The following is a 144,179-nucleotide window of genomic DNA, read 5'->3' on the forward strand; positions in this document are numbered from 1 at the left end:
CCTACTGTTATGTTACTTAGGATGGAAAAAAGAAGAGCAAGTTAAGGTGACGCAACTGGTGATTTAACTACCAAAGGTTTATTACTGGGACTAAACCAGTTTGGAAAAGATTGTGTATTAATCCAAACAAATTATCTTATACCATCTTGGCCAACAAGTTGTGCATTATTTTAAACTTTACTGAACTGTAGAGGAAAGCTTAAATGAAAAAGAATGGTATAATGTGATGTTAATGTTGAAAAAACTATTTTAAGGTAATTTGAAAGTGGTAACTTGGTTGAAAAGACCAGTCACAGTGAGGTATGAGAGGGTTAAAAAGTTTGACTTGTTCTACCCAGAAGAAGAGCAGAGAGTGAAGTGTAGGATTGTAAGAACCACCAGAGAAGAAAGCTCTGCACTGTTGTTTTCCATACAGTTATGTAAAAAAGACTCTTTGTATCACATCCATGTACTGGAAACATGTTGCTGCTGGTTAAGAGAGAACGCTAAGAAAAGGGGATTACCTGGAATGCTCTTTACCAATATGTTTTCTTGTGCTGTCATAAGGAAACAAGCTCATTTATTTGAGCACTTCAATTTGGCCCCAAGGGGAACCTTGCAGGACACATGCATGCCCACTCAGCAGGCTACAAGGTGCGAACATTTATCGATATGCATGGACCACATCCATAAACAAACACAGCTGGAGCCTCACATGTCCAAAAGCAGCTCTCGCAGGTTGAAGTCTGACTTAACCCCTTAAGGACCAAGTCCATTTTGGCCTTAAGGACCAGAGCGTTTTTTGCACATCTGACCACTGTCACTTTAAACATTAATAACTCTGGAATGCTTCTAGTTATCATTCTGATTCCGAGATTGTTTTTTCATGACATATTCTACTTTAACATAGTAGTACCACATTTTTGTGGTAACTTGCATCCTTTCTTGGTGAAAAATCCGTAAATTTGATGAAAAAGTTGAAAATGTAGCATTTTTCTAACTTTGAAGCTTTCTGCTTGTAAGGAAATGTATATTACGAATACATTTTTTTTTGATTCACATATACAATATGTCTACTTTATGTTTGCATCATAAAATTTATGAGTTTTTACTTTTGGAAGACACCAGAGGGCTTCAAAATTCAGCAGCAATTTTCCAATTTTTCACAAAATTTTCAAACTCGATATTTTTCAGGGATCAGTTCAGTTTTGAAGTGGATTTCAAGGGTCTTCATTTTAGAAATACCCCATAAATGACCCCATTATAAAAACTACACCCTCCAAAGTATTCAAAATGACATTCAGTCAGTGTTTTAACCCTTTAGGTGTTTCACAGGAATAGCAGCAAAGTGAAGGAGAAAATTCAAAATCTTCATTTTTTACACTCACATGTTCTTGTAGACCCAATTTTTGAATTTTTGCAAGTGGTAAAAGGAGAAAATTTTTACTTGTTTTCGTAGCCCAGTTTCTCTCCAGTAAGCACATATGTCATATCTCTATGTAAAGTGTTCGGCGGGCGCAGTAGAGGGCTCAGAAGGGAAGGAGCGACTTGGGGATTTGGGAGAGAACATTTTTCTAAATGGTTTTTGGGGGGCATGTTTCATTTAGGAAGCCTTTATGGTGCCAGAACAGAAAAAAAAACCCACATGGCATACCATTTTGGAAACTAGACCCCTCGGGGAATGTAACATGGGATAAAGTGAGCCTTAATACCCCACAGGTGTTTCATGACTTTTGCAAATGTAAAAAAAAAAAAAAAATATTTGACCTAAAATGCTTGTTTTCCCGAAAATTTGACATTTTTAAAAAGGGTCATAGCAGAAAATACCCCCCAAAATTTGAAGCCCAATTTCTCCTGATTCAGAAAACACCCCATATGGTGGTGAAAAGTGCTCTGCTGGTGCACTACAGGTCTCAGAAGAGAAGGAGTCACATTTGGCTTTTTGGAAGCAAATTTTGCTCTGGGGGCATGCCGCATTTAGGAACCCCCTATGGTGCCAGGACAGCAAAAAAAAAAAAACACATCGCATACTATTTTGGAAACTAGACCCCTCGGGGAATGTAACAAGGGGTTAAGTGAACCTTTATACCCCACAGGTGTTTCACGACTTTTGCATATGTGAAATATTTTTTTTTTTTTTTACCTAAAATGCTTGTTTTCCCAAAAATGTTACATTTTTAAAAAGGGTAAAAGCAGAACATAGCACACAAAATTTGTAACACAATTTCTCCCGAGTACGGCGATACCCCATATGTGACCCTAAACTGTTGGCTTGAAATACGACAGGGCTCCAAAGTGAAAGCACCATGCGCATTTGAGGCCTAAATTAGGGACTTTCATAGGGGTGGACATAGGGGTATTCTATGCCAGTGATTCCCAAACAGGGTGCCTCCAGCTGTTGTAAAACTCCCAGCATGCCTGGACAGTCAGTGGCTGTCTGGTAATACTGGAAGTAGTTGTTTTGCAACAGATGGAGGCTCTGTTTTGGAAACAGTGGCGTACCAGACGTTTTTCATTTTTATTGGGGAGGGGAGGGGAGGGGGGCATGTGTATGTGTAGTGTTTTTTACTTTTTATTTTATTTTGTGTTAGTGTAGTGCAGTGTAGTGTTTTTAGGGTACAGTCACACGGGCGGGGGTTCACAGTAGTTTCTCGCTGGCAGTTTGAGCTGCGGCAGAAAATTTGCCGCAGCTCAAACTTGCAGCCGGATACTTACTGTAAACCTCCGCCCATGTGAGTGTACCCTGTACGTTCACATTGGGGAGGGGGGAACATCCAGCTGTTGCAAAACTACAACTCCCAGCATGCGCTGACAGACTACATGCTGAGAGTTTTAGTTTTGCAACAGCTGTAGGCACACTGGTTATGTTTCACTGAGTTTGTGACCTAACTCAGTGTTTCACAACCAGTGTGCCTCCAGCTGTTGCAAAACTACAACTCCCAGCATGTACGGTGCATGGTGTACGGTGACTGCTGAGAGTTGTAGTTTGCAACAGCTGGAGGCACACCGGTCGTGAAACACTGAGTTAGGTAAAAAAAAAATCTGAGTTTCACAACCAGTGTACCTTCAGCTGTTGCAAAACTACAACTCTCAGCAGTCACCAACAGGCAACGGGCATGCTGGGAGTTGTAGTTATGCAACCAGCAGATGCACCACTACAACTCCCAGCATGCACTTTAGCTGTTTGTGCAAGCTGGGAGTTGTAGTTATACAACAGCTGAAGGTACACTTTTCCATAGAAAAAATGTATCTCCAGCTGTTGCAAAACTATAAGTCCCAGCATGCCCATAAGGGAATGCTGGGAGTTGTGGCTGTCTGCCTCCTGCTGTTGCATAACTACAGCTCCCAGCATGCCCGTTTTGCATGTTGGGAGCTGTTGCTAAGCAACAGCAGGAGGCTGTCACTCAGTTCCAAGCCGCCGCTTCAGGTCAGTCCCGCCGCCGCCGCTCCTGGGGCCCCGATCCCAACAGGGACGCCGGGGATGGGGGTCCCCAGCTCCTGGGGTCTTCTTCCCGCACCCGCTCACGTCCTCCAGAAGAGGGGCGGAGTGGGTTGCGGGAGTGACACCCACAGCAGGTGCCCTGATTGGTCGTCCGGTAAACCGGCCGACGAATCAGGGCGATCGTGAGGTGGCACCAGTGCCACCTCACTCCTGCTGGCTATGGCTGTTCGGGGCCGTCAGAGACCCGATTGACCCGGAATCGCAGCAGATTGCTGGGCTGAATTGTCCAGCGATCTGCGGCCATCGCCGACATGGGGGGACATAATGACCCCCCTGGGCGATATGCCGCGATGCCTGCTGAACGATTTCAGCAGGCATCCGGCTCCGGTCCCCAACCGGCTAGCGGTGGGGACCGGAATTCCCACGGGCGTATGGATATGCCCTCGGTCCTTAAGGACTCGGAATGTAGGGCGTATCCATCCAGAAGAGGTTAAAGGGGTACTCCGGTGGAAAACAATTTTTTTTTTTTTTTTTTTATAAACTGGTGCAAGAAAGTTAAACAGAATCCTTCCAGTACTTATCAGCTGCTGTATGCTCCACAGGGAGTTCTTTTAAATTTCTTTTTGACGACAGTGCTCTCTGCTGATACCTCAGAAATCAGGAACTGTATACAGTAGAAACAAATCCCCACAGCAAACCTATCCTGCTCTGCACAGTTCCTGACATTAGACAGAGCTGTCAGCAGAGAGCACTGTGGACAGACAGAAAATAAATAAAAAAAGAAAAGAAGTTCCTGTGGAGCATACGGCAGCTGATGAGTCCTGGAAGGGTTAAGATTTTTAAATAGAAGTCATTTACAAATCTGTATAATTTTATGGCACCAGTTGATCTAAAAAAATAATAATAATAATTAACCCCTTTAACATTAACTATAAACTCTCAATGTTTAGTTTGATAAGAATTATTTATATAAGTTTTTACAACCCCTTCAATGGTCACAAAAAGACATGTGTATCTACAAAGGAACGCTGGACATGTCTGCACTCATTATTTAAAAAAAGAAAAATTCTCTTTCTATTTAGTGGCTTTACCTTTCCCCTGTTCCACACAATATAGGGAGAGATTTATCAAAACCTGTGCAGAGGAAGAGTGGTGCAGTTGCCTATAGCAACCAATCAGATCGCTTCTTTCATTTCTCTCAGGCCTCTTTAATAAAAGAAGCAATCTGATGCTGCTGATGTTGCTATGGGCAACTGCACCACTCTTCCTCTGCACAGATTTTGATAAATCTTTACCATAGAGATTTTACTATTTGGCTGACTATTTGCACTTTTTCCTAAATAGTCAGATGAGGGGAATATTATTTAAAAAAAGGTGTGACTGCTAGGCTAATCCCTTTAAAATACACCTATAATTTAGATGTTTATAAAAAGACAAGTAAAGAGAGAAATTATATAACAATTAATAATAAAGAAAACCTTTAACTGAATTTTTATAATCTAAAAAATTCCTAATTGTTAAAAATAAGGGTGGTGAGGGATATCAGTCCTCAAGATGTCCTAAAATCACTAAAGATTGTGGTTCAGTAACAGTTTTTCTCTTGGTTCTATTTAGTCAGCATATTTGCTTTCTAACTGAGGGCAAATTGTGCGAAACGCAGAATGGGAAAGAAGTTTAGAATTGTTATACAATCTAGTCAAGGGAGACTGAAATACTGTGCTGAAGAATGTGCAAAAACAGGGATAGAAAGGGGTACTTGGTGTGTCAGGTTTATGTATTTAGAAAATAAGTAAATGTGTAGAGTTCATAGACCACATCACAGGGCCCTTGTGGTAGCTATATAGTGATGTCATGAGATATGGTGATGTTATCAGAGGCTGATACAGAGGCTTAGTAGTTTACTGCTCATTGTTTATATCAGTGGTCTCCAAACTGCTGACCCCCAGCTATTGCTAAACTATACCTCCTCATATGGCTGCACAGCCAACGACAGTTTGGAGACCACTGGTTTCTATTATACTCCATATTAATACAGTGAGATCTAACGTGCCCTCTAATGCAGTGGCCACCAGCCTGTGGCTTTCTAGCTGTTGCAAAACTGCAACTTCCAACATGGGAAGTTTTGCAACAGCTGGAGAGCCACAGGTAGGGAACACTGCTCTAGTGTGAACTTTAGGCATCAGGAATTGTATCATTTTACTCCAGGTCTATACAGGGGGTGTGGAGCTCTGTATAAGAAATGTGACGTTCTGACCACTATAAAAATTCATGAAGTTTTGGACCAAAAAATAATAATTGTTTTTGTGATTTTGTTGTCTCACATCAATAGAGTCATGATGGAAAATAGTAAACAGGCTTCATGTTATCCACCCATAGAGATGTGATTTGAGATTGGCTTTTTTTTATTTATTTTTTTTATGTCACAAGCCAGTGCCAAAATACAAGGTAGAAAAATGTACCCAACTGGGTAAAGTATCAAAAAAGTATTTTCATCATGTAAGAATCAAATACCCTACACTATAAATAGTGTTGAGCGGCATAGGCCATATTCGAATTCGCGAATATTCGCGAATATATGGACGAATATTCGTCATATATTCGCGAATATTCGCATATTCGTTATATTCTCGTTTTATTTTCGCATATGCGAATATTCGCATACGCGAAAATTAGCGTATGTGAATATTAGCAAATACAAAATTAGCACACGCTGAAATTCGCATATGCGAAAATTAGCATATGCTAAGTTTCGCATATGCGAATTTTCGCACGCCAGTCTCACACAGTAGTATTACAGCCTTCTTTACACCACACAAGCTGGAAGCAGAGAGGGGTGATCACTGTGATGTGTACTGTGAAGAGAAAAAAAAAAAAAACGAATATTCGTAATTACGAATATATAGCGCTATATTCGCGAAATTCGCGAATTCGCGAATATGCGATATTCGCGAATAATATTCGAATTGCGAATATTCGCGAGCAACACTAACTATAAACACCATATTTTACTCATAATTGTGACTATTTAATCTTCTTCATTCACAATGCCACCGTCTGCCAAGAAGAACAGGACACGATGGGACTTGTAATCAGCGATGAGAATCAGGATTGATAATATGCAAAAGAATTCAAGAGTAAAAATTCATCCTTCCTGTGGAAACCAAGGTGTGCCAAGTTTGTGTGGTATTATTGCTTACTACCCCCTGTCCTTAGAGGTTGTTGTGTTATTACTATTTAAAGTATACACTATTGTTCAGTCAACAGAGCCATATGATGGCCTAGTTTTTGCAAAACAAATTGTACTTTATAATGTACTTTTGTACCGTATGTATTGTGACCCACCACACCCCATTTTTACAGAGTTTACTGTTTAGCAAAATAGATTCTAACTTTATTCTGGCATTGGGATTTTTTTTTTCATGGCATAGCATATTGTAGGATCAATAAAGTTATAGTTTCATAGATTGGATATTTCAGAATGTAGCCACCAATTACGCTTATGTTCTGTTTTGTTTGGTGTAATAGGAAATATGCTAAAATGGTTTTATAAGAATTTTTTGTAAAATTTTTTGTCTTGCTGTGTACTTTTAGTCCACTGTGGCACTTAAACAAACAATCTCAAGCTCTGGCAAGTTTGATGGGAGCCATCAGTGTTTGAGGGCTCTGGCTGGGCCACATTCACAGAGTTGTCCTTAAGCTACTCTTGTGTTGTCTTGGCTGTGTGCTTAGGGTCATTGCCTTTTTGGAAGGTGAACCTTTGGTCCATAGCACTCTAGTTCAATTAAATTAAGAATATCTCTGTCTCCTTCTCCCAGACAGTGGCGTCTCCAACTTACATATTTTGGAGGAGCACACTGCGGCCTAGGACAAAATTATAGGGGACCTTGTCAATCCCAGTCATCACATAGCCCATCATGTCTTTCTCTCCCCACTGATTGGCACCAGACAATGACCATTATTGAAGAATGAGGCTTCCACAGTGTTTATTTTGGAGGGTGGAGGGACTGCAGTTGTGGTGTAGTGAGCTTCTGAGAAGGAAGCAGCTCGGACAGGGCTGGACTGGGACAAACAGCATGCCAAGCACAGCCCTCCCCTAAAAAAAAGTCTAAATTACCCGTTTGCCCATTTTTCAAATAAAATAATGTAAACATAGATAAGCACATTTGGTATTGTAACGTGGAATTGTCCAAACTATTAAAATATAACAATAATCAAGCTGCACGATGATTGTCATTCAGAATTGAAGATTTTTGGTCACTAAAAAGCAACCAACAAGTTCCTGCCAAACAAAATGGTACTACAGATCACATTGCATAAAATGAGCCCTCATACATCCCCATATATCGGAAAAAAAAAGGATTATAGGAGTCAGAAGAGGATAATTTTAGGCATACTCATTTGATTACAAAAAATTATAATTTTTAAAGTAATAAAATGAAACAAAACCTATATAAATTGGGTATTAGTGTAATCGTATGGACCTACAGAATAAAGATACTGGGACTCATTTACTAGGAGTGTAGGGTTTTTACTAGTGTGAAATGTTGTTTCAGATTTACAAGTCTGGAAAATTTTCTGACCCGCTTCTTCTAGGTGGAAATTTCCAACAGGTCTTTCTGTGAATTCAATAGTAAATAGGTCGGGTTGTGAAACCATGCCCCCTTTTTCTGACCACGCCCATTTTTGACCGGTCACGCCCCCTTTTCGGCTTTTCACAATGCAATGTCAGGTTAGTTGGATATTCCTGGTGCACACTGTTGCACAGTGGCCCTGATTTACTAAGAGTGGAGTGTAGGTTTCTTTGTGGGTTTTAATTCCTTACAATTTTTTCTCACTGTATTTACTAAGGTTTCCCTACATTTTACACTTTCCCTACATTTAGTTTTTTTTACACATGCTCTGATCTGTAGGGTTTTCCTCAGCTCAAATCCACCACATTTTCTGTGAAAACCTTAGTAAATTTGTGAATTTTTGTGAAAATGTCCATGACGCCCCCTTTTCCCACTGACCACACCCCTTGTTTTCTGAGTAAAATGGAGAGTTTGTCGTTTTTTTTTCAATTCTGGTGCAAATTCTGGCGCAAACATGTCTCATACACTGTGCACCAAAATAACTTGGAAAAACCTGGCAAAAACTAGTGGGTTTTAGCTAAGTAAGGGGGGGATTATGTCCTTTTTATTGAAAAAAGCACTGTGTAGAAATGTAAATCACCAAAAGTTGCAAAATTGCATTTTTTTTTGGTAATTTCCACTATGGAATTTCATCAGCAGAAAATTCTCCCACAGTGAAAATCCGCACAACGAAAGCATGAGCATTTAAATTTTTCTTCATTCTTCTATTGCGGTCAATGGTGAGGGCGCAGGTCTATACAGAATATCCGGACTGGAATATCTACAGGTAAAGATTTTTGGAGTGTGAACATACCCTTAGCCTGCTGTTTGGGTGTCCTTGGTCTTATGCATTTATATGAATTTATTCTATGCAGTATTTGTGATACAGGGAGTTATGGTTATTGAGGGAGATTTATCAAAGGATTTAGACTGTTTTTTCCTGTCTAAATTTGTCGCACAGAAAGTCGTAGTCTAAATATATGCGACTTTTCTGCGACTTTTGCTGTAGAGGATTTTTAGAACATGATGCATGCAAGTCTATTTAAGACAGAAATGCATTGGAAAATGCATTGGTGCTGAATTTATCCAGTGCGACTTTTGTGCGACAAGTCGCATCTGCCCAAAATACGCTGAAATGTCAGACCATGTTGGAGCAGGTCTAAATGCGGTTTAAGCTGTAGACCCTGAAGTCTGAGCACAGAATTTATCAAGGGCTGTGAGACCTTTGATAAATTAGGAGCACTATAGACAGGAGACTACCACATACGCTGGTCTATAAGCATACCCAGAATAGACTAGATTAGTAAATGTCCCCCATTGTGTCCCATCCAACCCTAAGGATATGTTTCAATAAACTTTGAGTCATTTTCAATGATACTTGGGTGTGCAACTATTTCTTAGGGTATGTTCACACTGGAGCCCATCATTTATGGCTATATGTAAGTGTGGTGAAAATAATGTTTCAATTATGGGGAAGGGTAAACAACATCATGTAGGGGTGGCATAGCCCCCTCTGAAACCTCTTTCCCCCAGCAATTCCATTGGTCCCAAAAGCTCATAAAACACCCCCACAATATGATGCCTCTACCATCATGCTTCACCTCATGGATGGCATTGGACAGGCAATGGGTAGTGTCTGATTTCTAACAGACATGACACTTAAGGCTAAAAACTTCAATCTCTTTTTTTATCAGACCAGAAAATCTTGCTTCTCACAGTCTAAGAATCCTTTAGGCGCTCTTATGCAAACTCCAGGCAGCTTTCATGTTTCTTTACCAAGGAGAAGCTTCTTTTTGGCCATGAAGCTTAGATTGGTGGAGTGCTGCAGTGTTGGTTGACCTTCTGGAAGTTTCTCTCATCTGTGCAATGGATCTCTGGATTTAAGCCAGAGTAACCATTAAAGGGGTTATCCGGGAAAAAACTTTTTTTTATAACTGACTCCAGAAAGTTAAACAAATTTGTAAATTACTTCTATTAAAAAATCTTAATCCTTTCAGCACTTATGAGCTGATGAGTTGTTCTTTTCTGTCTAAGTGCTCTCTGATGACACGTGTCTCGGGAACCGCCCAGTTTAGAAGCAAATCCCCATAGCAAACCTCTTCTACTCTGTGCAGTTCCCAAGACAAGCATAGATGTCAGCAGAGAGCACTGTTGCCAAACAGAAAATAACAACTCAACCTCAGAAGCTGATAATTATTGAAAGGATTAAGATTTTTTAATTGAAGTAATTTACAAATCTGTTTAACTTTCTGGAGCCAGTTGATATAAAAAAAAACGTTTTTTCCTGGAATACCGCTTTAAGTTTTTGGTCACCTCTCTTACCAAGGCCCTTCTTCCTTAACCCCTTAAGGACTGAGCCCTTTTTCACCTTAAGGACTGAGCCCTTTTTTGCAATTCTGACCACTGTCACTTTATGCATTAATAACTCTTGGATGCTTTTACCGATTATTCTGATTCCGAGATAGTTTTTTGGTGACATATTCTACATTAACACAGTGGTAAATTTTCGTTGTTACTTGCATCCTTTCTTGGTGAAAAATCCCTAAATTTCATGAACATTTTTAAAATGTTTAATTTTTCTAACTTTGAAGCTCCCTGCTTGTAAGGAAAAAGGAAATTCCAAATAAATTATATATAGATTCACATATACAATATGTCTACTTTATGTTGGCATAATAAAGTTGCCATGTTTTTATCTTTGGAAGACATCAGAGGGCTTCAAAGTTCAGCAGCAATTTTCAAATTTTTCACCAGTTCAGTTTTGAAGTGGATTTGAGGGTCTTTCATGTTAGAAATACCCCATAAATTGCCACCTTTATAAAAACTGAACCCCTCAAAGTATTCAAAATGACATTCGGAAAGTTTGTTAACCCTTTAGGTGTTTCACACGAATAACAGCAAAGTAAAGGAGAAAATTCAAAATCTTCAATTCAAAAAGGAGAGAAATTCCACAAAATTTGTAACCCCATTTCTCTCGAGTAAGGAAATACCTCATATGTGGATGCAAAGTGCTCCGTGGATGCACTAGAGGGCTCAGAAGGGAAGGAGCGACAATGGGATTTCGGAGAGTGAATTTTGCTGAAATGTTTTTGGGGGGCATGTTGCATTTAGGGAGCCCCTATGGTGCCAGAACAACAACAACAACAAAAAACACATGGCTTACTATTTTGGAAACTACACCTCTCAAGGAATGTAAAAAGGGGTACAGTGAGCCTTAACACCCAACAGGTGTTTGATGACTTTTCGTTAAAGTCGGATGTGTAAATGAAAAAACATTTTTTCACAAAAATGCAGTTTTCCCCCCAAATTTCACATTTTTTTTACAATAGGTAAAAGGAGAAAATGCCCCCCAAAATTTGTAACTCCATTTCTTCTGAGCATGGAAATACCCCATGTGTGGACATCAAGTGCTCTGCTGGCGCACTACAATGCTTAGAACAGAAGGAGCCACATTTGGCTTTTGGAAAGCAAATTTTGCTGAAATGATTTTTGGGGGGCATGTTGCATTAAGGAAGCCCCTATAGTGCCAGAATAGAAAAAAAATGTAACACCATTTCTTATGAGTATGGAAATACCCCACATGTGGATGTAAAGTGCTCTGCAGGCGAACTACAATGCTCAGATGAGAAGGAGCGCCATTGAGCTTTTGGAGAGAGAATTTGTTTGGAATGAAAGTCGGGGCCCTGAGCATTTACAAGACCCCCCCATGGTGCCAGAACAGTGGACCCCCACATGTGACCCCATTTTGGAAACTACACCCCTCACAGAATTTAATAAGGGGTGCAGTACACCCCACAATTTACACCCCACTGGCGTTTGACAGAACTTTGGAAAAGTGGGCTGTGCAAATGAAAAATTACAATTTTCCTTTTCACGAACCACTGTTCCAAAAAATCTGTCAGACACCTGTGGGGCATTAATGCTCACTGTACCTCTTATTAGATTCCGTGAGGGGGTGTAGTTTCTAAAATGGGGTCAAATGTGGTGGGTCAAATGTGGTGGGACTATGGGGGCTTTGTAAACACACATGGCCTTCAATTCCAGACAAATTTTCTATCCAAAAGCCCAATGGCGCTCCTTCTCTTGTGAGCATTGTAGTTCGCCCGCAGAGCACTTTACATCCACTTATGGGGTATGTTCCTACTCAAATGAATTGGGGTTACAAATTTTGGGGGCTTTTTTTCCTATTTTCCATTGTGAAAATGAAAAATTTAGGGTAACACCAGCATTTTAATAAAAAAATGTATTTCTTTTATTTTCCCATCCAACTTTAACAAAAATTCATCAATCACGTTCCATGAGGGGTGTGGTTTCCAAAATGGGGTCACACATGGGTATTTATTTCAGAACTGCTGCGTTTATGTCAGAACCGCTGTAAAATCATCCACCCCTGAGCAAATCACCAATTCAGGCCTCAAATGTACATAGTACGCTCTCACTCCTGAGCCTTGTTGTGCGTCCCCAGAGCATTTTACATCCACATATGGGGTATCTCCGTACTCAGGAGAAATTGCGTTACAAATTTTGCGTTACTTTTTTCCTTTTATCTCTTTGGTATGGGGCAAGACCAGCATGTAGACCCCAGGCTGATGTAGACCCCAACTTTTCCTTTTCATTAGGAGTAAAAGAGAAAAAGCCCCCCCAATTTGTAGTGCAATTGCTCCCGAGAACGGAAATACCCCATATGTGGCCCTAAACTGTTTCCTTGAAATGCGAGAGGGCCATGCACATTTGAGGACTAAATTAGGGATTGCATAGAGGTTGAGGTATTCTGCGCCAGTGATTCCCAAACAGGGTGCCTCAAGCTGTTGCTAAACTCCCAGCATGCCTGGACAGTCAGCGGCTGTCCGGAAATGCTGGTAGTTGTTATTTTTGCAACAGCTGGAGGCTCCATTTTGGAAACACTGCTGTACGATACGTTTTTCATTTTTATTGGGGGGGGGGGGCTGTGTAGTGTTTTACCCTTTATTATGTGTTAGTGTAGTGAAGTGTAGTGTTTTTAGGGTACATTCACACAGGCGGGGGTTTACGGTGAGTTCCCCCCTAAGAGTTTTAGCTGTGGCGGAAAATTTGTTGCAGCTCAAACTTGAAGCAGGAAACTCACTGTAAACACGCCCTTGTGAATGTACCCTGTACATTCACATGGGGGGGTGGGGGGGGGGGGGCAAACCCTTAGATGTTGCAAAACCACAACTACCAGCATGCACTGACAGACGGTGCATGCTGGGAGTTGTAGTTTTGCAACAGATGGAGGCACACTGGTTGGAAAACCTTCAGTTAGGTTCTGTTACGTAACTCCGTATTTTCCAAGCAGTGTGCCTCCAGCTGTTGCAAAACTTCAACTCCCAGCATGTACTGATTGCAAAGGGCATTCTGGGAGATGTAGTTATACAACAGCTGGAGGTACGCAACTACAACTCCCAGCATGGCGAGACAGCTGTTTGCTGTTCGTGCATGCTGGGAGTTGTAGTTTTGCAAGATTTAGAGGGCCACAGTTTAGAGTTCACTGCACAGTGATCGCCAAACTGTAGCCCTCCAGCTGTTGCAAAACTACAAATCCCAGCATGCCCAAACAGCAAACAGCTGATTGTGAATGCTGGGAGTTGTAGTTTTGCAACATCTGGAGGGCTACAGTTTAGAGACCACTGTATGGTGGTCTCAAACTGTAGTCCTCCAGATGTTGCTAGGCAACACACTGGCTTTTGTAGTCTGTAGCAGGGAGCCAGCCGCACGTCATCGCCGCCCATCGATCGTTGCCCGCTGCCCCCGATGGTAAGTGACCTCCAGCACCAGTCACCGTCAGTTCCCCCGTTCTGCCCGGACTACTGTGGGTGGGCAGAACGGGAGAAGCAAACTTTAACCCCCCCGCGCCCCCGATCTGCTATTGGTCGGTCGCATCTGAATGACCAATAGCAGAAATAGGAGGAATGGCACCCCTTCCACCTCACTCCTATCCCTTCAGCTGTCCAAGACACCCCCGATCCCCCTTATTTTCAGAGTCATCGGAGACCCATTTGACCTGGATTCGCCGCAGATTTGGACCCCCCTCGGCGATGGGCGATGAATGATTTCAGCAGGCATCCCGATCCCCTACCGGCTAGCGGCGGGGACCAAAATTCCCACAGGTGTACCCAAACGCCCTCAGTCCTTAAGGACTCTAAAACGTGGGCATATGGATGCGCCCTCAGTCCTTAAGGGGTTAAATACTAATTTTGATGGGGTGGCCAGCTCAAGGAAGAGTTCTGATTGTTTTAAATGTCTTCCAGTTAAGGATCAGGGAGGCCACTGTGTTCTTGAGAACTTTCAGTCTACTACTCTACAGGCAGTTCTTTCTTCCTCATGGATTGGCTTTTGCTTTGATATGCATAGTCAGCTGTGAGACCCTAAGGAATTTGTCTTTCCAATTCATGACCAATCATCTGAATTTACCACAGGTGACTCCTACCAAGGTGTAGAAACATCTCAGAGATAATCAAGAGAAATGGGAGGTCCCAGAGCTAAATTTTAAGTGTCATAGCAAAGGGTCTGAATACTTCTGTCCTTGCAAAATTTTAGTTTTTACTTTTGAATAAATTAGCAAAATTTTATTTTTACATTCTCATTATGGGAAAAATGAGTATAGAATGATAGGCAAAATAGATTTTTTTTCTTTCATTTTAGCACAAGGCTGCAACATAACAAAATGTTAAAAAGTTTAAAAAGGTCTAAAAATTTCCCGAATGCATTGTATAAGTTTTTTTTAAATGTCACACAGACCAATTGCAGCTTGAATGAAACAGGAAAGAGATGTGTTGTCTGCCAAATTGAAGCATAATTCATGCAATTGATTTGCTTCAATATTAGAAAGAAATAAAGAATGTACTGTATTTATCAGGGTATACTACACACTGGCCTATAAATATCCTTGGTAAAATGAGGGTGCGTGTGTGTGCATATGTATACCCTGATAGACTGTTTCTGACCCCACAGAAGCGCAGCTTTTGCGGGGTCAGAGACCTCCGTTGCTGCCCGATTCTCTCCCCTGGCTTTCCTGGGGTCTAGAGTCTTACTGCCGCCACTTCTCTCCCCCTGGCTATCCAGAGACTGCAGCCGCCGCTGCCCCATTACCTCCGCATCCCCGGTTTTATAATTACCTGTTCCCGGGGTCCACGCTGTTTCTTGCTCCGGATGCGTCCTTAGCTGTCATTGTGCGCCGGGCCACTGACGGTGACGTCGCGTTGAAGACGTCATGAGTCATTGCGCAGCGCATAGCTACAATGCAGGAGACCACCGGAGCCAGAAGCAGCGCAGACCCCGGGAACAGGTAATTATAAAACCGAGGATGGGGGATGCAATGGGGCAGTAGCGGCGGTCGTCTCTGGACCCCAGGATAGGCAGGGGCAGAGAAGTGGGCAGCGACGGCAGGTCTCTGGCCCTGCAAAAGCCGCTTCAGTTCATTGATTTAAAGCGCCCGCTTCAAATCATTGAACTGCAGCGGCTTATCTGTGTATAACACGCAGATAGACTTTAGGCTAAAAAATTTTGCCTAAAAAATGCGTGTTATACGCCGATAAATATGGTAGATATCAAGGCACCCTATTCAATGAAGAATACTCCCAGTCTGATCTATGTTAAGAAATAGTGATGAGCAGCACAGGCCATATTCGGATTTGGGATATTTTGCGAATATATGGAGGAATATTCATCCTATATTCGCAAATTTTGCATATTTGTTCACTTTTTTTCATGTGAAATACGTAATGAAATTCGCAAAAAGCGCATGTGCAATTATATATTTCAATTATTTTCCTATTGGTTGCTAGGGATGTTGCTAACCTCTGACAACTTTATTTGCATCCTTCTCATTGGCCCACAAGCTAAAAGAAGGGAGGGATCAGTGTCCTCTGGAAGTGCCGATATTCGTGAATTTTCGCAAATTGGCCTTCTTTGGACAACAAGCTGGAAGCAGGGAGGGATGATCACTTTTTATTTACACAGTACACATCATTGTGATGTGTACGGTGAAAAAAAAAAAGAATATTCCTATATTTCGCTATATTCTAAACATTCGCGAAATCGCGAAGTGCCGGGATTCGCAATAAAAATTCACTATTCGAATACTCGTGCTCAATACTATTAAGAAGAAGAAGAAGGAATTCATCATAATATACAGAACAATATGCATAGTAATTGAAATTAGGGACGCTCACAGATTGCATCATAGTGCTGCCTAAATTGTAACAGTTAACACAAGGTGATGGCCCATTGTTATTCAAAAGTCAGGTTATCACCTCATTGTTATGTCAGTAAAGATAAAGTGAACTGCACTGAGTCACCTCTTGGCTGGGCATCTAAACTGTGGCATTTCTGAGTTCTGGCCAATAGTGTGGACATTCCTTTGTTAGGCAAGCTGGTAAACACATCCATCACTGCAACGGCAGTGCTCATAGCTCTAACCAGGCCAAGGAATGACAATTAATGTTGGCACCAGGGTAGAGTTCTGCAAATGTCAATCCATCTGCAAAATCCCACCCTGGTATTATGTGATCTATCAAGGAGCTTGATGAAGCAATAAACAAGAGGACAGTAAAGGAGTGAGTTATATTTGTCAACTAATGTGCATAATGTTAAAACCAGCAAAAAGTTCACAGTTTTGCAGGTTGCTTCCTGGAAAAGGTCAATACTTTGCTAGTCAGGTTGTGTCTGTCAGCAAAGCTCCTATAATGCAATGTACTCTGCTGTACCAAATTCCTGAAGATAAAGTTTCTGTGTGTGGTTCTAACCAGAGCAGTTCCATCTAAGACAACTTGTCACTGGAACAAGGATGCAGCGGTGACAAGTAGGCACCGGGAGCTGTCGGAATGGCATCTGTGTAGGATAGAGATAGGAGAGTATGATTTATTTTATATTTTTAACACACTTCCAGGAATATGTAAAAAAGGTTTTGTCCCTGGACAACCCCTTTAATGGTAGCATGCCATTCAAAGATTAATAAATCTTTAAAATGTAGCCTAACATGGTTCAGGTGGGGTTAGACTATATGGGTTCAATGTTCAATAAATCAATAGCACATATAAGGAACTTTGTAATATATCTTACCACAAAAGTGTCTCTTTCTCAGTTTAACAGAATGCTTTTCTCACACCCCTTCCTACTTAATAATCACATATTCAAAATTCTGTAAAATAATCCATACAGCAGAGAGAAGATGGATTGTAAGCTTCGATAAGATATCACTCAGAAATCTGTGGGGAAAGGAGGGAAAAGTAGGAGGAGGGAACTACTGCAGTAAGAGGCAGAAAGACACAGGGCAATACTACTGGCTCTGGTTATTAGAATAAAGTATCACTATTGTGATGGGTTCACAGATACACTGCTCTCTACAGCTGTATAATGTCTTTCATGCTGCAGCTTCAGTGGGGGAGAGATGGGGAACAGGATCTCTATTTATCAGTATGCGGTGTATGGTAGACATCTTCTGTTTCCTTCACCCCTTTCTTCTCCATTGACAGCTAAGGGGAGTTGTCACCTGCTCTTGTGGGGTATGTTTACACAGAGTTTACTTCAAGTGGATTTTACTTTGACTTAAATTTCTGTTTTAATTCCTACCATGAATTCAACACTTGCTTAAAAAGAAGTGAAATGTCAATTCTTCATGAGGAACCACACATATTTTGCCTAAAAACCTTTGAGGGTAGCCAAGACAGATCTTGATTATCCCAATTTATTGAGTATAATAATACTCAATAAATTGGGCTAATCAAGATCTACCTAGAATACAAGCTGCTCATTTTTTTGCCATAGAAAGAAAGGTAATGAAATAGTTTCCTGTGTTTGCTTGTACTAGGGAAAATTGTTTATAACCAGAGGTATGTGTTACGCCGAGCGCTCCGGGTCCCCGCTCCTCCCCGGAGCGCTCGCTTCACTCCCTCCGCTGCAGCGCTCCGGTCACGTCCTCTGACCCGGGGCGCTGCGATCCTGCTGCCAGCCGGGATGCGATTCGCGATGCGGGTAGCGCCCGCTCGCGATGCGCACCCCGGCTCCCCTACCTGACTCGCTCCCCGTCTGTTCTGTCCCGGCGCGCGCGGCCCCGCTCCCTAGGGCGCGCGCGCGCCGGGTCTCTGCGATTTAAAGGGCCACTGCGCCGCTGATTGGCGCAGTGGTTCCAATTAGGGTTTTCACCTGTGCACTTCCCTATATTACTTCACTTCCCTTGCACTCCCTTGCCGGATCTTGTTGCCTTAGTGCCAGTGAAAGCGTTCCTTGTGTGTTCCTTGCCTGTGTTTCCAGACCTTCTGCCGTTGCCCCTGACTACGATCCTTGCTGCCTGCCCCGACCTTCTGCTACGTCCGACCTTGCTTCTGCCTACTCCCTTGTACCGCGCCTATCTTCAGCAGCCAGAGAGGTGAGCCGTTGCTAGTGGATACGACCTGGTCACTACCGCCGCAGCAAGACCATCCCGCTTTGCGGCGGGCTCTGGTGAAAACCAGTAGTGGCTTAGAACCGGTCCACTAGCACGGTCCACGCCAATCCCTCTCTGGCACAGAGGGTCCACTACCTGCCAGCCGGCATCGTGACAGTAGATCCGGACATGGATCCCGCTGAAGTTCCTCTGCCAGTTGTCGCTGACCTCACCACGGTGGTCGCCCAGCAGTCACAACAGATAGCGCAACAAGGCCAACAGCTGTCTCAACTGACCGTTATGCTACAACAGTTGCTACCACAGCTTCAGCAGTCATCTCCTCCGCCAGCTCCTGCACCTCCTCCGCAGCGAGTGGCCGCTCCTGGGATACGCTTATCCTTGCCAGATAAATTTGATGGGGACTCTAAGTTTTGCCGTGGCTTTCTCTCCCAATGTTCCCTGCATCTGGAGATGATGTCGGACCTGTTTCCCACTGAAAGGTCTAAGGTGGCTTTCGTAGTCAGTCTTCTGTCCGGAAAAGCCCTGTCATGGGCCACACCGCTCTGGGACCGCAATGACCCCGTCACTGCCTCTGTACACTCCTTCTTCTCGGAAATCCGAAGTGTCTTTGAGGAACCTGCCCGAGCCTCTTCTGCTGAGACTGCCCTGTTGAACCTGGTCCAGGGTAATTCTTCCGTTGGCGAGTACGCCGTACAATTCCGTACACTTGCTTCAGAATTGTCCTGGAATAATGAGGCCCTCTGCGCGACCTTCAAAAAAGGCCTATCCAGCAACATTAAAGATGTTCTGGCCGCACGAGAAATTCCTGCTAATCTACATGAACTTATTCACCTAGCCACTCGCATTGACATGCGTTTTTCTGAAAGGCGTCAGGAACTCCGCCAAGATATGGACTCTGTTCGCACGAGGCGTTTCGTCTCCTCGGCTCCTCTCTCCTCTGGTCCCCTGCAATCTGTTCCTGTGCCCCCCGCCGTGGAGGCTATGCAGGTCGACCGGTCTCGCCTGACACCTCAAGAGAGGACACGACGCCGTATGGAGAACCTCTGCCTGTACTGTGCTAGTACCGAACACTTCCTGAGGGATTGTCCTATCCGTCCTCCCCGCCTGGAAAGACGTACGCTGACTCCGCACAAAGGTGAGACAGTCCTTGATGTCTACTCTGCTTCTCCACGTCTTACTGTGCCTGTGCGGTTGTCTGCCTCTGCCTTCTCCTTCTCTACAGTGGCTTTCTTGGACTCTGGATCTGCAGGAAATTTTATTTTGGCCTCTCTCGTCAACAGGTTCAACATCCCAGTGACCGGTCTCGCCAGACCCCTCTACATCAATTGTGTAAATAATGAAAGATTGGACTGTACCATACGTTTCCGCACGGAGCCCCTTCTTATGAGCATCGGATCTCATCATGAGAGGATTGAACTTTTGGTCCTCCCCAATTGCACCTCGGAGATTCTCCTTGGACTTCCCTGGCTTCAACTTCATTCCCCAACCCTGGATTGGTCCACTGGGGAGATCAAGAGTTGGGGGTCCTCTTGTTCCAAGAACTGTCTAAAACCGGTTCCCAGTAACCCTTGCCGTAACTCTGTGGTTCCTCCAGTAACCGGTCTCCCTAAGGCCTATATGGACTTCGCGGATGTTTTCTGCAAAAAACAAGCTGAGACTCTACCTCCTCACAGGCCTTATGATTGCCCTATCGACCTCCTCCCGGGTACTACTCCACCCCGGGGCAGAATTTATCCTCTCTCTGCCCCAGAGACTCTTGCCATGTCCGAATACGTCCAGGAGAATCTAAAAAAGGGCTTTATCCGTAAATCCTCCTCTCCTGCCGGAGCCGGATTTTTCTTTGTGTCCAAAAAAGATGGCTCCCTACGTCCTTGCATTGACTACCGCGGTCTTAATAAAATCACGGTTAAGAACCGCTACCCCTTACCCCTCATCTCTGAACTCTTTGATCGCCTCCAAGGTGCCCACATCTTCACTAAATTGGACTTAAGAGGCGCCTATAACCTCATCCGCATCAGAGAGGGGGACGAGTGGAAAACGGCATTTAACACCAGAGATGGACACTTTGAGTATCTGGTCATGCCCTTTGGACTGTGTAATGCCCCTGCCGTCTTCCAAGACTTTGTCAATGAAATTTTTCGTGATCTGTTATACTCCTGTGTTGTGGTATATCTGGACGATATCCTAATTTTTTCTGCCAATCTAGAAGAACACCGCCAGCATGTCCGTATGGTTCTTCAGAGACTTCGTGACAACCAACTCTATGCCAAAATTGAGAAATGTCTGTTTGAATGCCAATCTCTTCCTTTTCTAGGATATTTGGTCTCTGGCCAGGGACTACAGATGGATCCAGACAAACTCTCTGCCGTCTTAAATTGGCCACGCCCCTCCGGACTCCGTGCTATCCAACGCTTTTTGGGGTTCGCCAATTATTACAGGCAATTTATTCCACATTTTTCTACCATTGTGGCTCCTATCGTGGCTTTAACCAAGAAAAATGCTGATCCCAAGTCCTGGCCTCCTCAAGCAGAAGACTCCTTTAAACGACTCAAGTCTGCCTTTTCTTCGGCTCCCGTGCTCTCCAGACCTGACCCTTCCAAACCCTTCCTATTGGAGGTTGATGCCTCCTCAGTAGGAGCTGGAGCTGTTCTTCTACAAAAAAATCCTTCCGGGCATGCTGTCACTTGTGGTTTTTTCTCTAGGACCTTCTCTCCAGCGGAGAGGAACTACTCCATCGGGGATCGAGAGCTTCTAGCCATTAAATTAGCACTTGAGGAATGGAGGCATCTGCTGGAGGGATCAAGATTTCCTGTTATTATCTACACCGACCACAAGAACCTCTCCTACCTCCAGTCGGCCCAACGGCTGAATCCTCGCCAGGCCCGGTGGTCTCTGTTCTTTGCCCGATTTAATTTTGAGATTCACTTTCGTCCTGCCGATAAGAACATTAGGGCCGATGCTCTCTCTCGTTCCTCGGATGCCTCAGAAGTTGATCTCCCTCCGCAACACATCATTCCACCTGACTGCCTGATCTCCACTTCTCCTGCCTCCATCAGGCAGACTCCTCCAGGAAAGACCTTTGTTTCTCCACGCCAACGCCTCGGAATCCTCAAATGGGGTCACTCCTCCCATCTCGCAGGTCATGCGGGCATCAAGAAATCTGTGCAACTCATCTCCCGCTTCTATTGGTGGCCGACTCTGGAGACGGATGTTGGGGACTTTGTGCGAGCCTGCACTATCTGTGCCCGGGATAAGACTCCTCGCCAGAAGCCCGCTGGTTTTCTTCATCCTCTGCCTGTCCCCGAACAGCCTTGGTCTCTGATTGGTATGGATTTTATTACTGATTTACCCCCTTCCCGTGGCAACACCGTTATTTGGGTGGTCGTTGATCGATTCTCCAAAATGGCACATTTCATCCCTCTTCCTGGTCTTCCTTCTGCGCCTCAGTTGGCTAAACAATTTTTTGTACACATTTTTCGTCTTCACGGGTTGCCTACGCAGATTGTCTCGGATAGAGGGGTCCAATTCGTGTCTAAATTCTGGAGGGCTCTCTGTAAACAACTCAAGATTAAATTAAATTTTTCCTCTGCATATCATCCCCAGTCCAATGGACAAGTAGAAAGAATTAACCAGATCCTGGGTGATTATTTGCGACATTTTGTTTCCTCCCGCCAGGATGACTGGGCAGATCTCCTTCCATGGGCCGAATTTTCGTATAACTTCAGGGTCTCTGAATCTTCCTCCAAATCCCCATTTTTCGTGGTGTACGGCCGTCACCCTCTTCCCCCCCTCCCTACCCCCTTGCCCTCTGGTCTGCCCGCTGTGGATGAAATTTCTCGTGACCTTTCCATTATATGGAGAGAGACCCAAAATTCTCTCTTACAGGCTTCTTCACGCATGAAGAGGTTCGCGGATAAGAAAAGAAGAGCTCCCCCCGTTTTTTCCCCTGGAGACAAGGTATGGCTCTCCGCTAAATATGTCCGCTTCCGTGTCCCTAGCTACAAGTTGGGACCACGCTATCTTGGTCCTTTCAAAATTTTGTGTCAAATTAATCCTGTCTCTTATAAACTTCTTCTTCCTCCTTCTCTTCGTATCCCTAATGCCTTTCACGTCTCTCTTCTCAAACCACTCATCCTCAACCGTTTTTCTCCCAAATCTGTTCCTCCCACTCCTGTTTCCGGCTCCTCGGACGTCTTCTCGGTCAAGGAAATTTTGGCTGCCAAAAAGGTCAGAGGGAAAAATTTTTTTTTAGTTGACTGGGAGGGTTGTGGTCCTGAAGAGAGATCCTGGGAACCTGAGGACAACATCCTTGACAAAAGTCTGCTCCTCAGGTTCTCAGGCTCCAAGAAGAGGGGGAGACCCAAGGGGGGGGGTACTGTTACGCCGAGCGCTCCGGGTCCCCGCTCCTCCCCGGAGCGCTCGCTTCACTCCCTCCGCTGCAGCGCTCCGGTCACGTCCTCTGACCCGGGGCGCTGCGATCCTGCTGCCAGCCGGGATGCGATTCGCGATGCGGGTAGCGCCCGCTCGCGATGCGCACCCCGGCTCCCCTACCTGACTCGCTCCCCGTCTGTTCTGTCCCGGCGCGCGCGGCCCCGCTCCCTAGGGCGCGCGCGCGCCGGGTCTCTGCGATTTAAAGGGCCACTGCGCCGCTGATTGGCGCAGTGGTTCCAATTAGGGTTTTCACCTGTGCACTTCCCTATATTACTTCACTTCCCTTGCACTCCCTTGCCGGATCTTGTTGCCTTAGTGCCAGTGAAAGCGTTCCTTGTGTGTTCCTTGCCTGTGTTTCCAGACCTTCTGCCGTTGCCCCTGACTACGATCCTTGCTGCCTGCCCCGACCTTCTGCTACGTCCGACCTTGCTTCTGCCTACTCCCTTGTACCGCGCCTATCTTCAGCAGCCAGAGAGGTGAGCCGTTGCTAGTGGATACGACCTGGTCACTACCGCCGCAGCAAGACCATCCCGCTTTGCGGCGGGCTCTGGTGAAAACCAGTAGTGGCTTAGAACCGGTCCACTAGCACGGTCCACGCCAATCCCTCTCTGGCACAGAGGGTCCACTACCTGCCAGCCGGCATCGTGACAGTATGTTTTAATATATTTTCCCTCTAGTGGTCTAGTTTGGTCAAGAGGTCAATAATAATAATCTTGGTGGTCTAAGCAGTAATATCACTGGTGGTCTAGGATGTTAAAGGAGTTATTGGTAATACTTATGGTAGACTAAAAGAGATAATGATAACACAGGTTACCTATAGTGGTAAAGGATACAATAATAATTTTTATAGTCTACGATAAGGAAGAAATTATCGATAATAACCCTGGTGGTGTTGGTGGTAAAGGGATTAATGGTAACTCTAGTAGTCTAGATGTGGAAAGTTATTGATATTAACCCTGTAGTCTAAGGCAATGAAGTACAGTCGTCCCTCAACATATGATGGTAATCCGTTCCAAATGGACCATCGTTTGTTGAAACCATCGTATGTTGAGGGATCCGTGCAATGTAAAGTATAGGACAGTGGTCTACAACCTGCGGACCTCCAGATGTTGAAAAACTACAACACCCAGCATTCTGGGTTCAGGTTAAAGACCACTGGTATTGGAGGTTATACTCACCTGTCCCTGCCGCTCCGGACCGTCACCGCTCGTCACCGCTGCCCTGGATGTCGCCTTCCATCACTATCGCCGCGTCCCCGGGGTGTCCCCAACGCTCCGGCAAGGCCTATGTTTCCCCGGCATCCTCGCTCTCCGTCGCCACCATCACGTCGTTACGCACGCCGCTCCTATTGGATGACGGGACTCCGTGCACAGCGATGTGATGACGACGATGGAGAGCGCCGACGATGCAGGGGATCCCGAAGAGGATGCGCCGGAGCCCCGAGGACAGGTAAGAGACATCACCGGAGCTCACGGGGCACCGTAAACGGCTATCTGGTGGCAGCTGAAGTAGTCTGCGCTGCCGGATAGCCGTTTATGTGATGGCCCTGACATACAAAAGCATCGTATGTTGCTGCTGCCTTCAACATGCGATGGCCTCTGAGAGGCCATCGTATGTTGAAATGATCGTATGTCGGGGCCATCGTAGGTCGGGGGGTTACTGTATATAATAATACTTTGGTAGTCTAGGGTGGGGAAAGTTGTTGACAACCCTGGTTGTCTAAGAGGTTAATGAGTTTAATAAAGACTCTGATAGTCTAGTGTAGTAAAGGGTTTAATGGTAATTCTGTAGGTCTAGGTTGGTGAAGGAGTTATTGATAATAACTCTGGTAGTCTAGTGAGGTGAAGGAGTTATGATGATAACTCTGGTGGTCTGGACTGGTTAAGAGGTTTATGTGTTCATATCTGGTAACGCGTATGCTATTCCTTCTCCCAGTGTGACTACATAGCTTGCTATAAAAGGGTTTGACAATAGTAGGTGACGATCTGTAATAGTAGCAAAAGTGTTCGGAGGTTCGGTTAATATGAATTTGTTGAAATTAGAAAACAGACTTAAATAGCAACACAGCTTTTCTATACAAATGTGGATGTCATCATGTAGGTATATACTGTATGAGCACATAACAGGTCTAATGTTTTGCTACAGTAACCTCTGCTGCCAGTATTTTACTTAAGTTCATTACTCACTGGCACCACTGTAGATATTTATATATTTCAAATACTCATCCAGACTTTCTGCAAATGCCTTGCGCTTTAACGTCTATCACAGCTGCTGGGCCAGGCAGAAATGCATGAACTATATTGGTTTGTTTACCTAGTTTGCTGTAGGAACAGTCCTCATGACAGCTTCTATGTCACGGGATGCTACCCTCTTGGCACTAGAACTGTGTTTCTTTTTTACTATCACACAATGAAAGCCTGGCAGTAAATGAGGTCACCCGGATCGCTCACTGAAGACATTCTTGGGACACTCATCTATGTCAATACGAGGCTTAATAATAAATAAACAGTAATGCTTCTCTGGCTTTTTGATTTTAGTGTAATGTGGTCAGAAGGAGATAGAAGGAGGATCATAGGCTGAAATGTGCGGTTAACAAACAATAAAGTAACACTAGTAGGACTTAGTATCACATCAAAGATGTGCTTTGTAATGCTTAAAGTGGGTATCCAATCAGGACAGACCCTATTAATATGTCACATTAGAATATTTAACACCTGGTTTTGGCTTCAGAACAGCACAGCCAAACTGCAACAACACTGCACTGTGCACCCTACTAGTTAAAGGGGTACTCCGGTGGAATTATTTTTTCAAATCAACCATTGCCAGAAAGTTAAACAGATTTGCGAAATACTTCAATTAAAAAATCCTAACCCTTTCAGTACTTATCAGCTGCTGTATACTACAGAGAAAGTTGAGCTGTTCTTTTCAGTCTGACCACAGTGCTCTCTGCTGACACTCTTTTATTATAAATATATAAAACTTAACAAAACAAAGAAGAAAAACAAGCTTAACTAGTAATAATAGAAAATAACAAAACCAAACTTTTCCCGTTTTTAAACACAACAAAACCTGCTTAACCGTCTAGCCCAATATATATATATATATATATATATATATATATATATATATATATTCAAAGTACTCTAACACATAACATTATACCTACATATAAATTATCAAAAATACTATCATACACACATACACACATTCTTTATATAAACATAAAAATAGCTTTACTTAGCTTTAACTAAAAACAACCAGACTTGGTAAAAACTCAACCGAACATTACATTCACAACTAACACACCACCATCTTTTTTTTTTTAACCCCTTAACGACCACGGACGTAAATGTACATCCTGGTTTGTTGGTACTTCGCACACCAGGACACACATTTACGTCCTGTGTATGACCGTGAGAATCACGGTCATACCTAAGAGGTCTAGTACCTAGGGCACATTAAATGAAAACCCTCTCCACAGGAGAGAAGCCCTACTGGTACCAAGACTGCCATACTCCAAAGACCTGATCTTCCCAAGGTCACCGGTGATGTTCCTACAGACCTCAACCTTGCAGAGGACTTTCCGCTGTGTAGATACTAGACACCGTGCGTTCCACGTGTGGTACCTAACCACTAAACTGACTACAAATAAAGTGCTCCGGTCTCGGCCACCCAGGTTCCTGATTGCCCCATAAGCCCACTCCGGATAGGTAACGCCGGCAAGTTGACTCAAGCCAATGGAAGCGCTGTTGTAGACCCCTATATTAAAAGGACAATGAAGCAGGAAGTGGTCCATGCTTTCCAGCATGTCCCCGCACTCTTCTCGGGGACATCCCCGGTCATCAGAGCTCCTACACTTCAAATTGTCCTTTACATATAGCTTCCTCTGATAGCAGTGCCAGGCCAAGTCCCAAAACTTCTGGGGGATCCTTTTCTTGGGGATCATTTCCTTCTGGGGGACCTGTGCAGTCCCTGAGAGCCAGAGGCTTCTGGAAGTGGGTTAACAGAACCCGTTTGTCAAGGATCTGCCTTGACTGGGTCATGATCTCCCACACTCCCAGACCCCATCGACATATCGCCTTCAGAGTCGGGGTAGCATAAGCTGGAAGATATCCGTGGGGTGTACAAAGGTCCTTCACTCTCCCTCCTGTCTCCCATTCCTGAAAGAAAGACCGAAACCATTCCCTGCAGGAGAGTACCCATGGAGGAGCCCTCTCTGAACAGAGGTTTGAGATGTTAACAATGGTGTCTCCTGCATTCATATTTAGGGGGGGCACATGGGGGGCCAGTGACAAAAGTGGGGGGGCAATTTTAAAATGTGTATATATATATATATATATATATATATATATATATATCATAAATAAAATTGGATGCAGCACTGTACCCCCCGTGCTGGTCCCGTTCCACAGAAGCGGGATCTGGCAGGGTGGGGGGCCCAGCAGCCTGAACAAACTTTTCAGATGGCCCAGACTGCTGGAAAGGGGAGCAGACAAACTTCACTTGCTCCTCAGCCTTTTTCTTCTTCCTGTTCTTCTTAATCTTCTTCTTGCTCTCCTCAGGGCCCAGGTCCTGGCCAAAACTGAAGTTCTCCAGACGGGTGGGTGACTCCGGCATCACTATGGGCTGCGAGCCTCCCACTGACCGGGCCGCTATCACCGCCATCACCGCTGTCCCTTTCCTCTGAGTTCATTGGTAAGGCGACTTGGGCAGGGTTGATGTAATCCACACTGGGGGTGACAGAGGTCTTAGAGGTACACAGGGTATCACACACACACCCCTCACTCTCATAACCCTCACTGCCGCTATCTCCCTCACCACCTTCCTCCATCTTCTCCACCGTGACACACAGGCACTCTTCCTCCCCTTGGCTATCATCTTCCTCCTTCACAGGGGTCTGCATGGTTTTATAGCGGTCTTCATTTTTACATTTTTCTTGAAACATGCCCGCTTCCTCTATGATCTGCATTTGGGCTCTCACCACCTCATGCTCCTCTGCCTTCAGCTCAAACACTCTGGCAGCGAACCTTGCCCTCATGGCATTGGCAGAGTGATCTGTCTGGTAGCGGGCAAACTTCAGATCTTCCCTTATAACTTTCAGCTTTTTTCTTAGCTGCTCATATTCTGCTAGCTTGGCCTGCATGCGGGAATCGAAAGTGGCTAGCACCTCCGTGGGTCCCCACACCCCCATTGCTGGGCTTCCATAACAACAGTCCCCAAAGACATAACTGTAATCTTCTTACCGGATGCCTTGCGGTTTCCAGCGATGGATGGGGGGAGTGGGCTCCACATTACTGCGGAGCCTGCTGGATCTTCTCACCCCATCCTGGGAATCGGCCGTAGCTCTCTCACTCCGACCCCGCCAGCCTAGTATAGGAGGTGGAAGCCCGGGGCTCCCGGGGCTCCATAGCAGGAGGCTGCCACACTCCTGGGGAAAAGGCTGATGGAAACACTGCCTCTCTCCTCTCTCTGGACAACTCAGGAAGCCAGACACACCCAACTGCTCCTGGCTGCTGTGTTCCACAGGAAATGCTCTCTGCTGACATCTCTGTCCATGTCAGGAACTGTCCAGAGCAGGAGAGGTTTGCTATGGGGATTTGCTCCTACTCTGGACAGTTCCTGACACGGACAGAGATGTCAGCAGAGAGCACTGTGGTCAGACAGAAAAGAACAACTCAACTCCCTCTGGAGCATGCAGCAGCTGATAAGTACTGGAAGTATTACCTTTTTTCATAGAAGTAATTTACAAATCTGTTTAACTTCCTGGCACCAGTTGATTTTAATTTTTTTTTTCCACCGGAGTACTCCTTTAAGTCCGCTGTGGAATTACAGTGCAGCAGCCTCCTATTGTTTTCATTGGGAATCTGCTGCACCATTTACACTGCGGAAATTCTAGACCTTAGACTCTGATGAAAGAATGAACATGGTTAATCTTCAGCCCTAATCAACCTGGAAATGCATTCCCGGATATCGATACCCGCTTTTTCATATAAAACGTATACATTTAATGAACAGCAATAATGTGCTGTAAACCTTGCCTAAGGGTACTCTTACACATTGCAGTATTCCATCATAAACGCACCCAGTTTCTAGTTACACAGTACATCTAACAGCGGTTTCAATACATTACAACTATTCGACCATTCAATGACAAAAAGCTGAGCAAATGAAAATGGTGAGAAACTCAAACAAAGAACATTGTATGAATGGTCATTATATAATAAGGATGATTTATCTACAGAAAACAGTCTGCTGTAAGGGCGTACTTTTAATGGCAATTCTGGGGGATCATTTGTACTATGGTGCTTCACAAATGGCTGTAAATTGGCCACCTCTGTTACATAAGATAACACTCCACAGCTGTAAATAGGCTTCTCATGGGAAAATGGTTAATTATTTACATTCTGTATTCCTCCAAATTTGAATCTCTATATAATCCAATATTGCAACTTGTACAAGTGGGCTCTTACACTTTAGTAATATGGGACTTTCACTATAATCCTGTACATGATTTCCTCCAAAAAAAAGTGTATTCTATCAATACATGTAGATTCTATACAGAGAGGATCCCATAATCTTGTAATACTTTTACCAAAGGTTTCATAATAGGCATCGCATGTGGGACTGACTTGTCATTATGAGAGAAGAATGTGATCATAATCCAGGTAAGTTCATGCAAAAGGAATAAATTATGTTGATCAGACAAGCTTACACCTGCCAGGCGATAATACCCACACACATATGACTGGTGTTAGCTTCAGCATAGGCCAGCAAAAAAAAAAGAAAACATTCACGCAGCTGCATTGGGGATATGTGTTGCACCCACACCAATAGAAATATATGGCCCAAACTGTACCTGAAAATACCTTCAACACCATATGTGCTATGTAGGGATGAGCAAATCGAATCTGACGAATCTGAATTTGTTATGAAATTCGGAAAAAATTTGATTCACAATGAATGCGAAGATCGTTGTGATTTAATCACGCAAATTGCTTCATTAAACTCCATTTAGTGCGGTCCAGGCTCCAGGGCATCTAAAATGGCAGATCCACATGTGAGGACATGGGGCAAGGAATCCTGGGAAGGCGGGAACAAGGGGAGGCGGGATGACACTGAATCACATGCAGCATGCAGCCTATCAGCAGCCAGTCACCCCTGCGATGTCACAGCCCTATATGATCGGCAGTCTTCTTGCAGCCAGTCACTTCATCCTTTTATTGCAGAGAAAAAGAGAGACAGGGGGACAGACAGCACTGTGTGTTGCACAGAAAAGCATTTTTACAGCAGAAATTCACCTCCCAGTCACTACAGCGTTCTATTGCAGAGAGAGAGGGACAGAGAGCAGTGTGTTGCACAGAAAAGCTTTTTACAACAGCGATTCACCTCAAGCCCAAATCCAGCCTAGAAGCACTGAGATCCCTGATAGGTAGTGAGATTGAGAGAGAAAGTGCAATTTTGAGTGTAGTACACAGCGACTGTGTGCTGCAGCACTGGTGTGTACTGCTGGTGTTGTACACAAATACTGTTTTAAGCTTACTGGAGCACATTGTCCTCCATAAGTGCATACCACATATGTACATCTATGTGGTGTACCATTTTGTTCCTGTTAAAGTCTTAAGAGCCTAGATACTGTGAAAGGCCAGGCACAAGTACACACCTGCTTGTGTTGTAGACAAATACTGTTTTAAGCATACTGGAGTGCATTGTCCTCCCCTCATAAGTGCATACCACATTCGTACATCTGAGTGGTGTACTATTTTGTTCCTGTTAAAGTCTTAAGGGTCTAGATACTGTGAAAGGCCAGCCAAAAGTACACATCTGCTGGTGCTGTAGACAAATACTGTCTTAAGCGTACTGGAGAACATTGTTATCAGAGTCCCCTCCCTCAGGTTTGTGGAACGGACTGTTGTAGAAATTTCTACAACTTATACTGCCCCCCTTTTAAATCCACCCTTGATGACCTTGTCACTTATAATACTACCTCTTTTTTATAGCACTTTTATCACAGATTTTTGTGTTTTTTGAAGTTTGTGTTTTTTGCACTTGTAGCTCTGATGAGGCGAGTGAGGCGATCGCCTCAGGTGCGCTGTTGCAAGGGGGTGCACGGGGGGTCCAGCACACATTACACTGAGGCATTGATTCCCAACCAGGGTGCCAGGACACTCTGGTGGGAAATATGGGGCAATTTTTTTTTATTTTTCTTCCCAGGTCTGCGCACCTGTGAGTCACAGGCTTGCAGGCCAGGCGGGAGGGAAGTCTTTGTGCAGTGCCAGGATGGGTGACGCTGTAGCTCCAATACTCATGTATCCTCCCTCTCCTGTGGAGCAGCTCTGGATTCTCCCTGGTCCCTCAGCTGAATGATGTCGATGGAGGGAAGGAACAGGGACAGTGCTAACAGAGGCCTACTCAGCTTCAGGTGGTGACCCCCACCCGTCTTTCGCTCCTCTACACCTCTCTGTCACCCCTCATAACCTCTCTGTAACCCCTGGACACCCCCTGTTATCCTGTACAAGCTTCTGTTAGCCCTCTACACCCTTCTGTCACCCCTCTAAACCCCTCTGTCACCCCTGTATAACCCAAGGTTACCCCATACACCCCTTTGTCACCCATCTACACCCCTCTGTCACCCCTGTATGCCCCTCTGTCACCCATGTACACCCCTCTACACCCCTGTCTCACATGTACAACCCTCTGTCACTGTGTGGGTAATGCAGGAGGCATTGCGTGTTCTTGGGGGGGGGGGGGGTCTAGAGGTATTTGAGTGAGGCTGGAAACATTGAACAGGTTTTGATAAATCTCCCCCCAAGTGCGTTGTGGGAGGGCTGGTGGCATTGTGTTTGGAGGAGGCTGGAATCATTTGTAGGGAAAAGGGGAGGATAATGCTGGAAAAGTGCAGAGCCAGCAAATAGCAGCCAATAGCAGCCGGCAGGGGAGGGGCTGACAGCATCTTCCCGCAGCTCCCGCCGCTTTCTGAGTTCAGTCAGCGGTGAGAGCTGCTGGAGGAAGACCGGGACCCCCCCTCTGCCAAGATCGGAGCCCCCATAGAAGAAAAGAAGCCCCCGATAGATCAGGGAAAGAATACAATCAAGGGAAAGGTAGGGTAAAAAGTAAAAAAAAGTTAAAAAAAGTTTAAAAAAGTAAAAAAAATTCCCCCCCCCCCTGACCCCCTAATAGGTCCCCAAGGGTCTTCTGCAGTTTTTCAGTGTGACCCGGGCCCTATTAGGGGTTCAGGGTGCTGCATTAGCCCCCCCCCCCCATTTTTTGGGGTGCTGCAGCATTTTTTTCACCCCATATAACGGTGTGTGATTTCTAATCACACACCGTTATATATAGTTACACCAAGCACACACACAGTACATACCTCCGCCCCCCCAGACAAGTTTACCAGAGCCCCCTTCCAATGAACCTGTCTGGAGACCCCCAGAGGCTTATCAGCCACAGATTGCGGAGTTTGTTGGCGACTCCGGAATCCGGATTGACAATTCTGGATTCACTGAAATTGACTATTTCAGTTATTTTTTCAGTGACAGTTTTGTCAATCTGATGGTGGAGCAGACGAATCTGTACGCCAGGCAGTTCATCGGCCACCACCCGGATTCTTTTTTGGCCAGGTCTAATGAATGGTACGCCGTCAGTGCAGCAGAAATGAGGACATTTTGGGGCCTCTTGCTGCATATGGGCCTGGTCAAAAAGCCAAGTGTCAGACAGTACTTGAGCAGGGACATCCTATACCAGACCCCGCTTTACAGTATGGTCATGACACGGAAGCGGTTCGAGGCCATTTGGAAATGCCTGCATTATGCAGATAATGCGGCATGTCCATCCCGAAGTGATCCCGTCTATGACCGGCTTTACAAAGTGAGGCCGGTCATCGATCACTTTGGGGCCAAATTTTTGGAGGCCTACGTACCGCTTAGGGAGCTCTCGGTTGATGAGTCTCTTATCAGTTTTAAGGGGAGACTCATCTTCCACCAGTATATTCCCTCGAAGCGGGCGCGATATGGCGTGAAGCTCTATAAACTTTGTGAGAGTACCTCCGGGTACACTCTCAAGTTTAGAGTGTATGAGGTACGAGATTCCCGTATTGAACCCCCAGATTGTTCCCCCACTCTGGGTGTTAGCGGGAAAATCGTTTGGGAGCTTGTGCACCCATTGCTGGATAAGGGTTACCACGTGTACGTGGACAACTTTTATACCAGCATCCCTCTGTTCACATCCCTTGCCGCCAGATCGACGTCCGCTTGTGGGACTGTGCGGAAAAACCAGAGAGGCCTCCCTTTAAATTTTGTTAAGACACCTATTCCCAAGGGTGAGTCCCGTGCCCATACCCATGAAAACCTGTTGCTGGTCAAGTTTAAGGATACGAGGGATGTCCTTATGCTGACCACTATTCATGGTAACGGCAGCTCACCATGAATAGTGCGAGGTACCACAACAACGGTCCTCAAGCCTGATTGTATTCTGGACTACAATCGGTATATGGGGGGAGTTTATCTTTCTGATAAGCCATATAACGCCATGCGGAAAACACGGGTAAAGTTGCGGTCTACATGGTACAGGTTGCCATGTACAACTCTTTTGTACTGTCCCAGTACGCTGGCAACACAGGGACATTCCTCCAGTTCCAAGAAGGAGTCCTAAAGGTCCTGATCTTTGGCGACCGGGAAAGAGCAGGCCAGACTTCCCAAGGAACTGGAAATATAGGTGCCAGGATCGTCCCAGGCCAACACTTTCCAGGTGAGGTCCCCCACACTGGAAAGAAGGGACAAGCCCAGAAAAGATGCAGAGTGTGTTACAAGAGGGGGATTCGGAAGGACACCATCACTCAATGTAACACTTGCCCCGATCAGCCGGGCCTCTGCATTAAGGATTGCTTCAGGGAGTATCACACTTCCATGGAGTACTAAATTTCCCCTCTTCGTTTTAATGTTCCACAATTTGACCCCGATGTACCAAGTCCAGAGTACATTCCAAGTTTTAACCCCAAAAAAACACCAAATTGCCCAAAAAAATGTTTAATCAAAAAAACAAACAAACAAAAAAAAACTGATAAGACCTCTGGGGGTATTTTTTTTATATAAAAAATGGGTCATGGGTCACTGAGTCACTATCATCGGGGGCTTTTTATGTTGCCTCAAATGCGCAGCGCTCTCTCCACCTGAGCGGGGTGCGCATTTGAGGCAACAGGTTAGGGACGGCCACACACGTCACATTCCCAGAATGATGATTCAGAGCATAGGGTTTGGGGTGGGCATATTTTTTAATTTTGGCTATGCTCTGGATCATCATTCTGGGAACATAACCTGTTTTATAATTTTATGTCCCACTGTACCCCATTTTAGTTATTTAGTGTACCCCAGTTATTTACCCCATGTAATGCCCCTTGAGGGGGGGTCCCACTGTTCTGGCTCAATAGGAGAAATACACAGCTCAAGGACCCTGACTGATCTCCGGCACCTCTGAGACAAGTGTGCATGCTGTTTTCGTCCAGACATGAGGTATGTCCTTACTCCAAAAAAATGTAATTACAAATTTACAGTGACATTTTCTCCTTTTACCACTTGTGAAAATGAAAAATTTGGGGTAACCCCAGCATTTTAGTGTAAAAAAAATAAAATTTTTCCTTTTCACATCCCACTTAATGAACATTTATCAAACACCTGTGGGGGGTTAAGGCTCACTGTACCCCTTGGTACGTTCCTTGCGGGATGTAGTTTCCAAAATAGTATGCCATGTGTTTTTTTTTGCTGTCCTGGCACCATAGCGGATTCCCAAATGCGACATGCCCCCCCCCCCCATTTCAGCAAAATTTGCAAATGTGACTCCTTCTCTTCAAAACATTGTAGTGCGCCTGAAGTGCCCTTGACGTCCACATATAGGTTGTTTCCATACTCAGAAGAGATGGGGTTACACATTTTGGGGGTCATTTCCTCCTATTACCCCTTGCAAAAATTGTAAATTTGGGGGAAAACTAGCATTTTAGTGAAAAAAATTATAATTTACACATCCAACTTCAACGAAAAGTCGTCAAACACCTGTGGGGTGTTAAGGCTCACTGTACCCCTTGTTATGTTCCTTGAGGGGTGTAGTTTCCAAAATAGTATGCCATGTGTTTTTTTTTTTGCTGTCCTGGCACCGTAGGGGCTTCCTAAATGGGACATGGCCCCCAAAAACCATTTCAGGAAAAATTGCTTTGCAAAAGCCAGATGTGACTCCTTCTCTTCTGAGCATTGTAGTGCGCCCGCAGTGCACTTGAAGTCCACATATGGGGTGTTTCCATACTCAGAAGAGATGTAGTTATAAATTTGGGGGCATTTTCTCCTATTACCCCTTGCAAAAATTTTAAATTTGGGGGAAAACTTGCATTTTAGTGAAAAAAAAAGAAAAAATAATTTACACATCCAACTTTAACGAAAAGTCGTCAAACACCTGTGGGGTGTTGAGGCTCACTGTACCCCTTGTTACGTTCCTTGAGAGGTGTAGTATCCAAAATAGTATGCCATGTGTCTTTTTTTTGCTGTCCTGGCACCACAGGGGCTTCCTAAATGCGACATGCCCCCCAAAAACTATTTCAGGAAAAATTGCACTTGACGTCCACATATGGGGTGTTTCCATACTCAGAAGAGATGGGGTTACAAATTTTGGGGGGCATTTTTTCTTTTTACCCCTTGCAAAAATAGTACATTTTGGGGAAAACTAGCATTTTAGTGAAAAAAAAAATTTTTACACATCCAACTTTAACGAAAAGTCGTCAAACACCTGTGGGGTGCTAAGGCTCACTGTACCCCTTGTTACGTTCCTTGAGGGGTGTAGTTTCCAAAATAGTATGCCATGTGTTTTTTTTTTTTTGCTGTCCTGGCAGCACAGGGGCTTCCTAAATGCAACATGCCCCCCAAAAACCGTTTCAGAAAAACTCACTCTCCAAAATCCCACTGTCGCTCCTTCCCTCTAGTGCACCCACCAAACACTTGACATACACATATGAGGTATTTCCTTACTCGAGAGAAATTGGGTTACACATTTTAGGAAGATTTCTCTTCTTTTACCCCTTGTAAAAATTCAAAAACAGGGTCTACAAGAACATGCGAGTGTAAAAAATGAAGATTTTGAATTTTCTCCTTCAATTTGCTGCTATTCCTGTGAAACACCCAAAGGGTTAACAAACCTTTTGAATGTCATTTTGAATACTTTGAGGGGTGCAGTTTTTATAATGGGGTCATTTGTGGGGTATTTCTAATAAGAAGGCCCTTCAAATCCACTTCAAAACAGAACTAGTCCCTGAAAAATTTCGATTTTGAAAATGTTTTTAAAAATTGGAAAATTGCTGCTATAATTTGAAGCCCTCTGGTGTCTTTCAAAGTAAAAACATTTCAACTTTATGATGCAATCATAAAGTTGACATGTTGTATATGTGAATAATCATATAATTAATTTGGAATATTAATTTTCCTTATAAGCAGAGAGCTTCAAAGTAAAAAAAAATGCAAAATTTTCAATTTTTTCATCAAATTTTAGAATTTTTCATCAAGAAACGATGTAAGAATCGACAAAATTTTACCACTTACATAAAGTAGAATATGTCACGAAAAAACATTCTCGGAATCAGAATGACAGGTAAAAGCATCCCAGAGTTATTAATGCTTAACCCCTTAACGACGCAGGACGTATATTTATGTCCTGCGCCGGCTCCTGCGATATGAAGCGGGATCGCGCCGCGATCCCACCTCATATCGCGTCGGTCCCGGCGCTCATCAACGGCCGGGACCTGCGGCTAATACCACACATCGCCGATCGCGGCGATGTGCGGTATTAACCCTTTAGAAGCGGCGGTCAAAGCTGACCGCCACTTCTAAAGTGAAAGTGAAAGTGACTCGGCTGCTCAGTCGGGCTGTTCGGGACCGACGAGGTGAAATCGCGGCGTCCCGAACAGCTTGCAGGACACCGGGAGGGCCCTTACCTGCCTCCTCGGTGTCCGATCGGCGAATGACTGCTCCGTGCCTGAGATCCAGGCAGGAGCAGTCAAGCGCCGATAACACTGATCACAGGCGTGAATACACGCCTGTGATCAGGATGAGAGATCAGTGTGTGCAGTGTTATAGGTCCCTATGGGACCTATAACACTGCAAAAAAAAAGTTACAAAATGGCGTTTTTTCTTCGATTTTGTCGCACAATGATTTTTTTTCCCATTTCGCCGTGCATTTTTGGGTAAAATGACTAATGTCACTGCAAAGTAGAATTGGCGACGCAAAAATAAGCCATAATATGGATTTTTAGGTGGAAAATTGAAAGGGTTATGATTTTTAAAAGGTAAGGAGGAAAAAACGAAAATGCAAAAACTGAAAAACCCTGAGTCCTTAACCCCTTAAGGACCAAGGACGTACCGGTGCGTCCTTGGTCCTGCTCTTCTGATATAACGCGGGGTTACACAGTAACCCCGCGTCATATCATGGCGGGCCCGGCATCATAGTGAAGCCGGGACCCGCCTCTAATAGCGCGCAGCGCCGATCGCGGCGCCGCGCGCTATTAACCCTTTAGCCGCGCGCTCAAAGCTGAGCCGCGCGGCTAAAAGTGAAAGTGAAAGTTCCCGGCTAGCTCAGTCGGGCTGTTCGGGATAGCCGCGGCTAATCGCGGCATCCCGAACAGCTGACAGGACAGCGGGAGGGCCCCTACCTGCCTCCTCGCTGTCCGATCGCCGAATGACTGCTCAGTGCCTGAGATCCAGGCATGAGCAGTCATCCGGCAGAATCGTTGATCACTGGTTTCTTATGAGAAACCAGTGATCAACATAGAAGATCAGTGTGTGCAGTGTTATAGGTCCCTATGGGACCTATAACACTGCAAAAAAAAAGTGAAAAAAAAAAGTGAATAAAGATCATTTAACTCCTCCCCTATTAAAAGTTTGAATCACCCCCCTTTTCCAATAAAAAAAAAAACACAGTGTAAATAAAAATAAAAATAAACATATGTGGTATCACCGCGTGCGGAAATGTCCGAATTATAAAAATATATCATTAATTAAACCGCTCGGTCAATGGCGTGCGCGCAAAAAAATTCCAAAGTCAAAAATAGTGCATTTTTGGTCACTTTTTATATCATTTAAAAATGAATAAAAAGTGATCAATAAGTCCTTTCAATGCAAAAATGGTACCGTTAAAAACTTCAGATCACGGCGCAAAAAATGAGCCCTCATACCGCCCCATACACGGAAAAATAAAAAAGTTATAGGGGTCAGAAGATGACAATTTTAAACGTATTAATTTTCCTGCATGTAGTTATGATTTTTTCCAGAAGTCCGACAAAATCAAACCTATATAAGTAGGGTATCATTTTAATTGTATGGACCTACAGAATACATATCAGGTGTCATTTTTACCGAAAAACGTACTACGTAGAAACGGAAGCCCCCAAAAGTTACAAAACAGCGTTTTTTTTTCAATTTTGTCGCACAATGATTTTTTTTCCCGCTTCAACATAAGTTTTTGGGCAAAATGACTGACGTCATTACAAAGTAGAATTAGTGGCGCAAAAAATAAGCCATCATATGGATTTTTAGGTGTAAATTTGAAAGAGTTATGATTTTTAAAAGGCAAGGAGCAAAAAACGAAAATGCAAAAACGGAAAAACCTCCGGTCCTTAAGGGGTTAAGGGGTTAAAGTGAAAGTGGAAAGTTAAATGTTCAAAAAATGGCCGGGTCCTACAGTGAAAATTTGCTGGGTCCTTAAGGGGTTAAAGGGCATGAGGACAGGTTTTGCATTGATGAAATGATGAATGAAAAATTAATATACAATATATGTTTTAAACACAAATGAAAAATCTAATCTCCCTATCATTACTTAAGCCACTTCCCAGAATTCTTAGGAAAAAAAATATTCCTCCTGTATTTTGAAGGCTCGAAGACCAAGACTTCACTGAACTGTTTAACACACGTGCAGAGACTTTACAATGTGTAAAAGGGAAATTACACCATGTAGCTTTAAACAGAGATAAAATGAAACACTGCTACAGTTAGCCCGATATACAGTAACACAAATATGCTATTGTTTTTTTTTATCCTGTTGTATCTTGAAATCTTTGAACAAAATGTTGGCAATGGCTCTATAGCATAGATAGAAAAAGCTTCAATCAAGAATGCTTAAATAAACTGTGTAGGTGGTGTGACAGCTACCCCTGACATTTAAAGAAGAATGACATATCTGTAATCCAGGTGAAATTTCCTGTTTTCTGCAGCAATCTTGTCAGCTTTGCTGTGTAGACTGGGACCATCTGCTGAGTGCAAGAATTTAATGATAGGCATGAATAAAGCAGGGTAGTAAGACTATGCAATATTAACATAGATTAGGCTCTGTACAGCTACCCAGTTACTGCCTGGTCACTGGAGAAAAGGGTCATACTCCATAAAAATGTCACATTAAACCTAGTAATCCCATGTTGAATCAGTGGAAGGCAAACAAAACCTAAAAATTATATAAAAAAAGTGGACAATATGTCCTGACCTAAACAGGTAATCTGACTGACCCGTATATCAGACTTTATTCTAAAATGAAATAGTCAAGAGCCTCAAAAATTCTGTGAAGATTCACCTGGCATAAACTGGTCATCAGATTCAGATTTGATAGGTCAGGAGCAGGGACTACTGTCAAAGGCAGGGGTACCTGTACACATACAAGCATAAATTGTAACCTGGGCTGGGTTTCATTTAGTGGTATGAGTCCCCGCTTAGCTTAGACGGGCGGCAAGGCATGGAGTGTTTGATTCACTGTTCAGCATACGGAAGCAGGGACTCTTGCCATTTGACAGGGGTTCCTGAACTTGTACTTCCTTTCCATGGTGCCCCGCACTACCAGTGTAGGGTGCAACAGAGCAGTTTCAAAATTCGGATTCAGACAAATCCACATTTTGGGGAGTTGGGGAGGATTCAGAGCAAATTCTAGTCATTCATAATCAATTCACTCATAACAATTAAGACCCAAAAATGCCTGTTTAATATATATATATATATATATATATATATATATATATATATACAGTGGTCCCTCAACATACGATGGTAATTCGTTCCAAACGAGCCATCGTTTGTCGAATCCATCATATGTTGAGGGATTCGGGCAATGTAAAGTATAGGAAGCTGTACTCACCTGTCCCCGCCGCTCGAGATGGTGTCCCCGGGCCTCCGCTGGGCTCTCCTCTGTCTTCTCCGGTCCTCCGCTGTTTTCTCCGGTCATCTGCTTTCTTCCGCAAGCCCTTACTGGGCCTGCGTAGCGATGTCATTACGCCGCTGCGTACGCCATTCCTATTGGATGACGTGCGCAGCAGCATATTGACGTCATCGGAGAGGGCCGAGAAGACACCGGAAGACCAGCGCTGGACCCGGAGGGCACCCCGTAGCATTGTGGAGGGGTAAGTAATACTTACCACACCACACGGGGAACATTAAGCTGCTATCCAGCAGCAGCTAAAGCATTTGGCGCTGCCGGATAGCACTTAATGCGATGGCCCCGACATTAAAAAAGCATCGTATGTCAATGCTGACATCGACATGCGATGGCCTCTGAGAGGCCATCGTATGTCGATTTCATCATATGTCGGGGCCATCATAGGTCGGGGGGTCACTGTATATATATATATATATATATATATATATATATATAGACAAAGAATAAGTCAGCCAGCACTTTAGTTGATACCAAACTATTATATGGACCTGGCCTACAGGTGCACGCTACTAGGCTAGATATACAGCAACAGAAGAATGCAGCAGCACACTGCCAGCACAAGGATATAGGTGCAACATGAATATGCAGTTAAAACATGGAGAGCTATACAGCTATGGTGTAATAGATGCAAATGTGAAACTATGAAATAGTGAGGCACTTAGCTCGCAAATTTGTCTCCGCCGGCGGTCAAATAGCTTGGACCGTCCCACCGCGATAAGGTGGCCTCATTGGGACGGACCCTTCACTGTGAATATGCCTTTGTGTGAACAGTTCATAGTTTGGTATCAACTAAAGTGCTGGCTGACTTATTCTTTGTCTGTATTGCACATACGGGGGGAGTGGCTACCTCCATGTTGGCCTTGCATCCCACCCACCTCTATCAGGTGTGTATTTAAGGTGTCTTGGATGTTCCAGACCCTGCCATGCTTACTGAACTGTTCACACAGAGGCATATTCACAGTGTAGGGTCTGTCCCAATGAGGCCACCTCATCGCGGTGGGACGGTCCAAGCTATTTGACCGCCGGCGGAGACAAACTTGCGAGCTAAGTGCCTCACTATTTCATAGTTTCACATTTGCATCTATTACACCATAGCTGTATAGCTCTCCATGTTTTAACTGCATATTCATGTTGCACCTATATCCTTGTGCTGGCAGTGTGCTGCTGCATTCTTCTGTTGCTGTATATATATATATATATATATATATATATATATATATATGTATATATATATTATATCTAGGGTAATGCTTTGTTCAGTTGAAACCAAGCCACATGCAGTGGCCGATGGTCTTGTGATGTTGCTGGGATTATCTAATAAACAACAAACAACGTGGTCTCAAATGGCTGGAGGTGCTCAACCCCAAATGCGGTTGGGCATTTATACTGGGGGAGCAGATCCTGCCCTTGTAGTCCGTTGCTAAGGGCGATCCCCAGCATAAAAATGCATACAATGGAGGATGCCTGCAGCGGACTACTCACAAGTAGGATTAGCGTAGGTCCCGCGCCATTTTGAGAAACCTTGGCGTTGGTGTGCGGGCTCTGGTGTGTCCTTCATATAAGGCTACACTGGCGAATGTCTCAATTTTAACATCAGTGTTGAGGGATAGCCAATGTCATTGTATACATCTACCACAGTAGTGCACCCATATTCCTGTGTTGCTGGGATTATCAGCAACATTGTGCAGGTGTTTTGCTGCCATATCATTATTACAACAACAGAATAGTTTTACAGTAATATTACAGTATATTGGGATGAAAGGCTCATTTAATACAGGATTTACTTCTACTTCAACTTGTGAATTATATTTCAATTACCTATTCTATTATTTTCAAGATGACTTTGTTTCCAATTTACACCCAATTACAACAGTTACTGTAAGTGACTGTTACATTTAATGTCTAAAATTGTTACCTTATTTTACCCCTAGGAGGGAATCCCCTAACAACTATAAAGAGTTCTATATTATAACTGTATACAACTGTCCCAATAACATCTGTTACCAACATGATCTGCTGTAGATACAACTGCTGAATCAAAATAAATAAAACTCAACTGTTTACACACTTTACTTACATGTCAACTAAAAATATAGGAGAGTTAAAGGGGTATTCTGAGATTTTTTTTTATTTGACTGTGCTATAGGTACTGTAAAGTTAGTGTAGTTCATAATACAGTGTCTGTACCTGTGTTTGATGGTGATCTCGCACTTCTTATATGATCTTTGCCCCGGTGTTCATTTTTAGCAGTATACAAAATGAGTGTTGTCTCTGGCTTTCCTTAGGTTGCAGTGCAGCCCAAGACATTACATCACTAGTCAGGTGTTGAAAGGAAGCCTGTCTATGGGTCAATAGGTGGAGCGACCGCTAGGTGGGAGAGATCATTCTCCACAGGGATGCAGGAAATTGTAGTTTCAACATAGCATGCATGGAAGGGAGCTCAGCTGCGATGCAATGGGTGGAGTGACTGATGTGGGGAGGGAGAAAAGTGAAATCAAATTTACAAACAAGGGATTCTTGGACTTGTAGTTGGAGGAAGAGGAGCTCCAACAGAAAATAGCCATTTCACAAAAAGAAAGCAGCAGCATTATGGGGGACTCACAACATAACCATTTAGTCCCAAGACAAGCACAGATCCTTCCTTAGCATGTCCATTACTGTCTGGCAGGTAAGTACTAACGTCACCTTATGTTAGATAACCCCTTAAAATTAATCTTAACACCCCCCACCGCATTTGCGGGGGTCAGGATTTTTGTCTATTAGACTTCCAGTACTGTACTCCATGAGCTACAATCTGCATCTCCTAGTGAGTGTGTCAGTCCACCTTGCAAGCCACACCCCTTCCACAAGCTATGTCCCTCCCATAAGCCGCGCCCCTTCTATTTTCAGCCTTTTTTTTTTTGTTTCATCTTAAGGGCAAAAACAAAATTTTTGCCCATTTTGCCCAATACACCCACATTCAATCACAATCTCTTCTACACAGCTCAGTCCCATCTTACTCCACAAGCTCAGCATCTCCTGGTGAATGTGCCGGTCCGGCTTGCAAGCCATGTCCCCACGAATCCATGCCCCATTATATTTTTTGCCTACAATCTTTTCATCACAGCTCAGCCCCACCTGAGGATAAGAGCTTAGTCGTTGCTTCCTAGACTAGGTTTAGGTAGGAAGACCAAGCAATGCCGAGAACACAGCATATATATATATATATATATATATATAGACAAAGAATAAGTCAGCCAGAACTTTAGTTGATACCAAACTATTATATGGACCTGGCCTACAGGTGCACGCTACTAGGCTAGATATACAGCAACAGAAGAATGCAGCAGCACACTGCCAGCACAAAGATATAGATGAAACATGAATATGCAGTTAAAACATGGAGAGCTATACAGCTATGGTGTAATAGATGCAAATGTGAAACTATGAAATAGTGAGGCACTTAGCTCGCAAATTTGTCTCTGCCGGCGGTCAAATAGCTTAGACCGTTCCACCGCGATGAAGTGGCCTCATTGGGACAGACCCTACACTGTGAATATGCCTCTGTGTGAACAGTTCAGTAAGCATGGCAGGGTCTGGAACATCCAAGACACCTTAAATACACACCTGATAGAGGTGGGTGGGGTGCAAGGCCAACATGGAGGTAGCCACTCCCCCCGTATGTGCAATACAGACAAAGAATAAGTCAGCCAGCACTTTAGTTGATAACAAACTATGAACTGTTCACACAAAGGCATATTCACAGTGAAGGGTCCGTCCCAATGAGGCCACCTTATCGCGGTGGGACGGTCCAAGCTATTTGACCGCCGGCGGAGACAAATTTGCGAGCTAAGTGCCTCACTATTTCATAGTTTCACATTTGCATCTATTACACCATAGCTGTATAGCTCTCCATATTTTAACTGCATATACATGTTTCATCTATATCTTTGTGCTGGCAGTGTGCTGCTGCATTCTTCTGTTGCTGTATATCTAGCCTAGTAGCGTGCACCTGTAGGCCAGGTCCATATAATAGTTTGGTATCAACTAAAGTGCTGGCTGACTTATTCTTTGTCTGTATTGCACATACGGGGGAGTGGCTACCTCCATGTTGGCCTTGCACCCCACCCACCTCTATCAGGTGTGTATATAAGGTGTCTTGGATGTTCCAGACCCTGCCATGCTTACTGAACTGTTCACACAGAGGCATATTCACAGTGTAGGGTCCGTCACAATGAGGCCACCTTATCGCGGTGGGACGATCCAAGCTATTTGACCGCCGGCGGAGACAAAATTGTGAGCTAAGTGCCTCACTATTTCATAGTTTCACATTTGCATCTATTACATCATAGCTGTATAGCTCTCCATGTTTTAACTGCATATTCATGTTTCATCTATATCTTTGTGCTGGCAGTGTGCTGCTGCATTCTTCTGTTGCTATATATATATATATATATATATATATATATATATATACATATATATATATATATATATATATATATATAAAGTACAGACCAAAAGTTTGGAGACACCTTCTCATTCAAAGAGTTTTCTTTATTTTCATGACTATGAAAATTGTAGATTCACACTGAAGGCATCAAAACTATGAATTTACACATGTGGAATTATATACATAACAAAAAAGTGTGAAACAACTGAAAATATGTCATATTCTAGGTTCTTCAAAGTAGCCACCTTTTGCTATGATTACTGCTTTGGACACTCTTGGCCTTCTCTTGATGAGCTTCAAGAGATAGTCACCTTAAATGGTCTTCCAACAGTCTTGAAGGAGTTCCCAGAGATGCTTAGCCCTTGTTGGCCCTTTGCCTTCATTTGGTTCAGCTCTGGTGACTGTGGAGGCCAGGTCATCTGGCGCAGCACCCCATCACTCTCCTTCTTGGTTTGAAGGTCCAACTAAACGCAAATCGGATTGAATAGCATGCCGCTGCAAGATGCTGTGGTAGACATGCTGGTTCAGTATGCCTTCAATTTTGAATAAATCTCCAACAGTGTCACCAGCAAAGCACCCCCACACCATCACACCTCCTCCTCCATGCTTCACGGTGGGAACCAGGCATGTAGAGTCCATCCGTTCACCTTTTCTGCGTCGCACAAAGACACGGTGGTTGGAACCAAAGATCTCAAATTTGGACTCATCAGACCAAAGGACAGATTTTCACTGGTCTAATGTCCATTCCTTGTGTTCTTTAGCCCAAACAAGTCTCTTCTGCTTGTTGCCTGTCCTTAGCAGTGGTTTCCTAGCAGATATTCTACCATGAAGGCCTGATTCACACAGTCTTCTCTTAACAGTTGTTCTAGAGATGTGTCTGCTGCTAGAACTCTGTGTGGCATTGAACTGGTCTCTAATTTGAGCTGCTGTGTAACCTGCGATTTCTGAGGCTGGTGACTCGGATGAACTTATCCTCCGCAGCAGAGGTGACTCTTGGTCTTCCGTTCCAGGGGCGATCCGCATGTGAGCCAGTTTCTTTGTAGCTCTTGATGGTTTTTGTGACTTCACTTGGGGACACTTTCCACCTAGAATATGACATATTTTCAGTTGTTACACACTTGTTATGTCTATAATTCCACATGTGTTAATTCATAGTTTTGATGCCTTCAGTGGGAATCTACAATTTTCATAGTCATGAAAATAAAGAAAATTCTTTGAATGAGAAGGTGTGTCCAAACTTTTGATCTGTACTGTATATATATATATATATATATATATATATATATATATATATATATGTGTGTGTGTGGTGTCCCGGCACCGGATTGCATCCGCTGCCTTGGGGTGAGGTTCCCAAAGTCAGAGTCCCTAGGTTTAGGTGGGGTCCTCATCCTTATCTAGCCCTTGTCACCCCTTTTGTAATTAAAATTATTAAAATTTAATGTGTATATAATTATATAGTAGGTGTACTTACTTAGTTAGCGTCGCAGGAACTGCGGGTCACTTGATGCGTTCCAAAGACTCTATGGTTTGTAGTTCTAGGATCTTTGGAGGAAGTCAGGTGTTTACCCATCAGGCTATGTAACGGTGAGTGACAGCTGACTTTGACCAATCCAAAAACGGCCCTGCCCCTGACCATATAAGGGAGCAGTGGCCATTGCTCACTCTCTTTCCTCGTGGGCTGTTGACAGATAAGGATCTGCGCTGCTGTCATCAGTGAGTTAGGCCCGAGCCTTGCGGCGACGGCTGATCTCTTCTAAACTGTGAGTGTAATAAATCCCTAGCACTCTGCAAGATCACCGGACCATATATATCCCCTAAATCCAGACGGATCTTCACAAATTACCCTAAATTCTGAGACTTATTTTAAAAGTCAAGGTCCGCAACAACTGTCAGTCACTGAAGTGTATGGAGACTGTATTAATGAGACTGTTACTGTTCATTGGATGTACCGCAAGCCTTTAAGTAAAGTTTATCCAAGTTCAAGTTCAACTATCTTGTGGACCTTCAGTCATTTTATGCATGCACCTATCGTTACTGGGAAGGGCAGCGATAGGCCGGAGAATTACCTCAGCATACTAGCCCTCAGCCTGGCGTCATGAACAATAGGGTTAATCTTATCCCCTGATATACTAAAGCAATACCCTGACTACACTACCACTACCCCAGAGGCCTACCATATATATATATATATATATATATATATATATATATATTATATATATATTTTTTTTTTCTTGATATCAGATACTTATTTTATATGTATCTTTTTAATTAAGAAAACTTAGATGATCCATGGTAAGGATAGAGACAAGGGCAGAATTATAGGTTGGGGCAATTGCTCATGGACCTCATCTTTCAGCTTGCACTTTTTAGACTAAACCATGTTTTTGTGAATTTATGGAACGGCTGTGTGAATTTATGGAACGGTTGTATGAATTTATGGAACGGTCTACCTCAGGAACTGGTCACAGCAGGAACAATTAACAGCTTTAAAACAGGGTTAGATACATTCCTGGAACAAAATAACATTAATGCTTATGCAGAATTATAAAACTACATCCCTTCCCCTTATCCCCTTACACCCTTCCCTTCAATTCCCTGGTTGGACTTGATGGACGTATGTCTTTTTTCAACCATACTAACTATGTAACTATGTATTAGAAGATAAATATTATGCAGTTTTCCTAACATCTAGCTCTGATTCCCCAATTGCATGCACTGGAGGCCAAATACTCGTGTTTTTTTGTTATGAACATCCTCCTGTATCAGGAGAGGTGGCCAGCCATCAGATGTACACTATATGTCATCATGCTGTCACGATGCCGGCTGGCAGGAGGTGGATCCTCTGTGCCAGAGAGGGATAGCGAGGACCGTGCTAGTGGACCGGTTCTAAGACACTACAGGTTTTCACCAGAGCCCGCCGCAAAGCGGGATGGTCTTGCTGCGGCGGTAGTGACCAGGTCGTATCCACTAGCAACGGCTCACCTCTCTGGCTGCTGAAGATAGGCGAGGTACAAGGGAGTAGGCAGAAGCAAAGTCGGACGTAGCAGAAGGTCGGGGGCAGGCGGCAAGGTTCGTAGTCAGGGGAGATAGCAAAGTTCTGGTACACAGGGTATAAACACACAAAAACGCTTTCACTAGGCTCTAGGGCAACAAGATCCGGCAAGGAAGTGCAAGGGAGGAGACTAGATATAGCCAGGAAACAGATGGGAACCAATTAAGCTAATTGGGCCAGGCACCAATCATTGGTGCACTGGCCCTTTAAGTCTGAGGGAGCTGGCGCGCGCGCGCCCTAGAGAGCGGAGCCGCGCGCGCCAGCACATGACCGCAGGAGACGGGAACGGGTAAGTGACCTGGGATGCGATTCGCGAGCGGGCGCGTCCCGCTGTGCGAATCGCATCCCCAACGGCCATGACAGGGCAGCGCTCCCGGTCAGCGCTGACCGGGGAGCTGCAGGGAGAAAGGCGCCGTGAGCGCTCCGGGGAGGAGCGGGGACCCGGAGCGCTAGGCGTAACAGTACCCCCCCCCTTAGGTCTCCCCTTCTCTTTATCGGGTAACTGCCTCCCCTGGGATGAGGACACCGGGAAAGGAAGGAGGGATTCCTCAACGGCAGGCAGAACCGCAGGAGTAGGAATGGGGAGAGAGGGCAGAGGGCGAGACCTGGCACGGGGCAGTGTGACACCAGGACGAGGGCCATGAGGGGACACAGAAGCTTGCCTGGGAGGGGGGGAGGGGCATTTCCTGTGGCAGGCAGAGTCCTTAATGACCTTAGGGGGACCGGATACAGGAGGAACCACAGAGTTACGGCAAGGGTTACTGGGAACCGGTTTTAGACAGTTCTTGGCACAAGAGGACCCCCAACTCTTGATCTCCCCAGTGGACCAATCCAGGGTTGGGGAATGAAGTTGAAGCCAGGGAAGTCCAAGGAGAATTTCCGAGGTGCAATTGGGGAGGACCAAAAGTTCAATCCTCTCGTGATGAGATCCGATGCTCATAAGAAGGGGCTCCGTGCGGAAACGTATGGTACAGTCCAACCTGGCTCCGTTGACCGCGGAGATGCGGAGTGGCTTGACAAGACGGGTCACCGGAATATGGAATTTATTCACAAAGGACTCCCGAATAAAATTCCCAGAAGCTCCAGAGTCCAGACAGGCCACGGCTGAGAGGGGAGAGCTGGCTGAAGTGGAAATCCGAACAGGTACCGTGAGACGTGGAGAAGCCGACTTGGCATCAAGAGACGCCACACCCACGAGAGCTGAGTGTGAGCGTGCGTTTCCCAGACGTGGAGGACGGATTGGGCAATCCACCAGAAAATGTTCAGTACTGGCATAGTACAAACAAAGATTCTCTTCCTTACGGCGATTCCTCTCTTCCAGGGTCAGGCGAGACCGATCCACTTGCATGGCCTCCTCGGCGGGAGGCCTAGGCGCAGATTGCAGTGGAGACTGTGGGAGAGGTGGCCAGAGATCTAAGTCTTTTTCCTGGCGGAGCTCTTGATGCCTCTCAGAAAAACGCATGTCAATGCGAGTGGCTAGATGAATGAGTTCATGCAGGCTAGCAGGAGTCTCTCGTGCGGCCATAACATCTTTAATGTTGCTGGATAGGCCTTTTTTAAAGGTCGCGCAGAGAGCCTCATTATTCCAGGAAAGTTCAGAAGCAAGAGTACGGAATTGTATGGCGTACTCGCCAACGGAGGAATTACCCTGGACCAGGTTCAGCAGGGCAGTCTCAGCAGAAGAGGCTCGGGCAGGTTCCTCAAAGACACTTCGAATTTCCGAGAAGAAGGAGTGTACAGAGGCAGTGACGGGGTCATCACGGTCCCAGAGCGGTGTGGCCCATGACAGGGCTTTTCCAGACAGAAGGCTGACTACGAAAGCCACCTTAGACCTTTCAGTAGGAAACTGATCCGACATCATCTCCAGATGCAGGGAACATTGGGAAAGAAAGCCACGGCAAAACTTAGAGTCCCCATTAAATTTGTCCGGCAAAGACAGGCGGAGGCTAGGAGTGGCCACTCGCTGCGGAAGAGGTGCAGGAGCTGGCGGAGGAGATGGTTGCTGCTGCTGTAGCTGAGACTGAATCTGCTGTAGCTGCGACTGGAGTTGCTGAGTCATGGTGGTCAAGTACGACAGCTGGTGATCTTGTTGGGCAATCTGTCGGGCTTGCTGGGCGACCAGTGTGGGGAGGTCGGCGACAACAGGCAGAGGAACTTCAGCGGGATCCATGGCCGGATCTACTGTCACGATGCCGGCTGGCAGGAGGTGGATCCTCTGTGCCAGAGAGGGATAGCGAGGACCGTGCTAGTGGACCGGTTCTAAGACACTACAGGTTTTCACCAGAGCCCGCCGCAAAGCGGGATGGTCTTGCTGCGGCGGTAGTGACCAGGTCGTATCCACTAGCAACGGCTCACCTCTCTGGCTGCTGAAGATAGGCGAGGTACAAGGGAGTAGGCAGAAGCAAAGTCGGACGTAGCAGAAGGTCGGGGGCAGGCGGCAAGGTTCGTAGTCAGGGGAGATAGCAAAGTTCTGGTACACAGGGTATAAACACACAAAAACGCTTTCACTAGGCTCTAGGGCAACAAGATCCGGCAAGGAAGTGCAAGGGAGGAGACTAGATATAGCCAGGAAACAGATGGGAACCAATTAAGCTAATTGGGCCAGGCACCAATCATTGGTGCACTGGCCCTTTAAGTCTCAGGGAGCTGGCGCGCGCGCGCCCTAGAGAGCGGAGCCGCGCGCGCCAGCACATGACCGCAGGAGACGGGAACGGGTAAGTGACCTGGGATGCGATTCGCGAGCGGGCGCGTCCCGCTGTGCGAATCGCATCCCCAACGGCCATGACAGGGCAGCGCTCCCGGTCAGCGCTGACCGGGGAGCTGCAGGGAGAAAGGCGCCGTGAGCGCTCCGGGGAGGAGCGGGGACCCGGAGCGCTAGGCGTAACACATGCAACACAATACAACTGATGCTACTGATGCAGTCTAGCTCCATTAAAGTGTATAGAGTTGGCTGTGTTTTTGGAAGATAGCACCTTAAGTAAATTATTATTGCAATATACAAAAATGTCTACGCAATCGACAGTTGAAAAGTCTATGATGCAGTGGCAAGCACAAACGCGCACACACACACACATACACACACACACACATACACAATGGGTAGTTATTGATAGACTGTAAATAAATGGGATCCCCCCCCCCCCACATACACGAACATTCTAATTTTCTGTTTATACGTGATACATTTATCTTCCCACACTCTATATTAGACATTTGAAATACCTAAAGCCCTAATTATTGTTCATTGAAGTTTATTTTGTACATTGCAAGTAGTCCAGGACTTGCATAGATGCGCTACGAGCCACAGCTTTTCATTATCTTCTAGGAGCAGAGATAAAAGAAAAACACCACACTCTGCACCCTCTACATCCTTATGCCTCTTCCAATAACATACAAGCAAAGTAATTTTAGCCTCACAAGGGTTATCATAAGGCAGGTGTTAGCTGACAGCTTGCCCTAAACTGTGAACTTCACAGGCCCCCTGAGGGTCTTCACAGATGACCCATGTGGCACCCTTGCTATTTTCTAAAGATATGTTTTCCTAGTTCCTCTATACTATCTTCATTTCACCCTGTAAACTTCCCACGTCCCTCCCTGACACATCTTTTAGAAACAGACTTTTGTAGAATTACTTTTGTCTATGTAACAAAGCCCTGCCAGGGTGCGGACCTTTTATATTCTTCTTTTAAGTAACTATACCTTGATATGTATGACCTGCATATGTGCCAAGATGGCAAATGGACAATGTGTCTCTGATGTACACATGAAAAGGAGTTTTCTTTATACATGTGGCACGATGGTTGGGAAAGGACTTGGTCCCATGTCCCATTCTATAAATATCACACCAAGAGCCTATTGTCAAAGAGGAAGTCTCCGGTATCATTCAGATATCATATCAATACCAATATGTTAGCTTGAATGACTAGCAAGCACTTGTCACACCCATCATTAAAACACCCTTGTATCCGACACAAGCCAGATACATGAGAAAATATCCTGTAATGTGACCTTTTTTGAGAAAGTTTATCTTGTTAGAAGACATTTTTTTGAGTCTTCGCTATGCATTCTCCTTTGACATATAATCATATATATATGTATATATATATATATATATATATATATATATATACACACACACATACAGTGGGGCAAAAAAGTAGTTAGTCATCCATCAATTGTGCAAGTTCTCCCACTTAAAAAGATGAGAGAGGCCTGTAATTTTCATCATAGATATACCTCAACTATAAGAGACATAATGAGGAAAAAAAATCCATAAAATTGCATTGTCTGATTTTTTAAGAATTTATATGCAAATTATGGTGGAAAATAAGTATTTGGTCAATAACAAAAGTTCATTTCAATACTTTGTTATATACCATTTGTTGGCAATGACAAAGGTCAAATGTTTTCTGTAAGTCTTCACAAGGTTTTCACACACTGTTGCTGGTATTTTGACCCATTCCTCATGCAAATCTCCTCTAGAGCAGTGATGTTACATGTCACAATACATGGCCCCATTCATTCTTTCCTTTACACGGATCAGTCGTCCTGGTGCCTTAGCAGAAAAACAACCACAAATCATGATGTTTCCACCCCCATGCTTCACAGTAGGTATGGTGTTCTTTGGATGCAACTCAGCATTCTTTCTCCTCCAAACATGACAAGTTGAGTTTTTAACAAAAAGTTCTACTTGGGTTTCATCTGACCATATGACATTCTCCCAATACTCTTCTGGATCACCCAAATGCTCTCTAGCAAACTTCAGACAGACCCAAACATGTACTGGCGTCAGCAGGGGGACACATCTGGCACTGCATGATTTGAGTCCCTGGCGGGGTAGTGTGTTACTGATGGTAGCCTTTGTTATGTTGGTCCCAGTTCTCTGCAGGTCATTCACTAGGTCCTCCCATGTGGTTCTGGGATTTTTGCTCACCGTTCTTGTGATCATTTTAACACCACGGGGTGAGATCTTGCATGGAGCCCCAGATCGAGGGAGATCAGTGGTCTTGTAGGTCTTCCATTTTCTAATAATTTCTCCCACAGTTGATTTCTTCACACTAAGCTGCTTGCCTATTGCAGATTCAGTTGTGGTGTCGGGGTGTGAGGTGCAGGGTAGATGCAGGGAAGATGTGATGGCCCAAGAGGCAGATGGTATTAACCCCTTAGTGTCATGACGCCAGGGCGTGGTTTAGCCTTAACCACCCGAAGGTAATACCGCTTATTCTGGGTTAGGCAGGGGCAATGAAGACACCAAAGCCAGATTAAGGATAACGGCAGCTTTACTGAGGCAAAACAGGGGACCTCGCAGGCTTGCTGGGACTTGCAGTATTTAGACTGACTTTAGTGCAGGTCACAGTGACTACAGATGGACTTGACTTGGCAGAGATGGTGACTGACAATAAAATTACTTGACTTTCTGATGACCGACTTGTGGCTGCCGGACTTTAGGCTTGAGGCCTCCAATGCTCTGGACACAGACACTGGAACAACTTGACTGCACTGGACCTCAGAAGAAGTAGCAATGTACTAAGAGAGAGATTGCAGCCCCTCCCCTTGTTATATAGGGGGCTGTGCAAGGAGCCCATAGGTCACCTGGGGATCACCTGGTCACTATTGCCTTCTGGGTAACAATCATGTGGTTCAAACATAAAAGAAAAAGTACATTAAATGATGCAAACCTATATACAACATTGTGAACTGTAAGGGGGACCCTGGGGACATGCAGGGACTCTGCCTGCAGAAGGACAAATACGTTACATAATTTGCCAATACATTCTTTAAAATTCTGACAATGTGATCGTATGGATTCTTTTTTCTCATTCTGTCTCTCATAGTTGAGGTGTACCTATGATGAAAATTACAGGCCTGGCCACCCCATCCCTGAAAGGGACTGACACATAGCTATTAGAAACTGTCACAAATCCACCCTCTCCTGCAAAGCGCAGGACACAAACTATAAAGTGCTGACCAGGTGGTATAGGGTCCCCTCCCTACTGGCAACCTTCTACCAAGGAGTGTCAGATAAGTGCTGGCGCTGAAACTTGGACAGAGGCTCCATGTTGCACATCTGGCTCACCTGCCCCTCCCTCACTAACTTTTGGGTGAAAGTGATGGATGTAATAACGCGCATCACTTCGACACGTTTGGACCCTACCCCAGAAATTACTCTCCTGTCCATACTCCCCCAATAGTACCCAATCCCACTTCGATCTCCTTCCTACTGATGGCCGCACGGACAGTTATCCCCGTCTATGGAAATCAGTGACCACGCCTACCCTGACGGACTGGCTTAAGGAAGTGTTTCAAGTCCACAGAATGGAAGAACTCACTGACACCCTTCGAGACGACCTACCCCGCTATCCCGTGACCTGGCAACCCTGGACTGCTTTCCAGGCCTCATCCGACTACACCTCCATACACCTCACAAGGTAGCACCCCTACTTCTCATGCTTTCAGACCTCAAGCCCTATTTCTTACGCCCCATGCCATGCACATCTTTCTCCGACTTATCTATTACTCCCAATGACTAAAAGTTTTCTTTGGACATCGTGGTGGCCTGGAGTCTCACCTGCACGCAAGGTAAGCTGACCTTCCCTCTTAAGCCCTGCTGCACTCTCACCTTACTATACCCTCTTCTATCCCTTCTCTTCCCCCCCAGTTTTCTATACCTCTCTGCTTCTTTAGGCACCCTCCCTAACGCCTTCCACCTACCTCCCCACACCCCCATCCTTCATCTCCCCCTCCTCCCTGTTTCCCCCATGTCCCATCCCTGCCCCCATGTTGCCCTCTTCCTTTCTCCGCTGCCACACTACTGTACTTTGTTCTGTTTTGTTTTGTTTCATGATTGTATGGCTGCTGAATATATCTTGACAGTGCTTTTTTCAGACTGCCTCCAGTAATGTTACTGTTTCCAATTCCAATCTGGTCCTGCGCATGTGTGTTTACACTACCCTTTTTCAAGTTCATTACTTTCTGATTTATGCAGTTGCCTGTATTGTTACCTCATCTCACTAGGCATTGTTTGTTTTACCTCTTCTCTTGTTGTTGAAAAATTTTCAATAAAACTTGAATTTGGAAAATTACAGGCCTCTCTCATCCTTTTAAGTGGGAGAACTTGCACAATTGGCGGCTAACTAAATACTTTTTTTGCCCCACTGTGTGTGCGTGTGTGTGTGTGTGTGTGTGTGTGTGTGTATGTATGTATGTATATATATATATATATATATATATATATATATATAAATAAATGAATGGTTGTCAGATTTCACAATATTTTTCACAAAGGTACGTGTTGTATGGTGACACCTGGTTTCAGAAAGCGCAAATCTCATCCTGACAATGCTGGGTGAGATATAGAGGATCATGGAAATAGTTAAAATCTCTGGCGAGACCAAGATATTAGAATTTGGCTCCCCATCCCAGATTCCCAAGTTCAGCAAGACAGCTGCCCAACCTTTCCCCATAACTTTCCCCAACCAACCCCTAGAGTTGAAATTTCAAATTAGGAATCAACATCCTCCTTATTTCCATCCATTCCTTAATTAAAGTTGCAGGATGCCATAGGCTCACACACTTAACTTATTGCTGAATTTCTTTAATAACTGATAATGTTTTCTAAGCTCATGTATTGTAAACCTTTCTCAATAATCCTCAATGTGGCTTCCCAGGCTGCCTATCCCTTGTTACTATACCAAGAAAAAGCTATGATGCAATTTCTTGACAACCTATGTGCAGGTACGCTTCTCCGCCTTTTGGCTAAGATCAAGTGTAGAGCTGAAATTGCTCTTATTGTTCTTGTAAGAACCACTTCGATTCTGATTGCAAAAGAGCCTATATGCAGGTACAATGATTTGTCATAAATATTTAACAGAGATGGCTTTTCTCTTTTATTCTTGAATTTACAGGTTATTATTTTATAGGTAATAAAATATACCATCAACAAAAAGATGGTGGAGGAGAGGGTGGTAGCCTGGACCTTTACTGATCTCAAGAATGAACCAGTCCTGAACCTCATTGGAAAGAATAGGAAGGAGTTCTCAGGATAAGTGAGGGTGCTTGTTGCCAGATCCCCATAGTTCCAACATCTACATGTCTGAATGGTATTAATCATAAAAGTCAATTTTTGGACAATACCCTTATTTGCTGGAGACAATGATCCCTGAATATAAAGCTCGACAGACACATTTAAGAAATGCTAATTACATTTTGCAATTAGTAGAGATTTTTTTCTGAGCTGGAGCAGGACATCTGTCACATATAACACATGTCCACAATACTTTGAACCACAGTGAGACAAAAGGCTGAAATCTATGTAAATCCATTATCTTCAAAGGTTACTAATAAATCTCTACTAAGCTGTTTAAGTGGATTCCCAAAAATATTGAATATAGTGACCATTGTAGCAGCTACTAATATACTCAGGCTGCAAAAACTGAACTGAAAATAATATTACTGTGTATGAGCATGGTGAAGAGCAAAATAAATTGGCTTTGAAGAATAAATGATTTGACGATGGCAGAATAATGTAACTATTGAAAGGTTGTCTGGAATATCTAGAAAACTGACAAAAGCTTGATCCAGAATAATAATAATAAAAATAATAATTATAAAAAAAACAAAAAAAGAAACAAAAAAAAAAAAAAACAGCACCTTTACTTAGCAATAAATCTCCCTCCACTTCAGAAGTCATATGGCATACATGTAAGAAGTGAAAAGTGAGGCCAGTGATCGGCTGCAATGTCTTATTCATCCTTTTTTCTGCAATTTCCAGGGGGAGTATCAATGGCCTATACTTAGTCTCCACATGTCTTTATGACACTCCCCTTAAAGAGGTACTCCACCCCTCTATCCTCACGGAGTCCCACCACTGGGACCCCCGCGATCTCTGTGCAGCGTTAGTTTAGAATCCTAGGTGTGGGTGGCGGGGGACGTGACATCACGGCCACACACCCTTGTGACATCACACCATGCCCCCTCAATGAAAGTCTATGGGAGGGGGCGTGGAAGCTGCCATGCCCCCTCCCATAGACTTCCATTGAGGGGCGTGGCTGTGATACCATGACTCCCGCCACTCGCTCCAAGCGTTCGGAACAGAATTTTGCCTCTTTAATTTATCATGCATGTGACATCATTATGGCATACGCAGTTAAAAATATTATGAGTGAACCTTTTCTGTTCTCTATTTTGTGCTGGTTGCATCCCACAGCAATTTCCTTGCAGTACAACTATAGTTCCCCCTGAAATCAATGAGCTATGTTAATGTCCAGATGTGCTGGGAGGTTTAGTCTGGCTACCTTTCTCCATGGTAGGTAGATGGGTGCCCTGGCCAGAGGACCTCTATTAACTCATAATTTAAAGGGGTTATCCGGCAACCTTGTATACCTATATGGCAGTAAAAACTTAGCACATGTCTCAGCATGAAGCCCAACCCCATCAAATGTTTTAAATTGGACTGTATCAGCATGGACACAGCATTTTAGGGTTGGGGTTGGGGATTGAATTTTAGGGTTGGGGATTGAGCTCCCGACAACCATCAACAGTTAGAAAGGTATTTGAAAAGTTTCTATCTAAGAACTCAACCATTTCCAACAGAAAATCCTATTTTTTTTTTTTTACCTTATAATAGCTATCTCAACTGTCATTGAATATTATTGGCAAAGAAATGGTGCAAGTGCTGGGGTCTTAGGTTCTAATATGATCAAGGACAACATCTACATGGAGTTTGTGTTGTACTATATTTGCATGAGTTTCCTTCAGTTATGCTGGTTTCTTCCCACACTACAAAAATATATTAATATGGCAATTTAGATTTTGACCCTTATTGGGGACATTGACCGACATAAATGAAGCAATCTCTGTACAGCACTGCAGAATATGATTGTGCTATATAACTGAAATTAGTAGATTAAAGGGGTACTCTGGTCCTAAGACATGTTATAAGATGTCTGATTGCAGGGGTCCCGCTGCTGGGGACCCCCGCAATCACTCATGCTGCACCCACCGCCCGTCACACCCCCTCCCTTAGACTTGCATTGAGGGGGCGGGCGTGGAATCACAAGGGGTCGTGAGTCTTCAGACACGGAGCGATCACCGCTTCGTGCAGCTGAGACAGGTGGATGCTGCATGAGAGATTGCAGGGGTCCCCAGCGGCGCGACCCCCACAGTCAGACATCTTATCCCCTATCCTTTGGATAGGGGGATAAGATATCTTAGGGCCGGAGTACCTCTTTAAGGTCAAGCCTCAATAATTTAATATAAGCCTTTCCATTAAACAAAAATAAATAAATAGCAACTTCTGCATTGAATTAAAGTGATATCCGTTGCCCGGTTTTTCCTACCTAATCCTTGTGGGGTAGGAAAAGCAACATAGGAGGAAATACTTGTCCTCATATCCCGTCCGTCCTCATATTTTTCCCTCATATCCCATCCTTATATCCTGTCCTCATATCCCGACCTCATATCTCGACCTCATAACCTGTCCTCATATCCCGTCCTCATATCCAGACCTCATATCCCGACCTCATAAACTGTCCTCATATCCCGACCTCATATCTCATCCTCATATTCCGACGTCATATTTTGTCCTCATATCCCATCCTCATATTTTGCCCTCATATCCTGTCCTCATATCCCGACCTCATATCCCATCCTCATATTTTGTCTTCATATTCTGTCCTCATATCACCACCTCATAACCCATCCTCATATCCTGTCCTCATATCCTGACCTCATATCCTGACCTCATAACCCATCCTCATATCCTGTCCTCAGGTGGGGCTGAGTTGTGATGAAGAGATTGTAGGCCGAAAATGGAAGGAGGTGTGGTTTTGTGGAAGTGGGCATGACTTGCAAGCAGGACCAATGCACAAAAAGGGTAGAAAATAAAAGGGATGTGGCTTAAATTGTGGGTGTGTCCTTTTTGCGAAGGGGTGTGGAATGCGATAGGGGTGTGGCATGTGGAAGGGGTGTGGCAAGTTTTATCGAAATATCTTCAGCCGTTTGGAAGTGATGCTGGAACATAGACATATACATACACATGTTGAGTTTTATACATATAACTAGCTGAGAAAGGCTTGTTAGCTGAAATGTCACATTTATTTTTGCTATGATGCAATAAAAAGCCTGCACTTTAACCGGACCTGGTGATTGGAGCCGTTTCCTTGAAGTGTTGCTCTGTAACTGAGTACCTGGCGTTGCCCGGTTTATCCTTCCTAATCCTTGTTGTGGAGGAAAATCAACAGAGGAAGCTTTTGACTTCATATCCCGTCCTCATATATCGTTGTCATATCCCAACCCCATATCCCGACCTCCTATCCCGTACTCCTATCTCGACCTCCTATCCCGGCGTCCTATCCCGTCCTCCTATCCCGTCCTCCTATCTCGATCTCCTATCTCGACCTCCTATCCCGACCTCCTATCCCAACCTCCTATCCCAACCTCCTATCCCGTCCTCCTATCTCGACCTCCTATCTCATCCTCCTATCCCGTCCTCCTATCCCGTCCTCCTATCCCGACCTTCTATCCCGAGCTCCTATCCCGACCTTCTATCCCGTCCTCCTATCCCGTCCTCCTATCCCGTCCTCCTATCCCGTCCTCCTATCTCGACCTCCTATCCCGTCCTCCTATTCCATCCTCATATCCCGTCCTCCTATCTCGACCTTCTATCTCGACCTCCTATCCCGTTCTCCTTTCCCGTCCTGATACCTTGACCTCCTATCTCGGCCTCCTATCCCGACCTCCTATCCCAACCTCCTATACCGTCCTCATATCTCGTCCTCCTATCTCGACCTCCTATCCTGACCTCCTATCCCGACCTCCTATCCTGACCTCCTATCCCAACCCGTAATATGTGTACCATGTATTGAAATATCTCCAGCCGTACGGAAGTTATATGGGAACTTCCCATTGATTTGCATAGGACTTTAAACAAAAAACCCCGACCCTCGCAAATGGAGGTAGTTAAAGGGGTACTCCGGTGAAAACCTTTTTTCTTTTAAATCAACTGGTGGCAGAAAGTTAAACATATTGGTAAATTACTTCTATTAAAAAATCTTAATCCTTCCTGTACTTATTAGCTGCTGAATACTACAGGGGAAATTCTTTTTTTTTTTTTTTTATGCTCTCTGATGACATCACGAACACAGTTCTCCCTGCTGACGTTATTATAATAATGCTTTATTTATTGTTGTCCTTAGTGGGATTTGAACCCAAGTCCCCAGCACTGCAGTTTTGCACCAATTGGAGGCTCTCTGTTTGGGAAGACATCGCATTATGGGGGCTCTTCCCAGCAGACAGCGCCAAAAATGTACTAACCAATATTTTGTGGGGTTCTTTTTCTTCTCATTTCAGATCCGTGTATGCAGAGGATTACGGCAGATTCCATGGATTACGGTGGATAAACAGGATTTTTTTCCTTTTAACCCCTATAGGACCAAGGACGTACCGGTACGTCCTTGGTCCTGCTCCCGTGATATAACGCGGGGTTACACGGTAACCCCGCATCATATCACGGCGGGCCCGGCATCATAGTGAAGCCGGGACCCGCCGCTAATAGCGCGCCGCGCACTATTAACCCTTTAGCCGCTCGCTCAGAGCTGAGCCACGCGGTTAAAAGTGAAAGTAAAAACTGCCGGTTAACTCAGTGGGCTGTTCGGGATAGCCGCGTCATCCCGAACAGCTTACAGGACAGTGGGAGGGTCCCTACCTGCCTCCTCGCTGTCGGATCGCCGAATGACTGCTCAGTGCCTGAGATCCAGGCATGAGCAGTCAAGCGACAGAATCATCGATCATTGGTTTCCTATGAGAAACCAGTGATCAATGATAAAGATCAGTGTGTGCAGTGTTATAGCTCCCTATGGGAGCTATAACACTGCAAAAAAAAAGTGAAAAAAAAGTGAATAAAGATCATTTAACCCCTCCCCTATTAAAAGTTTGAATCACCCCCCTTTTCCCATAAAAAAAAACACAGTGTAAATAAAAATAAAAATAAACATATATGGTATCACCGCGCGGAAATGTCCAAATTATAAAAATATATCGTTAATTAAACCGCGCGGTCAATGGCGTACGCGCAAAAAAATTCCAAAGTCCAAAATAAGTCCTATCAATGCAAAAATGGTACCGTTAAAAACTTCAGATCACGGCACAAAAAATGAGCCCTCATACCGCCCCATACACGGAAAAATAAAAAAGTTATAGGGGTCAGAAGATGACAATTTTAAACTTATTAATTTTCCTGCATGTAGTAATGATTTTTTCCAGAAGTACGACAAAATCAAACCTATATAAGTAGGGTATCATTTTAATCGTATGGACCTACAGAATAAAGATAAGGTGTCATTTTTACCGAAAAATGTAGTACGTAGAAACGGAAGCCCCCAAAATTTACAAAACGGCGTTTTTTTTCCAATTTTGTCGCACAATGATTTTTTTTCCGTTTCACCGTAGATGTTTGGGAAAAATGATTAATGTCATTACAAAGTAGAATTGGTGGCGCAAAAAATAAGCAATCATATGGATTTTTAGGTGCAAAATTGAAAGAGTTATAATCTTTTAAAGGCATGGAGCAAAAAACTAAAATGCAAAAACAGAAAACCCCCCGGTCTTTAAGGGGTTAATAAAATGGTTAACGAGGGTTGTGGGGGAGTGTTTTTTAAAATAAAATAATTTTATAATGTGTCGTCTTTTTGTTAAATTTTATTTTAGGCTTAGTAGTGGAAGCCGTCTTATTGACAGAATCCATTACTAAACCAGGGCTTAGCGTTAGCCCCAAAAACAGCTAGCGCTGTTATTACCCCGGTACCCACCGCCACGGGAGTGCCGGGAAGAGCTGGTACCAACAGGCCCCGAGTGCCATTTTTTACATAATGCAATGTCTTCCCAAACAGGGAGCCTCCAATTAGTGTAAAACTACAACTCCCAGCATGCCTTTAGCAACAGCTGGAGTCTCCCTATCTGGGAGGACACTTCCAGGAGGGTCTATAGATAGCTGTATGTGTATGCTGCCCAAAGGGTTAACCTACACTGTCCAGCAGTGTAAGTTAACTCTTTCCTTGCTGGGCTTGTGCATAGTGCACAGCTCAGCAAGGGATTAAAGGAGTACTCCGGTGAAAACCTTTTTTCTTTTAAATCAACTGGTGGCAGAAAGTTAAACATATTTGTAAATTATTTCTATTAAAAAATCTTAATCCTTCCTGTACTTATTAGCTGCTGAATACTACAGAGGAAATTCTTTTCTTTTTGGAATGCTCTCTGATGACATCACGAGCACAGTTCTCTCTGCTGACATTATTATAATAATAATAATGCTTTATTTATTGTTGTCCTTAGTGGGATTTGAACCCAAATCCCCAGCACTGCAAGGCAGCAGTGCTAACCACTGAGCCACTATGCTGCCCTTAGCATACATCTGCTATGCATGGTTGCTAAAATGGACAGAGATGTCAGCAGAGAGCACTGTGCTCGTGATGTCATCAGTGTTCCAAAAGGAAAGGAATTTCCTCTGTAGCATTCAACAGCTAATAAGTACTGGAAGGATTAAGATTTTTTAATAGAAGTAATTTACAAATATGTTTAACTTTCTGCCACCAGTTGATTTAAAAGAAAAAAGGTTTTCACCGGAGTGCCCCTTTAACCCCTTAACCTGTTAAAGACATAGGACGTTCTCTAACGTCCCCACTACCTGGGCTTTAATGCCCAAGGACGTTAGAGAACGTCCTGTTCTATTTCCTGTCTCTGCCGCTCGCCGGGCAGAGATCGGAACTGGATGCCTGCTGAAATCCTTCAGCAGGCATCCAGGGCAAACGCCGAGGGGGGCCCTTGCGATCTGCGGCGTTACCGGGCTGATCGGGTCTCTGGGACCCGACCGCCCGGTAATTTCGCATGATCCCGGCTGTCACAGACAGCCAGGACCATGCTGAAGACTAGGAGCGAGGTGGCAAGCCTGCCACCTCCTCCGATCCCATGCGATCCGTCGGTTAACTAACCGACCAATCGCAAGGGGGGGGGGGCGGTTACTTCCTCCCGTCCTGCCCGGCCCCTTGAAGTCCGGAGAGGACGGGAGGAAGACCAGAGGACGCGGCGGGGGACGTGGGAGTGCTGGGGACCAGCCCCGGTACTTACCTCTTCCCTGAAGACCCGGATCCCGGCGAGGAAGATGGCAGCGGCGGCGACAGGTGAGTAGATCTTCAGCCGCGGTCGGGCCCTTTACAGCAATGCACGTCGCCGTAAAGCGACATGCATTGCTGTAATTGGACCACGTAAACTACAACTCCCAGCATGTCCAGACAGCCCTTGGCATCTGGGCATGCTGGGAGTTGCAGTTTTGCAACATCTGGAGGTCCACAGTTTGGAGACCACTGTGCCCTTCCAGATGTTGCAAAACTACACATCCTCAGCATGCCCTTAGTGTCCAGGCATGCTGGGAGTTGTAGTTCTGGAACATCTGGCCCTTCAGATGTTGCAGAACTACGACTCCCAGCATGCCTGGACAGTTTTGGCATACTGGGAGTTGTAGTTTTGCAACATCTGGAAGGGCACAGATTGGGAACCACTGTATTAGTGGTCTGCAAACTGTAGTCCTCCAGATGTTGCAAAACTACAACTCCCAGCATGCTGGGAGTTGTAGTTCGGCAACATCTGGCTCTAAAGATGTTGCCGAACTACTACTCCCAGCATGCCTGAGAATACTGGGAGTTGTGGTTTTGCAACAACTGGAGGCACACTGGTTGGGAAACATTGTCTGTTTCCTAACTCAGTGTTTCCCAACCATGTGCCTCCAGCTGTTGCAAAACTATAACTACCAGCATGCACTGATAAACTGTGCATGCTGGGAGTTGTAGTTTTGTAACAGCTGGAGGTTCCCCCCCTGTGAATGTACAGGATACATTCACATGGGCAGGGGGCTTACAGTGAGTATCAGGCTGCAAGTTTGCGATGCAGCAAATTTTGTGCGGCAGCTCAAACTAGCAGCGGAAACTCGCTGTAATCCCCCGCCTGTGTGACTGTACCCTAAAAACACTACACTACACTACACTAACACAAAATAAAATAAAAAGTAAAAAACACTACATATACACTTACCCCTACACAGCCCCCCTCCCCTCCCAATAAAAATGAAAAACGTCCGGTACGCCACTGTTTCCAAAATGGAGCCTCCAGCTGTTTCAAAACAACAACTCCCAGTATTGCTGGACAGCCGTTGACTGTCCAAGCATGCTGGGAGTTTTGCAACAGCTGGAGGCACCCTGTTTGGGAATCACTGGCGTAGAATACCCCTATGTCCACCCCTATGCAAATCCCTAATTCAGGCCTCAAATGCGCATGGCGCTCTTACTTTGGAGCCCTGTCGTATTTCAAGGCAACAGTTTAGGGCCACATATGGGGTATCGCCGTACTCGGGAGAAATTGCCTAACAAATTTTGGGGGGCTTTTTCTCCTTTAACCCCTTATGAAAAGGTGAAATTGGGGTCTACAACAGCATGTTAGTGTAAAAAAATAAATTTTTTACACTAACACGCTGGTGTTGCCCTATACTGTTCAAAAAAGGTAAAAGGGAAAAACACATGTGACCCCATTTCGGAAACTACACCCCTCACGGAATGTAATGAGGGGTGCAGTGAGAATTTACCCCCCCACTGGTGTCTGACAGATCTTTGGAACAGTGGGCTGTGCAAATTAAAAATTTTGTACAGCCCACTGTTCCAAAGTTCTGACAGACACCAGTGGGGGGTAAATGCTCACTGTACCCCTTGTTACGTTCCTCAAGGGGTCTAGTTTCCAAAATGGTATGCCATGTGGGGGTTATTTTGCTGTCCTGGCACCATAGGGGCTTCCTAAATGCGACATGCCCCCCGAGCAAAATTTGCTCTCCAAAAGCCAAATATGACTCCTTCTCTTCTGAGCATTGTAGTTTGCCCGTAGTGCACTTCAGGTCCACTTATGGGGTACCTTCATACTCAGAAGAGATGGGGTTACAAATTTTGGGGGGTATTTTTTGCTATTAACCCTTGCAAAAATGTAAAATTTGCGGGGAAAACACACATTTTAGTGAAAAAAAATATATATTTTTTTACATATGCAAAAGTTGTGAAACCCCTGTGGGGTATTAAGGCTCACTTTATTCCTTGTTACGTTCCTCAAGGGGTCTAGTTTCCAAAATGGTATGCCATGTGAGGGTTTTTTGCTGTTGTGGCACCATAGGGGCTTCCTAAATGCGACATGCCCCCCCGACCAAAATTTACTCTCCAAAAGCCAAATGTGACTCCTTCTCTTCTGAGCATTGTAGTTCGCCCGTAGTGCACTTCAGGTCCACTAATGGGGTACCTTCATACTCAGAAGAGATGGGGTTACAAATTTTGGGGGGTATTTTCTGCTATTAACCCTTGCAAAAACATTTTTTCAGCAAATTTTGAAATTTTTCACTAACAAACTATGCAAGTATCGACAAAATTTTACCAATAACATAAAGTAGAATATGTCACGAAAAAACAATCTCGGAATCAGAATGATAGGTAAAAGCATTCCAGAGTCATTAATGTTTAAAGTGACAGTGGTCAGATGTGCAAAAAACGCTCCGGTCCTAAGGTGTAAAATGGCCTGGTCCTTAAAGGGTTAAGGACTCAGCCCATTTTGGCCTTAAGGACTCAGACAATTTAATTTTTACATTTTCATTTTTTCCTCCTCGCCTTCTAAAAATCGTAACTCTTTTATATTTTCATCCACAGACTAGTATGAGGGCTTGTTTTTTGCGAGACCAATTGTCCTTTGTAATGACATAGCTCATTATATCATAAATTGTATGGCGCAACCAAAAAACACTATTTTTGTGGGGAAATTAAAAAGAAAAACGCAATTTTGCTAATTTTGGAAGCTTTCGTTTTCACGCCGTACAATTTACGGTAAAAATGATGTGTGTTCTTTATTCTGAGGGTCAATACGTTTAAAATAATACCCATTATTACATACTTTTATATTATTGTTGTGCTTAAAAAAAATCACAAACTTTTTAACCAAATTAGTACGTTTATAATCCCTTTATTTTGATGACCTATACCTTTTTATTTTTCCGCATAAGCGGCGGTGTGAAGGCTCATTTTTTGCGCCATGATCTGTACTTTTTTTTGATACCACATTTGCATGTAAAAAACTTTTAATACATTTTTTATAATTTTTTTTTATAAAATGTATTTAAAAAGTAGCAATTTTTGACTTTTTTTTTTTTTTTTACGTTCACGCCGTTCACCGTACGGGATCATTAACATTTTATTTTAATAGTTTGGACATTTACGCATCAAATATGTCTATAAAAAAATTTTTTTACGCTTTTTGGGGGTAAAATAGGAAAAAACGGATGTTTTACTTTTTTATTGGGGGAGGGGATTTTTCACTTTTTTTTACTTTTACTTTTACATTTTTTTACATTTTTTTACACTTGAATAGTCCCCATAGGGGACTATTCATAGCAATACCATGATTGCTAATACTGATCTGTTCTATGTATAGGACATAGAACAGATCAGTGTTATCAGCTATCTTCTGTTCTGGTCTGCTCGATCACAGACCAGAGCAGAAGACGCCGGGAGCCGGAAGCAGGAAGGTGAGGGGACCTCCGTGCGGCGTTCTCAATGATCGGATCCCCGCAGCAGCGCTGCGGACGATCCGATCGTTCATTTAAATTGCGCACTGCCGCAGATGCCGGGATCTGTATTGATCCCGGCACCTGAGGGGTTAATGGCGGACGCCCGCGAGTCCCTGGCTGCGATCATCAGCCGGGATCAGCCGCGTATGACACGGGCATCGCTCCGATGCCCGCGGTTATGCACAGGACGTAAATGTACGTCCTGGTGCGTTAAGTACCACCGCACCAGGACGTACATTTACGTCCTGCGTCCTTAAGGGGTTAAGGGTCCGATCGGCTCTTTTTTTTTTCTTTTTTTATTCAATCGGACCCTGTAAGGGGTTGGATGCAAATGTCTACTACTGGGTCAAGACGGCCCACATTCACTTGCATGGGGTCTGTCGGTGACCTGGTAATTTTACAGGATTTTAGCAGAAAAAAAAATAGAGCATGCCCTAATCCTGGCTGGATTGCCGACGCAACCCCGAATAGTGGAGTCCGACGGCTATGTGAACGAGGCCTTACCTGCAAGGTGTCAGTTTAAGATAAACCTTCTACTGGTAATATCACCTACTGGTGTTATTAAATGAATATTATACCAATGGGATATATTATATATGTTTCTATACTAATATAAGAGCAAAGTCCTGCAGATATGTAGCTGAAGATAGAAAAGTATATGTTCTATAAATTAACAAGAAAAGGAATGCATAAGGCTTCAGGATGTTACAATTCATCATCCATAGGAATACAGATCAATGCTATGAAAAGTTTAGCTTTTACATGTAAAGATTGAAAACAACGTCTCTTATTTTTGCCATAGTCATTTTGGTAGCTGTAGCCAAATCTGTAGATGCATAAACAAGAACGCACAATGTCAGAGTTCCAAAGGAATAATGAGGCCTCAGGAGTACAATGTACTGTACTTCTAAAAAACATATCTGGCACAGGTGACAGGATCTGTGATAAATAGGGCATTTACATAACCGTAGTAGGTCGTCCCCCATCCCCCTCCTCATACACTACTCTCCTGGTATATACAAGCATTTTTTTCCTTCAGGCCTTTGATGAGATGGGGCAATTTGTCAACAATAAGTGTCTCATAAGCCGTACGTGTTTAATCGATGGTTCCCTGGCTTTCCTGGCAAACAAAGTAAACACACGAAGAGATTTCCGAATATGTGTTATATGGAAAATAGATGTCCTGACTTTACAAACATCACCTCTTTATAGAAAGGAAGTGTGCACAAAATGAACAAACAGCCCTGCATATAGTATGGCCATGTACAGTGAGTGCACAGGGCCAGGATGAGAATGAAAGCTCCACATACTAAATGGTTTAGCCAGGAGATAGGAGGTACATACAGGTCTTGTACATTTGATCCGTAGAGAAAACTTAACACCTGGATACCCAGGAAGATTTATTAAGGCATGAAACTACATGAGACAGGTAGAAGTTGAACATCCTGTGTTCAAACTACTTTACTTCAATAAAAAAAAATGGTGTACTTTATAACTGCTTTCAGCTATGCCCCTATTCTAGAAAAGTGACTTGTGAAGTGTAAAAATTGTCCAAAGTCCCCCAAATTTGCTGAGCCTGCCGATATCCCAAATTTCTTAATTTTCTAATGTGTATGGCTTCCTCCTGACTCAACCCAAACAAAAAATGTTGGGAACGCAAACAATTGGGCGTATTCAATTTGAACTGCCCGATACTCCCTGATTCCTTTCTCTAAAGGAGAACTATGCCCCTAGATATGTTATCCCTATCCAAAGGATAGGGGATAACATGTCTGATCACTGGGGGTCCGGCCCTGAGACCCCCCGTGATCTCCGGGCCGGTACTGCGGCGTTCAAGAACATGGAGCCTGTGTTCATGACATTATGCCATGCCCCGTCCATTCAAGTCTATGGGAGGGGCGTGAGGCCAGTACACAGCCGTCACGCCTCCTCCCATAGACATGAATAGAGGTGGTGTGGCGGCTGAAGTCACCAGTGATCTGGCACGGAGCAGAGTTTGCTACATGCACCGGATGACTGTGGTGCTGCGGCGGAGATCATGTCCCCATCAGACATATTATCCTCTATCCTTTTATACCTTTATAAACACATGAATGAATTTCCATATGTGTATAGAGGGGTTATGATAGATACCTGTTGGCCAAATGAGTGGTAATCAAGCAGCTATAGTATATGCATGGTTACCATAAAAACACTTGATCAATTTAGTGCTTGGCATGTACAGCAATTATTTGGCACAGATTGAACCAGGATTTGTAAGAATCCGAAGGGTTAACCTTTCCTGAGTCTTTTGTCTGGCCTGGTTGCTTGGCTACGCCTTAGCCAATCTGGCTGTGGCAGCAATCAGGCTGCCTGTGAGCTGAACATTTGAGTCCGGCTCACTCCTTCCCTGGTTGCCAGTGAAACAGCTTGTCTCAGAGTAACCAGCATTGTTTGTCCTGTATTCTTGATATTGATCTTGGCTTGGCTTTCTGACTTCCCTTTAGTATTTGTGAATTGGTATCTGGAGAACTCCTGTTGCTGACTCGGCTAGTTTTGACTCTGACTTGACTGTGAGCTTGTCTAGTTTTATTTATGTTTTGTGTGCCTCCAGCTGTTTCCCAAAACCTACTGTATTGTAATTTATTGTTTTGACTTTGACGGTCCCTCACTTGTTATAGGAAGGGATTGTCTTTGTGGTTGTGGACCCGTTATCTAGGACGAGTATGCAAGTAGGCAGGGACAGAGGGTGAGGGCAAGTTTAGGGCTGCACTAAATGGCAGGATTGTTGCCCATTTGCTTTGTAAATCTCCCTCACTATGTATAAGACGGTGTGTTTTGTATCTGATTGTATTATGATAGCCTAACAATACACTGAGAAGGTGCATACAAGAATTGACAGGTAAAGTCATCACCTCCCACTAGATCACACTTATGACTTCTGCACTTCCTATTTATTGGCACAGGGGGGGATCAATGGGCAAGAAATGAAGTGGCGCAGTGGGGGATTAAGGGGTGGGAATAAAGTGGCACAGCGGAGGATCAAGGGGTTCATGAAGGGGAGGATGAAATGACACAGGGAGGTAGCAGCCACATTTGTAATGCTGATACTTAAATATGTAATCTACTATTGTGGTACTGTGGAGCTTCCTTCCCCAGGTCAATGTGGGATACACATTGTGATACCTGCAAATGTGAGTACAGTAATAAGTGTGTCACAAAGCTGTATATGTCTAAAAAGGGTGTTGCCAACATGAAAACCTGATGGCCACGATCATGCAGGTGAAAAAAACTGGATTGCGTTAAATCTGATACATGGAGGGCAGTTCAGGTAGAGCAAGCACCAGAGCTGAGGATGGCCAATGAGTGATGGCATTCTAAGGCCACATAAGTGAGGCAGTAATTGTTTGTGTGACCCTCTCAGGCTTGTGATAGGTTCCATGATAAAGTGCCGCTCTACAAGACTGAAGTTCGTTTACGCTGTGTGTCGGGCCATGTAAATAGGTTACAGCTGTTTCTCAATCACTCCAACTGAAACTGCCAGCACCATCTGTGTTTCTGAGTTAAACCCAGCCAATAGCCTATATGTTATCAAATATCAATCTCCCTTATTAATAGTTACAGCCCAAGTATTTAACAAATGCTTTTATGCTTAGTATGAAAATTGTGTACTTGGGGCGAAAACAAAAACAGTAAAAAAAATAAAAAAATGGAAATTATGATTGTTGTCAGTTTGTTGTCTTTAAGCCCAATTCAAAAACCACCCAGTTGGTATTCACTGAACTCATTGTATCACCCTTGTCACAAGAGCTTGTTTGGAGGAATTCCCCTTTGACAATATTGCAGCCTGTGTGGTCAGCCATCATCTATTGGTGCACTGAGCATCAACAGACCTGGTTGAATCTCAAAAAACTTCCATTGCACTTGCTGAGGATGAAATCCAGGCCCATGTTGTAAAACCTCCTTCATAGACCTTGAAAAGCTGTATAAGTTTGATCAACGTTGGAATCTCACACTTGGGAATGGAAAATTCTTTTAAATCTGTCCAGACCCCCAATAAAAGTTGTAGCAGACATGAAAATATAGTCTAAGAAGTCCCACGAGTCATACAAGGATTTTTTATTTTGTACATTTAGTTGGGAGATTCACATTAGTCCTTCATTTCCTCCTAATGTTCTGCTTGACAAGAATTTGTCCTGGAAGAATTCCTATATAAAGAAGCAATGAAATCTGAGCCGGTATAAAAAAGTGTAAAACTATATGTTCCAAGCTGAGGTTTTATTTAAATAAGAATCTTTTTATCTGGAGTTTTGTCAGAGACATTCACCTGATCATAGCCTAAAATGCAAAATTACTGATGCTTGAGACCATTTTAGAACTGTGTGAGATTATTGCCAGAAACCAAGAATGTGAAGAAAGGAAAAAGTTTAACCACAGGAACCAACACACACACATATAGATAGATAGATAGATATTTTAACCACACTTTTTCATGAACCAATCTATGGGTAGCCATACATGGGAAATCATAACAACAGTCTGTTGGGGTCCCTATCAGTCATGACCACATACATTGTCCAAGATTCTATGCCCATTCTATCGATTTTTGAGTTTTGAACACTCATTGGAAATTGTCTATAAATAAACTGATGTTTCTCAGAATATTCGAAAGTTTAAGGCTAAGTTTCCACTTGTTTTTTTTTTTCTGGCAGTTTTTGGAATACTGCCACTGCAGTCAGAAGTGGATCCATAAGGGAGGAGAAGTGTAAGTCTTTCCTTTATATGTCCTATTCCTTTTGAATACACTTCTGGCTTTGGCTCAAAAACTGCAGTGGCAGTTTTCCAAAACTGCCAGAGAAAAAAACTTAGCCTTAGAAAACATTGGTGATCATTAGAAGAAGTTGCAATTATCCATGCATTAAAATGAATGACTGAACATATAATATATGTATGGACTAGGTCCAAGAGCTGCGCTGTGTTTTCTTTCTCTGATCTGGTGGTCCTGGGCATAGTCTTCCCACTCTATGGTGTTAGGTATAGCCTAATATGGGAGGGGGGCACAAACCTTTCTGACAAAGCCCTTTTGTCAGATTGTACTACTATTCAATACTGCAATAAAAACTTAAGGGGATGGCCTACTTACAGCATTTATCTCCTATCTATGGGATAGGTGATAAAGGTGTGATCCCTCTGTGTTTGAGTGCAACAATTTCCACTGATCAAGAGATTACCAGTCCCTGAGTGCTCCATTTAAATGGGGTGGTTGTGTGCTTTAAAGGGGTACTCCGTCCCTAGACATCTTGTCCCCTATCCAAAGGGTTCCTGTGACAGTGATCGTGATGTCGCGGCCATGCCCCCTCGTGATATCACGCAACGTCCCCTCCATTCATGTCTATGGGAGGGGGCATGTCGTAAGACACGACCCTCCCATAGACATGAATGGAGGGGGCGTGGTGTGACGTCACGAGGGGGCATGGCCGTGATGTCACGATCACGTCCTTTGGCTCTCAGCATTCAGAGTGCTGGAGCCCCGGAGTACCCCTTTAACAGACACTTCTCCTTTCAGTTTGAAGGGACTAAAGGAGCTTGCACTCCTGTATGAGCTTGCTTTAAGGGAATGGTCATACAGACTATAAACACAATGGGTGGAATTCTTTAGGGTTCTTTATTTTGTGCCTCAAAGAGTGTTGACTGTGCCTCATTTTCAGAAGTGTGTTTGGTCTTTTGAAAATTTGGGGCAAATAGCAAAAATAGCAAATCATTTAACAACTTGGTATTAGCTGTGACACTTTGAAAAGTGGTGCTAAATGTTTGAAAATAGGGTGCTAATATCACAAAAATCCTAACCACGCCCTAACCACACCTCTTTAAAAAAATTAGCTAACAGGACGCTAAATCAGGTGCTAATTATCTGAATGTGGCGCTAATTGTATGCGCCACATTTTAAGCAAATGTGGTGCAGCTAAAGCAAAAAAAGTGGAGCTAAATTCTTTGAATATTCCCCCCAATGTTTTGAAAGCAGAAAAAAGAAAATTTTTGCATCCAAAATAGCATGGTGTCACTGATCAAAACGTTGCCCCATTGATTTCAAAGAGACATGTCACTTCTTTTCAGCGTGGTTCAGCACCAAAACTTCCATCCACCTGTGCTTCCCACAGCTCAGAGAGAGCTGCTACACTTCACACATTTTGTGCCCATGTGAACCCACCCTTAGTTTCATAGACAAATAATTAAGCAGTGGCTAAACAAGAGCACTACTGCTCCATTCTTTTGATTGTCAGATATCTTGGCAGTCGGACCACTAGTAAGCATGTATTTATGCAAATTCTATGTGATAAAAGGCATTTAAAGGGGTATTCCGCCCCTAGACATCTTATCCCCTATCCAAAGGGATCTCGGCTGCAGCACCCACCTGTTGAGGCTTCCGGAAACGCTGGAGGCTTTGGCTCCCGACCACGGTGACGTGAGATCGTGACGTCACAACTCCGCCCCCGTGTGATGTCACGCCCCGCTCCTCAATGCAAGTCTATGGGAGGGGGAGTGGCAGCCATCACGCCCCCTCCCATAGACTTGCATTGAGGGGGCGGGGCGTGATGTCACACAGGGGCAGAGTCGTGATGTCACGATCTCCCGTCACCGTGGTCGGGAGCCGTTAGGATGAGAGCCTCCAGCGCTGCCGGAAGCCGCAACAGGTGGGTGCTGCAGCCGAAATCCCTGACATCTTATCCCCAATCCTTTCGATACGGGATAAGATGTCTAGGGGCGGAGTACCCCTTAAATTCTTAATCTAGAGTGCCAAACTATTCATGCATTTAAGTTTGATTCCCTGGATCAGCGAAACAGTGGTGCTTGTCTATGTAATATTTCACAAACTACAGATGGGCATCAATTTTCTTTTTGGAAAGCAGGTCACCTGCTCACACCTGATTGTCGTCCTATTGATTGAAAACCTAATTTTACCTTCAAATTACATAAAAATACTTTTGCCTCTCCCATTTATGTACTATTGGATCATTGTCCCCAACAAAAAAATGACCAATTTTTTTGACTGATTTGTTTGAATTGGTTCTTTTTGTCTACTTTTAGGATTTGTGAGAAAATCTAATGTGTTTAAATGTTTTAGGTAAAATACATGAAAAATTATAGAACATTCTGAAGGGTTCACAAACTTTCAAGCACTGCTGTAAATGTCTTAGATAGTAAAATCCATTTATAGGAACAATCAGAGTTAGGCTGGGTTCACATAACGTTTTTACCAATATACGGCTGGGGGGACCTAAAACCTTGCACTCCCATACCCCTGCCGTATGCCGCTCGTATGTAATTCATTTCAATGAGTGGGCCGACCAGAATGAAACACTGACTTTGGTTGGCTCATTTTTGCCCTGTATGCGGTTTTTCCACCGCACCTAAAACAATAGTCAACCACGGTTTTTGGTCCGGTGGAAAACGGCATACGGGGCAAAAATGAGCCGACTGGAGTCAGCGTTTCACTCCGGTCGGCTCATTGAAATGAATAACATACGGGCCGCATATGGCAGGGATACGGGAGTGCAAGGTTTTAGCTTGTATGCGGTCCAATATTGGTAAAAACGTGATGTGAACCCAGCCTAAAATGGATGCAATGTTATGCCTAATGCAGTTTGAGAGGGTCAATGCATGACAAAAGGCATTTAAAGGGGTTCTCCGATGCTTAAACATCTTATCCCCTATCCAAAGGATAGGGGATAAGATGCCTGATCGTGGGAGTCCCGCCGCTGGGGACCCCCGGGATCATGCACGCGGCACCCCATTTGTAATCAGTCCCCGGAGCGTGTTCTCTCCGGGACTGATTACCGGCGACTACAGGGCGGGCGGCGTGTGACGTCATGCCTGCGACGGCGTGTGACGTCACTCTCCGCCCCTCAATGCAAGCCTACGGGAGGGGGTGTGATAGCGGGACTCCCACGATCAGGCATCTTATCCCTTATCCTTTGGATAGAGGATAAGATGTTTAAGCACCGGAGAACCCCTTTAAAGATCACCAGACAAAATGCCAGTCATAGTCTATAATCCACCGTGTCAGCACAAATTTCTGTCAGGATGTCCGGACCAGCACCCCCGCGCGCAGCTCAATCTGTTCCTGGGAATTGTTAGTGGACCTGAGGAAGGCCAAAACGCGTTGTCCCTATTACAAAAATAAAATCATTTGTTGTCTTTTGCTGCTCGTGTCTTGCCTTGTTGCTCTACAAACTGCGCAGCGCCTCCAAAAACAGTTTTTTTCCCCACTGCAATAACCCACTACTTTCATTCATCGGTCTCTAATTTGGGAGCCCGATACCTGTCGGAGTGCAGAAGCAAGTACCTACAACCGTCTCTGCCATCACCCTTGCTGCACTTTATGGTGCAGCCATGATTACAAATGTCGGTATGTTTGTTTTTTGTTTGTTTTTTCTCTCTCCTTTCAAGCTCTAGTCTATAATCCAGCAATAGCTGTTCATGGACTGCTCCTTTAAATTAAAAAAATATATAACATACATTTACACAGTTCTACCAACAACGGTGCAAGTCAAGAAGTCATTCTCTATGGTCTCCTTTATGAAACATTCGTATCTACCGTTTCCAACCCAGATTATCACACAGATATTTTCCAATGATCATCCAAATCATTGGCCCTGCAAAGTCATCCCTGCCTGATAAAAATTCAAGTGGTGAACACTGCAAATTCTGTATAAATGTTGCTTTGGTCATAAAAATGTTATTTCTGAAAGATACAGTGCTCTTAAATAAATATATCAGCCTCTCTTACATGAAGCATTACAACAGTAGTGATTGATGCACATCGTTTAAACTATGTTTATAAGGGAGCTAGACTGCCCCCGCTGACCATACAGTGAGTGTACCAAGGCAGGTGGCATCTGTAGGATGACCCTTGAGACAAGGTCACATATGATTTATAATGGTCAGCAGCCACAAGTATTGATTTATTTAAGTTAAAAAAACACAGCCACCAAAATGACATTCCCGGCAGCCGTCAATAGCTCACAACAGTACAAAGGTTGAGATACCAGCTATATCTATCATATTTGTATTGCAAACACTTAACATTCCGGGTGGATTCCTGGGCTGCCATATTATTTACATATGTTTTAGGTTGTTATCCCTAAACAATGTTCTCCATATTTGACAATGCTATCCAATGTACATTTTTTTTTTTCAAATTAAGATTTTATTTGCCCAATGTACATCTTGTGCTCTGTAACACTACTTCTACTGGGTCTAACACTGTATATTAGATCCAGTGTAGCTTGTATTTCGTAACTCATGGTCCAGGGACAAAGCTTGACTTGTATATGCCCTGCAATGTAAAGGCCACACACCTGAGACTAGTGTTGGTCAATGCTTGCTCAGCCATCAGTTATTCCTTCTCGTCCCACCAGCTCTTCTGGGTTGCATGTCTCATCAATAGGGGAATAAGCAGCTGCCAGACTCCTCTGACAGCATCTTATCTCCTGAGGCAGCACAACATTGGGAATGGGGTAATTCAACAGAGAGTAAGGAGACCCCCATATACACTAGACAGTTAGCTGATCCTGCCATTACCTTGAACGGATTCTCCGTTTTCTCCTGCTAAAGTGTTCGTTACCAAGCTGATCAAAAAGTGTTCCTATGCTAGGATTCTCAGTAACCAGCTGTAATCTGTGTGGAAATCTGACAATAAATGCTCAAAATCCCCACAGCACCTCTACAGGAGAAAGAAAGAATTACACAGAGCTTATTCACACGGATCCTGAACAGAGGACATCATCAATAAATGGGTATTCTCATTTCACACAGTCATCCCCTATCCACAGGATAGGGCATAACTAGTATACACCGCTAGTACCCCTTCTGATGCAGAGAATGCAGTAAAACCATGACCCACAATGGAAGGATGATATGTGTCCTGCACTCCATTCATTCTCTATGGGGCTTCTAAACATTGCCCAGCTCTAAAATTAGAATACCAAGCTCAGAATTTGCCAATAAGTTACATAAAACAGAATTTTTAAAATGGAGAATCCTTTTAAGAGCAACATTCAAAGGCTAAAAGGCTGGATAGGATTCCTCTCAAGCAAAATAATTAAGGGATAGACCTATTGCACAAGGCATAGAGGCTAAATGATAACAGCCCTGTGTATAATTCTTCATTGAGTCGTATGCAAAGCGCTGTACAAACACCATCCAATGGAGTAAGTACATATTTTTCTTTTTGTATGCCTTTACGGTATAGTTAGTGTTCTATGCACTTCTAGGAGTGCCCTATTACAATGCTGAGCCATATTATGTACATGTGTAAGAGGCCGTATCCTGAAAGTATAAACTGAGAGTAGGGGCAGTACAAGCTATTCTGTAACTGAATGCATAAATGCTTTTGTTAAGAACAATTAAAGGGGTTCTCCAAATTTTCGAGACATTCAACCTACATTTTATATTGTTTACATGACTTCCCATATTTCCTGTGGCTCATGTACATAACCAGTGCAAGTTTCCTTTCATGAAGTCCCGGCTGAACATGGTTTCATTCCTATCTTTTTTTTTAACTAAGTTGAGATCATCTTTTTCTAAAGTCTCAAGTTTATTTGGTAATTGTTCAACTGTGGGAAAGAAATTGGATGTTTGACTTTGATGTCAGTACCCTTCACACATGAGTCCTTTGGCAGACAATGTTTGAAACTGGTTTTGTTTGCCACCGGGACTGGGTTTGACTTACTTTGCTTTTATTTAAAGACATCTTTGTTCGGACAGGTGGGCAAAATCTGATCTAACAATAGTCTTAGTTTTTTTTATTTTAAACCCCCCAAAAATCCTTTCTGGAGCCAGCCAATTTTGACATGCCAGCTGCTGGCTTGCACGAGAATTTGGAATGTGGCCAGACCAGAGCATAAAGATTCTCAATGAGTCAGAAGGACGGGAGATATTAATGTGTTATATGTGAGAGAGAAGCCCTTCTTAAAGAGAACCTGTCACCTTTACTTTTTATATACACATAGCGATAATGCCATAACATTAAAAAACAGACGCAAGTAAAGTGAATTATGTATTATCTTGTGATAATTCCACCTGTTAAGGGGTGGGATATAGTACTCAGCAACCCATGCTGATGGGTTCCTACTGTGAACATAATATGTGTTCTTCAAGCTTAGCTTGTACCTCCTAAAGGTTCCCATACACCTTAAGTTTAAGTTGGCAAAACCCGCCACCACCAGCTGGTTTGGCTGACTGTCTAAGGTGTATGGCAGCCTCCCGACTCTCTACCAGCAGATATTATCGATGGAGAGAAGGGTCGGGCATGTTGGATTTTTTTTGCCTAAACTTTTAGTTTTTGGAGGGATAAGCTAATACCAGAGCTGTCTGGCTGCAGCTTACCCCACCCTTTCTCATTATAAATGTTTGGTCAATAGTTATTGAAAATGTATGGGAACCTTTATGCCATAACTGGTGCTAACTGCTCATGTGCCTTACTGCTGAGTCATATTTGGATTGGCAGGTAATGGATGTCTATTGGGTTGGATGACATCACATGTTCATATACCATGTAATTCACCTACAATTTTGTGGTCACAAAAGAATCTAACAGTGTTGGATTTGTGAACCCCCTAAACAATCCCAGCAATCCCTCTAAACATATCTTATATGCATTTGGTCTGGCACCTGGCAAGAGATCGCTTTGTAGAACATGACAAATAGATGTTGGGGCTCCACTGCTATATATCGTATTCAATGTTTTCCACTGCTAATATAAGCAAGATCGTATGCATTGTGATCTTTTGTGATCTCAAATATCCACATAAATAAACATCCTAAATGGTTGCATACACCATAGACTCAGCACTACAAAGCTGTGCCAGAAGCTGCACACAAAATGGCGCCATGTTCATGAGGGCACAAGAAGATATAATACATGTGTAAACTCGGCCATTAAGTGTATTTCTCTAGCTGAACTCAGCCTTCTGCAGTCAGCAAGAACCTTGGGATATCTTACCCTTGAAATGCAAACTTATTCCTGTTTTGATATGGTGGAGGTGAGAGTCTGGGATTTAAGAAGCAGCTGCCAGGAGATTTAAAGAGCAAAGGGACCTTGAAATAGTTTAACTCTTTACCCACCCATTCTCTGTGGTGTAAAACAATTACTATATTAATTTCAGCTTTGACAGGGTGTGGTTTTTGTTCATGGTTTCATTGTTGCATGGCTTGCCATGGGGTGGAAAATGCCAGAATATACAGACTTTATTTTCTGTTACCTGAATTTTTAAAATGTTTCCTGTTTATTTTCCTCACTTTAAGGACCTCACAGTGATGACAGTATAGAGGGAGGGGATTGGTCACAATATTGACCTCAGGTGCCATTTGCTGATAGATCTAATTGACTTTTGAAGATATCTGAGGTCCCTTATCTATGTATCACAGACACTTCATTTCACCTGTGTAATTTTATTTTGTCAAATAACTACAAATGGATTTACTTGTTGTCAGTCATTGGCTGTCAAATTTGGGAAGTCGGCCAATCAGGTTGAATAAATTTATTATTTCAGATTAAACTGAATTGTCACATATTACATCTATATCACAATATACTGTAAAATGGAAAAGACTGAGGTTGCTTTACCATAGGGGTCAGGTAGATGGCCTTGGTGTGGGAATTGCAATTATTTTACTGACCTCAGACCCTGACATAATGTAGTCTGGAGGGAAGGGGGGGGGGGGTATGGCGGTGAAGGGCTGAGAAAAGATATTAACCTGTGATATAGAGCAAACATAAGCATTAATTTTTAACATAAATTTGTTTTCCCTTAGCCCTAGCAGCAGCACAAGTGGGGTTGAGCTGGCAGGACGGTGGAATTTTTAATTTCGCCCGAGTAATTAACTTTTAGATGTCCCCCCCCCCCCCCCCCCCCCCCATAAAGGGCCTCCTCCCCTAGGCCATATTGCTTAATAAGAAGTAAAATAAACAAAAAACTTAGAAGGGAAATTTGTGTGCTGCTGTTAGGACTAAGGGAAAAAAATGTATATTAAAAATTAACGCTTCCCTTATGTCCTAACCAGCAGCACAAGTGGGGACTCAGCAAGTAACAACGCAAATAGGGAGGGAGTACGGAAGAGTGGCACTTAGGATGGATTGCCCAAAGGCCAACTCTTCCGAACCCTGTAATGACTAATAAAGGTAATATGCGTGCCCCAGGAGGCAGCAGCACAGATTTGTTCCAGAGGAACAGCCTTTTTTTCAGCAAAAGAAGTAGAGACTGCCTGGGTAGAATGGGCAGTGACAAAGGCAGGAGGAGTTAACTCCTGGGCTACAAAAGCCTCCAGGATAGCCTCTTTCATCCATCTGCTAAGAGAGGGTTTAGAGGCTTTAAGACCTTTGCTCTTCCCTTAAAAGGAGACAAGATGGTGTTCGGGTCTTCTAAATTCTCCAGTTCTTGAGATATAAATTCTGAGGTTTCTTGAAATGTCCAAAGTATGATCTGCAACTTCCTCGGGAGAGAGTGGATTAGGACACAGAACTGGTACGGATATGGTCTGATAGATGTTGGAGAAAGTTGGGACCTTAGGAACAAAGGTAGGCAAATAGCTCAACAGGACTCTATCTGGAGAAAAATTGTATAAGGCTCAAAAGCTGAAAGGGCCTGAAGCTCACCAGAGCACAACCCCTAAAGAATACTAGACAAATTCAATTTGGGAATAGGTCTGAGAACACTAGGCTTAAGTCTTTCAGCTCCCCTGAGGAATCTGCTGATTAGGGGTTCTTTTGAAAAAGATCTTCCTAAAGAGGCAGAGAGTGCTGAAACTTGTACCTTTAAAGTGGATGGGCTAAGACCCTTGTCAAGGCCATCCTGAAGGAAATGTAGTAGTGCAGAAAGAGGAAGATCTGAGGCTACTACCTCTTTCATAGCACACCATTGAAGGAAAATCCGATTTATCCTGGAATAAGCTTTGTTTGTTGATTCTGCTCTAGAGTGTGCAATGGTTCTCAAGACCACAGAAAGCCCGCTAAGTAATAGGGTCCTGTCAATCTTCAGGCTGTCAGATTGAGTCTCCTCAGATCTAGGCAGGAGCCTGTGTTGTGAGACACAAGGTTCTGCACTGGGGGAAGCCTCCAATAACACCCTTGACTCATCCTCATGAGCTGGGTGAACCAGGATCTCTTGGGCCAGAATGGCATGATGGGAATTAGAGATGAGCGAACTTTTCAAAAATGTTATTCTGCCGATTCGCCGAATTTTCCGATAAAGTTTGTTTTGATCCAAATTTTTTCGCGGCGAATCTATATTAAAAAAGGCTATTTCTAGCCTACATACAGCCTCTACAGGGGTATAGAACACTTTGCTGTGTTCTAAAACGCATATGGAGTGTGATGGGGTAGTGAAATAATACTGTTATTCAGAATAACATGCAGATTACCGGCATCGCTTTTAGAATCACTGCCGCACAACAGCACAATGACAGAGCCTGGTGGTGGCATCAGTGTCAGGAGACCATATAGTGACTGAATGACATAGCATGGAGGTGTTGGCAGCATGAGGAGATCATATAGTGGCTGAATGGCACAGCGTGGAGGTGTTGGCAGCATGAGGACACCATATAGTGGCTGAATGACACAGCTTGGATGAGGCTGAAGCATGAGGACACCATATAGTGGCTGAATGTCACAGCGTAGAGGTGTTGGCAGCATGAGAAGACCATATAGTGGCTGAATGACAAAGTGTGGACATATTGGCAGCATGATGAGACCATATAGTGGATGAATGACACAGCGTGGAGGTGTTGGCAGCATGAGGAGACCATATAGTGGATGAATGGCACAGCCCGGAGTTGCCAGCAGCACGAGTAGGCACTTGGCCTTCACAATCCCTAAGATTAAAAGATGAATTAAGAAATTTAAACCGAAGATTTTGGATAGCGGGTGCTACCTATGAGAAAATTTGAATTTCCCAGACCCAGGCCCAGCAGCGGCATCAGTAAACCATATATTGCCTGAATAACATAGGCTGGAGTTGGCTGATGCATGATTACACAGCAGGGCTTCACAATCCCCCCCCCCCCCCCCCCCCCCAAAAAAAAAAAAAACACCACAATTTTTGAAATTTTTTTTAAAAGATTTTGGATAGCGGGTGCTACCTATGAGAAAATTTTAGATTCCCAGACCCAGGCCCAGCAGCGCCATAATTTTTTAATTTGAAATTTAAAACAAACTTTGAGTGTCCCGGACCCCAGCGTGTGTTTACGAAGGACCAAATCCAACAAGCCCCCACAGCAACATCAGTAAACCATATATTGCCTGAATGACACAGCCTGGAGTTGGCTGATGCACGAGTACACAGCAGAGCTTCACAATCCCCCCCAAAAAACACCACAATTTTAGAAATTTTTGAAAAAGATTTTGGATAGCAGGTGCTACCTATGAGAAAATGTAAAATTCCCAGACCCAGGCCCAGCAGCGCCATAATTTTTTGATTTGAAATTTAGAACAAACTTTGAGTGTCCCAGACCCAAGCATGTGGGTACGAAGGACCAAATCAAACAAGCCCCCACAGGGCTCATGTGGCTGTGAGATGTAGGCGCAACGTCTCCATTGCCCTAACCAGCCATTGTTTCTAAGACTTTTCGCCAAGACAAACCATGTGAAGAACAGCGTTACACCGCCGTGCCCTGCACATATGGTGTGCTGAAGGGCCACTGAGACTTGTCCGGGCAGTGGAGGCTCAAGACACAGTGGAGGATGTGGAGGCGGAGTAGCACACTGTCTCAGGACCAACGGGCTGACAGAGTGTAAAAGGAAGCAGCATAGAGTACACACCAGGGCTTCAGAATCCCAAAGAAAAAACAACCATTTAAAAAAATAATTTAAGAATAGTTAGGACAGCGGGTGCTACCTATATATTGCCTGAATGACACAGCCTGGAGTTGGCTGATGCATGAGTACACACCAGGGCTTCACAATCCACCCCAAAAAACACAACAATTGTAGAAATTTATGAAGAAGACTTTTGAATAGCGGGTGCTACCTATGAGAAAATTAGAAATTCCCAGACCCAGGCCCAGCAGCGGCATCAGTAAACCATAAATTGCCTGAATGACAAAGCCTGGAGTTGGCTGATGCATGAGTACACACCAAAGCTTCACAATCCCTAATAAAAAAGACAAACATTTTTGACTAAAATTTTTTACAAAATTTTAGGACAGCGGGTGCTCTCTATATATTACCTGAATGATGCAGCCTGGAGTTAGCTGCAGCATGAGGAGACCATTGAAATGTCAGATTTTTTTATTTGAAATTTAAATCAAAATGTGTGTCCCGGACCCCGCCGTGTTGGTACAAAGGACCTAATCTCACAAGCACCCACAGGGCTTATGTGGCAGTAAGATGTAGGCGCAACGTTTCCATAGCCCTGACCGGCCATTTTTTGTTTTTGTTCCTTCGTTTAAGAACAAGCGCATATCCAAGTGTCCAGAAGACTCTATAATGCAGGACGGTGGACCACCAAAAGACATTCTTCTCTAAAATAATTTTTTATGAAATAAAGAAGCAGAGTTCTTCCCTCTCCCTATTATTTTTGAAAATTTTAATTAAAAAATCACACGCAACAAACGTTCAATGGTGTAATGGTTATTATTCTGGAAAATTCAAGTTTATTACTGTGATAATTATCAGAAAATTTAAAAAAAACACTACCCAAGAGTGTTTCATAACCCCATACATTGCACCATAAATGTTGAAATTTAAATTAAGCAAGTATGTATGTATTTTAAAAATCCTAAAATTAAAGGCCCAAGCCCAGAAGCATCATGAAGTCAAGTAGTTCCTGAAAGACACAGGAGCAGTCAGGAGTAGGCATCAGCAGTACCCAAGAGGCTTTCATAACCCCTTACATTGCATGATCAATCGCGAGATCGAGCAATAATAGGTGTGTTATGCCATCAGATGTCCGGGGCTGCACGCGCACTACACTGAACGGACCATCGTGTGTCTATCTTTCACCGACAGGTGCGGGTAGCCCGCTCAACCCCGTTCGTGATAGGGATCAGGGATTGCAATTATTTGCCAGGAAAGAAGAATCCCAACTAAGTGCGGGTCATAAGCTCGGGTTCATTAAGTCCCTCCCCTATGTACACACCGCATGCCTCTACTACTGATTGGATGGTTTAGTGAGGTCCTCGGATCAGCCCCGGCGGGGTAGGAGAAGGCCCTGGCAAAGCGCCGAGAATTTAAAGATCATTGTTGAAATTTGCATTAAGCATGTATTAGCTACTGCTAAACTTCCAAAAATTAAAGACCCAAGGCCAGAAGCATAAGTGAGGCAAGAAGTTCCTGAAAGACACAGGATGAGTCAGGAGCAGGCATTCACTGTACCAAAGAGGGTTTCATAACCCTTTACATTTAAAGATCAATGTTGAAATTTGCATTAAGCATATATTTAGCAACTGCTAAACATCCAAAAAATAAAGGCCCAAGGCCCGAGGCATCAGGGAGGCAAGTAGTTCCTGATAGACACAGAATGAGTCAGGAGTAGTACCCAAGAGGGTTTCATAACCCCTTACATTTAAAGATCAATGTTGAAATTTGCATTAAGCATGTATGTAGCTACTGCTAAACATCCAAAAATTAAAGGCCCAAGGCCTGAGGCATCAGGGAGGCAAGTTATTCCTGAAAGACACAGAATGAGTCAGGAGCAGTCATTCGCAGTACCCAAGAGGGTTTCATAACCCCTTACATTTAAAGATCAATGTTGAAATTTGCATTAAACATGTATTTAGCTACTGCGAAACATCCAAAAATTAAAGGCCCAAGGCCTGAGGCATCAGGGAGGCAAGTAGTTCCTGAAAGACACAGGATGAGTCAGGAGCAGGCATTCGCAGTACCTAAGAGGGTTTCGTAACCGCTTACATTTAAAGATCAATTTTGACATTTGCATTAAGCATATATTTAGCTACTGCTTGTTACGCCGAGCGCTCCAGGTCCCCGCTCCTCCCCGGAGCGCTCGCAGCATCCTCACATTCGCAGCGCCCCGGTCAGACCTGCTGACCGGGTGCGCTGCAATATCTCTCTCAGCCGGGATGCGATTCGCGATGCGGGAGGCGCCCGCTCGCGATGCGCATCCCGGCTCCCGTACCTGACTCGTTCCCCGTCTGTTTTGTCCCGGCGCGCGCGGCCCCGCTCCTTAGGAGCGCGCGCGCCGGGTCTCTGCAATTTAAAGGGCCACTGCGCCATTGATTGGCGCAGCATGCTTAATCAGTGTGTTCACCTGAGCACTCCCTACTTATACCTCACTTCCCCTGCACTCCCTCGCCAGATCTTGTTGCCATTGTGCCAGTGAAAGCGTTCCTTGTGTGTTCCTAGCCTGTGTTCCAGACCTCCTGCCGTTGCCCCTGACTACGATCCTTGCTGCCTGCCCTGACCTTCTGCTACGTCCGACCTTGCTCTTGTCTACTCCCTTGTACCGCGCCTATCTTCAGCAGTCAGAGAGGTTGAGCCGTTGCTGGTGGATACGACCTGGTTGCTACCGCCGCTGCAAGACCATCCCGCTTTGCGGCGGGCTCTGGTGAATACCAGTAGCAACTTAGAACCGGTCCACCAACACGGTCCACGCCAATCCCTCTCTGGCACAGAGGATCCACCTCCAGCCAGCCGAATCGTGACACTGCTAAACATCCAAAAATTAAAGGCCCAAGGCCAGAAGCGTCAGTGAGGCAAGTAGTTCCTGAAAGACACAGGATGAGTCAGGAGCAGGCATTCGCAGTACCCAAGAGGGTTTCATAACCCCTTACATTTAAAGATCAATGTTGACATTTGCATTAAGCATATATTTAGCTACTGCTAAACATCCAAAAATTAAAGGCCCAAGGCCAGAAGCATCAGTGAGGCAAGTAGTTCCTGAAAGACACAGGATGAGCCAGGAGCAGGCAATTGCAGTACCAAAGAGGATTTCATAACCCTAATTGATAACCCAAGAGGGTATCATAACCAACCATAATTGGGAAATGTTGGTGTAGCAGCATGGCCAATCTACTCTGAGGCATCTGGCATTGGTGGCTGGAAATCCTGGCTGATTCATCCCTGATACATCTTGACAAACGTCAGTCTCTCCACATTTTTAGTGGACAGACGAGTTCGCCTTGGGGTGACTATGGCCCCGGCCGCACTAAACACCCACTCTGATGGCACACTACTGGCCGGGCAGAACAGCTTTTCCAGCCATAAATCAAGTTTGGTTGCCCAGAAGTCCAGCGGATCTTCAATGGTTGTTGGCATGGCCATGTCAAGGTATGCCACCACCTGCTGGTTCAGGTCCTGCTTCATGTCTACCTGCTGCTGATGAGTTGCTTCGCTATGCGGGTGAAGAAAGCTACTCATCAGCGACTGTAGGCTGCTGCTGATTGAGCTGGTACTGCTCCTGCCACCCCTCCCCTCCCCAGCAGCCACGGCAGTGGAAGGTGAGTGCAGAGGGCCCCCGAGTCAGACCTGCGAGTGGATGGATCATGTGACCGATAGGCATCGGCCAACTGACTACGTAGAATCTCTCTGTAGTAGGTCAGTTTGTCCTCCCTCTCAGTGGCTGTAAAAAAGGCCCCCATTCTGGGACGATAGCGAGGGTCTAATAAGGTGGAGATCCAGAAGTCATCCCGCTGATGAATTTTGACAATTCGGTGGTCACTACGCAATCAACTGAGCATGCATCGTGCCATTTGCGCCAGTGACTTGGAGGGACTACCTGGCTCCATCTCCACTGCAAACTGCCATGGTGTGTCTGGGTCCTCTGTCTCGCCTTCCTCATAACCCTCCAGCTCCTCTGGCTGCTCCTGCTCCTCCTCTCCTGTCCGATGACTAGAAACACCGGCCATCTCATCATCCAACCTAAACTGTGCTCCGCTCTGCCCCTCATCGTCCTCCTCCTCCAGTTCAGCCCCCACAGGGCTCATGTAGCCTTGAGATGTAGGTGCAACGTCTCCATTGCCGTGACCAGCCATGGTTTCAATCATTTGTTGTAGGAAATGTAGGAGTGGAATTACGTCGTTCATGGCGTAATCCAGGCGACTTACAAATAATGTGGCTTCCTCAAAGGGCCTCAGCAAATGGCAGATGTCACGTATGAGCTGCCACTGGTTCACATTGAAGTTACACTGGGGAGTACTCCTATCTGCTTGGATCATCAAGAAATTGGTGATGGCTTTTCTTTGCTCGTATAGTCTGTCCAACATATGGAGGGTGGAATTCCAACGTGTGACAACATCACAAATAAGATTATGTTGTGGGATACCGTTCTGACGCTGCAGCTCAAGGAAGGTGCGCTTGGCGGTGTACGAGTGGCTGAAGTGCATGCAAAGTTTCCTTGCCATTTTCAGGATGTTTTGCAAATGGGGTGAAGACTTGAGGAAGTGCTTGACAACCAGATTCAACACGTGTGCCATGCAGGGCGCATGTTTCACATGTCCTTGTCGCAGCGCGGACAGGATGTTCTTTCTGTTGTCGGTCACCATGGTTCCCATTTCCAGATTTCGTGGAGTAAGCCATACTCGGATTCCTTTACGAATGAGCTTTAGCAGTTCCTCCCCTGTGTGACTCCGTTCGCCAAGGCAAACCAAGTAAAGAACAGCTTGACACTGCTGTTCCCTACACACATGGAACGACTAAGGGCCACTGAGATTTGGACGTGCAGTGGAGGCCGAGGACATGCTGGAGGATGAGGAGGCGGCATCGCACACTGTAACAGGACCAACTGCCTGAGAGCGAGAGCGTGGAGGAGGAAGCGGTGTGACCTGTCCAAGTTGCTGTTGTGGCTGTGCAGGGACCACATTTACCCAGTGGGCCATAAAAGACAAGTATTGTCCCTGCCCGTAGTTCCATCCCCACACGTCGGCTCTGCCGTGCACTTTTGAGCACAACCGACAGGCTCAAGGACTGGCCCACCTTCTCTTGCACAAACTTATGCAGGGCTGGTACTGCCTTCTTCGCAAAGAAATGACGGCTTGGGACTCTCCACCTCGGCTCGGCACAAGTCATCAATTCTCTGAAAGGTGCAGAGTCCACCACTTGAAAAGGGAAGGACTGCAACACCAGCAACTTGGACAGGAGCACATTCAACTTCTGTGCCGTTGGATGAGTGGGCGCATACTGTTGTCTCTTGTACACGGCTTCGCCGATGGATTGTTGGCGGAATGGCTGACTAAAAGCGGGAGAAGCAGGAGCGACAGAAGCAGAGTTTGACACACAGCTCCCTTCGGCTGAGGTGGTGGAACCTTGGCTGGATGAAGGAGGGAGCGGATGGCCACTGGGTGATGCAGCAGGCTGGACCACTACATCGGAGCCACGATTCTCCCAGACCGCTTTATGGTGGCCAAGCATGTGTTGACGCAGGGCCGTGGTGCCGACATTGGGACCCTGGCCATGCTTCACCTTCTGCCAACAGATCTTGCATGTGGCTGCGTGAACCTCCTCTGGATGCCTTATGAAAAACTTCCACACCGCCGAGTAGCTGATTTTCCCACCTGCAGTCCACACTAATAGACTGCTACTGGCGCCATCTCCAGGAACCCCTGTTCCACAACCTCCCGGGAATGTAAGCTGCCGCGAAGCAGGTGGTCTCCTCCGGGCACGTTTGGCTCCTGAATTTCCACTTCTGCCACCACACTGACTGCCAAATGTGCTACCGCCTTGCTGCCTCAAGGGCAACCTGCTACTCTCTTCTCCTGATGATGATGAAGCCCCTTCTGCACCCGGCTCCCAATTGCGATCGGCTTCATCATCATCAACAGGTGTGTGCACGTCACTGATGTCCTCCTCAGGTTCCCCAACAGTGTCTACTTAAGGACCCTGAACCTTTGCAACAACGCCTCCCACGTCTCTCTCCGCATCACTACTTGGCCGCCTAGAGGAGCAAGCGGCGCATGTCTCCTCCCATTCTTGGCTGACCAGTAGCTGCTGACTGTCCTCTATTAGATCGTCCTCAGTAAATAGTGGAGCTGAACCCACAGCATTAGATACTTCTTTAGGAGAGGAAACAGCATAGGACAAAGGCAATGGGAGGACAGGGACTGCTCCCGGGCCATGCCAACTGAGGGCTGTGTCTGAGGAACCCACCGACTGTTGACTGGGGGTGTCAGATGTCACTTGTGATGATGTGGATGAACGTGTTAACCAATCGACAACGGCAAATGGGTTGCTGGCTGATAACAGGAGCTCAGGCCACTCGCTGCGACTCCTGCTGCCACTCGCCCCAAGTCTGCTGCCAACTCTGCCTGAAGTATTTAGGCCTCTGCCACTCCTTTGTGCACATCCTGGCACTTCTCTGCCTGACATACTTAGTGCGTTTATGAGGGTATTATAATACTCTACACTACTCTTTAAACAGCAGCAGGTGATTACTTATGGCTGTCCTTTCACAGTATGTAGGCCCTTTACAGATTAACAGGTACAAGATGATACACTACTTGGATGCACGTATGCGGTATGCACTGATGAGGACAATAATATTGACAACTATACGCAGAAAAAACTGTGTATTTTTTAAAAACACCAGCCGGTGAATACTATTGTTTGGACTTTTACAGTATGGAGCACCTTGACAGATTAACAGGTACTAAATGGTACAATTCTTGGATGTACCTATGCGGTATGCACTGATGAGGGCAATAATATGCGCAACGATATGCAGAAAAAATAAGTATTTTTTAAAAACACCAGCAGGTGATTACTTTTGCCAGGAGTCAGGACTTTCCCTGTATCTAGACTTGTTACAGATACAGAATAGTAGACTGCTTTGATGTAGGCATGTGTTATGCACGTATGAGGGCAGACAGTCCGCTGAAAGAGAAAATATCTGTGAACAGCAGCAGGACCCAACAGTGCAGCACCACAATAAAAAAAAAATACAGGGATTAAACCCTAAATTGCACTCTGTCACACAATTCTGAGCAGCAGATGATTTGTGGAGCAAAAAAAAAAAAAAAAAAGAATGAGCTGAAAAATGAGGTGGTAAGATGGTTGATAAAGTTCAGGCAGCTTGGAGATCTGTATGAGGAAGCTAACAGCTATCTGCCCCTCTCTGCTGCAATGCTCAATAACGTGAATAGGAGGTTTAGCTATCAATGATCCTTCTCAGAGTAACAGCACAGCACTCTGCACTCCTGTCTTTCCCTAATGCTGATGTGACTAGCATTTGCAGTGTAACGCTGTGGTATAAGCTAGTCAGACACACGCAGTCCCGTTCTCTCTATCTCTGAGTGCATAGACGAAATGAAGAGAGGCAAGATGGCTGCTGGTTATATAGGGCCTGTGACATCACTGGGGTCAATGAATGCTGATAGGCTGCATCTCACATGTGATTCAGGGTCATCCTGCCTACCTTCATTCCCGCCGCTGTTTCCTGCCCTCCCATAATCCCCTGCCCCTTGTACTCACACGCTCAACGCTGTAAAATGAAGTTTAATGAAGAGATTTGCTCGATCGAATCGCGGCGATATTCGCATTCGTTGTGAATCTAATTTTACAATGTATGGTTAACTTCCTCCAGATAGCAACATATTGGGGGTAATAAAGAACTCCAACAGGATGAATATAAACATGAAACCAAGCTCCAAGATGAGAGTCTATTTGAGAGTAGGTGAGTATAAAACAATTCCAATACAGTGAAGTCCATTTACATTGAAGTCCATTTAGCCCCTTAAGGACCCCTTAACCCCTTTGCCGCAACCCAAAAAAATACTATTTGTGTGGGGAGAAAGAAAACCACAATTTTGCTAATTTTGGAAGGTTTTGTTTTCACACCGTACAATTTACGGTAAAAATGACATGTGTTCTTTATTCTTTGGGTCAATACGATTAAAATGATACCCATGATAACATACTTTTCTATTACTGTTGCGCTTAAATAAAATCTAAAACTGTTTAACCAAATTAGTACGTTTAAAATCCCCCTATTTTGAAGACCTATAATTTTTTCATTTTTCCGTATAAGCGGCGGTATGAGGGCTCATTTTGCGCCGTGAGCTTCATTTTTTATTGATACCATATTTGCTTATATAAAACTTTTAATACTTTTTTTATTAATTTTTTTTTGGAATAAAATGTTATAAAAAAGCAGCTATTTTGGACTTTTTTTTTCCCGTTCACGCTGTTCACCGTACGGTATCATTAACATTTTATTTTAATATTTGTGATATTTATGCATGCGGTGATACCAAATATGTATATAAATTTTTTTTTACACTTTTTGTGGGTGAAATAGGGAAAATGGGACAATTTACGTTTTTATTGGGGGAGGGTTTTTTTCCCATTTTTTTTACTTTTTGTTTTTTACTTTTTTTTACTTTTATTTTTACACTTTAATAGTCCCCATAGGGGACTATTTATAGCAATCATTCGATGGCTAATACTGTTCAGTGCTATGGCTATGCATGCGACATAGCACTGATCAGTCTTATCGGTCATCCATTCAAAGTACCGCACTGCCGCAGATGCCGTGATCTGTATTGATCATGGCATCTGAGGGGTTAATGGCGGACATCCGTGCCATCGCTACCTGTGTGGTCGAGCCGTGTCAGGGGTAGCGACCTGGGTGTCACCTGCCAAGGCAAGCCCATCCTGCCTTGCGGCGGGCTCTGGTGAAGACCAGCGGCACCTTAGACTCTGCTCCCCGATTGGGTCCGAGTCATCAGCCACACAGGTTAGAGGATCCATATCCAGCTCCATTACACTTTCTAGTCATCCTGATCATGTACATGTAATTTTTATGTCTCTATCACTAATATTTCACTAAGAAAATAGCATATTACAGCTTCTCAATGTCTTTTCCATCTTGTCAAAGGGAGGGGAGGTGTCCATCTCTTGCCTGCATTGTGCTGACTCCTCCCCCTCCCTCACTCTGCCTACAGCTTTTGCAAAACTACAGTTCCCAGCATGCCCAGACATGCTTTGACTGCCCAGGCATGCTTGGAGTTGTGGTTTTGCAACAGCTGGAGGCACATGTTTGGTAAAACTCTGTGCTACAGTAGTGTTGCTACAGGCTGTGTTCCTCCAGCAGCTTTGTCAATCAGCCATCTCATGTCCATGACCCTTGGACACACTCATGCTGCTGTGGGACTCATTAGGGTCCCAGTAGGTATGGGGACCCCTAGTGGTGGGATTTCCAAAGGCAGTTTTCTTTAATAAAATGTGAAATAAGTATATATATATATATATATATATATATATGTGTGTGTGTGTGTGTGTGTGTGTGTGTGTGTGTGTGTATGTGTGTGTGAAAGAAGTATATTAGGAAAACTTGTTTTACCAAGATGTACAACTTATAACAAGTTTTTATATCTGACAGTGCCCATTTCAGTGTGTTTAGAGATTCTCCTTCATCAAATGCCTACTGAAGGTGAGTGAACGCATAAAAATCCAATTAGGTGGTATACACATGTAACATGGCTCCAAGCAACAAGTATTTTTTATAAAATCCTCCATGATAAACTGAAATGCAAGTAAAGCAGAGTCTCTTTTATAAAGTTCTCCATGATAACAGAAATGCCAGTAAAGCAGAGTTCTCAGAGGGACATCCTATGGCTCCTAGTAGGGGCTAAATTCTTATGAGGCTTCGGTTCCCATTGTTCTAATTTATAGAATCCTCTGGCCAAGACAATATAGCACACTTCTAGACTGGACAAAGTTACTTCACAAATATACCATAGATTATGCATCTCTAGTTAAACACATTCAACAAATTAATTATAATCAGAAAAATCTATTATGGGTTGGGTGTGCTTCCCCAGATGAACCGTGTTGAAACAGTATACCCCTAAGGACGTTGCCATGAGCAATGGAATGCATGGGGTTCCTTGGAGCATGCGCAGATCTGATTTTATATAGACTGTACCTCTTTTTTATTTCTTGACTGATGATTTCAGCCATTGGATGGGTGATATTATTATTTGTGTGCAATATTACATGGGATTATTGTAACCAGTTTTTGGTGTTATTTACCTTTGTACATTTATCTGTATTTTATCATTATAGAATATATACCAGGGGATTGCACGTCTCAATGTATTTTGTACATTTCGGTCAGTTCATAGTATTAATATTATAATAGTTTATGTGTATGCTCCGGGTGGGTGAGCATCTTGTTTCCCCTATGATAGTGTGCTTATATTTGAGTTGTTTCTAAATGTTTTTATGTATGCCTTTTGTATAGCGTGTCACAATAAAATTTGTATTATCCAGTGATAACTTTTCCGGGTGTGCATTGCTCTCAGTGTGTTGCTTTTTTCTTATTGTGTTTATATACATCTAAATGACTGCCCTACTCTATTGTCAGCACACTCTAGCAATTCACATGATATCAATATAGTAAAGAACTTCTGTACCAGCAATTCCTTAATATACAAGCAAAGATTCACCTTTAGTTTTCTCAAGCTGAACCTATATTAATTGGGTAATAACTGTATAGTGGCAAAAGAAGTTCTGTATAGCTCCATGTCAGTGCAGTCCTTGTATTGCTATACAGCACTATGGAGTGCTCTCAGACAAATCGAGACACTGGGATTATTAAAAGTATATCTGTCTGCCAGTGCTGGTTTATCAGGCTAAGCAGACAGGGACGATAGTGGGGGTGAGACACTTACAGACATAGGTGCAAGATCAAAATGTGCAGCAGCAAAAAGAGATGAAATGTAGTGTGATGCTTCTGATACTGAACTGTGGAAATAGGATCACATTCACTCACAGACATCATACTACACCAGATCATGAGTACAAGGCTGATAAGAAGAAAGAATATGTACTTAGACAAAGTTTTACATCTAATGGGTGAACAATGATGAGACTGAATCATCCAAGTGAGTGTATCCCGGCTAATAATAATCATGGTACATGCTCAATATCAACAATTCAGCATCCAGAACAATATTTGAGTAGAGGTTCCATTATGATGAAGTAAGGGTTGTTTATGTGCACCACCAATACCACCAGATGTGAAGTGCACCCACTCCAGTTTTTCTACACATAATACAAGTGGGTCATCACAGTACCACACCAAGTCAAGAAGATCTCTCTACATTGCTTTAAGGCTAAGTTTCGACTTGGTTTTTTTTTCTCGCAGTTGTTGGAAAACTGCCACAGCCCTTTTTGAGGCAAAGTCAGAAGTGGATCGATAAGGGAGGAGATGTATACGTCCTTCCATTATATTTCCCATTCCTTGTGAATACACTTCTGACTTTGGCTCAAATACTGTAGTGGCAGTTTTCCAAAAACTGCCAGAAAAAAAACCAAGTGGAAACTTAGCCTTAAGGGTACAGAGTGCTAATACCATGCAGGAAGCCTCAAGTAAAGTTTAAGGTTGTCTGGCAGCCTCCCTTTAGTGACCCCTGGGCCCCCTCTACATCTGTCCACTGTGTATAAGTCTATTGTCTGTATTATATTGTATAATGTTTATAAAAGGTGTTGTAGCTTTAAGAATTGTTAACATGTGATTACCAGTTATCCCGTACATCAGAAAGTTGGAGCATCCCCGAAAGGGAGAGCCACCCCTGGAATGCCACCGAGCCACGGTGGTAAAATTTGACAAAGTGCTGGGGTTTGGCACCCTCATGGACTGTCGTCATGGTGGGACCATCTTGGTAAATTGTTGGGCAGTGCAGAGAGACTATCTCCCCCCACCACTGCATTCTCTAGAGAGCGGGGAGATTGTGGAGTATACTCCTGTACAGAGTATGAGAGGAGAATGGGCGGCTGCCCGAAGAATTCAACTCAGATTCTGTTTGCCTACTTCCCATCGGACGACTGGGACTGCCACCTAAAGTCAAAGGTACAGTCCAGGAGGAAGAGGTCTACTTGCCCAAAGTGCCTGTCATGGCACCAAAGTTCCTGCACAAGTCATCTACAGGTGTGCCCAGGCCTACTCCTGTGGTTGAGGAGGTTTGGCCTAATCAACGGACACCAACTAAAGTGCCTGGGCCTACTCCTGCTGAGGTGGAGGTTTGGCCGGCCCTAGAGGCACCAACTACTATTGCCCCAGTGGCGCAAGCTACTGCGGTGCAAATGGTGGTCACCATCAGCCCCACCATTACTGGGTCTACCTTATCCTGGAATATCCGAGTGAGTCCATTGGAGGGGGGCACAGTCCTGTGGACTCTGTTACATGTCCCAGCCTCGGAAGCAGTCCGATAGGCAAGGCTGGGATGGCAAGTACCCAGGCTGAAGAGCTTGAATTTGTTAAATGTTTTCCTTACTTCCTAAGTCAAAGAGACAAACTGTGTTTTATGCAGAAGCATTATAGTTGTTTCAGGTTATGCAACGTTGAAGAAAAAGTGCCTGGTTTCTTTGTTTCTATGGCAATATATATAGGAGGTATCCTGACCAGGTCAGGAGAAGCGTATCTACTACCTAACTGCCATGACAATTACCAGCCAGGTACAGAGTATAAGTCATAGTACCATGTATAAAGTTGTCAGAATAATATATAGTCCAGTTTAGTCAGCTTATATATAACTAACCCAGTACATGTACGTAGTGTATTGTGAATAAGCTAGTCAAATGCCTAGTTAGGACTGTAGCTAAAATTTATATTTCCAGGCCATAGTCAGTGATGTCAAATGTTCACCTGTCTAACCTTTTTCCTGTCCTCATGTACAGGGTACTCTACTGGCTATAGAGTTCCCCTGAGATATAAGTAAGGCATGTACAGTGACAGAGATGCTATGTATGAAGGTAAAATCAAAGTATGTATAGTGCTCTGGGGAGAAGGAGCTAGTACCAAAGGGCCCCAGCAGCTAAGGCATCGGGTAGAGAGCCTCTGGCATCCTGATCTGGCTCAAATGTATTAAATGTGATAAGGATGCACACGGGTTATAAATCCCACACGTTAAAGTCCCATTATCAAATGCTACAATGATTCGCGCCGCAGTTTTTTGTTATTACCTACTATTCAGACCTGAGAAGGACATTTAGAAAAAATGCCCCAGGAAATGTTGTCACCTGGCCCCAGTCATCCTCCGTCCAGGACTGGGCGCCGAGGATGGCTGTGTTTAAGAGGGGAAGTTTGGGGTGGCCCAGTACAGGAGTTGTGCCCCGCCCCCGTACTTCTGCTGCCCTTTCTGGCAGCCTCCCTACAGTGACCAATGGGCCCCCTCTATACCTGTACCCTTGTATATATGTCTATTGTCTGAATTATATTGTATAATGTTTATAAAAGGTGTTGTAGCTTTAAGAATTGTTAACATGTGATTACCAGTTGTCATGTGAGTGTAACCCAGTGAGGTATCAGTGACCATGTGACCTTAGGGTAACCTATGGGACCCCTCAGAGTCTCCCCCCCATAAAAGCCCTTGGTGGAACCTCTGCTTTCTCTCTTCCTGCTCAGCTGAGTTGCAGCAAGGTCAAGTCCAAGAGTGTATCTGGAGTCCATAGGAGGCCTCAAGTCCGTCAAGCAGCCACAAGTCTACAAGTTAGCTACAGTCGGGGTATAGTCAGTCCCAGTCAGTCAAGTTAAAGTCATCTGTTTTCAGTCAGCGTGTCCTGCATCAATATTGTCCCAGTCCACTACAAGTCCCAGGGAGCCCTGAGGTCTCTGAAGCCACTGGTCACCTCCGTGGGCCTGGCTAAGCTGTATAGACTGCTCTATCTGTCATTAAGTAAAGCTACCATTGTCTGTAACTTGCCATCGGAGTCTTTATTGCCCCTGTGCCTTGCCCAGGATCCAGCAGTATACCTTCGGGGGGGTATTGAGGATAAACCATGCCCTGGCGTCACGAATAAAAGGGGTTAATGCCATCTGCCCCTAGGGTAATTCCATTTGCCCTGCATCACACCCTCTACCACAATGACACTGCCAAAAAAATGTCTTGTACTATTGAGGAACTTGCAGTGAAATAGTAAACATGGGAAGGCAGGGCAATGCAAAATTTGGAAGTGGAAGTGGACCCCCTACCAATGTGCATTTTATAATGTGAGACAGGAATCTTTGGGCACCTTTAGAAACCAGGTGTCACGATTCGGCTAGCTGGATGTGGATCCTCTGTGTCGGCGAGGGATTGGCGTGGACCGTGTCGGTGGACCGGTTCTAAGATGCTACTGGTATTCACCAGAGCCCGCCGCAAAGCGGGATGGTCTTGCTGCGGCGGTAGCAACCAGGTCGTATCCACCGGCAACGGCTTAACCTCGCTGACTGCTGAGAAGGCGTGGGACAGAAGGACTAGGCAGAGGCAAGGTCAGATGTAGCAGAAGGTCGGGGCAGGCGGCAAGGTTCGTAGTCAAATGGAATAGCAGAAGGTCTGGAACACAGGCTTTGGACAACACTAAACGCTTTCACTGGCACAAGGCAACAAAATCCGGCAGGGAAGTGCAGGGGAAGTGAGGTAATATAGCCAGGGAGCAGGTGGAAGCTAATTAGGCTGATTGGGCCAGGCACCAATCATTGGTGCACTGGCCCTTTAAATCTTAGAGAGCTGGCCCGCGCGCCCTAAGGAGCGGAGCCGCGCGCGCCAGGACATGACAGCCGGGGGTCGGGACAGGTGAGTGACTTGGGATGCGATTCGCATAGCGGGACGCGTCCCGCTATGCGAATCGCATCCCCGCCGACAGTGTCAGTGCAGCGCTCCCGGTCAGCGGGTCTGACCGGGGCGCTGCAGAGACAGAAACGCCGCGAGCGCTCCGGGGAGGGGCCGGGACCCGGAGCGCTCGGCGTAACACCGGGTCCCAGATACTATACCTGCTCCCCTATAGCTATTACTAATGAGAAGGACATTAAAATTCCTTGTCTTTTTTAGGCCCACTTTTGAAGTTTTAAGTCGCTGATGTACTTGTTACATTGCTCTGGTTGCATAGCCCTATAAATTTACTACTACTTCATAAGACCATGGACTGCTGCTAACATATTATAAAGAAATGTATGCATTGCTGTGGTTTTCAATATCCAAAACAGTCCTTCTCCAACAGATTGGCATGTTAAAATTTTCAAGTAGATGAGTAAACAATTGATCACTGTCCATTTAAGAGTCTTTAAGTGTCTTTTGCAGCAGACGTTCTGAGTAAAAAGCATCTGGTGTGCTTTTCACATATATAAGTAAAGTTATTGGTGAAATGCAGTTGCTGACCGGATACAGCCCAATTAGATGATTCTCTACTGTGCAAGGCCTTCACAGGTTGGCTTAATGTGGTGAAAATACACTGCTCCAAAAAATAAAGGGAACACTAAGATAACACATCCTAGATCTGAATGAATGAACTAATCATATGAAATACTTCCGTGTTTAGTTGAATGTGCTGATAACAAAATCACACAAAAATGATCAATGGAAATCAAATTTATCAACCCATGGAGGTCTGGATATGGAGTCTCACTCAAAATCAAAGTGGAAAACCCCATTACAGGCTGATCCAACTTTGATGTAACATCTAGAGATGAGCGAACTTTTCAAAAATTCGATTCGGCCGATTCGCCAAATTTTCCGAAAAAGTTTGTTTCGATCCAAATTTTTTTGTGGCGAATCTATATTAAAAAAGGCTATTTATGGACATGTTGGCAGCATGAGGAGACCATAAAGTGGCTGAATGACACAGCATGGAGGTGTTGGCAGCATGAGGAGACCATATAGTGACTGAATGGCACAGCGTGGAGGTGTTGGCAGCATGAGGACACCATATAGTGGCTGAATGACACAGCTTGGATGAGGCTGAAGCATGAGGACACCATATAGTGGCTCAATGACACAGAATGGAGGTGTTGGCAGCATGAGGACACCATATAGTGGCTGAATGACACAGTGTGGACACGTTGGCAGCATGAGGAGACCATATAGTGGCTGAATGACACAGTATGGAGGTGTTGGGAGCATGAGGAGACCATATAGTGGCTGAATGGCACAGCGGGGAGGTGTTGGCAGCATGAGGAGACCATATAGTGGCTGAATGACACAGTGTGGACATGTTGGCAGCAGGAGGAGACCATATAGTGGCTGAATGACACAGCATGGAGGTGTTGGCAGCATGAGGAGACCATATAGTGGCTGAATGGCACAGTGTGGAGGTGTTGGCAGCATGAGGACACCATATAGTGGCTGAATGACACAGCATGAGGGTGTTGGCAGTATGAGGAGACCATATAGTTGCTGAATGGCACAGCGTGGTGGTGTTGGCAGCATGAGGACACCATATAGTGGCTGAATGACACAGTGTGGAAATGTTGGCAGCATGAGGAGACCATATAGTGGCTGAATGACACAGCATGGAGGTGTTTGGCAGCATGAGGAAACCATATAGTGGCTGAATGGCACAGAGTGGAGGTGTTGGCAGAATGAGGAGACCATATAATGCCTGAATGACACAGTGTGGACATGTTGGCAGCATGAGGAGACCATATAGTGGATGAATGACACAGCATGGAGGTGTTGGCAGCATGAGGAGACCATTTTGTGGCTGAATGGCACAGCGTGAAGGTGTTGGCAGCATGAGGACACCATATAGTGGCTGAATGACACAGTGTGGACATGTTGGCAGCATGAGGAGACCATATAGTGGCTGAATGACACAGCATGGAGGTGTTGGCAGCATGAGGAGACCATATAGTGGCTGAATGGCACAGCATGGAGGTGTTGGCAGAATGAGGAGACCATATAGTGGCTGAATGACACAGTGTGGACATGTTGGCAGCATGAGGATACAATATAGTGGCTGAATGACACAGCATGGAGGTGTTGGCAGCATGAGGAGACCATTTAGTGGCTGAATGGCACAGCGTGAAGGTGTTGGCAGCATGAGGACACCATATAGTGGCTGAATGACACAGTGTGGACATGTTGACAGCATGAGCAGACCATATAGTGGCTGTATGACACAGCATGGAGGTGTTGGCAGAATCAGGAGACCATATAGTGGCTGAATGGCACAGCGTGGAGGTGTTGGCAGCATGAGGACACCATATAGTGGCTGAATGACACAGCGTGGAGGTGTTGGCAGCATGATGAGACCATATAGTGGATCAATGGCACAGCCCAGAGTTGCCAGCAGCTTGAGTAGGCACTAGGCCTTCACAATCCCTAAGATTAAAAGATGAATTAAGAAATTTAAACCAAAGATTTTGGATAGCGGGTGCTACCTATGAGAAAATTTGAAATTCCCATACCCAGGCCCAGCAGCGCCATCAGTAAACTATATATTGACTGAATGACACAGGCTGGAGTTGGCTGATGCATGAGTACGCACCAAAGCTTCACAATCCCTAATAAAAAAGACAAACATTTTTGACAAAAAATGTTAATGAAAATTTAGGACAGCGAGTGCTCTCTATATATTACCAGAATAACGCAGCCTGGAGTTGGCTGCAGCATGAGGAGACCATTGAAATGTGTGATTTTTTTATTTGAAATTTAAATCAAAATTTGTGTCCCGGACCCCGCCATGTGGGTACAAAGGACCTAATCTCACAAGCACCCACAGGGCTCATGTGGCCGTTAGATGTAGGCGCAATGTCTCCAGTTCATCCCTCTCTGGGATTTTTTTGAAAATGTTACTTAAAAAATCACAATCAACAAACGTTCAATGGTGTAATGGTTATTATTCAGAAAAATTCAAGTTTATTACTGTGATAATTATCAGAAAATTTGAAAAAACACTACCCAAGAGTGTTTAATAACCCCATACATTGCACCATAAATGTTGAAATTTTAATTAAGCATGTATGTATGTATTTCAAAACTACTAAAATTAAAGGCCCAAGCCCAGAAGCATTATGAAGTCAAGTATTTCCAGAAAGACACAGGAGCAGTCAGTACCCAAGAGGCTTCAATAACCCCTTACATTGCACTGATCAATTGCGAGATCTAGCAATAACACATGTGTTATGTCCTCAGATGTCCTGGGCTGCACGCGCAAAACACTGAACGGAACAGCGTGTGTCTATCTTTCACCGACAGGTGCGGGTAACCCGCTGAACCTCGTTCGCGATAGGGATCACAACTAAGTGCGGGTCATAAGCTCGGATTCATTAAGTCCCTGCCCTTTGTACACACCGCATGTCTCTACTACCGATTGGATGGTTTAGTGAGGTCCTCGGCGGGGTAGGAGAAGGCCATGGCAGAGCGCCGAGAATGTAAAGACCATTGTTGAAATTTGCATTAAGCATGTATTAGCTACTGCTAAACTTCCAAAAATTAAAGGCCCAAGGCCAGAAGAGTCAGTGAGGCAAGTAGTTCCTGAAAGACACAGGATGAGACAGGAGCAGGCATTCGCAGTACCCAAGAGGGTTTCATAACCCCTTAGATTTAAAGATCAATGTTGAAATTTGCATTAAAGGGGTTGTGCGCTGCCCTGCAGTTCGGAGCTCCGCTCGCAGCATCCGTAAGTTCATTACTCCGAACCCTGTGTGCGGGCTTCCGTGTTCGCAGCCGCTGTCACGCCCCCTTCCCATATACTTTCGTTGAGGGGGCGGGCGAGACGTCACGAGGGGGTGGGCGAGACGTCGCGAGGGGCCGGGTGTGACGTCACGCCCAGTGGCTGCGAACACGGAAGCCCGCACACAGCGTTCGGAGTAATGAACTTCCGGATGCTGTGAGTGGAGCTCCGAACTGCAGGGCAGCGCACAACCCCTTTAAGCATGTTTTTAGCTACTGGTAAACATCCAAAAATTGAAGGGCCAAGGCCGGAGGCATCAGGGAGGCAAGTAGTTCCTGAAAGACACAGAATGAGTCAGGAGCAGTCATTCGCAATACCCAAGAGGGTTTCATAACCCCTTACATTTAAAGATCAATGTTGAAATTTGCATTAAGCATGTATTTAGCTACTGCTAGACATCCAAAAATTGAAGGCCCAAGGCCTGAGGCATCAGGGAGGCAAGTAGTTCCTGAAAGACACAGAATGAGTCAGGAGCAGTCATTCGCAGTACCCAAGAGGGTTTCATAACCCCTTACATTTAAAGATCAATGTTGACATTTGCATTAAGCATGTATTTAGCTACTGCTAAACATCCAAAAATTAAAGGCCCAAGGCCAGAAGCGTCAGTGGGGCAAGTAGTTCCTGAAAGACACAGGATGAGTCAGGAGCAGGTATTCGCAGTACCCAAGAGGGTTTCATAACCCCTTACATTTAAAGATCAATGTTGACATGTGCATTAAGCATGTATTTAGCTACTGCTAAACTTAAAAAAAATTTAAGGCCCAAGGCCAGAAGCATCAGTGAGGCAAGTAGTTCCTGAAAGACACAGGATGAGCAAGGAGCAGGCAATGGCAGTACCAAAGAGGGTTTCATAACCCTAATTGATAACCCAAGAGGGTTTCCTAACCAACCATAATTGGGAAATGTTGGTGTAGCAGCATGGTCAATCTACTCTGAGGCATCTGGCATTGGTGGCTGGAAATCCTGGCTGATCCATCCCTGATTCATCTTGACAAACATCAGTCTCTCAACATTTTTAGTGGACAGACGAGTTTGCCTTGGGGTGACTATGGCCCCAGCCACACTAAACACCTGCTCTGATGGCACACTACTGGCCGGGCAGGACAGCTTTTCCAGGGCAAACTCTGCTAGTTGCGGCCATAAATCAAGTTTGGTTGCCCAGAAGTCCAGCGGATCTTCAATGGTTGTTGGCATGATCATGTCAAGGTATGCCACCACATGCTGGTTCAGGTCCTGCTCCATGTCTACCTGCTGCTGATGAGTTGCTTCACTATGCGGGTGAAGAAAGCTACTCATCAGCGACTATAGACTCAGGCTGCTGCTGATTGAGCTGGTACTGCTCCTGCCACCCCTCCCCAGCAGCCATGGCAGTGGAAGGTGAGCGCAGAGGGCCCCCCGAGTCAGACCTGCGAGTGGATGGACCATGTGGTTGATAGACATCGGCCAACTGACTACGTAGAATCTCTCTGTATTAGGTCAGTTTGTCCTCCCTCTCAGTGGGTGTAAAAAAGGCCCCCATTCTGGGACGGTAGCGAGGGTCTAATAAGGTGGAGATCCCGCTGACGAATTTTGACAATTTGGGGGTCACTACGCAAGCAACTGAGCATGCATCGTGCCATTTGCGCCAGTGACTCGAAGGGACTACCTACCTCCATCTCCACTGGATACTGCCACGGTGTGTCTGGGTCCTCTGTCTCGCCTTCCTCATAACCCTCCAGCTCCTCTGGCTGCTCCTGCTCCTCCTCTCCTGTCCGATGACTAGAAACACCGGCCATCTCATCCAACCTAAACTGTTCTCCGCTCTGCCCCTCATCATCCTCCTCCCCCAGTTCAGCCCCCACAGGGCTCATGTAGCCTTGAGATGTAGGCGCAACGTCTCCATTGTCATGACCAGCCATGGTTTCAATCATTTGTTGTAGGAAATGTAGGAGTGGAATTACGTCGTTCATGGCGTAATCCAAGTGACTTACAAATAATGTGGCTTCCTCAAAGGGCCTCAGCAAACGGCAGGTGTCACGTATGAGCTGCCACTGGTTCACATTGAAGTTACACAGGGGAGTATTCCTATCTGCTTGGATCATCAAGAAATCGGTGATAGCTTTTCTTTGTTCTGTCCTGTCTGTCCAACATATGGAGGGTGGAATTCCAACGTGTGGCAACGTCACAAATAAGACTATGTTGTGGGATACCGTTCTGACGCTGCAGCTCAAGGAAGGTGTGCTTGGCTGTGTACGAGTGGCTGAAGTGCATGCAGTTTCCTTGCCATTTTCAGGATGTTTTGCAAATGGGGTGAAGACTTGAGGAAGTGCTTGACAACCAGATTCAACACGTGTGCCATGCAGGGCGCATGTTTCACACTTCCTTGTCGCAGCGCGGACACAATATTCTTTCCATTGTCGGTCACCATGGTTTCCATTTCCAGATTTCGTGGAGTAAGCCATACTCGGATTTCTTTACGAATGAACTTTAGCAGTTCCTCCCCTGTGTGACTCCTTTCACAAAGGCAAGCCATGTGAAGAACAGCTTGACACACATGGTACGATGATAGGCCACCGAGATTTGGACGTGTAGTGGAGGCCGAGGACACGGTGGAAGATGAGGAGGTGGCGTCGCACACTGTAACAGGACCAACTGCCTGGGAGCGAGAGCGTGGAGGAGGAAGCGGTGTGACCTGTCGAAGTTGCTGTTGTGGCTGTGCAGGAACCACATTTACCCAGTGGGCCGTAAAAGACAAGTATTGTCCCTGCCCTTAGTTACAGCTCCACACGACGGCACTGCCGTGCACTTTTGAACACACCGACAGGCTCAAGGACTGGCCCACCTTCTCTTGTACAAACTTATGCAGGGCTGGTACTGCCTTCTTCGCAAAGAATTTACGGCTTGGGACTCTCCACCTCGGCTCGGCACAAGCCATCAATTCTCTGAAAGGTGCAGAGTTCACCACTTGAAAAGGGAGGGACTGCAACGCCAGCAACTTGGACAGGAGCACATTCAAGTTCTGCGCCGTTGGATGAGTGGGCGCATACTGTTGTCTCTTGGACATGGCTTCGCCAATGGATTGTTGGCGGAATGACTGACTAAAAGCGGAAGATGCAGGAGCGACAGAAGGAGGGTTTGACACACAGCTCCCTTCGGCTGAGGTGGTGGAGCCTTGGCTGGATGAAGGAGGGAGCGGATGGCCACTGGGTGATGCAGCAGGCTGGACCACTATATCAGAGCCACGGTTCTCCCAGGCCGCTTTATGGTGGCGAAACATGTGTTGACGCAGGGCCGTGGTCAGACATTGAGACCCTGGCCACGCTTCACCTTCTGCCGACAGATCTTGCATGTGGCTACGTGAACCTCCTCCAGATGCCTTATGAAAAACTTCCACACCGCCGAGTAGCTGATTTTCCCACCCGCAGTCCGCACTAATTGATTGCTACTGGCGCCGTCTCCAGGAACCCCTGTTCCACTACCTCTCAGAAAGGTAGGCTGCCACGGAGCAGGTGGTCTCCCCCGGGCACGTTTGGCTTCTGAATTTCCACTACTGCCACCACGCTGACTGCCAACCGTGCTACCGCCTTGCTTCCTCAAGGGCAACCTGCAACTCTCTTCTCCTGATGATGATGAAGCCCCTTCTGCACCCGGCTCCCAATTGCAATCGGCTTCATCATCATCAACAGGACAGGTGTATGCACGTCACTGATGTCCTCCTCAGGTTCCCCAACAGTGTCTGGTTCAGGACCCTGAACCCTTGCCACACCTCCTCCCTCGTCACTCTCCGCATCACTACTTGGCCACCTAGCGGAGCAAGCAGCGCATGTCTCCTCCCCTTCTTGGCTGTCCAGTAGCTGCTGACTGTCCTCTATTAGATCGTCCTCAGTAAATAGTGGAGCTGCTCCCGGGCCATGCCAACTGAGGATTGTGTCTGAGGAACCCACCGACTGTTTACTGGGGGTGTCAGATGTCACTTGTGATGATGTGGATGAGCGTGTTAACCAATCGACGACGGCAGATGGGTTGCTGGTCGAGACAAGATCGCTGGCTGATAATGGGAGCTCAGGCCTCTCGCTGCGACTCCTGATGCCACTCGCCTCAAGTCTGCTGCCAACTCTGCCTGAAGTATTTAGGCCTTTGCCACTCCTCTGTGCACGTCCTGGCACTTCTCTGCCTGACATACTTAGTGCGTTTATGAGGGTATTACAATACACTACACTACTCTTTAAACAGTATTTGTCTAGAACAGCAGCAGGTGATTACTCACAGCTGTCATTTCACAGTATGTAGGCCCTTTACAGATTAGCAGGTGCAAGATGGTACACTACTTGGATGTATGTATGCGGTATGCACTGATGAGGGCAGTAATATGCGCAACTATACGCAGAAAAAAATCTGTATTTTTGTAAAAAAAAAAACAGCCGGTGAATACTTTTGTTTGGACCTGCATAGCATGTAGCCCCTTGACAGATTAACAGGTACAAAATGGTACAAATGCACTACAGTCCACTGAACAATCATGTATTTCTGAATAGCAGCAGGACCCAACAGTGCAGCCCCACAAAAAAACAAAAAATACAGGGATTAAACTCTAAACTGCACTCTGTCGCACAATTCTGAGCAGCAGAAGATTTGTGGAGCAAAAAAAAAAACTCAATTGGGCTGAAAAATGAGGAGATAAGATGCTTCAGAAAGTTCAGTCAGCTTGGAGATCTGTTTGAGGCAGCAGACAGCTATTTGCCCTGCTCTGCTGCAATTCTCAATAACGTGAATAGGAGGTTTATATATCGTAAGATCTTCCCCAGTGAGAACACAACAGTACTGCAGTCCTGTCTTTCCCTAATGCTGATGTGACTAGCAGTTGCAGTGTAACGCTGTGGTATGAGCTATTCACACACACACAGTCCCGTCCTCTCTATCTGAGTGCATAGATGAAATGAAGAGAGACAAGATGGCCGCCGATTATATATTGGCTGTGACATCACAGGGGTCAGTGAACACTGATAGGCTGCATCTCACATGTGATTCAGGGTCAGCCCGCCAACCTTCACTCCCGCCGCTGTTTCCCACCCTCCCATAATCCCCTACCCCACGTACTCACATGTGGATCTGCCATTTTAGGTCTCCAATAGCCTGGAACGCTGTAAAATTGAGTTTTATGAAGCGATTTGCGCGATAGAATCGCGGCGATATTCACATTCGTTGCGAATCAAATTTTTCATGAAATTCGTAACGAATTCGCTCATCTCTAGTAATTTCCTTAAAACAAGTCAAAATGAGGCTCAGTAGTATGTGTGGCCTTCACGTGCCCGTAATGACCTCCCTACAACACCTGGTATTGGTGGATGGAGCGAGACATGATGTCCCAGATGTGCTCAATCAGATTCAGGTCTGGGGAACAGGCGGGCCAGTCCATAGCATCAATGCCTTCCTCTTGCAGGAGCTACTGACACACTCCAGCCACATGAGGTCTAGCATTGTCTTGCATTAGGAGGAACCCAGGGCCAACCGCACTAGCATATGGTCTCACAAGGGGTCTGAGCAGAGCCAGATTAAGGCTGCCTGGAAGATGGAGCACTTCATTATGTTGCCCCCCCCCCCGACAGTTCCCCCACTTTAGGTGCAGTATAGTTCCCCCACATTAGGTGCAGTATAGTTCCCCCCATTAGGTGCAGTACAGTTCCCCACATTAGGTGCAGTATAGTTCCCCCCATTAGGTGCAGTATAGCTCCCCCAACATTAGGTGCAGTATAGCTCCCCCAACATTAGGTGCGGTATAGCTCCCCCAACATTAGGTGCAGTATAGCTCCCCCAACATTAGGTGCAGTATAGCTCCCCCAACATTAGGTGCAGTATAGTTCCCCACAGACATACAGCCTTCAGCCATATACAGTGTATGCCTGTATGCCTCAGTATGCCTCAGTGTTCTGACCACTGCTCCTCCGGTCCTATGGGCCATAGCAGTAGGTCCCGGGACCGGAGGAGCGGAGTTCGGAACAATGAAGATGACGTGCCGCTGGTCACTTACCATGCGCCCGCGTCCTCCTTGATGCTCTGCTCTACTTTTTTCCTTTGGGCACACGCAGGGACGTACCTGCGTGCGCTACATCGTCCCTGCGTGCGCTACATCCTGGTGGCCCCTGCATTTTTAAAGTTAACATGGGGGCCGCCGCAGAAAGGTAACCGGGGCATCCTTGTGTCCTGAAAAGATTTTTCGGGACACAGGAATGTCCCGAATGTGACGGGGGCCCGCTGCGGGCATGTGGCCAGGAGCAGACACTCCATGAGCGCCAATGATGATCTGGCCCTGGGTCTGAGGATCTCATCTGGGTACCTAATGGCAGTCAGGCTACCTCTGGCAAACACATGGAGGGCTGAGCGACCCCCCAAAGAAATTACCCCCCACACCATTACTGACCCTCCGCTAAACCGGTCATGCTGGAGGATTTTGCAGGCAGAACTTTCTCCACGGCGTCTCAAGACTCTGTCACGTCTGTCACATGTGCTCAGTGTGAGCCTGCTTTCATCTGTGAAGAGCACAGGGTGCCACTGGCGAATTTGCCAATCTGAGTGTTCTCTGGCAAATGCCAAATGTCCTGCACGGTGTTGGGCTATAAGCACAACCCCCACCTGTGGACGTCGGGCCCTCATACTATCCTCATGGAGTCTGTTTCTGACCGTTTGAGTGGACACATGCCCATTTATGCCCTGCTGGAGGTCATTTTGCAGGGCTCTGGAAGTGCTCCTCCTGCTTCGCCTTGCACAAAGGTGGAGGTAGTGGTCCTGCTGCTGGGTTGTTGCTCTCCTAAGGCTTCCTCCACATCTCCTGATGTACTGGTTTATCTCCTGGTAGTGCCTCTATGCTCTGGACACTACGCTGACAGGCACAGAAAACCTTCTTGCCACAGCTCGCATTGATGTGCCATCCTGGATGAGCTGCACTACTTGAGCCACTGGTGTGGGTTGTAGACTCCTTCTCATGCTACCACTAGAGTGAAAGCACTGTGAAAGTGACCAAAGCATAAGCCAGGAAGCATAGGAACTGAGAAGTGGTCTGCGTTCACCACCTGCAGAACCACTCCTTTATTGGGGGTGTCTTGCTAATTACCTATAATTTCCACCTGTTGTCTGTTCCATTTGCACAACAGCATGTGAAATTGATTGTCAACCAGTGTTGCTTCCTGAGTGGGCAGTGTTATTTAACAGAAGTGTGATTGGGTTGGAGTTACATTGTGTTGTTTAAGTGTTCCCTTCATTTTTTTTGTGCAGTGTACTTGTACTTTTATTCACTGATTAGTTCTGATATAGTTCTAAAGAACTATAATGTGTAAAGCAACACATCACTAACTGTAACTGTCACAGAAGAAATTAGTGTATGCAGAGGGACCCTTGTTCAGCTTTCTTCTCCTCTGGCTAAACTATACTCCTTGGAAGTGGATACTTGAGCATGACACCTTCACAGTGTGGACTAGAGATGACCTTTTGGGCAAATTCCTCCAAACGCTGTACAGAGCTGTGATTAATGTACACACAGACTGGATGTCATGAAACTTGCAACTGGAAACAGGACTTGTGACTTGCTTGGACAAGACTTAAAGGGGTACGCCGGTGGGAAAAACATTCTAATCAACTGGTGAAAAAAAGTTAAGCAGATTTGTACATTGCTGCTATTTAAAAATCCTAAATATTCCAGTACTTATCCGCTGCTGTATGCTAGTTGTTCTTTTCTGTCTGACCACAGTGCTCTCTGCTGACACCTCTGTCCACGTCAGGTACTGTCCAGAGCAGGATAGGTTTGCAATGGAGATTTGTTTCTGCTCTGGACAGTTTCTGACATAGACAGAGGTGTCAGCAGAGAGCACATCCTGTGGTTTCAGTGTGTGCAGCTGTCGGGTGTGGCTCCATTTGCTCTCCAGACTTCCAGGCAGAGAAGCAGGTTTTTACATCGGGCTTTCCCAGGAGCGTGGCAGGCTCCTTGGGAGGGCTTTCCTGCATGGAGCCTCGGGCTTCTACCTCTCATTCCCGGCTGGCGAGAGGGGGGAAGAAAGTGTCTACAGCCGGATTCAAGGTCGGGGTGAGACGTTCCAGCAGGGCCCGCAGAAATGTGGAGCCCACTCCCCTGACCGGATCAGAGGGACATAAGGCATCAGCAAAGACCAGCGGTCCTTCTGTTACCCCGGAACCCCAGCAATGGGGGGCACGGGGACCAAGGGAGTCATTGGCGACATATGGCTCAAGGATACAAGCAAAGATGGCGGAGTACGAAGAGCTGGGCAGGAAGCTGAGGAGTCTGAGAGAGGACCTGAGATTTGCCCGCTACCAGGCTGACCAGGGCCCTACAGGTAAGAGGCAGAAGTTCACTGCCCAGGTGCGGGCTCTGAAGATAGAGGTGGCGGAGGTGGAGGAGGCCAAAAGAAAAATCTCTGAGGGGGCAGGATTCCTAAAAGAAAAACTGGTTAATGAGGAGAGATTCAAGGAAAGGAAGTATGGTGCATGCTGCCCTCAGGAGAGCAGTGAGGAGGAAGGAGGGGAGGAAGATGGCGGAGAGTCGGCTGTGGGAAGTGAAATGGATGCCACCCCTAGTGTGTGTGAGCCCCAGCCCCCCCAAGATAGCTACCCTGAGCCAGCCCAGGTGGCGCTACCCTCCAGTGATGGGGAGACAGAGGAGAGCGGTGAGGAGGAGCTGGCCAGTGGGGGTTTGCTGCAAGCCATTATACAGCAGGAGTCCCCTACCCGTATGGAGGATTTTACCTTTGGTGAGGATCTCGGTAAAGATGATCTAGTAAAGAAAAGGAAGAAAAGGCAGAAGGTTCAGGAGACTGTGACTTATGTGTTTCGTCCTTTCCAGCAGTCTGGGCCAGCTGTAAAGTTGGTTCAGACTGCTGGGCCCCCCAAACTGCCAGTCCCCGTTTCTGTGGTGAAGCGGGGCCAGAAAGGGGGGTACAGCATGGCGTCCAAGACGGCAGAGGACGCTATAGAGCCAGCAAGTCCTATTGGGCTTAAGGTGAGCAGCCCTGGTGCTGCGGGAGCGCCCCAGGGTGGCGGGGGGCGTGTCCAGGCACCAGGGGCAAGCTATGCTACTGTTTGCTTGGGGAGCGGTTCCCCAGGTGTTGCTGGCACTGAGGGGCACTTCCCTGTGAGGGGGGGGAGTGTCCAGATAAGTGATATGTCTGTGTGCTTGGGGGGCGGTCCCCCGAGTGCCGTGGACATTACCGGCGCTGCAGGGCACTCCTCTGTGAGGGGGGGGAGTGTCCGGGCATCGGGAGTGGAAAACGGTCGGTCTGTGTGTTCTGTGGGTGCTGCGGGGCACTCTCCTGTGAGGGGGGGGAGTGTCCGAGTGCCAGTGCCAGCCTCAGAGCCCGTGCAGTCGGGAAGACATGGTGATGGCGTTGTGGGAGGAGCTGGGGTGCGCTCGGAGGGGCAGCCCCAGGCTCAGGCAGTAACATCGCCCATGGAGGAGGAGCCATCAGAGTCGACCCCAGCAACAGCAAAGCCAGCGAAAAAGACTCTGTTAAAACCGGCAGTACTACAAGTCCCAGCCAGCCCAGGATATGTTAGGCACAACGCGAGTGTAGGGGGTGAGGATGATGGGTGTGGTAGTGTTGTGAATGAGAAGAGTGCATGTGGGAGTGTTAGTGGAGTGAATAATGGTGGGAGTAGTGGTGGTATGAATACAAAGTCTGGTATGGATGATGAGAATTGTGGTGTGAATGTTGGTGGGTGTAGTGGTGTGAATGGTGGTCCTGGGTCTGAGTCTGGGTCTGGTTCGGCTGCCCCCCCGGTAGTGACTGCTCCTAGGAGCTATGCTCATGTCGCTGCCGGGGGGTCCCCCTCTCCATCCGGCCCCGGGGGTCACTTGCAGCAGCGCCTCCTGGAGGCTCTACGTAGGGGCGACAGGTCAATCGAGGTAGAGGGAAGGGGTGAGGTCGACCTGTCTTTCTGGATAGAGAGGCACGGTTTGGGGGCATTCCGAGAGCAGAATGGGGAGGTGGTCTGGTCCCTCCCGACACCCGGGCAGGACAATAACCGTAGGAACGTGGTCCGTCTGATTTGGAGGGGCAAGGATGTGTGCCCGCCTCGCGCTAAAGTGGTTGAGCTCCTCCTCCAGATGGAATTCAGGGCGAATGACATCTTTGCTCTGATTCACCCCTATGGTTCGTCTGAGTTTGATGTCAGTTTCGTTCGGCCGGAGGGTCTTGAACTCTTCTGGTCGAACTACGAAGTGGCAAAAAACGAGCCCGGCTGGCGGGAGTTCGCCGTAAAGGCGATTTCCCGTCAGAATGCTGTCAAGAAGGTGACCGTTTTGACCCGTAACGAGTCACTTTCTTGTTATGATATCATGACCTGGCTCGGACGGTATGGGGATGTGACGGACATGCCCAAGAAAAACTTGGATGAGCACGGGATCTGGTCCGGGGCCTGGACGTTTTCCGTCAAACTCAAGCGTTCAGGGAGTACGGTTGCCCACATTCCGTCAGCCGCCTTCCTTGGACGTGATAGGATCCAGGTCTTCTACCAGGGGCAGCCTAAGGTCTGTCACAGGTGTGGCAGCCCCACCCACTTTAGCGCAGCCTGTACTGTGCAGGTCTGCGCTTTGTGTGGTGGGGTGGGTCATCTGGCCGCATCCTGTCGGCAGATCCGGTGCCACCTGTGTGGTGTCCTCGGACACCCTTTCAGCCGTTGTCCTAGCGCCTTCGCCCATGCGGCGGCCGCTCCAGCTGAGGAGAGCTGTGACGTTGCCTCGGCTGGGGAGGGTACGGGCAGGGATGGGGGCGCAACAGGGCTAGTGAGGAGGAAAAAGGGCCCTGCCAAACTAAGGCGGGAGGAAAATCGTAGAAGGAGTAGGGAGCTGGAGAGTGCCCAGGTGGCGGGGGTAGCTTCAGTCCCTGCTCCTGAAGCTGGCCCTGTAACTGCTGAAGCCCTGGTGGAGAATGTGCTGGATGAGGAGATCAGGAGACTTCACAGAGAGGAAAGCAATATGGCCGACCCTTCCGATTCCTCCCACTATGAAAGTGTGGATGAGGAAAGTGGGGTGAGGCCCAAAAAGAAAGAAAAGGGCAAAAGGAAAGGGAGAAAGAAGAGGTCAGAGCCCTCTGAAGCTCCTGGTACTACGGGCCAGGTCCAAAGCGGAAGCCTGGCTGCCCCCCCTCTGATTGACCTGTCAAACCGGTACCTCGTCCTCGATACCATCTCCTCCCCCTCCTTGGAGGGGGAAGGTGAGGGCGGGGTGCCTCGGGAGAAAGAGCCTCTGGGGGGAACTGCGCCCTGTCCTGTCGAGGCACCTTCCTCAGAGGGCAGGGCTAGACCGGGGCCGGATGGACACGGGGACCTTATGGACCAATCGGAGTCTAAAAAAAGATGTAAGAGTGGTCCTGCCCTTTCGTCGTCTTCGGGGGATGAGGGGGCTAAAAAGAAGGGGAAAAAGAAATAAATGGTGAGGCCATCTAATTCAATCACCCTGTATGGCGGCACTCACCCCATTGACGCTGGCATCTATTAATTGTGCCAGCATAAAGTCGGATACGGCTAGATTTGCAGCCTTTGATTTTCTCGGCCGTGTTGAAGCCGACATTTTGTATCTGCAGGAGACCAGGTTGTCAGATCTAGCCTCCCTGGTAAAAGCCAGGAGAGAGTGGAGGCGCGGCCCCTCCCACTGGTCTCTTGCGGCTGAGTCGTATAGTGGGGTGGCGGTCCTTTTTACCGCTCCTGTTGAATGCCGACGGGTTATTGAATTAGAAATGGGGAGGTGCCTGATCTTAGATGTCTTCATGAAGGGACAAGAGCTCCGACTCATTAACATCTACGCCCCGCAAACTAAGCGGGGCCGTAAAGATCTCTTTATGAGGATTAAGCCCTTTCTTTTTACGAGTCGGCAGGTGATCTTTGGAGGGGACTTCAATAATGTCACGAGGTCCCAAGATAGGAGAGGCTCCAATGGTCCGCTGACTTGCGATAGTGTGGCACTGATTAGCATAACTAGAGAAGCTCGCCTAGAGGATGCCCACATCCGGAGCCCCTCGGGCCACGCGGGTTTCACCTATCATCAAGGTAGTCGCAGGTCTAGAATAGATAGGTTTTATTTGAAGGAGGAAGCCGTCTCTTCCGCAGTGTCCGTGGTTGAGGTGGAGTTCTCCGATCACTGTATGATTTTGTTTTCCCTGAATGTTTCAGAGACCCCCCGGATGGGAAAAGGTTATTGGAAGCTGAATTCGTCCCTCCTGGAGGAAGCGGAGGTAAGACAGTCCTTTGAGGATTTTCTTCAGAGTCAGGTACCTTTACTGGACCTTTGTAGTAGTAAGTCAGAGTGGTGGGAGATATTCAAGAAGCGGGTTGCGGGGTTCTTCCGCCAGCTCTCGAGCCTCAGGTCCCTGAACAGGTATCGCTTGTATCAGGGTCTGAGGAGGAAACTCGAGCTTCTCGTCTCGACTGGAGGTAGCCGAGAGGATATCTCCAGAGTGAAGTCCTTGCTGATGAGGTGTCAGTACGATAGGCACGCATCTTTGGTTTTTGAGAGGGATTTCGGGAAGTACCGCTCGCCCGACCCTTACAGAAACTGTAAGATGTCAGTGAGTAGTAAAGTCATTTCAGGACTGATTGATAGTACGGGATCTCTGAATCGGTCCAGATCAGGGATCTTGGAGGTCATCAGATCCTTCTACTCGCACCTCTTGGGAAGGAAGGATCTAGATCGAGACAGGATGTCGGCTTTCCTGGCTGAAACCATTCCTGAGCCAGGGGTAGACCCCTCTCTTGTTGTTTTGGCAGAAGAAATCAGGGAAGAGGAAGTGAGACTGGCGATCGAGGGGCTTGCCCCTAAGAAGTCGCCAGGTCCGGATGGCTTAACATCCGAGTGGTACAGGACCTTTAAGGAGTCTTTAGCTCCCCTCTTGACTGAGGTATTCAATGAGTGTCTCTCCTCGGGCACTCTGCCGAAGTCAATGAGGAGGTCAGCCCTGATTCTTCTCTCAAAGGGTAAAGATCCCAGCCGAATTGAGAATTGGAGGCCCATAGCTCTTCTCAATACGGACAGGAAGCTTCTGGCCAAGATACTGTTTAATCGGCTGGTGAAGTTTGCACCCCGGCTCCTTTCGGGGACTCAGCACTGCTCTGTTCCAGGCCGAAGCACCTTAAGTGCTGTCCTTGGTGTCAGGGAGGCAGTGGAGCGGAGTAGTGCGGGTTTCTGGAAGGGGTACTTGCTGTCCCTGGATCAGGCCAAGGCGTTTGATCGGGTGAACCACGAGTACCTCTGGTCCGTCCTCCTGAGATATGGCTTACCGAGTACTTTTGTTAATTGGCTTAAGATCTTGTATGCAGGGGCAGAGAGTTTCCCGCTGGTGAACGGTTGGTCTGGCCGCTCTTTTGAGGTGGGGTCCGGAGTCCGTCAGGGTTGTCCTTTGAGCCCGCTTTTATACGTGTTTGCAATCGATCCCTTCGTCCGGAGGGTAGATTGTGGGCCGTTGGCGGGAGTCGGGATGAGTCTGGCGGAGCTGGATGTCACCCAGAGAGTGGTGGCGTACGCTGACGATGTCACTATTTTCGTCTCCTCACAGGAGGAGGTCGATGTGGTGATGTCGGAGGTGGACCGCTACTCGGAGGCATCCGGGTCTAAGATCAACCGGGATAAGTGTGAGAGTCTCTGGCTGGGAGGGGGGGATCCCACGTTTGATCTCCCGGACACCCTTCCAGGGCCCCAAGAATCAGCAAAAGTCTTAGGCATCACATTCGGCCAGGATGATTATCCCACCAAAAACTGGGATGGTAAGCTCCAGGATGCCGCTCAGAAGGTGGACCAATGGAAGGGTTGGTCTATGACCCTCAGGGAAAGGGTACACCTGATCAAATCGTACCTGCTCCCCTTGTTTATCTATCTGGGCAGCGTATGTATCTTGCCAGAGGCTTACTACACTAGGATCTACAGCCTGTTTTTCCAACTGTTATGGGGGAACAGGATGAACCTAGTCAGGAGGGAGGTTACGTACCACACGAGGAGACTAGGGGGTTTATCTATGGTAAACCCTGTGGTGTTCTTTACGAACACCTTCTTGAAAGCTAACATCGCAAACCTCTGGAAAGAGAGGGCTCCTCCGTGGGTACTCTCCTGCAGGGAATGGTTTCGGCCTTTCTTCCAGGAATGGGAGAGAGGAGGGCGAGTGAAGGACCTCCGCACGCCCCATGGATATCTTCCGGCTTATGCTACCCCGACTCTGAAGGCGATACGTCGGTGGGGTCTGGGAGTGTGGGAGATCAGGACCCAGTCAAGGCAGTTCCTTGACAAACGGGTTCTGTTGACCCATTTCCAGAAGCCTCTGGCGCTCAGGGACTGCCCAGGTCGGGATCTGAGGGTGGGGTTGTACCTTTTAAACATGAAAAGGATCCCCCAGAAGTTTTGGGACTTGGCCTGGCGCTGCTTTCAGGGGAAGCTATATGTAAGGGACAACCTGAAGTGCAGGAACTCTGATGACCGGGGATGTCCCCGAGAAGAGTGCGGGGACACGCTGGAAAGCATGGACCACTTCCTGCTTCATTGTCCCTTTAATATAGGGGTTTACAACAGGGTGGGCGCTTCCATCGGCTGGAGTCAACTTGCCGGCCTAACCTATCCGGAGTGGGCTTATGGGGCATTCAGGAACCTGGGTGGCCGAGATCGGGGCACTTTATTCTTAGTTAGTTTAGTGGTTAGGTACTACACGTGGAACGCACGGTGTTTAGTGTCGACCCAACAGAAAATCCTCTCCGAGGTGGAGGTCTGTAGGAACATCACCGGTGACCTCGGGAAGATCAGGTCTTTGGAGTATGGCAGTCTTGGTACCAGTAGGGCTTCTCTCCTGTGGAGAGGTTTTTCTTTTGATGTGCCCTAGGTACTAGACCTTTTTAGGTAGAGTACCTTTATTTTGGTTAGGGGCAGTGTTATAAGGATAGTGATAGGGTGAGAGCAGGGTCAGTTTTAATGGAGGGATAGAATTAGGGAAAATTGTAGGGGGGAGTTAGGGAAAGAGTTTAAAATTATTTTGATGTATCAAGTCTGCCATCCTTCTTCCTGGTGGTGGGCTAATGCATGCACACGCTAGCTTTTTGTTTTGTTTTAAGCTGATATGGTATGAAGGGCTTACAGGCGACCAAACTTGGGCCAAAGGTAGCTTTGGTTTAGTGTGTATATGTTAGTATGTATAAGTCTGTGTGTAAGTTGGTTGGGAGGAGTGCTAGGTGGGGAGGGTGTATTTGTGGGTGGTGGTGTTTGCTTTTCTTTTGGGGACCTGACATGGGTCAGTTAGGGACAGGACTTTGTGTACGAACGGTATGGACTCTGACCCATGTGCAGGAGGGGTGGTGTGGGAGAGGGTACAGTTTTAGTGTAGGGATTTTGGTAGGGTTTTCTATTGTTTTTGTAGGTTTTCTTTAGTGTATATATATTTATTTTTAGTTAAATACTATATTATTATGTTCATGTGATTTTGTATGTATATTGTTTATATATTGTTTTCATTTTGTTTCTATATTACAGCATTACAGTAGTCATGGCAGTCGGACCAGTTATTATGTTACGTGGTTTACTTGATTTTCTCATGTTGTTACGTTGTTTATTTTATAAAAAATTTTTTTTTTTTTTTTTTTTTTTTTTTGTAGCCAGGTAGTGCTAAATTTTATGTTTATGTTTATATTTTGCTAAGCCAAGTTGTGCTTTTGTATTTTAATTTTAATTTTTTTTTTTTTTTTTTTTTTGTGTTTCCCGAATATGGATGATTTTGAGTTGTAGCCAGGTAGTGCAAAATTTTATTTTCATATTTTGATAAGCCAAGCGCTATTTTTTTTTTTTGTTCATTTTTGTTATGTGTGTGAGTGTGGTTCGATTAGGTGGGTTGGCATATTTTAGGTTTTTGTAAAGCTGGGCTGGCCGGTTAGGCAGGGTTTTGTTTTTGTTCTTTGGTACCAGTGTATTTCTTATTTATGTTATAGCTGGTTAAGCTTGTTTTGTGTTTTTGTATAAGTTTTGTACTTTTATAATAAAAAAAGAGTGTCAGCAGAGAGCACTTCCTGTGAAACACACCAGTTCAGTGTGAGAAGCGTGCGGGTGTGTCCCTGTTTGAGCTCTCCAGGACTTCCAAGCAGACTACAGAGGCAGGTGTTCTAACAGCTTTTCCCAGGAGGGTGGCAGACTCCTGGGGAGAGCCTCCCTGCATGGAGCCCCGGGAATCTCGGGGCTCCACTTCCCGTTCCAGGCTGGCGGGGGGTGGAGAGAAGCCAACTACAGCCAGTCTTCCGGCCTGTGTGAGAAAATCTAGCAGGGACCGCAGTAATGTGGTCCCTGCTCCCCAGGCAACGGCGAGTAGTGGAAAGGCCACTAGTGGCAGGAAGGCCAAGAAAAGCCTGCAGAATGTTGAGATGTGGGGCAACCGAGACCCGAAAGAGTCCGCGGAAATATATTGCTCCAGGATGACGGCTCGGTTTACAGAGTACGACCGCTGTGGGAAAGAACTAAAGGCAGCCAGGGAGGATTTGTGCCTGGCCCAAAACCTGGCTGACAGGGGTCCCAAGAAAAAACGACCCGAGCTGAGGGTGAGAATACAAGCCCGGAAAACAGAGATTAAGGCGTTGGAAGAAAGGAGAAAGGTCCTTTTGGAAGGCAGTGGACTTTTCCGTGAAAAATTGCTAAACAAGGACAGATTCACCGCCATGAAATCCCCAGGTAAGGAGGTGGTGGATGATGGGGAGAGTAGTGGCGGTGAGGAGGAGGAGGAGGTGGAACAGTCAGAGATTGTCGGAGAGGCTGAGGGGAGGGTGGAGAGTGTGGTGCTGGATGGTGGGGCCCCTGCTGTCTGTGTCACCCCTAGCCCCCCCCTCAGTGAAGACCACCTTGCTGCTGCTCAAATGGTGGCCTTACCTGTGTCATCTGCTGATGAGAGCGAGGAGGACAGTGATGGCGGGGTGCTCCGGGCCATCATCCTGCAGGAATCCCCCACTCATTTCCAGAACTTTTCTTTTGGTGATGATCTGGGCCCTGAAGGAGGGAAGAAGAAAGGGCAGAGGAGCAAAAAGAAGAGGAAAGTGGGAGAAGTCACCCGTTTTGTATTTAGTCCTTTCCAGCAGTCTGGGCCAGCTGAGAAGTCGGTACAGGCTGCTGGGCCCCCCACTCTGCAAGACCCCACTTCTGAGGTGGAGCGGGGCCAGCACGGGGGGTACAGTGTGAAATCCAAGATGGCGGAGGGAGATGCTGAGAAGCCCTCCTGTCCTGTCGGTAGGGAAGGGCAGGACAGGCTTGAAGTGGGGGGCGGTCCCCTGGGCATTGCTGGTGCTGCAGGGAACTCCCCTGTGAGGGGGGGGAGTGTCCGGGCATCAGCTGGACAGTCCATGCGGTCGTTCAGTGCAAGTGCTGACATAATGGAAACTTCCCCTGTGAGGGAGGGGATTTCCTACACGTCACATGGTGGAGGAGGGGCGGCCCTGCTCATGGAAGTGACGTCAGGAGATGGAACTAGTGACATCAGCGGCAGAGATGTGATGCCAGAGGCAGAGTTAGTGACATCGGCACCAGCAACATTACAGTCTATCCCGGCCAGCTCAGCCAAAAGTAAGAGTGAAAAAGTTACTGCACTGAAAGGGTTTAGTAATACCTGTGTGGATGAGAGGAGTGGTAGTACTGTGAATGGGAGGAGTGGAAGTTCTGTGGATGAGAGGAGTAGTGGTGTGAATGGGAGGAGTGGTAGTGCTGTGAATGGGAGGAGTGGAAGTGCTGTGGATGAGAGGAGTAGTGGTGTGAATGAGAGGAGTGGTAGTGCTGTGAATGGGAGGAGTGGAAGTGCTGTGGATTAGAGGAGTAGTGGTGTGAATGGGAGGAGTGGTAGTGCTGTGAATGGGAGGAGTGGAAGTTCTCTGGATGAGAGGAGTAGTGGTGTGAATGGGAGGAGTGGTAGTGGTGTGAATGGGAGGAGTGGAAGTACTGTGGATGAGAGGAGTAGTGGTGTGAATGGGAGGAGTGGTAGTGATGCAGATGAGAGGAGTGGTAGTGCTGTGGATGAGAGGAATGGTAGTGGTATGAATAGGAGGAGTGTCATGGATGGGAGGAATGATTGTGGTGTAAGTGCTGGTGGCTCTGGTGTGACGGGGTCTGGTCCGGCTGCCCCCCCAGTCGCCAGGAGTTATGCAAGTGTGGCGGCTGGGGGTTCGGGAGGTTCAGGAAGTTCTTTACCTTTGGAATCTGGAAATGGTCACTTGCAGCGGCGCCTCCTGGAGGCGCTTAGAAGAGGAGAGAGGACGCTCCAGGTAGAGGGAAAGGAGGTGGACCTGTCTTTTTGGGTGGAGAGACATGGTCTTGGAGCGTTCCGAGAAAAAGATGGGGAGATCGTATGGTCCCTCCATACACCCGGGCAGGAGGCTGGCCGCAGGAATGTGGCCCGTTTGGTGTGGACTGGCAATGATGCGTGCCCACAAAGGGGCAAGGTGGTGGAGCTTCTGCTCCAGATGGGTTTCAGGGCTAGGGACATCTTTGCCCTGATTCACCCCTTCGGCTCCTCCGAGTTTGACGTCAGCTTTGTTAGGCCAGAGGGACTTGATCTTTTCTGGTCTAATTATGAGCTGATGAAGAACGAGCCCGGATGGCGTGATTTTGCTGTAAAAGCGGTATCCCGCCAAAGCATGCTGAAGAAGGTGACCGTATTAACCCGTAATGAGTCACTTTCATGCTACGATATCATGACCTGGCTGGGCAGGTACGGGGAGGTGACGGACGTCCCCCGAAAGAATTTTGATGAACACGGGATCTGGTCTGGGGCCTGGACGTTTTCCGTCCGTCTCAGGCGTTCAGGGAACACAGTCACCCACATCCCTTCGGCCACCTTCCTTGGACGCGACAGGATTCAGGTCTTCTACCAAGGGCAGCCGAAGCTGTGTCACAGGTGTGGTGACCCCAACCATTTTAGTGCAAACTGCACTCAGCAGATATGCGCCCTCTGCTGTGGGGTGGGTCACCTGGCAGCCACCTGTGGGCAGATTAGGTGTAACTTGTGTGGTGACTTAGGTCACCCTTTCAGCCGGTGTCCGCGCTCCTTTTCCTATGCTGCGACCACTCCTGCTGGGGAGAGCCTGTCGGTTGCCTCAGTGGGGGAGGGGACCAGCCATGGAGAAGGGGCACCAAAACCAGTGAGGGAGAAGCACAAGACCCCCTCTAAGCTGAGGCGAGAGGAGAAGCGCAGGTTGGAGAGGGTCCAGGAGATTTCCCAGGTGCCAGGGGTAGCTCTGGGTCCCTATCCAGGCACGGGCTCAGTTGGTCAGCAATCTGAGGTTTTGGGTGAGACTGAGTTGGATGAGGAGGTCGGGAGAATTCGCAGAGAGGAGGGTGAGATTGCCCTCTCCTCCAGTTCTTCCCAATACGAAACAGTGGATGAGGAGGAGGAGGGAGGGCAGAAACTAAATGGTGACCGTAAAAAGAAGAGGAGGAGGAAAAGGGGAAAAAGTAAGGAGGTTCTGTTCCTCTCTTCTGTTACAGCCCCAGACCTGAAAAGGAACATCCCAGTCTTCGACCCTCTGATCGTCCTCTCGAATCGGTATGAGGCCCTCGGGGATACTATCTCGCCTCCTCCTCTTGAGGGGGAGGAAGAGGGGCGGAAAGTGGTGCAGCCTCAAGGGGGCGCCGAGCCTTCCACCCCTGAGGTGGGTTCCTCAAGGGGAAAGGCAACTCTGGATTCCAAAGGTAAAGATCCTGGGATGGATTTATCCCACAGCCTTAAAAGGGGTAAGGGGTCTTCCTCTGACTCAGATGGGGGTGGGGGAAAGGAGAGGAAGAAGGTGTAAGGGATAGAAGGCCGTCTAACTCAATCACCCTGTATGGCGGCACTCACCCCATTGACGCTGGCATCTATTAATTGTGCCAGCATAAAATCTGATACGGCTAGATTTGCAGCCTTTGATTTTCTCGGCCGCGTTGAAGCCGACATTTTCTTTTTACAGGAGACCAGGTTGTCAGATCTAGCCTCCCTGGTAAAAGCCAGGAGAGAGTGGAGGCGCGGTCCCTCCCACTGGTCTCTTGCGGCTGAGCCGTATAGTGGGGTGGCGGTCCTTTTTACCGCTCCTGTTGAATGCCGACGGGTTATTGAATTAGAAATGGGGAGGTGCCTGATCCTAGATGTCCTCATGAAGGGGCAGGAGCTCCGGCTCATTAACATCTATGCCCCGCAAACTAAGCGGGGCCGTAAAGATCTCTTTATGAGGATTAAGCCCTTTCTTTTTACGAGTCGGCAGGTGATCTTTGGAGGGGACTTCAATAATGTCACGAGGTCCCAAGATAGGAGAGGCTCCAATGGTCCGCTGACTTGTGATAGTGTGGCACTGATTAGCATAGCTAGAGAAGCTCGCCTAGAGGATGCCCACATCCGGAACCCCTCGGGCCACGCGGGTTTCACCTATCATCAAGGTAGTCGCAGGTCTAGAATAGATAGGTTTTATTTAAAGGAGGAAGCCGTCTCTTCCGCAGTGTCCGTGGTTGAGGTGGAGTTCTCCGATCACTGTATGATTTTGTTTTCCCTGAATGTTTCAGAGACCCCCCGGATGGGTAAAGGTTACTGGAAGCTGAATTCGTCCCTCCTGGAGGAAGTGGAGGTAAGACAGTCCTTTGAGGATTTTCTTCAGAGTCAGGTACCTTTACTGGGCCTATGTAGTAGTAAGTCAGAGTGGTGGGAGATATTCAAGAAGCGGGTTGCGGGGTTCTTCCACCAGCTCTCGAGCCTCAGGTCCCTGAACAGGTATCGCCTGTATCAGGGACTGAGGAGGAAACTCGAGCTTCTCGTCTCGACTGGAGGTAGCCGAGAGGATATCTCCAGAGTGAAATCCTTGCTGATGGGGTGTCAGTATGATAGGCACGCATCTTTGGTTTTTGAGAGGGATTACGGGAGGTACCGCTCGCCCGACCCTTACAGAAACTGTAAGATGTCAGTGAGTAGTAAAGTCATTTCAGGACTGATTGATAGTACAGGATCTCTGAATCGGTCCAGATCAGGGATCTTGGAGGTCGTCAGATCCTTCTACTCGCACCTCTTGGGGAGGAAGGATCTAGATCGAGACAAGATGTCGGTTTTCCTGACTGAAACCATTCCTGAGCCAGGGGTAGACCCCTCTCTTGATGTTTTGGCAGAAGAAATCAGGGAAGAGGAAGTGAGACTGGCGATCGAGGGGCTTGCCCCTAAGAAGTCACCAGGTCCGGATGGCTTAACATCCGAGTGGTACAGGACCTTTAAGGAGTCTTTAGCTCCCCTCTTGACTGAGGTATTCAATGAGTGTCTCTCCTCGGGCACTCTGCCGAAGTCATTGAGGAGGTCAGCCCTGATTCTTTTGTCAAAGGGTAAAGATCCCAGCCGTATTGAGAATTGGAGGCCCATAGCTCTTCTCAATACGGACAGGAAGCTTCTGGCTAAGATACTGTTTAATCGGCTGGTGAAGTTTGCACCCCGGCTCCTTTCGCGGGCCCAGCACTGCTCTGTTCCAGGCCGAAGCACCTTAAGTGCGGTCCTTAGTGTCAGGGAGGCAGTGGAGCGGAGTAGTGCGGGTTTCTGGAAGGGGTACTTGCTGTCCCTGGATCAGGCCAAAGCGTTTGATCGGGTGAACCACGAGTACCTCTGGTCCGTCCTCCTGAGATATGGCTTACCGAGTCCTTTTGTTAATTGGCTTAAGATCTTGTATGCAGGGGCAGAGAGTTTCCCACTGGTGAACGGTTGGTCTGGCCGCTCTTTTGAGGTGGGGTCCGGAGTCCGTCAGGGTTGTCCTTTGAGCCCGCTGTTATACGTGTTCGCAATCGATCCCTTCGTCCGGAGGGTAGATTGTGGGCCGTTGGCGGGAGTCGGGATGAGTCTGGCGGAGCTGGATGTCGCCCAGAGAGTGGTGGCGTACGCTGACGATGTCACCATTTTCGTGTCCTCGCGAGAGGAGGTCGATGTGGTGATGTCGGAAGTGGACCGCTACTCGGAGGCATCCGGGTCTAAGATCAACCGGGATAAGTGTGAGAGTCTCTGGCTGGGAGGGGGAGATCCCACGTTTGATCTCCCGGACACCCTTCCAGGGCCCCAAGAGTCAGCAAAAGTTTTGGGCATCATATTCGGCAAGGATGATTATCCCACCAAAAACTGGGATGGTAAGCTCCAGGATGCCGCTCAGAAGGTGGACCAATGGAAGAGTTGGTCTATGACCCTCAGGGAAAGGGTACACCTGACCAAATCGTACCTGCTCCCCTTGTTTATCTATCTGGGCAGTGTATGTATCTTGCCAGAGGCTTACCACACTAGGATCTACAGCCTGTTTTTCCAACTGTTATGGGGAAACAGGATGAACCTAGTCAAGAGGGAGGTTACGTACCGCACGAGGAGACTAGGGGGTTTATCTATGGTAAACCCTGTGGTGTTCTTAACCAACACCTTCTTGAAAGCTAACATCTCAAACCTCTGGTCAGAGAGGGCTTCTCCGTGGGTACTCTCCTGCAGGGAATGGTTTCGGCCTTTCTTCCAGGAATGGGAGACAGGAGGGCAAGTGAAGGACCTCCGTACGCCCCATGGGCATCTTCCGGCTTACGCTACCCCGACTCTGAAGGTGATACGTCGGTGGGGTCTGGGAGTGTGGGAGATCAGGACCCAGTCAAGGCAGTTCCTTGACAAACGGGTTCTGTTGACCCACTTCCAGAAGCCTCTGGTGCTCAGGGACTGCCCAGGTCGGGATCTGAGGGTGGGGTTGTACCTTTTAAACATGAAAAGGATCCCCCAGAAGTTTTGGGACTTGGCCTGGCGCTGCTTTCAGGGGAAGCTATATGTGAGGGACAATTTGAAGTGTAGGAACTCTGATGACCGGGGATGTCCCCGAGAAGAGTGCGGGGACACGCTGGAAAGCATGGACCATTTCCTGCTTCATTGTCCCTTTAATATAGGGGTTTACAACAGGGTGGGCGCTTCCATCGGCTGGAGTCAACTTGCCGGCCTTACCTATCAGGAGTGGGCTTATGGGGCATTCAGGAACCTGGGTGGCCGAGATCGGGGCACTTTATTCTTAGTTAGTTTAGTGGTTAGGTACTACACGTGGAATGCACGGTGTTTAGTGTCGACCCAACAGAAAATCCTCTCCGAGGTGGAGGTCTGTAGGAACATCACTGGTGACCTCGGGAAGATCAGGTCTTTGGAGTATGGCAGTCTTGGTACCAGTAGGGCTTCTCTCCTATGGAGAGGGTTTTCTTTTGATGTGCCCTAGGTACTAGACCTTTTAGGTAGAGTACCTTTATTTTGGTTAGGGACAGTGTTATAGGGATAGAGATAGGATGAGAACAGGGTTAGTTTGAATGGAGGGATAGGATTAGGGAGAATTGTAGGGGGAGTTAGGGAAAGAGTGTAAAATTATTTTGAATGTATCAAGTCTGCCATCCTTCTCCCTGGTAGTGGGCTGATGCATGTGCACGCTAGCTTTTTGTTTTGTTTTTAAGCTGATATGGTATGAAGGGCTTACAGGCGACCAAACTTGGGCCTAAAGTGGTTTGTGGTTCAGTGTGTATAAGTTTGTGTATAAGTTGGTTGGGAGGAGTGCTAGGTGGGGAGGGTGTGCTTGTGGGTGGTGGTGTTCATCTTTGGGGGACCTGACATGGGTCAGTTAAGGACTGGACTTTGTGAACTGTAAGAACGGTATGGACTCTGACCCATGTACAGGAGGGGTGGTATGGGTGAGGGTACAGTTTTAGTGTAGGGTTTTTCCTAGGGTTTTCTATTGATCTTGTAGGTGTTTTCTGTAGTGCATATATTTTGTTTATATTATATTTTATTTATATAGTATATTTAGTAATTTTGTACGTATATTGTGTTATATCTATATTGTTAAACCTATATTGTTTCATATTGTTTCATGTTATAGCGTTATGGTAGCCGGACCAGTTGTTGTGTTGATATGTGATTTATTTTGTTTATTTCAGTTATTTGGTCTGTTTTATGTTTTCTTTGGTATTTTCATTAGTCCCGGATAGAGGATCCAGTTAATTTGGACATTTTGTAAGTGAATGTATGTGTGATATGATTATTTTGATTATTATTATTCTTATTATTATTGCTATTTTTTTTTTGTTTTTTTTTTTTTGTTTATAAAAAAAATATGTGTGTGTGTGTATATATATATATATATATATATATGTGTGTATATATGTGTATATATATATATATATATATAAAAAGATTAAAAAAAATATAAATAATGTAAAAAAATAAGTAAAAAAAAAATATATAAAAAAAAAAAAGTAAAAAAACATAAATTTTTTTATTTTTATTTTTTTTTTATTTTTTTTTGAGGTTTCTGTTTAGTTTTCTTGTTGCGTGTTCCCAAGTATGGATGGTTTTGAGTTATAGTCGGGTAATGATAACTTTTATGTTTATATTTTGACAAGCCAAGTTGTGCTATTTTATTTATTTATTTATTTTTCTTATGTTCATTTTCGGTAAGCATGTGAGTGTTTGATTTAGATATTTTGGGCATATTTTAATATCTTAGTATTTTAGTATCTTAGTAAAGCTGGGCTGGCCGGTTAGGCAGGGTTTTGTTTGAGGTTTTGTTTTTGGTTCTAGAGTATTTCTTATTTATGTTATAGCTGGTTAAGCTTGCTTTGTGTTTTGTATTTGATAAGTTTTGTATTTTTCTAATAAAAAGAGTGTCAGCAGAGAGCATTGTGGTCAGACAAAAAAGAACTATATAACTTCCTCTGTAGCATACAGAAGCTCATAAGTACTGGAATAATTTACAAATCTGTTTAACTTTCTGGCACCAGTTGATCTAAAAAAATGATAGTTTTTCAACTGAGTACCCCTTTAACTCTTTCTGGCCTGAACTTAACTGGACCTAAGAGAAAGACTCAACATAAGGCAATAACACTTTTACTGACTGACTGTTCTATCCAGCATCCTAGCACTTTGGGGAGACAAGCAACCATTTGCATTACACCCACCATTGAGGCATCGTAATTTTTTTTGCTATGTTTGGTTACTGATTTGTAGTGTTGCTCGCGAATATTCGCAATTCAAATTTTATTTGCGAATATAACATATTCGCGAATATGCGAATATTCGCGAATATAGCACTATATATTCGAAATTACTAATATTCTTTTTTTTTTTTTCACATAACACATCACAGTGATCATCCCTCTCTGCTTCCAGCTTGTATGGTGTATTTTCGCATATTTGAACTTTCACATATGCAAATTTTTGTGTATGCTAATTTCCGCGTATGCAAATTTTCGCTAATTAGAATTTTCGCATATGCGGATTTTCGCATATGCAAAAATACACCGTGAATATTCCGAATATGCGAATTTAGCGAATATATGATGAATATTCGTCCATATATTCGCGAAATATCGCTAATTCGAATATGGCCTATGCTGCTCAACACTACTGATTTGAAGCCCTCAGGCACTTGGCATTCATTTGTGGTGACCCACAGTGATGGCGGGACCACGGAATGTAGCGGTGTAGGTGCATGGGGTAAGATGGTATTAACCCCAGGGGCAAGGTGTTATTAACCCCTAATGTTCATGACGCCAGAGTGTTTTTTGGGTACCGGTACGACCCAAATGGTATCTCTGCTATTCCAATAGCTAGGCAGTGCAAATGAGAGTCCACAACCAGGTTATGGTTTAACAGAGGCTTTACTAAGGTCATATAGGTGTTATTATCTCGACAGCTAGGCCAGAATCCCAGAGAGGTGGCCAGGAACACAGATGGACCTTGCAGCTTGCTTGGACCAATTATACTTGTAATAGACGTTAGGTAATTGACTTGAGGCTTGACTAGATAGTGACAGCAGAAATACTGGAATGACTGTAGATTTGAGGCCTTCCAGGTACTGGACACTAGCACTGAGATCTCTGGTGTTTGCTGGTCTCAGTAAAGTGACGATGGTACAAGAGCAAGAATTGTAATGGCCGCCCCCTTATATAGAGGGGGGCTGAGCCAAAGCCTATTGGTCAAGCTCCGGGTCAAGTGTTAAACTGTTGCCCTCTGGGTAACATGTGATAACATAAACATAACATGTGACATTTCACAGGTCCATTAGACATTTACTGGAGTCCTCCAAAGGTCCTTTATACTGACTATACATTGACATACTGACTATAATCCTATTACATTAAATAACACTATAATAACAGCAGGGGAGACACTGCAGAAGAGCCCCCAGGTCACAGAGGGACTCAACCTGACAAGGCCTAAGTGTAGTGCAGGACCATGTTCTGTACTGGGACATCACACATTACTTTGTGTATGGAGCCAAGCACAGGCCTATATAGCACTGGTAGAGCAATTAATTATAGGGCCAGTATCATCTGATTTCCCTCATGGATCAACCTGAGTATTGCCAGCAATATTACTTGCTATATAGAATCCTTTGTCATTACAGGTGCCTGCCCAGTATACCTGAGTCATTGTTATGACTTGTATTGCTGTTATAACAATATACAATATCGTATTATTACCTGTACATCTTATTGGCATAGCTTCATCAGTGTGTAGGTCTTAGTGTAGCTACATCTTCACTGCATATATGTTTTGCTGTCAACTGGGATGTAAATATAGTGACTAATAGGCTGTAGTGTCATATACCTGGGGGCAAACTTTTCACATTTTATACCAGGTCACCCACACCATACGTGCCTTCCATCAGAATATTCAGTGCATTCCAACGGTATTCAAAAAACATTGATACTGAAAACATTGATACATTGAAACAAGATACTGCTAGACAATAGACAGTGAAATTTATCACATCTTGGGACAGGCTAATAATATGGTCGCATTGGCCAAGCTGATTGTTTAGATTTGGCTTATCCTGAATGGACTCAAAGCTATAGGTATTGGGGGTGCAGAGGTAGCATTTGTGCCTCATCCCTGGTGCATTAGGCCTCTCTGGCATATAATAATAATGCATAAAAGTAAACTAATATAACAAATTGGGGAGGTACGGTGGGGTGGGTGGAAGTTGTCATGTAACGGATTTTGCACTGGGGCCAAACTGTTTCAGTTTATACCTTAGATGGCCTTTTTTAGTCCTGCCAAATGTACATTAGAAATAAGTAGGATACAAATGGAGGAGAGTGTGACTATAGTATCAGACTACACAAAGTTTACCAAAGTCTAATCTTGAAAACACATAGATGCATCTGTATGTGCAAAACTGTACACAATTTTTAATCAACACAATAAAATTGCTTTATTATTTGCAAAGGTGGACAATACTATAAAAAATGTACATGCTCTGCAATCTGTTTTTTCAGGCATTGCTACCAATGGCATACCATGTGTCATTTATAAGACTGGTGTATTCTTATGAAGAAAAAGTAATAAAGAAAAAGAAAAGGCGTTCCAATGGTGAAGGATCACCGACAAGTGGGTAAGGACACAGGGAACGTTGCTTACCACAGTTGGTTGTGTCAACCCATAAACAACAATGGAATGAGTGTAGGAAACACAAATCCTGTCTGCAGCCTTCCCATGAATCAGGATAGATTAGAACGCTTTGCATCTTTGTCCTAAATAAATGAGTTGGATTTTACCCCGGCTCCTTTCAACTCCTTCCTGGTCAGCACCGCCATATTTCTACCTGTGTGAGAGGTTACCTGTTCTTATCTATGAAGAAAAAGGGCCTTTAGGTAAACGGGCTGAGTACAACTGCTACCTCTGTATTTCCTATAGCCACACCCCTGCAAATGGCACATATCATAGTAGAGGGAGATTAAAGTGCAAAAAATTCTGCACTTTTATAGATTTAGATGATATATATATGTAACAACAATAGTCTTATTTGTGATATTAGTGACACATACACTTGATGCTTCTGGGTGGCCATAGGGGGGCATACTGTATCTTGTGATATCACAGGTGCAAAATACTTTTATAAAAATAAAACGTTTGACGCACAGAATTAATGATACAAACACAATTGTCAACAGGTCAGTCAGGGGAATGACACATATAGACCCATGAATTCCTCAGTGCAGTCCTGTGGGGAAAACATTTTTTATCCCATCCAAGGTTTAAGAGCTGGCATTCTGCTGTGTCTCAGTAACGGGTCATATTCCAAGTGCATAACTTAAGTGCTATTTCATGTGGCTGATCACTCATTTTTTTCCCAGCTCAGTTTGCTTCAGTGCCATCTCATTTACAGTATCAGTGAGGAGTGGAGTCCTGCAGTCCCTTTATAGTAGCCGTAATGACTCTTAAAAGTATGTCTACAGGGTATTTCAGGTAAACTGTCCAACCTATACCAACACACACATAGAAATATTTGCGGTAAAATTAGAAAGAAAAATAGTAAAAAATACGGCATGTTTAATAAATATAAGCTCTTAAAAGGGTTGCTCAAATATCCTGTTAGAGCATTCTGAATCAATAGTGTCCGGAATGAGGAACCCTCCTCTGTCTTCTTTCTTTCCTTTAAAGGGGTACTCCGCTGCCCCAGTGTTCAGAACAGTTTGTTCCGAACACGTGGAGCGAGGGGCCGTGATCCTGACGTGATGCCATGCCCCTCGTGCCACACCCCCTCCCATAGACTTGCATTGAGGGGTGTTGCATGATTAGATAAGGAAACCAGTCCTGTGTAGACTTCTAGACAATGCTCAGGTGTGGGTATTCATCAATCCCACCATTCAAATCCTTGTTATTCAAGACCATGAGCTATATAACATTTTACTTTTCATTCTAAGCAATTAGACACTCACTGTTAGATGCTTCAAGTTCGTTTATTCTTTAGTCAATCTTTTTTCTATAAAAGTCAGAGCTGTAAAATTCAAAGCTTGCAGATGTCATATTCTGCATATATCCGTACTAGCAGAGATCTTTTTTCACTAGTCGGGAGCCATCAGGGTCTGACGCGACGTTTCGGGGGAACACCACCTTACTCACGCTGGCTTGAAACCCGGACCAAAAACCGTGGTAGGCTCGGTTTTCTGTCTGGAAAAAAAAAGTAAAAAACCGTATGGCTTGAAAAACGGAGACAACCGTATGCAATATGGTGCATATGGTTTTGAATGAGAAGTCTATGGGCACGTTTTTTTGTATGGTTGCATACGTTTTTTTTTATGAAACCGTATGCCGAAACCGTGTAGCAAATTTGTGGTGTGAACCCACCCTAACACTGATCAATGCAATGCTATGGCTTTGATCAGTGTCTCCAATCAAGGTATTGCATGTTATAGTCCCCTATTGGGGGCTATAACATTTAAAAAAAAAACATGTAAAAAAATAGTTAATAAATCTGATTTAACCCCTTCCCTAATAAAAGTTTGAACCACCCCCCTTTTCCCATGTAAAAAGTCAAATAAACATCAGTGGTATCGTCGCGTGCGTCCAAAGTCCAAAATTGCGTATTTTTGTCAGTTTGTATACCTTAAAACTTTTTATAAAAGGCAATCAAAAAGTCCCATCAAAACTAAAATGGTACCAAATACATCTTCAGATCATTGCGCAAAAAATTTGCCCTTATATATCCCCGTATATGGAAAAATAAAAAAGTTATAGGGGTTAGAAAATGACAATGTTACACACACTAATTTTAGTGCATGTAGTTATAATATTTTTAATGTAGTAAAATATAATAAAACCTATATAAATTGGATAACTTTGTAACCCTATGGACCTACAGAATAAAGTTATGGTGTCATTTTTACAAAAAGTGTACTGTATAGAATTGAAAGCCCCCAAAATTTACAAGATAACTTTCTTTTTCTAGTTTTGGCGTAAATTTTGAGGTGTAATAATTAATGTCATTATAAAGTAAAATTGGTGGCGCAAACAATTAAGCGCTCATATGGGTCTGTAGGTGCAAAATTGAAAGTGTTATGAATTTTAGAAGGTGATGAGGAAAAAACAAAAATGCAAAAACTGAAAAACCCTGCATCCTTAAAGGAGTAGTCCAGTGGTGAACCCAGTGGTGAACAACTTATCCCCTATCCTAAGGATAGGGGGTAAGTTTGAGATCCCGGGGGGTCCGACCGCTGGGGCCCCCTGCGATCTCCTGTTCGGAGCCCCGACAGCCCGCGGGAAGGGGGCGTGTCAACCTCCGCACGAAGCGACGGCAGACACTCCCCCTCAATACAACTCTATGGCAGAGCCGAAGCGGCAGAGCAGAGCAGAAGTTTCCTTCTGTCAAATTGATAAGAAATCATACAATGTATATAGAAAATCTTCTGACTCTTTTACATTTCACATGCTTTGTTATAACTAGAGATGAGCGAACTTTTGAAAAATTTTATTGGTCCGATTCGAATATTTCTGAAAAAAAAACGTTCGGGTTAAATTTATTTGCTGCGAATCTATATTAATCACGGCTATTTCTGCCCTACACAGCCTCAGTAGGGGGTGTAGAACACTTTGCTTTGGTCTAACACGCATATGGAGTGTGCATGCAGATTACAGGCATCGCTATTAGAATCACTGCCGCAGAGTGGCCCAATGACAGAGCCTGGAGGTGGCATCAGTATGAGCAGACCATATATTGGCTGAATGACACAGCGTGGAGGTGTTGGCAGCATGAGAAGACCATAGAGTGGCTGAATGAGACAGCCTGGATGTGTTGGCAGCATGAGGAGACCATATAGTGGCTGAATGGCACAGCTTGGATGTGGCTTAAGCATGAGAAGACTATATATTGGCTGAATGACACAGTGTGGAGGTGTTGGCAGCATGAGGAGACCATATAGTGGCTAAATGACAGCATGGAGGTGTTGGCAGCATGAGGTGACCATATAGTGGCTGAATGACACAGCGTGGAGGTGTTGGCAGCATGAGGCGACCATATAGTGGCTGAATGAAACAGCTTGGATGTGGTTGAAGCATGAGGAGACCATATATTGGCTGAATGACACAGCGTGGAGGTGTTGGCAGCATGAGAAGATCATATAGTGGCTGAATGACACAGTGTGAAGGTGTTGGCAGCTTGAGGAGACCATTTAGTGGCTGAATGACACAGCTTAGATGTGGCTGAAGCATGAGGAGACCAAATAGTGGCTGAATGACACAGCCTGGAGTTGGCGGCAGAATGAGTAGACACTGGGGCTTCACAATCCCTAAGATTAAAAGATGAATTATGAAATTTAAATTGAAGATTTATGGTAGCTAGTGCTACCATGAAAATTTTTAGGCCTAGGCCCAGCAGCATCATTAAACCATATATTGGCTGAATGACAAAGCCTGGAGGTGGCTGAATCATGAGGAGACCCTATAGTGGCTGAATGGCACAGGCTAGAGGGGGCTGAAGCATGAGGAGACTATATAGTGCCAGAATGGCACAGCCTGGAGGTGGCTGAAGCATGAGGAGACCATATAGTGGCTGAATGACACAGCCTTGAGGTGGCTGAAGCATGAGGAGACCATATAGTGTCTGAATGTCACAGCCTGGAGTTGGCAGAAGCATGATGAGACCATTGAAATTTAAGATATTGAAATTTAAATTTAAGATTTTGAAATTTAAATTGAGGATTTTGAAATTTAAATTTTAACCCCTAAGTTTTAGCGTACTGGTCCCCGGCGTGTGGGTACAAAGGACTAAATCTAACAAGAAGTCACATGGCAGCACAATGACAGCGCCTGGAAGTGGCATCAGTATGAGGAGACCATATAGTGGCTGAATGACTGCCTGGAGTTTGCAACAGCATGAGGAGACCATATAGTGTCTGAATGACACAGCCTGGAGTTGGCTGAAGCATGAGGAGACCATATAGTGTCTGAATAGCACAGTCTGGAGTTGGCTGAAGCATGAAGAGAGGCCATATAGGGTCTGAAAGGCATAGCCTGGAGTTGGCAGAAGCATAAGGAGACCACATAGTTTCTGAATGACACAGCCTGGATCTAGGGCTTAACAATCCTAAGATGAAAGATGAATTTTTAAATTTAAATTTAAGATTTATGGTAGCTAGTTCTTCCATAAAATGTTTTAGGCCCAGGCCTATCAGCATCAGTAAACCATATATTGGCTGAATGACACAGCCTGGAGGTGGTTGATTCATGGGGAGACCCTATAGTGGCTGAATCGTACAGCCTAGAGGTGTCTGAAGCATGAGGAGACTATATAGTGGCAGAATGGCACAGCCTGGAGGTGGCTGAAGCATGAGGAGACCATATAGTGGCTAAATGGCACAGCCTGGAGTGTGCTGAAGCATTGGGAGACCATATAGTGGCTGATCAGCCCAGCCTGGAGTTTGTGACAGCATGAGGAGACCATATAGTGGCTGAATGGCACAGCCTGGAGTTTGTGGCAGCATGAGGAGACCATATAGTGGCTAAATGGCACAGCCTGGAGTTGGCTGAAGCATGAAGAGAGGCCATATAGTGTCTGAAAGGCATAGCCTGGAGGTGGCTGGAGCATTAGGAGACCATATTGTGTATGAATGGCACAGTCTGGAGGTGGCAGCAGCATCAGGAGTCCTAAAAAGTGCCTTAAATCTGTTTGGCACTATCCATATTTGTGAAGTGTTGATGTGGCACCATGGTCAATCTACTCTGATGCATCAGGCATTGGTGGGTGGAATGCATGCATGCATGAGGATATCATATAGTGATGAATGGCACAGCCTGCAGGTGGTGAAGAATGAAGAGACAATATAGTGGCTGAATGGCACAGCCTGGAGGTGGCAGCAGCATCAGGAGACCTAAAAAGTGCCTTAAATCTGTTTGGCACTATCCATATTTGCGAAGTGTTGGTGTGGCATCATGGTCAATCTACTCTGATGCATCAGGCATTGGTGGGTGGAAATCCTGGCTGATCCATGCCTGATTAATCTTCACAAAGCCAGTCTCTCCACATTTTTCATGGACAGACAAGTTCTCGTTGGGGTGACTGTGGCCCCCGCCGCACCCTTTAGCTCCTCTGGCTGCTCCGGCTTCTCCTCTCCTGTCAGATTACTAGAAAAACCGCCCATTAGGTGAAACCTAAACTGTGTTCCACTGTGCCCCTCCCCCTACTCTTCCAGTTCAGCCCCCACAGGGCTCATGTGGCCAAGAGATGTAGGCGCCATGTCTCCAGTGCCCTTACCAGCCATCGTTTCCAACATGTGCTGTAAGAAATGAAGCAGTGGAATGACGTCGTTCATTATGTAATCCTGGCGACTTGCTAAAAATGTGGCTTCCTCAAAGGGCCTGAACAAACGGCAGGTGTCACATATGAGCTGCCACTGGTTTACTTAGAAGTTACACAGGGGAGTACCCCTATCAGCTTTGATCATCAAGAAATCAGTGATGACTTTGCTCTGTTCGTACAGTCGTTCCAACATATGGAGGATGGAATTCTAACGTGTGGCAATGTCACAAAACAGACTATGTAGGGGGACACTGTTCTGACGCTGCAGCTCAAGTGTGCTTTGTGTTGTTCGAGTGGCTGAAGTGCATGCAAAGTTTCCTTCCCATTGTTAGGATGTCTTGCAAATTGGAGGAACACTTCAGAAACTGCTTCACAACCAGATTGAACACGTGAGCCCTGCATGGCTCAGCCTTCCCAGGCGCATGTCAGTCACCATGGTTCCCATTTCCAGTTTTTGTGGAGCCATGCTCCGATTTCTTTATGAATTACTTTTAGCAGTTTCTCCCCTGTGTGACTCCGTTTGCCAAGGCAAACCATGTGACGAACAGCGTGACACCGCCGTGCCCTGCACACATGGTATGCTGAAGGGCCACTGAGACTTGTCTGGGCAGGGGAGGCTGAGGACACGGTGGAGGATGAGGAGGCAGCGTCGCTCACTGGAGGAAGCGGCATAACCTTTCCAAGTTGGTGTTGTGGCTGTGCAGGCACCACATTCACCCAGTGAGCCGTAAAGGACATGTATTGTCCCTGACCATAGTTACAGCTCCAGACGTTGGCGCTGCCGTGCACTTTGGTACACACCGACAGGTTCATGGACTGGCCTACCTTCTCTTCCACAAAATTGTGCAGGGCTGGTACTGCCTTCTTTGCAAAGAAATGACGGCTTGGCACTCTCCACCTCGGCTCGACACAAGCCATCAGTCCTCTGAAAGGTGCACAGTCCACCAGTTGAAAAGGAGGGACTGTAGCACCAGCAACTTGGACAGGAACACATTCAGCTTCTGCACCATTGGTATAACCTTTCCAAGTTGGTGTTGTGGCTATGCAGGCACCACATTCACCCAGTGAGCCGTAAAGGACATGTATTGTCCCTGACCATAGTTACAGCTCCAGACGTTGGCGCTGCCGTGCACTTTGGTACACACCGACAGGTTCATGGACTGGCCTACCTTCTCTTCCACAAAATTGTGCAGGGCTGGTACTGCCTTCTTTGCAAAGAAATGACGGCTTGGCACTCTCCACCTCGGCTCGACACAAGCCATCAGTCCTCTGAAAGGTGCACAGTCCACCAGTTGAAAAGGAGGGACTGTAGCACCAGCAACTTGGACAGGAACACATTCAGCTTCTGCACCATTGGTATAACCTTTCCAAGTTGGTGTTGTGGCTATGCAGGCACCACATTCACCCAGTGAGCCGTAAAGGACATGTATTGTCCCTGACCATAGTTACAGCTCCAGACGTTGGCGCTGCCGTGCACTTTGGTACACACCGACAGGTTCATGGACTGGCCTACCTTCTCTTCCACAAAATTGTGCAGGGCTGGTACTGCCTTTTTTGCAAAGAAATGACGGCTTGGCACTCTCCACCTCGGCTCGACACAAGCCATCAGTCCTCTGAAAAGGTGCACAGTCCACCACTTGAAAAGGAGGGACTGTAGCACCAGAAACTTGGACAGGAACACATTCAGCTTCTGCGCCATTGGATGAGTTGTCTCTTGGACATGGCTTTGCCGATGGAGTGGTGGCGGAATGGCTGACTAAAAGAAGGAGGAGCAGGAGCATCTGGAGCGACAGAAGGAAGGTATGACACACAGCTCCCTTTGGCTGAGGTGGTGGAGCCTTGGCTGGCTGAAAGAGGGAGTGGCGTGCCACTGGGTGATGCAGCAGGCTGGACCACTACATCAGAGCCACATTTCTCCCAGGCCGCATCATGGGGGCAAAGCATATGTTGACGCAGGGCTGTGAAGCCAACATTGGGACCCTGGCCACTCTTCACCTTCTGCCGACATATCTTGCAAGTGGCTATGACTGTTAACCTCCTCCCGATGCTTGATGAAAAACTGCCACACCGCTGAGTAGCTGATTTTCCCACCAACAGTCTGCACTAATTGACTGCTACTGCCGCCGTCTCCAAGAACCCCTGTTCCACTACCTCCCGGGAAGGTAGGCTGCCCTGAAGCAGGTGGTCTCCCCCGGGCACGTTTGGCTCAGGAATTTCTACTTCTGCCAACATGTTGACTGCCAACCATGCTACCACCTTGCGGTCTCTGCTGCTGCCTCAAGGGTAACCTGCAACTCTCTTCTCCTGATGATGAAGCCCCTTCTGCACCCAGCTCCCAATTGTGATCGGCTTCATGATCATCAAGTGTCTGCATGTCACTTATGTCCTCCTCAGGTTCCTCAACAGTGTCTGTTTCAGGACTCTGAACCCTGGCAACACTGCCTCCCACGTCACTCTCCTCATCAATACTTGCCTGCCTAGCGGAGGAAGAGGCAGATGTCTCATCCACTTCTTGGCTGGGCAGTAGCTGCTGACTGTCCTCTATTACATCATCCTCACTGAATTGTGGAGCTGAACTCACAGCATAAGATACTTCTTTAGGGGAGGGAACAGCAGAGGACAGAGGCAATGGGAGGACAGGGACTGCTCCGGGCCATGCCAACTGAGGGTTGTGTCTGAGGAACCCACCGACTGTTGACTGGGGATGTCAGATGTCACTTGTGATGAAGTGGATGACCGTGTTAACCAATCGATGAAGGCAAATGGGTTTCTGGTCGAGACACAACCACTAGCTGATATCGGGAGCTCAGGCCTCTTCCTGCGACTCCTGCTGCCACTCCCCCCTAGTCCGCTGTGACTTCTGCCTGATGAATTTAGGCCTCTGCCACTCCTCGGTGCACATCCTAGCACTTCTCTGCCTGACATACTTAGTGACATATATACTGACATATATAGTGAGTACAAGGAGTACAATACGCTTTACTATGCTTAAAATAGTATTTGTCTAGAACAGCAGCAGGCGTGTACTTGACAGAATAACAGATACAAAATAGTACACAACTTAGATGTACGTATGTGGTATGCACTTATGAGGGCAGAAAAATGCGCTACAGTACACTTAAAAAAGTATCTGAGTACAACACCAGCCGATGAGTACTTTTGCTTGGACTTTCGCAGTATCTGGGTCCTTGACAGATTAACAGGTACAAAATAGTACACTACTTAGACGTATGTGGTATGCACTTATGAGGGCAGAAAAATGCGCTGCAGTACGCATAATAAACGTATTGGAGTAAAACACCAACCAGTGATTACTTTTGGCTGTCCTTTTACAGTATGTAGGCCCTTGACAGATTGACAGGTACAAAATAGTACGCTACCTAGATCTAGGTATGTGGTATGCACTTAGGCGCTACAGTATGCTTAAAAAACGTATTTTTGCACAACACCAACAGTACACAACAGTGCTGCAGCACGCAGTCGCTGTGTTCTAAACACAAAATTGCACGCTTTCACAGACTATTAGGAATGGACTGCAGGGTATGTATTATACCGTCTAGAGACTAGTATAACCAGCAGACCATTTGTGGTGGAACAAACAGGGAAGAAAAATGCGCTACAGTACGCTTAAAAAAACCTATTGGAGTAAAACACCAACCGGTGATTACTTTTGGCCGTCCTTTCACAGTATGTAAGCCCTTGACAGATTAACAGGTACAAATGAAGTTTAATTAAGTAAATGAAGTTTAATTAAGTGATTCGCGCAATAGAAATGCGACGATATTCGCATTTGTTGTGAATCACATTTTTCATGAAATTTGTAACAAATTCGGGTTCGTCAACTTCGATTCGCTATGACATTAGACCCTTTGCTATGACACTTGAAATTTAGCTTTGGAGCCACCTATTATTTTTAATCATCTTGTTTTTCTACACCTTAATTTGAGTCACCTGTGGTAAATTCTGTTGATTGTACATCATTTATATAAGCTCTAAATAATGTCTCACGGCTAACGATGTAAAGGAGCAAAAACCAAGCTTTGAGTAGGAAAGAACTGTCTGTAGAGCTCAGAGACAGGATTGTGTGGAGGTACCCTAAAGTGGTGTTCTGGCCATAGACATCCTATCCCCTATCCAAAGGATGAGGGAAAATGTGTCTGATCACGGGGGGCCCGCCACTGGGACCCCCCTCTATCTCCGAGCAGCACCCAGCATTTTCTTCCGGGCTGGTGCTCCAGTCTCTGAAACTTCTGTGTTTCCCGGGACAGGAGACTTGACGTTATGCCATGTCCCCTTGTGACACCACGCCCCCTCCATTTATGTCTATCGGGGGGGGGGGGGGGGGGGGCATGCCAGGGCGTGAAATGGCAAGAACAACCATTTACTTCTTTTATTTGTTGTTTCCCAGAAAAATTCTTACCTAGAAAAAGCTGGTTGACATTTACTGTATAACAATTTTATATTTATATAACAAAAAGTCCTAGTTCACATAACATTTTTATTTCATGTTTAGGGAATTTGCCATTAAATAACTCACATTATATACTACATGTGCCCATAGGCTGTTGCTGCCATATGAGAGCCAAAAGAGTGTCATTTTGGCATCTGTTTGGCCAGTATATGTTAAAATATACCACAAAAATTTGAGTAGACGGCGTTATTCAATACTACACTATTCTGCACCAAAACATTAAAGAACAGCTTTCTACACCACTAAACTAAGAGAAGATTCTCTAGGACAAGACTGACATGACCATATTGGATCACCTAAATATCAAGAACAATTTAATTACCATAATAACATGATGTTTTAATGGTAAAATTATTTATTTCTGAGGCAACCACCACCTTTTAGAGAGCTTTAAATATCCAATGCTCCATCAGCACTAGGAGCAATTTTTTTTTTGTCTTTACCCAGTGTCAATGTGAATGTATATTTATATACTGTAGAATGGTGCTCAAAACTGAACATACATTTTTAATTCCAATTGCTATAATATACAGGAAAACAATAACATTGTATTATCTATCTTATCAGAGAACATCTAATAACATGTTAGGACATAAAAATAAATATAGGACTCAGGAAGTATTACAAAGCATGTGAACAAAAATGCGCATGCGCAAACACTGTATAATAGGTTTTTATTACTATACCAGCTTTTGCACTATGTTGTAACCTTACCAAGTACATTTCCATCTTATGAAATTAAATTAGGTAACAATTAAGCATATTGTTGAAAGCAATATTCATTTTGCATGTCTCATTATCACCACTTGTAACAAAATATACCCGTAGGGCGCAGAAGCTGGGTGGCCCATAAGAGTTACTATTATGCAAGTGAACTGTGAATGGGTTTGAGCTACAGTGTAAAATTCAAAACTGCAGTTGTAGAGCTATGAAAAATAATACAAGATATGTTATGTTAGTCCTCAGCCACACTTGGAGGTAATGTGGTGCTCCTTATATCACCAAAGGAAAAAAAAAAGGAAGTAAGGTGAGCCAATTGTTGGCTGACATGGATGGTTCAGGTGACTACACAAAAAAATTCCAGTTTGGTGGAGAAAGATCAGACTGGTTGAACCAAGGAGACAGTAGTTGAAACAGCTATTAGTGGTTTGCATAAGAGAATTCTTGGAGAGTGTATTAAAGGGGTACTTTGCCCCTAGACATCTTATCCCTAGGATCCCACAGCTGGGACACCCATGATCTCTGTGCAGCACCCAGCGTTCGTTAAGAACGCTGGGTGTGGGCCGCGGGGGTCGTAACGTCACAGCCACGCCCCTTGTGACGTCATACCACACCCCCTCAATGCAAGTGACGTCACGACACATTGCCACCTGCACCCAGCATTCAGCAAACGTTCCAAATGCTGGGGCAGCTGAGTACCCCTTTAAGTCTTGATGTAGATGGAGTTCACTAGCAGAAGACCACATTAGGTTTCATGCCTTCTAAGTGAGGGATTCGAAATTATGTCTACAACGTGCACAGGTTCACCACAACAGGACAATTATGGATAGGAAAATGTTACCTTAGTTTTATGGCCTAAAACTCATGGATCCATCCTGCCTTTAACTGTGGACTTTTCTCACAGTGGACCTTTTATTGGCAGCAGTCTAATACTGATGGCTACTCAGCAGGATAACTCACTGTGCCACAAAGCACTCATCATCATAAGCTAGCTCCATGAACATCACTAATAATTCATTGCTTGCCAACGGCCTGCGCAATTCTCATCACTGTCCACTAGCAGACCCCCTAGCCATAATTCATTATCTAGGGCCACAAGCCTGAGGGATCCCGCACTGGGGCATTTATATTCTTTCTTTCCAGAGGGTGAAAAACAAGGTAGAGTTTCTCCATCTCTTGATCACTACCCAAATAAAAAGCAGTTGTGCAGCTGTTGTCAAGAAGGGCCCTTCTCTGATTTTGTCATTCTATTTCCATAAAGCTGGGTTCACACGTAATACTTTGATCAGTATTCAGTCAGTATTTTTAGCTAAAAAACAGAAATGGGTCCAAAATATAGAAATGCAAATCTTTTAATTATAGTTTTTTATTTACTGTGTTGGTTCCACTCCTGGTTTTGGCTAAAAATACTGTGTAAGCCTGAACACAGCATTGGCAACAAGGATGACCCTACCAAACACTTTAATAGTATTGTAAGACTCACGGCAATAAGCTGTAGCACACAGGGTAGTAGTGGATCCGCTGGACCTGTGTGGCTGATGATGCGGGCCGTACCAGGGAGCGGAGTCTAAGGTGCGGGATCGTCTTGCTGTGGCAGGCGGTACCCAGGCACGACTCGACCACACAGGTGGCTGAGGAAGTCAGAGGCACAGGAGGGATACGGCAACTCGTGGTCAGGATAGCAGGAGGTCAGTAGGCAGGTGGCAAGGTCAGGTCACGGAACAGTGGGGTCAGTAACTCGGCAAGGCAAGACAAACAAATGCTTTCTCTAGGGCACTAAGGCAACAAAGGTCCGGCAGAGGTTTGTGGGAGATGCTGGTCCTTATAACAAAGGTGCAGGTGTATGTCATAATAACAGGTGCACTAGCCCTTTAAATCAGAGGGCTCCAGCATGCGCGCGCCCTAGAAGGTGGGGGCACGCGTACCGGCGCTGAGGGAGGATGGACAGGGCAGAGATGAGTGACGGGCTAGGTCCCACAATGCGAATCCCGGCCCGGCCGGCTGGGGAGGAAAGCGCTGGATGCTACAGTACTCCCCCCCCCCCCCCTTAGGTCTCCCCCTCTTTTTGAGGTTCAAAAGGTCCATAGCTATGTGAGACCAGGGAGTTTCCAGAATGGTCAAAGGCTGTAAGAGTCCCACAGGTCTCTCCCGAGGAGTTTTGTCACAGGCACAGGTAACACAGGAACGGACAAAATCAGTGACATCGCGTTCAAGGTGTGGCCACCAGTAATGCCGGGAGATTAGTTGAAGTGTCTTTTGTATTCCATGGTGACCAGCCAGCAAAGAAGAATGTCCCCAATTCAAGACTTTACGTCTCAGTTGAATAGGCACAAAGGACTTCGGCAGGAGCTGCAGAGATCAATCGCTCAGGAGGAATAATATGCCTTGGTGTGGAAAGAGCATCGGCTCTGACGTTCTTGTTAGCAGGGCAGAAATGAAAGAAGAAAATAAATCTGGAAAGGATAAGAAACCATCTACCCTGGCAAGGGTTCGATCGCTGAGCATCCTGGAGATATAGGAGATTCTTATGGTCTGAATAAATACAGACTGTTTGAGAAGAACCTTCTAATAAATATCAACACTATGTCAAGGCAAGCTTAACCTCTTCAAGACGCAGGGCGTATGCATACGCCCTGCATTCTGAGTCCTTAAAAGGGTTCTCTAGTGGAAAACAATTTTTTTCTTCTATTAAATTTTTTTTTAACTCTTTCAGCACTTATTAGCTGCTGAATACAACAGAGGAAATTCTTTTCTTTTTGGAACACAGTGCTCTCTTCTGACATCATGACCACAGTGCTCTCTGCAGACATCTCTGTCCATTTTAGGAATTGTCCAGAGCAGCATATGTTTTCTATGGGGATTTTCTCCCACTCTGGACAGAGATGTCAGCAGAGAGCACTGTGGTCATGATGTCAGCAAAGAGCTCTGTGTTTCAAAAAGAAAATAATTTCCTCTGTAGTATTCAGCAGCTAATAAGTACTGAAGGGATTAAGATTTTTTTAATGAAAGTAATTTACAAACCTGTTTAACTTTCTAGCACCAGTTGATTAAAGAAAAAAACGTTTTCCACCAAAGTACCCCTTTAACCCCTTAAGGACCCTTGGCGTACGCGTACGTCATGACACCCTGGTACTAAAGGACCCATGACGTACGCGTACGTCATGGAGAATTCCGGCCCCTGCCGCGTGCCGGGCGGGGATCGGACTGGGATGCCTGCTGAAATCGTTCAGCAGGCATCCCGTGCAAACGCCCAGGGGGGTCATCAGACCCTCCCATGTCAGCGATCGCGGCAAATCGCAAGTGAAATCACACTTGCGATTTGCATGATTTCGGTTCATTACGGGTCTATGGTGACCTGGTGACCTGGAATATAAGGGGGATCGCGGTTGTCTAAGACACCCACAATCCCCCTGAAGCGATAGGAGTGAGGTGGCAGGGGTGCCACCCCTCCTATCCCTGCTATTGGTGGTCTGGACACGACCACCAATAGCAGATCGGGGGTGGGGGGGTTAACTTTCATTTTCCCTGTCTTGCCCACCCACAATAGGCGGGGCAGGATAGGGAAACGACGGAGGCCGGCGCCGAAGATCCACTTACCCATCCGGGCGGGCGACAGAGGCTGCGGGCGATGGAGATCGGCGGGCAGCGATGACGTGCGGCTGGATCCGACGGAAGTCGGTGAGTTGCCTAGCAACATCTGGAGGGTACAGTTTGAGACCATTATACAGTGGCCTCTAACTGTAGCCCTCCAGATGTTGCAAAACTACAACTCCCAGCATGCCCAGACAGCTGTTTGGGCATGCTGGAATATGTAGTTTTGCAACAGCTGGAGGGCTACAGTTTGAGACCACTATATAGTGGTCCCTAAACTGTAGCCCTCCAGATCTTGCAAAACTACAACTCCTAGCATGCCCAAACAACTGTTTGCTGTCTGGGCATGCTGGGATTTGTAGTTTTGCAACAGCTGGAGGACCACAGTTTGGAGATCACTTTGCAGTGTTCTCTAAAACTGTAGCCCTCCAGATGTTGCAAAACTGCAAATCCCAGCATGCCCAAACAACAAACAGCTGTCTCGGCATGCTGAGAGTTGTCGTTGCGTACCTCCAGCTATTGCATAACTACATCTCCCAGCATGCCCATTGGTGATCAGTACATGCTGGGAGTTATAGTTTTGCAACAGCTGGAGGCACACTGATAAATAGTGAGTTAGGTTACAGGCCCTAACTGAAGGTTTTCCAACCAGTGTGTCTCCAGCTGTTGCAAAACTACAACTCCCAGCATGCACGGTCTGTCAGTACATGCTGGGAGTTGTAGTTTTGAAACAGATGGAGGTTTGCCCCCCCATGTGAACGTACAGGGTACATTCACACGGGCAGGTTTACAGTAAGTTCCCTGCTTCGAGTTTGGGCTGCAGCAGAGCAAACTCCATAACACGCCAGTGCGAATGTACCCTAAAAACACTACACTACACTAACACACAATAAAGAGTAAAACACTACATAGACACCCCTTACACTGTCCCCACCAATAAAAATGAAAAATGTATTGTATGGCAGTGTTTCCAAAACGGAGCCTCCAGCTGTTGCAAAACAACAACTCCCAGCATTTCCGGACAGCCACTGACTGTCCAGGCATGTTGGGAATTGAGCAACAGCTGGAGGCACCCTGTTTGGGAATCACTGGCGTAGAATACCCCTATGTCCACCCCTATGCAATCCCTAATTTAGTCCTCAAATGCGCATGGCGCTCTCTCACTTCGGAGCCCTGTCGTATTTCAAGGAAACAGTTTAGGGGCACATATGGGATATTTCCGTACTCGGGAGAAATTGTACTACAAATTTTGGAGGGCTTTTTCTCCTTTTACCCCTTATGAAAAGGAAAAGTTGGGGGCTACACCAGCTTGTTAGTGTAAAAAAAAAAAAATGTTACACTAACACACTAATACACTTTACACTTTTCCCAAAAGCTGAATGGCGCTCCTTCTCTTCTGAGCATGTTAGTACGCCAGCAGAGCACTTGACGTCAACACATGGGGTATTTCCATACTCAGAAGAGATGGGGTTTCAAATTTTGGGGGGCATTTTGTCCTATTACCCCTTGTACAAATTTTAAATTTGAGAGAAAACTAGCATTTTAGTGGAAAAAAAAATAATTTACACATCCAACTTTCACGAAAAGTCGTCAAACACCTGTGGGGTGTTAAGGCTCACTGGACCCCTTGTTACGTTCCTTGAGGGGTGTAGTTTCCAAAATAGTATGCCATGTGTTTTTTTTTTTTTTTTTGCTGTCCTGGAACCATAGTGGCTTCCTAAATGGGACATGCCCCCCAAAAACCATTTCAGCAAATTTTGCTTTTCAAAAGCTAAATGTGACTC

Source organism: Hyla sarda, chromosome 11 (assembly GCF_029499605.1).
Source record: "Hyla sarda isolate aHylSar1 chromosome 11, aHylSar1.hap1, whole genome shotgun sequence".
NCBI classification, from domain to species: domain Eukaryota; kingdom Metazoa; phylum Chordata; class Amphibia; order Anura; family Hylidae; genus Hyla; species Hyla sarda.